We start from the raw sequence: 144,179 nt of genomic DNA, 5'->3' as shown, positions 1-144,179 counted from the left end.
ATCCACTAGGGTACTGTGTTCAAATATGAGAAGAGCCCTCAAAAATCCTTCCACCCTTGGGCTATGTGCTCATAGAAAACAATTCTTAAATATCCCTCCACATTCAGGCACTACTATCCAATCTGAGGAGATAATTCTTAAAGACCCCCTCCGCAATAGGGCACTATGTTGATATGTGAAAATAGTTAAAGATCCCTGCACATTCAGGAACTATTTGCCAGTCTGAGAAGCACATTCTCAAAGATCACTCCACAGTAGGGCACTGTGTTCATATGTGGGAAGAGCTCTTAAATATCCCTCTGCACTTGTCCCCAGTGTACAAATTTGAAAGGACATCCTTCCACACCTAGACTCTGTGTTCATATGTGAGAATTCTTAAATAAACCTCCACATTCAAGCTCTATTTCCCATTTGAGGAAAGAAATCTCAAAAATCCTTTGCAGGAGGGCCCATTGTTCATAAGCGAGAAGAAGTCTTAAAAATCCTTCCACCCTGTTGTTGTGTGTTCATATGTAACAATGTTTAATGATTCCTAAATTTTCAGGCACTACTTTCTTTCTTTTTTTATTGTAGCTTTTTATTTACCAGATATATGCATGGGTAATTTTACAGCATTGACAATTGCCAAACCTTTTGTTCCAACTTTTCCCCCCTTCCCACCACCCCCTCCCCTAGATGGCAGTCAGACCAATACATGCTAAATATGTTAAAGTATATGATACATACAATATATGTATACATATCCATACAATTATTTTGCTGCACAAGAAGAATCAGACTTTGAAATAATGTACACTTAACCTGTGAAGAAAATCAAAAATTCAGGCAGACAAAAATAGAGGGATTGGAGATGCTATGTATGGTCACATTCATTTTCCAGAGTTCTTTCACTGGGTGTAGCCGGTTCTATTCATTATTGAACAAATGAAACTGATTTGGTTCATCACATTGTTGAAGAGAGCCATGTGCAAGTACTATTTTCAAATCTGAGAAAAGAATTTTTAAAATCCCTACTACCTTGGCTTCTGTGTTTATATGTGAGAACCTGTAAAAATCCCTGCACATTCACCAACTATGTCCCAGTCTGAGAAGTAAATTCTCAAAGATCCCTCTGCATTTGGGCACTGTGTTCATATGTGAGAAGAGGTCTTAAAGATCCTTCCACATTTGGTCCGAGTGTTCAAATTTGTGAATAATTTTGACGATCCTTCCACAGTTGGGTTCTGTGTTGATATGTGAGAACTGTTAAATATCCCTCCACATTCAGACACTATTTTCCAATCTGAGAAGAAAATTATCTTTTTTTTTAATTTTATAATTATAAATTCTTTTTGACAGTATAAATGCATGAGTAATTTTTTTTATAACATTATCCCTTGTATTCATTTTTCCAAATTATCCCCCCCCTCCCTCCACTCCCTCCCCTAGATGACAGGCAATCCCGTACATTTTACATGTGTTACAATATAACCTAGATACAACATATGTGTGTAAATCCAATTTTCTTGTTGCATGTTAAGTATTAGATTCCGAAGGTATAAGTAACCTGGGTAGATGGACATTAGTGCTAACAATCTACATTCACTTCCCAGTGTTCCTGAAAAGAAAATTCTCAAAGGTCCCCCTCCACATTAGGACACAGGGTTCAGAAGTGAGACAAGCTCTTAAATTCCCTGCACACAGAGACCCAGTAAACAAATTTGAGAAGACTTTTTAACGATGCTTCTGCAACTGGGTTCTGCATTAATATTTGAGAATTCTTAAATATCCTTCCACATTCATGCACTATTTTCCATCTTAGGTGAGAAATCTCAAAGATCCCTCCCCAGTAGCACACTGTGTTCATATGTGAGAAGAGGTCTTAAAGGTCCTTCCACCATTGGTTTCTGTATTCATATATGAGAATTCCTAATGAATCCTGCCTCTGGGGGACTATTTTTCAATTCAAGGAGAGAATTTTCCAAGATCCTGCCTTACTAGTGCACTCTGTTCATATGTGAGAAGAGGTCTGAAATATCCCTGCACAAGTAGACCAAGTGCATAAAATTGAAAAGACTTTTTAAGAGTCCTTCCGTGACTGGGCTGGTGGTCATATGTAAGAATTGTTAAATATCCTTCCACATTCCTGTACTATTTTCCATTTGAGGAGAAAAATCTGAAAGATTCTTTCACTATAGGGCTCTGTGTTCTTATGTGAGAAGAGGTCTTAAAGATCCTTCTGCACTTGGTGGCAGTATACAAATTTCAGAAGACTTTTTACTGATCCTTCTGCACCTGGGTTCTGTCTTCATATGTGAGAATGTGTGAATATCCCTCAACATTCAGGCACTATTTTCCATCTCTGGTGAGAAATCTCAGTGATCCCTCCCCAGGATGGCATTGTGTAATATGTGAGAAGAGGCACCAGTGGTCCCTGTGATCATATGTGAAAATTCTTAATCGGTCCTGCCTTATTAGGGACTATTTTTCAATCTGAGAAGAGAATGCTCCAAGATCCATCCTCACTAGTGCTTTCTTTTCATATGTGAGAAGAGCTCTTAAATATCCCTGCACATGTAGGCCCAGGGCACAATATTGAAAAGTGTTTTTAAGGTTCTTCCCCAACTGGGCTGGGTGATCATATGTGAGAATTGTTCAATATCTATACACATTCCTTTACTGTTTTCCAACTAAGAAGAGAAATCTCAAAGATCCCTTCACTGTAGGGCTCTGTGTTCTTATGTGAGAAGGTCTTAAAGATCCTTCCACTCTTGACAGCAGTATACAAATTTCAGAAGACTTTTTACTGATCCTTCTGCATCTGGGTTCTGTCTTCATATGCGAGAATTTGTAAATATTCCTCCACATTCAGGCACTATTTTCCAATTTGAAAAGAAAATTCTCACAATCCCTCAGCACTAGGATATTCCCTTCAGAAGTGAGAGAAGCTCTTAAATATTCCTAAAAACTTAGTCCCCATGAACCAATGTGAGAAGAATTTTACTAATCCATTTGCAAAGGGATTCTGTGTTGATATGAGAGAACTGTAACATATCACTCCACATTGAGGCATTATTTTCCATGCGAGAAAAGAAATGACAAAAATCCCTCCTCAGCAGGGCCATGTATTCATAAGCGAGAAAAATTCTTAAAAATCCCTGCACCCTTGGTCTGTGTTCAAATATGAGAAGTCTTAATGAGTCCCGCCTATTTGGGCTATTTTACAATGTGAGGAGAGTATTGTCCGCGATCGCACCTCACTAGGGGCACTCTGTTCATATGTCAGGAGAGCTCTTAAAAATTTCTGTGCACATAGGCCAGGTGAAAAATATTGTAAAGACTTTTAAAGGGTCCTTCCTCAAGTAGACTTGCTGTTAATATGTGAGAATACTTAAATATCCTTCACATTCAGGTACTACTTTCCATCTAAGGTGAGAAATCTCAAAGATCCCTCCCCACTAGTGGACTGTGTTCATATGTGAGAAGTGGTCTTAAAGATCCTTCTGCACTTGGCAGCAGAATACAAATTTCTTTTTTTTTTATTAAAAGTACATATGCATAGGTAATTTTTTACAACATTATTCCATGTACTCCCTTCTGTTCCAAATTTTCCCCTCCTTCCCTCCACCCCCTCCCCTAGATGGCAGACATTCCCATACATATTAAATATGTTATAGTATATCCTAGATACAATATATATGTCCAGAACCGAATTTTTTTGATATATGAATGTTGTTGTTGTTGTTGCACAGGAAGAATTGGATTTAGAAGGTAAAAATATCCTGGGAAGAAAAACAAAAAATGCTCACAGTTTACACTCAATTGTGTAAGAAGGAACACAATCAGTGTTCCTTCTCTGGATGTAGCTGATTCTGTCCATCATTGATCAATTGGAACTGGATTAGCTCTTTTTTATGTTGAAGATTTCCACTTCCATCAGAATACATCCTCATACAGTATTGTTGTTGAAGTGTACAGCGATCTTCTGGTTCTGTTCTTTTCACTCAGCATCAGTTGATGTAAGTCTCTCCAAGCCTCTCTGTATTCCTCCTGTTGGTCATTTCTTACAGAACAATAATATTCCATAACATTCATATATCATAATTTACTCAACCATTCTCCAATTGATGGGCATGCATTCATTTTCCAGTTTCTAGCCAGTATGAAAAGGGCAAAATACAAATTTCAGAGACTTTTTACTGATCCTTCCACACCTGGGTTCTGTCTTCATATGGCAGAATTTGTAAATATCCCTCCACATTAAGGCACTATTTTCCATGGGAGGAGAGATATATCAAATATCCCTCCTCAGCAGGGCCATATGTTCACAAACAAGAAAAATTCTTAAAAATCCCTGAACCCTTGTCTGTGTTCAAATGTGAGAAGTCTTAATGAATCATGCCTTTTTGGCACTATTTTACAATGTGAGGAGAATATTGTCCCCAATCGCACCTCCCTAGGGCACACTGTTCATATGTGAGAAGAGATCTTAAATATCCCTGTGCACATAGGCCAAGTGCACAATATTGTAAAGACTTTTAAAAGGTCCTTCCTCAACTAGTCTTGGTGTAAATATGTGAGAATTCTTAAATATCCTTCCACATTCAGGCACTATTTTCCTTGTAAGGAGAGAAATCTCAAAGATCCCTCCCCACTAGTGCACTATGTTCATATGTGAGAAGAGGTCTTAAAGGTCCTTCCTCACTTAGCTGCAGGATACAAATTTCAGAGACTTTTTACTGATCCTTCTGCACCTGGGTTCTCTCTTCATATGGGAAAATTTGCAAATATCTCTCCACATTAAGGCACTATTTTCCATCTGAGGACAGAAGTATGAAAGATCCCTCCTCAGCAGGGCCATGTGTTCACAAGGGAGAAAAATTCTTAAAAATCTCTCCACCCTTGGTGTGTGTTCAAATGTGAGAAGTCTTAATGAGTCCTGCCTTTTTGGGACTATTTTACATTGTGAGGAGAGTATTGTGAGAAGTCGTAAATATCCCTGCGCACGTAGGCCAAGTGCACAAAATTGAAAAGACTTTTAAGGGGTCCTTCCTCAAGTAGTCTTGGCGTTAATAAATGAGAATTCTTAAATATCCCTCCACATTCAGGCACTATTTTCCATGTAAGGTGAGAAATCTCAAAGATCCCTCCCCACTAGTGCACTGTGTTCATATCTGAGAAGAGGTCTTAATGATCTTTCCTCACTTGGTGGCAGGATATGAATATCTGAATACTTTTTACTGATCCTTCCACACCTGTGTTATGTTTAATATGGAAGAATTTGCAAATATGCCTACACATTAAGGCACTATTTTCCATGAGAGGAGAGAAATATGAAAGATCCCTCCTCAGGAGGGTCCTATGTTCACAAATGAGAAAAATTCTTTAAAATCCTTCCACCTTTGGTGTGTGTTCACATGTGAGAAGTCTTGAGTCCCGCCTATGTGGGACTACTTTACAATGTGAGGAGAGTATTGTCCGCTATTGCACCTCACTAGAGCACACTGTACATATGTGAGAAGAGGTCTTAAAGATCTTTCCTCACTTGGCGGCAGGATATGAATATCTGAAGACTTTTTACTGATCCTTCCGCATCTGGGTTCTGTCTTCATATGGCAAAATTTGTAAATATCCCTCCACATTGAGGTACTATTTTCCATGTGAGGAGAGCAATATCAAAGATCCATCCTCTGCAGGGTCCTGTGTTCACAAGCGAGAAAAATTCTTAAAGATCCCTCTACCCTTGTTCTATGTTCAAATGTAAGAAGTCTTAATGAGTCCTGCCTTTTTGGGTCTATTTTACAATGTTAGGAGAGTATTGTCCGTGATTGCTCCTCACTAGGCACCCAGTTCATATGTGAGAAAAGGTCTTGAATATCCCTGCGCACGTAGGCCAAGTGCAAAAAATTGTAAAGACTTTTAAAAGGTCCTTCCTCAACTAGTTTTCGCTTTAATAGGGGAGATTTCTTAAATATCCTTCCCCATTCAGGCATTGTTTTCCATGTAAAGTGAAAAATCTTAGAGATCCCTCCACACTAGTGCACTGTGTTCATATGTGAGAAGAGGTCTTAATGATCCTTCCTCACTTGGCGGCAGGATATGAATATCTGAAGACTTTTTACTGATCCTTCCGCACCTGGGTTCTGTCTTCATATGGGAGAATTTGTAAATATCCCTCCACATTGAGGTACTATTTTCCATGTGAGAAGAGCAATATTAAAGATCCATCCTCTGCAGGGACATGTGTTCACAAGCGAGAAAAATTCTTAAAAATCCCTCCACCCTTGCTCTATGTTCAAATGTGAGAAGTCTTAGTGAGTCCCGCCTATTTGGAACTATTTTACAATATGAGGAGAGTATTGTTCATGATCGCACCTCACTAGGGCACCCTGTTCATATGTGAGAAGAAGTCTTAAATACCCCTGTGCACACAGGTCAAGTGCACAAAATGGAAAAGACTTTTAAAGGGTCCTTCCTCAACTAGTCTTGGCATTAATATATGAGAATTCTTAAATGTCCTTCCACATTCAGGCACTGTTTTCCATGTAAGAGGAGAAATCTCAAACATCCTTCCCCACTAGTGCCCTGTGTTCATATGTGAAAAGAGGTCTTAAAGATCCTTCCTCACTTGGCGGCAGGACATAAATATCTGAAGACATTTTACTGATCCTTCCACACCCTGGGTTCTGTCTTCATAAGGTAAAATTTTAAATGTCCCTCCACATTCAGGTACTATTTTCTATCTAAGGTGAGAAATCTCAAAGATCCCTCCCCAGTAGTGCACTGTGTTCTTATTTGAGAAGTTCTTAAAGGTCCTTCCTCACTTGGCGGCAGGATACAAATTTCAGAGACTTTTTACTGATCCTTCCGCACCTGGGTTCTGTCTTCATATGGGAGAATTTGCAAATATCCCTCCACATTAAGATACTATTTTCCATCTGAGGACAGAAATATGAAAGATCCTTCCTCAGCAGGGCCATGTGTTCACAAGCGAGAAAATTCTTAAAAATCCCTGTACCCTTGGTCTGTGTTCAAATGTGCGAAGTCTTAATGAGTCCCGCCTATTTGGGCTATTTTACAATGTGAGGAGAGTATTGTCCGCGATCGCACCTCACTAGGGCACACTGTTCATATGTGAGAAAAGGTCTTAAATATCCCTGCGCATATAGGCCAAGTGCACAAAAATTGAAAAGATTTTTAAAGTGTCCTTCCTCAACTAGTCTTGACATTAATATATGAGAATTCTTAAATATCCTTCCATATTCAGGCACTATTTCCCAAGTAAGGTGAGAAATTTTAAAGATTCCTCCCCAGTAGTGCACTGTGTTCTTATTTGAGAAGAGGTCTTAAAGATCCTTCCTCACTTGGCGGCAGGATACAAATTTCAGAGACTTTTTACTGATCCTTCTGCACCTGGGTTCTCTCTTCATAAGGTAAAATTTTTAAATATTCCTCCACATTCAGGCACTATTTTTTAACTAAGGTGAGAAATCTCAAAGATCCCTTCCCAATAGTGCACCCTGTTCACATGTGAGAAGAGGTCTTAAATATCCTTGCGCACATAGCCCAAGTGCACAAAATTGCAAAGACTTTTAAAGGATCCTTCCTCAACTAGTCTTGGTGTTAATATGGGAAAATTATTAAATATCCTTCCATATTCAGGCACTATTTTCTATCTAAGATGAGAAATCTCAAAGATCCCTCCCCAGGAGGGTACTGTGTTCATATGTGAGAAGTGGACTTAAAGATCCTTTCGCCTTTGGTCTCTGTGTTCATATGTGAGAATTCTTAATCAGTCCTGCCTTAATGGGGACTATTTTTCAATCCGAGCAGAGAATTTTTCAAGATCCCTCCTTTCTAGTGTGGTCTGTTCATACGTGAAAAGAGCTCTTAAATATCTCTGCACACATAAGCTAAGTGCTCAATTTCAAAAGGCTTTTTAAGGATCCTTTCACAACTGGGTTTTGCATTAATATTTGAGAATTTATAGATATTCCTGTATTATTTTACATCTCAGGAGAGAAATCCCAAAGAATCTTCCAAAGTAGGGCACTGTGTTCTTGTGTGAGGAGAGGTTTTCAAGATCCTTCTGCACTTGGTGGCAGAATACAAATTTGAGAAGACTTTTTACTGTGTTCATATGTGAGACCTTTTAATGATACCTCCATATTCAGGGACTATTTTCCAATTGGAGAAAAGAATTCTTATAAATCCCTCCATACTAAAGTGCTGTGTTCTTAAGTGGGAAGAGCTGTTAAATAAATATCCCTATGCTTTTTAGGCTTCAATTTACAAGTTTGGGAAAACTTTATAATTATCCTTCCCCATTTGGGCTCTGTGTTCATATGTGAGAACTCTTAAATATCCCTCTACATTCAGGGACTATTTTCTAATCTGAGGGGAGAATTCTCAAAGATTCTGGGCTCTGTGTTCATATGCAAGAAGAGCTCTTAAAGGTCCCTCCAAGCTTGTATAATGTGTTCATATGTGAGAAAAGAGATGTTAAATATCCCTCCGTATCTAGTCCCAGTATCCAAATTTGAGAAAATTTTTAATGATCATTCCACACATGGGCTCTGTTCATATGTGAGAACTCTTAACTATCCCTCCATTCAGGCACTATTTTCCAATATGAGCAAAGAATTCTCAAAGATTCCCTCCACACTAGGGCAGTGTGTTCATATGGAAGAAAAGCTCTAAAAGATCCTTCTGCCCTGTGGCTCTATGCTCACATATCACAACTCTTAAATATTACTCCACTTTCAGGCACTATTTACAATTCTGAAAAAATAACTCTTAAAGATCCTTCCTCCCTTGGGCTCTGTGTTCATATGTGAGAACTCAAAGATCCCTGCTCATTCAGGCACTGTTGTTCCATCTGAGATGAAAATGCTTAAAGATCCTTCCATGCTTGGGCTCCATGTGTGAGAATTCTTAATGAGTTCTGCACATTGGGGACTATTTTCCAATCTGATAAGAGAATTCTTAAAGATTCCTCCACACTAAGTCACTATGTTCATATGCAAGAAGAGCTCTTGGGGCAGTTTGGTGGCACAGTGGATAGAGTACCAGCCCTGAAGTCAGGAGAATCTGAGTTCAAATATGATCTCAAACAATTAACTATCTGTGTGATCCTAGGCAAGTCACTTATCCTCAATTGCCTCAGCAAAAAAAAAAAAAAAAAAGTTCTCACATATGAACATAGTGCCCTAGTATGGAGGGATTTTTGAGAATTTTCTCCTCAAATTGGAAAATAGTACCTGAAAGTGGAGGGATATTTAAGAATTCTCTTAATGAGTCCTGTATATTGGGGACTCTTTTTCAATCTGAGGAGAGAACTGTCAGACTCCTCGGCAGTAGGGCACTGTGTTCATATGTGAGAACAGCTCTTAACGATCCTTCCAGATGAAGGGAATTTTTTTATTTAATTTTTTTCCTTTATTAAATCTTTTTATTTTTCAAAACATACGAGGACAGTTATTCAACATTAGCCCTTGCAAAACCTTGTGTTTCAGTTTTCCCCCCTTCTCCTACTCCCCTCCTCTAGATGGCAGGTAGTTCATCTAATACTTGTTGAACGTGGTAGAAATATATGTTAAATCCAATGTATGCATACATTTTTATACAATTATCTTGCCACACAGGAAAAATCAAATCAAACCAGAAAAAAAGATGAGAAGCAAAATAAAATAGAAGCACACAACAACAAAGAGTGAAAATGCTATGTTGTGATCCACTCTCAGCTCCCACAGTCCTCTCTCTGGATGTGCATGGCTCTCTTCATCACTGAATAATTGGAAGTGGTTTGAATCATTTCGTTGAAGAGAGCCCGGTCCATCAGAATTGATCATGTATAATCTTGTTCTTGCCATGTATAAATGATTTCCTGGTTCTTCTCACTTCACTCAGCATCAGTTCCTGTAAGTCTCTCCAGGCCTTTCTGAAATCCTCCTGCTGGTCATTTCTTACAGAATAATAATATTCCATAACATTCATCAGATGAAGGGAAATTTAAGAGTTGTTACTCTTAAAGGTCTTAAAGATCCCAAGGGTGGAAGGATCATGTTTGAACACAATGCCCTAATGCAGAGTAATCTTTAATCTCTTCTCAGATTGAAAATAGTCCCTCAATGTGAAGGGATCTTTAAAGAGTTGCTATATATAATGCTCTATTGCAGAAGCACCCTTAATACATATTAAATTTGAACATAGTAGGGCAGCTAGGTGGCGCAGTGGATAGAGCATCAGCCCTGAAATCAGGAGGACCCTAGTTCAAAACTGACCTCAGACACTTAACACTTCCTAGTTGTGTGACCCTGGGAGAGTCAACCCCATTTGCCTCAGGGGAAAAAAAAATTGAACATAAGGCCCAAGTGTGGTGGGTTCTTGAAGAGAACTTCTCTTGAAGGAGCTCATATCATCTATGAATACAGTACTCTAGATTGGAAAGATCTTTAAGAATTTACTGCCTGAAACTGAACGGATGCCCATCAATTGGAGAATGGCAGAATAAATTGTGGCATATGAATGTTATGGAATATTATTGTTCTGTAAGAAATGACCAGCAGGAGGATTTCAGAAAGGCCTGGAGAGACTGACAGGAACTGCTTCTGAGTGAAATGAGCAGGACCAGGAGATCATTATCTACTTCAACAACAATAATATATGATGATCAGTTCTGATGGACGTGGCCCTCTTCAACAATGAGATGAACCAAGTCAGTTCCAACAGAGCAGTAATGAACTGAACCAGCTACACGCAGTGAAAGAACTCTGGGAGATGACTATGAACCACTACATAGAATTCCCAATCCCTCTATTTTTGTCCTCCTGCATTTTTTACTTCCTTCACAGGCTAATTGTACACTCTTTCAAAGTCCGATTCTTTTTGTACAGCAAGATAACCGTTTGGACATGTATACATAAATTGTATTTAACTTATACTTTAACTTTTTTAACATGTATTGGTCAACCTGCCATCTGGGGGAGGGGGTGGGAAGAAGGAGGGAAAAATTGGAACAAAAGGTTTTGCAATTATCAATGCTGAAAAATTACCCATGCATATAAATTGCAAATAAAAAGCTATAATAAAAAAATAATTTACTGCCTGAACTGTGAAGGGATCATTAAAAATTCTCACATATAAAGACAAAAAGCCCAAAGCAAAAGGGTATTTACAAAATCTTCTGACATTTAAACACAGGGCCCAAGAGCAGAGGAATCTATTTCTTAGCCAGTACCAAATGGTTTTGATGTCTGTTGCTTTATACTATAGTTTTAGATCTGGCACAGCTAGGCTACCTCACACCTCATCACCTTCATTTGTATGTTTTTCATTAGTTCCCTTGAAATTTTTGACCTTTTGTTCTTCCAGATGAACTTTATTATTTTTTTCTAGCTTGGTAAAATAATTTCTTGGTAGTCTAGATTGGTATGCCACTGAATAAGCAAATTAATTTAGGTAGTATTTTATTATTATTCACTCGGCCTACCCATGAGCACTTGATCTTTTTCCAGCTGTTTAGATCTGACTTTGTGTGGAAAATGTTTTGTGATTTTGTTCATATAATTCCTGACTTTCCCTTAGCAGATAGACTCCCAAATATTTTATATTATGGACAGTTACTTTATTTATTTATTTTTTTTCTCTGAGGCTGGGGTTAAGTGATTTGCTCAGGTCACACAGCTAGGAAGTGTTAAGTGTCTGAGATCAGATTTGAACTCGGGTCTTCCTGAATTCAAGGCTGGTGCTCTATCCACTGTGCCACCTAGCTGCCTCCTGGACGGTTATTTTAAATGAAATTTCTCTTTGTATCTCTTATAGCAATAATTTTAAGGTCCCCGGACCTTAGAGTGTTTGTGTTCTAATAACCTCCTCAATGATTCTAAAGTCTTCTGGCCTCAGAATAGAATATTTCTTCTCTTAGATTTTAGAGAAGATATATTACTGATCCTGAGACACAGCAAGCCTCAATGAGGAGGGATCTTTAAGAGCTCTTCTCACATGTGAATCCAGAGTCTTAGGGTGGAGGGATCTTTAGCAGTCCTCTTCTCAGTGCTCTTAAAGTCCTCAGATGGCTTGTGAAGGCCCAGGCTAGCCTCATATATCTTCAATTTGTATGTGTGGCCCCGGAAAATGTGATGCTTCTCAAGATTCTGTTCCCAAAAAATAATTTTCTAAGCTTGGCCATGGAGGCAGGCATCTGTGTTCTTATAAAAGAACGAGAAGTTAAGGGTCTTGCTCAGGCTCAGTTGGGGAAACAGAAGCTGGGAGAAGCCCAACAATTCTGACCTTGGGCTTGGCCTTCTGAGTGGGAAGACTGGGCGAGGCAGCTGTGAGCTATGAGAGCCAGGAAGCACATCTCTCAAAATCTCTCCCACTAAAGGAAAATTCCACTTCTTAGGCTTTGGGGTTAACACTTGACCTTTGTCATATTCCAGTAGGGAAAGTCTTAAGTGACTTCCCACTGCCTCAAGCATCAGTCTAGCATTGAAAACCCCTCACTGTCTGGTTCTCATATCTTCTCCCTTTCAGGTCCTCTTTCTCTCTAAATGGATTCCCTAATTGATGCCCCAAATCCCTTTTCATATCCAAAAGGAGGAATTGTGCGGGCCACTCCCTTCCCTGAAATCCCTTCTTTCCTGTTTCCCTTCTGGTGTATCCCAGTGTGTCACCTTGGCCTTAGGGGACTGAATTGGCTCTTAATGACATTGACTGCTTTGACTTGCAAATACCACTGGGGAGGGAACCTCCCAATGCTCCACCCTGCCCCCCCAGTTCCACTTATGATTATTTCAATCAGATTGCATTCTTCTAATATGTAGTTGAGGTCAGCCAAAGTAATCATAAATAACCATTCTTTTTATTACTGAAAGGTGACCAAGGTGTAGTAGTAACCAAGGTTTAGACTCAGGGTAGTCCTGCCTCTGACATCTACTAGTGATGTGACTCTGGACAAGTCACTTAACTTCTCAGTGCTCTGGGCAACTCTTAAAGACAGAAAGTTAATATGAGAAAAGGTGTCTGTCAGTATTGAGGCAGTTTCCTCATCTTAGAGTAGATAGCCTACAAAAAAATCACAATTCTGATCACTGTTGGTTTTTCTTCTGCTGCTCCTTTTTCTTTCTCTTCTTTCTCTTCTTCCTCTTTTTCCTCCTCCTCCTCCTCCTTCTCCTTCTTCTCCTCCTCCTCCTCTTTTTCATAAATAGGGCCATTTCTATCTGAACCCTATCCAAAACTATGACAATGAGATGATAATCATAGATCTAGAGCTGGAAAGACATCTAATCCAACTTCCTCATTTTACAGATGAGTAAACTGAGGCCCAGAGTGGCTTGTCTAAGGTCACGCAGATAGTAAACTACAAAGGTGGAATTCAAACTCAGGTCCTATTATTTTAAGATCAATGCTCATTTCACTGTATCATGCCACCAAAAATCACATTTTTACTATTTAAAGATGAGGAAAGGGAGGCCCAGAGAAGTAACATGAATTGTCCACAGCCCCTCAGATAGCCTATGGAAAAGCCCAAATTTGAACACAAGTCTTCTAACTCCAAACCTAGCACATTTCCACCTGGGGAGGGCATTGCAGGTAGGAGGGCGGCATAAACTCATTCCTAGATAGGACTTAAAGCAGATACAGACTCTGGCAACAAGTGTGTGCCATTTTGAGAGAAAGACACAAAGAAAGCCAGAGATGACTCCTTTAGAGTGTCCCCCTGGCTAAAAAAAAGTACAGTGACCATTTCACAGGATGGATTAGATGATCTTTGTGCTTGACCTCTATGGTTTACTAAATGTCATTGAAGTAAAGTCAATCAGCTTATTTCGAGTTGTATCTATTTGTGACTTTTTTGCTGTCCTAAGAAGAAAACGAATTTTACTATCTGTATAGTTGCAGAAAGCCATAGACCCCTAGGATAATCTTTTTGTAACCTTGCCTAGAACAAGTATTACCTTATGGACAGACTTGCCTTGGTCCATAAAAGTATGTGTAGCAAGAGCTTTTCAGTTGGTTCTGCCTTATTTCCAGTGGTGGAATTCAAATTTTCAAATGCTTTTCTAGTTGAGATCTTTGATCATGATTTGGAATGAGTTTTCTTTCCAGATGTTAAGACTAGGAGAGGAAGGAGAGAAGAATGATTATTAGATCTTTTCAAAACTGCTTGGCAGGAGTGATTTTTTAAATGAAGGTTACAGTTATAGTTCCCCCTAGCTACTTCCAAAGTTATAAAGCCTGACTTGGGTTCATTTCACCCAAATGAATGGTCAAAAGTCCACAGATCTCTGAATTTCCTTCTCCAAAGACCAGGCCATGTTATAATCATTGAATGACATGTAGCAGAGACGACTGGCAACGCACTACTGGAAGCATCAATAAAGCCCCAACATAGTGTCATCGGCCATCTATTATATGATACTGTATTGTATTATATGGTATTGTATTATGAAAATATATCCTAGATGGACATATCATCTACCCCAAGAAATCTTCCTTGATCTTCTCTCTTGATTGTCTGTCTGTCTGTCTATCTATCTTTCTATCTTTCTATGACAGATATGATATCTATGATGATAATCTGTCATCTCTCTATCATTGTTCTATCATCTATCATCTGTCATCTATTGATCTTGTAAATTGTGTTGAGTTGGAAGGTCATCTTAGCGGCCCTCTAGTTCAACTCATATCTGAATAAGAATTCCATAGAAATAGCAGGCTATATGCAGGATAAACTGGAAACGATGACCAGAAAGAAGGCACTGGAATTCAGAAGAGTTGAAGAGGGCTTCCGTAGAAGGCAGGACTTTGTGGTTGTTTATTCTCAAAGAAGACCAATAACATTAGGAAGGTGACCTCTTTGACTTGCAGGTGGGTTGTATTTAAGTGAGGCAGGACCTCCCATTTCCTCCAGGGTTATCAAAGTCCAGTGACAAGACAAAAGTCTAGATGACTGGTGCTGGTCCAGGATGCAGTGGGTGACCTTGACCTTTGGGGACTTTAGTTGGGACTTAGAAGAAGTCAAAGAGGTCAGAATTTGGTGCAGACTAGAGACAGCATTCCAGGTGGGAGGGCAGCCAGAGAAAATGGCTGGAGCAGAGATGGGGGCTCTTGTTTGCAGAAGAGTCAGGAGACTAGTTTCACTGGATCAAAGAGCTGAAGGAAGACTGGAAAGGTAGGAGGGGGCAAGCTTATGAAGGGCTTTGAATACCAAACAGGATTTTCTAAGTGATTCCTGGAGGAAAGGAAGTCACTGGAGTTTATTGAATTGGGGGGGGGGGGAGGCAGTGATGTAGTTGGACCTGCCCTTTAGGAAAACCATTTGGGTGGCTCAATGAAGGATGATTTAAGGCTGCAGGTTAATCAGCAAGCTGCTGCAATAATCCAAGTGTGAGGTGATGGGGGCCAGTATTAGAATGGGGGGAGTATACGAGGCAGGAAGGGGATCTATGTAGAAATGTTGCAAAAGTAAAGAGATAGGAATCCAGCATGAGTGACTCCTAGGTTGGGACTGGAGTATGGTATTACCCTCTATAGCAATAAGGAAGGGAGGGCTGGGGGAGAGTTTAGGGGGAAAGACAATGAGGTATGTTTTAGATATATGGAGTTTAATATGTCTACTAGACAGCCAATTTGAGGTGTCTGAAAGGTAGTTTGAAATAGGAGATTGGAGGTCAGCAGAGAAGTTGAGCTTAGCATAGGGAGATTGAGAATCATCAGCCTTGGGGCAGCTAGGGGGCGCAGTGGATAGAGCAGGAGGACCTGAGTTCAAATTTGGCCTCAGACACTTAACACTTCCTGGCTGTGTGACCCTGGGCAAGTCACTTAACCCCAATTGCTTCAGAAAAAGAAAAAAGAGAGAGAGAGAGAGAGAGAGAGAGAGAGAGAGAGAGAGAGAGAGAGAATCATCAGCATTGAGCCGTTAATTGAATCTATGGAAGCTGATGAGATTACCAAGCCAAGTAGTGGAGAAGAAAAGAGGACCTGGGATAAATAGTGAAGGACTCCTACAGTTAGAGACCATTGGATGGCAGTTCCATGCAGATGGAGTGAAAAGGAAGAGGAGCCAGCAAAGGAAAAAGAGAAAGAAGATCAGAGAAGTAGGAGAACTAGGAGAGAGGGATGTCCCAGAAACCTAGAGGGAAATCAGTGTCAAAGAGAAGAGAGTGATCAGCAGTATTAAAGGCTGCAGAGAGGTCAAGGGGAATGAGACTAGAGAAAAGGCCATTGGGTTTGGCAACTAAGGAACATTGATAAGCAGGGTTCAAATCCTACCCCCTTCTAGCTATGTTACATTGGAGTAAGTCACTTAACCACTCTGGGACTCAATTTCTTCCTTTATAAAATAAAGAAGTGGGACTAGATTGAGGTCCCTTTCTATTCTAAATCTATGATCCTGGGCAGAAGAAGAGCTAGGTTGTGTCAGTCAGGCTAAGAGGGGGTTGCCAGGTAAGAAAATGCAGTGACGAGAGGCACCAGAGTTAGATCTGGGTCCTTTTCTGCCAGGGGACTTCTTGGCCGATGGGGGGGGGGGTGAACCAGTGACTCAGTAGGGGTTCTCTCCATAGGAGGTCTGATTTCATAGGCTCAGCATAGGGTTAGGCAGCTGAATGCTTAAAGAGGTGGAGGCCTGGGGCCTAGACAGCTGGGGACCTGATGGTATTTTGGATGGCTCTAGTTGAAAGTGTAGCGCAGAAACCCCAGAGTGCCAGGGATAAGGACATTTTGATTTGTAGCTGAATCTCAGTTACCTTTCCCTCCTCACACCCTATTCCTTAGCTCCCTAATCCCAGCATTTTCACACCATCTCCATGGTTCTGCCATCTAGTCTTTAATGGGTTCTATTTTGCTACTTACTCACCTCCCCATATCTGCTCATAACTTCTTTCCTTCCCTCTTATCCTCTTCGTTTCATGTCTGCCTTTACCTCTCAGATAATCTTATAATTATCAGATAATTAGATAATTCAGTTCACCCACTAGAAAGGGTCTAAATCTTAAGAGGCCGTGGACTGAACCTCACCCTGGTTCCTTGGGATTCTGTTCTCCCATTCACCAACATTTTAGTCTTTCCTCAGATCAGAATTAAAGGGCTGGTATTAGCATCAGTTGAAGAAACTGGGCATGTTTATTTAGCCTGGGGAAGACAAGACTCAAGGGAATTGAGCTCAAGTATTTGAAATGGCATTCTGCACAAGAGAGTAATTAAATGAGTTCTGTTTGGGCTCCACAAGATAGTTAGGGGCAATGGGTGGGAGTCACAAAGCAGCAGATTTAAATTGAATTTAAGGGGAAAGTTCCTAACAGGTAGTGCTTCTAAAAAGTGGAAAGAGAGGCCTTGGGAGGTGACAATATCTTCCTCCGTGCTGGGAACATTTCAGAAGGGATTCTCAGTCAATTCTGGACTAGAGGAAAAGGCCACCAAGGGTCTTTCCCAACTGTGAAATTCTGTATTTTATGATTCTGCAGTTGGATATACCCTGGTGGATTGGAGAGTCATCAAACCATTTTTTTCTAGGCCATTGGTGGGAGGAAGGGCAGGAGCCTGTGACCTCACAGAGCAACTTCTGATGTGAGAGGAGGGAGGCTTTGTGAGGTCATCCTTATTCCAAGTTATCAGAACAGTCAGATGGGACAGATTTCCTTTCTAAGAACAAGGGAAGTAGTGTGAAGTTTAGAGGGAAAGGACTGATCTGGTGGGTGGGAGGCAGTAGGAAAGGGGAGGTTTCCATCCCTCTTCCTCCACGTTAACTTCCCTCCCACTGACAGGGAGGGAAAAGGGCCAAGACTCTAGAGGTCTCCAGGGCCTAGAACAAGAGAGAAGGGAAGAAAAGGACGGAGTTTGAGGGCAGAGACTTGAAAACTGCGGACTGAACAATAATTATTGTTCTCAGGCCGGGGACTAGACTCTTGGACTTACTAGAGATCTCTCTAAGGAGTAAGAGTCACTGAATTACACAGATTTTCCCCAGCCATCCCTTGAGACATCATGATTATGGGCTGCAGGCACTTTGTTTTTCTGGGCCTTCTTTTCGCTGCCATCCTGACTCCGCTGGTAGTTGCCAAGAGCTGCTACTACTGTGATCTGACCAACACTCCAAACTGTATAGGCATCCCAATGTACTGTGGAAAGGAAGAAGACTGCTACCAGGGCCGAGGTGTAGCCAGTGGAATCTCCTACATCATCAACAAAGGCTGTGTGGAGGCGACCAACTGCGGAAAGGAGCAACTTGTTGATTACATGGGAATCACTTATAACTTCATCACGTACTGCTGCAGTGGGGAACTCTGCAATGCTGGTTCACCAGGTCCAAGTCACATTGGACTAGGCCCAAATATTGTGGTAGTAAGCATGGCTTTAGCCTTGCTTTTCTACTGGCTGTTTTAAGCTGCGAAGAAGAGATTCGACTTCTCTTTCTGGTCACCCCCCCCATCCTCCATCCCTAACCCCAACCCAGGATCAACAACTTTCCTCCTTGAATTGGAATAAAGTGATCAGATGCAGAACCCATGTTGGCTTGTGTGATTTATGTGGGGATTCTGGGAGCAAGGGGAGGAGGGAAAAGGGGGAAAGGGGGGAAGACTGGCAGGCCTACTTCGGTGGACCGGTTAAATGCGCCCTTCTCTAATCATCTGCTGTTTCTTCCTTCTACTTTGGAAGCTTTGGCCCCCTGGTGGAATAACAAAACTCTCAGGTTGGGAGGGACTCTAGTCGTTAAGCTTTCCAACCCGTGGCTAGGAAAGAATGCCCATTCCCATGACCTGACAGCCTCTGTCCGAAGGCTTCCGGTGAAAGGAAGCCCATTCCCTTTTGGAGCTGCCCATTACACTTTGGGGCAGCTTGAATTACTAAGAAGCTTTTCCTGATAGCAAACCTAAATCTGCCTCCTTTTAACTTCTACCAGTTGCTCCTGGTTCTTTCCTGTACTCAAACAAAAAGGCAATTGATTCTCTGAGGAAGAGAGTTACCTGGTACCCTGAAATCCTCTCCATCTTCCAGCCCCATTCTTCTGACCCAAGCTCTCCCAGAATCAGGGCCTCTTGGGATCCCGTCCTCCCTGTCATCCTCTCTCCTTCCCAAAGATGCCCCCCAAACACCCACACAATGTAGAGAAGTAGGGGGAGGAGGCGATGCAACCATCCACATATTTTTTTAATGGCAAATTGTCAAAAAGAAACAAGGGAATGACTTTGGAGCAGAAGTTAAAAAACAAATTGTATTTGTTATAAGAGATTATATAGCAGCTAAAGAGGCCAGATTCTCCAGGGAAAGTAAGTCAACTGTATAATAATGGACTGGTACTCCAGAGTTGAAATGTGCATAATCAAAGTCAGTTTTACATAATGGTTTTTTTTTTTGTTGTTGTTGTTGTTGTTTTAAGAGGGGAGGGGTTCATTGCTCCAGGGTGTGTGTGTGTGTGTGTGTGTGTGTGTGTGTGTGTGTGTGTGTGTAGAGGATGTTATGTCCAATACCAAAAAAATGTTGGCATTAGAAGTAACTTTAAACCACATAAGAGTGTGGCCAATTCATTGGTCAGCCAGGGTTAAAGGTTCACGCTCTGCATTTCACAATCATAGATAGGGTTGGTAGTGATCATACGTAGAAGAGGTCTAGTCCAACCCATCTGAAAATCCAGAGTGGAACCAGTGTTACACAAATCATGGGCTAGAATGAAACTAAGGTTTATTTGAATCCTAATTCAGTGTTCTTTCCTTGATACTCATACTGCCACCTCAAAAAATGATCAAAGGATCAGGATTGTACAGGATTGTAAAAGAACTCAGCAACCAGTTAGCCCAGCCTATACTTATCCTAGAATCCCTGCGGGAGGATCCCCCACAAATGGACCCAGCTTCCAGCTAGTGATGTCTAGACTCCCTCTGGTTCATCTCACCAAGGGGGTTCATTTCAGAGGTGCAAGGAGAGAGTGACTCTTCCTCGTGGAAGGGAAAGGTGACTTCCTTTGGGAGAGGCTTCCCGGGATAACTGATATCTTCTCTTTTCTCCTCATCCTCCAGGAATATAATGTCAGTTTCCCTTTGACTTAGCCAATCGGGGAAGGTAGCCATTAGCTTTCATCACCAGGTACTACGCTGCCTTCTGGTAGAGGTGATGCTGATAATGAAGATGAATGTGATAGCCTTGGTAAAAAGCAGGGACAGTCAGGGAAAATGTATGCCCGAGGTGATGGGATTTTACAGAGAGCCTCTAAGTGTGGAATATTAGAAGCCCTGTTTTAGCAAATGGTTCTTCTCTTTGTTATAAGGGGGATGGCTATTTATTTCAAGGGGATATGAGTATATCTGGAAACAACTGATAGAAAAAAACGGAGCACAAATAAAACATTAGAAAAGTCTATGGTTTCTATTTTAAAATATTTAACATGTATTGGACTACCTGCCAGCTAGGTGAGGGGGTAGAAGGAAGGAAGGGAAAATTTGGAAAAGAAAGTTTTGCAAGGGTCAGTGTTGAAAAATTACCCATGCATACGTCTTGTAAATAAAAAGCTTTAAAAAAAGAAAAGAAAAGAAAAAGAAAAGTCTCTGTTTGACTAAAGGCTTTAGTGTTGGGCTGGGCAAGGGGAATGAGGGCACTTTAAAGGAAGTTGGAATATGGAAGAAGCCATGAGCTGGAATGCCTTTTGGAAGTGCTGGATCAGTGGTGATTCTCAGAAATATCGCTAAGTCCCTAAGAGGAAAAGCCTTTCTGTGATAGTCTCAGGGAGTTACCTGAAGCACCGAAAACTCACATAACTCTCCAATGTGTGCCAGAAGGGGGACTTCTTGCTTCCAAGGCCATCTCTCTATCTACCGGGCCAAGTGGCCTCTTGGCAATTTATTATGGACATGCCTGTGGAAGGAAATGTCAATTGGTTAGTCAACAAACATTTATTAAGCACATCTTCTCAAGACAGCTCAAATTTTACCTTTGGCAGGAGAGTTTTTCCATTCTGTCCTGTCTTCCCTTGCTAGTTCCCACCCTCTGAGATTAGCTTCCATCTACGTTGTATGTGTCTTATATGTACATGCTTGCATGTAGTTTCCCCATTACAACATTCATTCCTTGAGGGCAGGAACTATGTTTTTAACTTCTCTTTGTATCCCCAGCACCCAATGCCATGCCTGCACATAGTATGTGCTTAATAAACGCATATTGACTGACTGATGGCTTACACGCAGTGTCAGGCACTGTGTCAAGTGTTGGGGATACAAAGAAAGGTAAATGTGGTAAGAAAATTCTAGAATGTTAGAGGCAGAAGAGACTTTTGAGTATATAAGTCCTCCCCTCCTTTTCACAGAGGTGGAAACTGAGGCCCAGAGGGGGCAGTGGATTGCTTTCAGGTCCCATAATCAAGTGGCAGAAGTAGGACTCAAATCCAAGAGTTCCAGTGGTCTTGAACCTCCTCCTTTGGTAGGGGAAATTGAGGCCTAGATAAGTGAAGCAATTCATTTCAAGATCAAACAGGAAATAAGTAGCAGAGTCAAGATTTGAAACCGAGCCCTCTAAACTTCAGCCCTACCTCTTAGGGCATCCTACTACCTCTTTTGACTCCTGTGAAGTCCTGTGATCTTCCCACGGTCACATTATTTGATTCCTCAGTCCGTTTTCACTTCCCTTATTTTTTCCCCATTGGGAGGGTGGCCACTTGGAGACTTTTTTTCTTTTGGATGTTATCATCTGCTTGGAACTTGACTGCATTCATTTCTTTGCTTGCCACCTCATTCCAGACTGTCAGCTGAATGTGACCCTCAACCCCTGATCTCTCCCTCCCTTTTGCTGCTAAATTCCCTGGTGTGCCTTCTTAAGAACAAGAACAAGAGCAGCTTCAAACATGCACTAACAGCCTGCAGTCAGTCATCACCACTACCTCATTTGTGCTTGCTGTGACCCGACCGGTTCTGCTGATCCACATGTATCCTACTCCCTGCCTTTAACCACAATAGAACATAGACAAATGACATTTGTCAGAGGGACTCATTCTCGGGTACATATTAAGACAGGACAGTCCTGGTGGCATGGGAATTCTGGGAAATTCCGGGGAAAAGTTCAAAACCCACATAGATGGAGGAGCAAGAGGGGACTCCCCAGACTACTGAAAGGCAAAAAGAGTCTTCCAGAGAATTTCCCATGAGTCTGAGGCACAGTACCCGCCATTGAGATCCCTTCCCCCAGCCTGAGAGAGAAGTGGTTAAGGTTAAGGATAGTTCAGTTGTGCTTAGGACTCTTTGTAATTAGCCTTGTTCACCCTGGTGAAAGCAGCTGTGTGGTTAGCTGTTAGCGTGTGGTAGATATGGATTTGTTGGTTCCAAATACCTGTTTATGCTTCTTCTCTACACCAATTCTATGGCCCATAAAACCTTTGAAGAAATCTCATTTTACTGAGTTATCTCCTGATGTTATTTGATAATAATTGACCTCTCTGAACTTCATTTTGCCCAATTGTAAAATAGAGATAATACTATGCTTATGATCCCATAAGCATATTGTGTGGCACAAACATAATAATGAATATAAAGTGCTTTGCAAATTTTAAAATACAATATAAGGACAAGGTATTACCAAAATGAAAAAATTACTAAAGGAAGTGAAAGTCTGAGTGATCGAAAAATCATTGATGGTTTCTATATTGCAGTTATTTCTAAATGGATATAAAAGTCATCAATAAAGCTTCTCTCTTTTTAAAGTGATTGCTTTAAACATTTGCCTCTTAGTGGTACCTGGGTAACAGTTTGCCTCTCCTACTAGGGTCGAAAGTCAACATCTTATCTTATATTTTCCTCAAATAGAAAAACAGACTAGCAAAGGAGTCTAGTTCTTGGAAACTCTGAAGTCTCATGATGTCTGGAATTCATATTCTCAGACACACTAAGCAATAAGGCTCCAGACCAATGTTATTAGAAAGATTCATGTAGCATTAGATGCAAAAACAATTCAAGCCATAACCACATATGAATGTCTGTTGAGCCTGAAAGAACTGGACTTAGGGTTTGGAATGAATCCTCTCTCTGCATTTGATTTCCAATTTTAAAAGGACTGATCCAAGCTATCTGAGGGAGAGGGTGGAAGGAAGCCAGGCCACTCACGTAACCCACAAAAGAGCAAAGCTCAAGAAAAGATAGTTAAAAAAAAAAACTCAGTGCACATTCAAGAAACTGGAAACCCAAAAGCGATGCAGTCCTCTCTCCTCCTCCTCTTCAATCCTAAGCCCAGCTCATCATCTATCTGCAGTGTCTGACCAAGACAGATGTAGATAGACCAACTCTCCAAGTTTCCATCCAACTGCATAGCATAGTCTAGACATTGGGTAAAAATGAGCAAAGCAGAGAGCATTGACACATTTGAAAAATGCTAGAGAGGGAATGGGATCAGTTAAAATACTCGAAGCAGTGGAGAAGGGGGGAAATCCTATGTAGTACAGGGAGGGTGTGGAAAGTAAAGTGAATCAGAAATCCAAACACCTGGATTCCAGTTCTAGTTGTCACCTCTAAGATTTCGGACAAGTCTGGTTTCCTTCCTGGGTCTTAGTTTCTTCCTCTGGAAAATGAGAGTGTTGGGCTAGATCATCTCTAAGGTCCCCTCCACTTATACATCTAAGATTCTCTACTGCCAAGATAATCTCAGCGATATACTCAGATGGATAAATGACAAAAAGAAATCAAACAATAAATGATAATGCTATGGAAATCACATTGCTTGGGGAAAGTACAAAAATTAGGTAAGGAAATTAAGTAGGAATTAAAAGATGAAAAAAGAGAAGAAATAATGAAAAAAATATGAAGAATGCAATAAAAACGCTAAATCTAAATGTACTTGTTAGCTACGAGAAATATTAATTGATTACATAGTATATTTAATTAGTCCTCTTTAGGGTTGGTTATTAATTGCAAGCATTGAGCAATTGCCCACTCTTTTCTCTTGGGAAGAAATGAAAGTGTGATCTAATTTAGATAGCATGCTTCCTTTCCATGGAAAAGCAGATTATACAAACCAAATATTCGTTCTGGTGAGACCCTCAGATAACAGATACAAGTTGGCCAGTGTAACAAAGGCCATCCATAAAGTCACATTACAGTGAATGAAGGGTGTTTTTAAATGGGTCAGATGAGTTGGAAAAATCAGCCTTCTGCATCAGGAAATCTGGACTTTGGTTTTCACTCTTGCTGCTACTTGCCTGTATGACGGGGGCAAATGTGTTTGCTTCTCTGGGATGCTACTTCTGTTAAATGAACGGCCTCAAGCTTTCATTGCATGCTTGCTTTCTGTTTCTATTATACAAAGATCTCTTCATCTATTTACCTACTGCGTTAAAAGATGGAAGGAAGCCAGGTTCCTCACTATTATAAGTACTACCTAGTTATCTCTATCCATTTATCTGTTTATTCATTTAATTATCTATCTATCTATACATCTACCTATATTTCTTTCTATCTATTTATCAGAATGTAAACTCCTTGAGTATCGTCAAAAATGTTTCATTTTTTTTTTTGCCTTAGTATCCCCAGCCTTAACCTAGTGCTTAATACAGAGTGATTAATAAATATTTCTTAATTGCTTGATATCTAGCAATACTCTTATTTTTCTTCATAAAGACATATTTTTTAAAATTATCGCTTTTTATTTACCAGATATATGTTTGGGTAATTTTACAACACTGACATTTGCCAAGCCTTTTGTTCCAATTTTACCCTTCCTTCTTCCCAACCCCCTCCCTCAGATGGCAGGTTGACCAATACAAGTTACATATGTTAAAGTATAAATTAACTCCATATGCTCCATATGTATACATAAAGACTTATTAATCTAATTACACATTAGTCTGAGCAAAGCACAGAAGGCTGGCTACATACCGTAGCTTGGGAGTTGGAAGATGAAAACCCCAAGAGTAGAATTTTAGCTTAGGCTGGCCCCCTGGAAGTCTCCTTCAGAGCTCTGAAGTGTGAGGGGTGCTAACAGCATTTGTATTTTTTTAGCTGATTGCAGCAGTTGTGCTTCACAGCTAATTAGCCCACCCTTTCCCCAAATGAACTTGTCTTTAAAAGTTGATTTGAGGACACCCTGCATTCTATTCATCCTAAGCATCAAATTTGGGCATTACATGTTAGCTATGAAGATCTGAACTAAATGATTGATATAAAGTAACTTAGAGATTATGTAGCTTGATGAGTTAGGCTGAGCTATGATTGTTCCAGTAGCAGTGTATGGCTGTGAGAGTTGAATTGACTAGAGAAATATATTAAAATAATTACTAATAACCATTACCCTTATAAAATCATAATGAACTAAGATTAGAGTATAAGGAGTTTTCAATGAATCATTTCTCTCATATGCAAGACAGTTCCAAAGGACTTATGAAAAGTGCTATTCACGCGCAGAGAAAGAACTGAAGGAGAGTGAATGCAGATTGAAGGGTACTTTCATTTACTTTATTTTTCTTGGTTTGTTTTTTTTTTTTGGTTTATGTTTTCTTTCACAACGCGATAAACATGGACATTTGCTTTGCATATCTGCACATGTATAAACTGTATCAAATTGCTTGCCTTCTCAATGAGGGGAGAAGGGGGGAAGAGAGGGAGATACTATGGAACTCAAAATTGGAGAAAAAAACAAATATTAAGAATTTTTACATGTAATTGGAAAAATTGAATATTCTTTTAAAAATTAAAGTTGTGTTTACATGTAATTGAAAAAAATTAATTCTCCAATTTCCCCACAGGATGGGATTCCTTGGGGTGACATCTGTTCTTGGTTGAAACTCAAACTCTACCCTGCCAATGGATCCCTCGTCCTCCTGTGTTGTGTGAGACCAAAGACAGTACTTTTTCCCTTCTTGGGCAATCAATGAATTAGCTACCAAAGGCTAGCTAACTAAAACCAAGCCTCTATATATGTTGCTTCTGGCTGCTCCATTCAATCTCTCATTCTCTTTGTAGTTGAGGCAACTTTATGAGGAAAAGACTAAAGTAGAGATCAGTTCCTCTTACCTCTTAGCCCGTTGCACAACTCTGTGTGAAACCATGAATCTCTATAACTGTACAAAAACTTGTTCTTTCTTTTAAAGGTAGGTAAGTAAGGTCAACATGATATTTTCAAAGCTGACCTGTTTATCTATGTTTCTTTAGGAACTTTTTCTAGTTTCTTTCTGTGCATTTTTAAAAGGGTTTCAATGATACTTTTTTATTTCCTTCTTTTATTTGGCAGTTCTACCATTAGTTCTGTCCCTTTGCTATTCTTCTCTCCAAAGAAAGAAAAGAACCCAATAACAAATAAGCACAGTTAAGCAAACCCAATCACATATTTGCCAAATCCAAATATGTCTGTCCAATTCTGTCAGGAGGTGGTCTTCTCTGAAATTGTGTATGGTCATTAGTCTTTCTAAGTTGTTAATCTTGACAGTTTTGGTATTATTCTGTCGGTTGTTCTAGTTTTGCTCAATTCGCTCTGTATCAGGTCATACAAGTCTTCTCGGTTTTTTTAGAAACCAAAGAAACTTACTTCTAATGGATTCACAGAAGGGGGTGATAGATACAGAGGAAGTGGAACCTTCAGGAAAGAAGAAGAGAATGATCACTTCATGGATAATTTTTAGATGCCAATTTTAGCAAGAAATGAAATTCAGTCCATATTCTATAAGTCTGTTACTTTTAGATTGACAGGATCATTCCTTCAGCTGCTGACCCCTTCTTTCTATGACCTTTGGAAACTCCAAAGAATATGGCCAGTAAGCCATATTCCCCAGTTAGGGGACAAATGGCACTTGCAGTAAGGCAAATATTGGAAAAGCACAGGAACCCTGAATGGTTCCCCAATTTCTAGGGATCACTAGGAATGAAATAAAAGATTTTGACCACAGCACACTTTAATACCATAAACATATTGAGACTACTGGGAGAGGCTAGTGTAAGGAATATGGAGCATCTCAGGAATAAAAAGTAATGCAAGAGGAGCAAAACAGAGGAAATTTAACTTAGCAGTTGCCATTCTAAAAGCATGGTCAGGTGTAATAAACATTTTTAATACACATATAATTGTATTCTTCCTTGAAATCTTAATCTGGTGGCCCTCAGTGAGGAGGGATTCTGGGTTCGTGGATGCCGGCTTTGCAAAGGCCAGTAAGGCACAAGCTCAGACGGCTTCTGTCCGGCTAGAAACACTTAAAGTTTGTGTCCAGTGCTGGGCTGTGTATGTCACTAGAGGAGCAGCCTAACTCAGCTCGGAGAAGATCATCATTCATCATAGCACAGGGAAGGGAACTTTGTGGCCAGGAAAACTCATCAAGTTGGTCTACTAAAATGTAATTTTCATATTCTAAAATTCTGCACTGGTGAAGGAGTAATATAGCAGAATAAATGCTGGGTTTGGAGAATAAAGATTTAAGTTCAAATTTCAGTTGTGTTCAGATTCTTAGCTGAGCAAGTCTTGAACAAGTCATTATACCTCTCTGGGTCTGTTTCCTCCTCCAAGGAATGAAGTGATTGATTTAGATAACCTTGAAGATCTCGCATCTAAATATGAAATCTTGCCACTTATAGATCCAAAGATTGTGATGTTCTAGTAAATTGATCTCTGGCCAAGGATGGAATGTTCCACTAACTTTTTAAAAGCTAAAACCAAATCATTTTCCTGTTTCTCTACACTCCTCTCCCCCTCCTCTTCTCTCCCCCCTTGCAAAGAACTGAGCAAATATTTTGTTTCTCAATGTCTATTCTTGGAGTATAGTTGTTTATTGCTCACACTTCATTTGTGTTTAGCAATCCAAATAGAATGTCCAAACAGGATTTGATTCTTGGCAACATTCAAATTCCCAGACATAATATACAACTGCAGCAAGCTGTAAAGGGTTAGGACAAAGGGGTAGACTCCAATTCCAAGAAGCCAGAAGCCGAAAGTAGACATTTTCTACAACTAGCGCTGAGTGGTCCTCTGGCTAAGCCCGCTGCATTTTTTGCTTGTCGGTGAATAAACATTTATTAGGCTCCCACTATGTGCCAGGCACTGTGTGAAATGCTAGGGGTACAAAGGAAGGCAAAAGACAGGCCCTGCTCTGAAGGAACTCACAATCTGATGAGGAAGATAACATACCAACAAATAGGGATGAGCAAGATATAGACAGGATCAGTTGGAGATAACCAAGGAAGGAAAAGCACTAGAATTGAGAGATATCAGGAGAGGCTTTTTCTGGCGATTGCAAGAGTCCAGGCATAAAATGATGAAGTCTTCCAGCAGGGTAGTAGCAGGGTCAGAGGAGAGAAGGAAGTGTACATAAGACATGTTTAAAAAAAAAAAAAGGCTGGACTTGGCAACAGATTGACAAACCAAGCATGGGTGACAGGGAAGATGGCTGTGCCCTCAACAGTAAAAGGAAGTTTGTTAGGGGATGGATTTAGGGGAAAAGATAATGAGTTCAGTTTGGGGCATAATGTATTTAAGATGTCTACTGTATATCCAGTTTGAGTTGTGTCAAAGGCAGTTGGAGATGAGAGACTGGAGGTCAGCAGGGAGGCTGAGAGAGCATAGATTTGAAAACCATCAGCATAGACATGATCATTAAAATTATAGGAGCGGATGAACTCACACAGTGAAGTAGTATAAGGGAGAAGAGCAGAAGGCCTAAGATGAGCCCTGTGGGATATTCACGGTGAGTGGGTATGATCTGTACAAAGATCCAACAAAGAAGAATGAGAAGGAGCGGAGAGATGAGTAGGAGAACCTGAATAGAATAGTGCCACAAAACTTAGAGAACAGTAAATATAAAGGAAAATACGGTAATCAAAGGGCATAGAGAGGTAGAAAAAGATGAGGTGAAAAAAAGTCCATTTAAGAGATCCATTTGATAACTTTGGAGAGAGTAGTCTTAGTGAAATGATGAGGTCAAAAGCCAGACTACAGACAATCAAAAAGAGAGTGATAGGAAAGGAAGAGGAGGCACCCATTGTAGATCACCTTCTCAAGGAATTTGACTTCAATAGGGGAAAGAGATATGGGGTGATAGCTAGCAGGGACAGATGGATCAAGTGAGAGATTTTTTTAAGGATGCCTCAGATTCCAAGACTTAGGCTCATCAATCTAGAGCCACAAGGGACCTCAAAAACTGTATAGTTTTCCCTCTCCACTGCACAGAGGAAGCTGGGGTCCAGGAAATTTACGGAACTTGTCCAAGACAAGACTTTGATTTAAGGATGGAGGAGACAAAGACATATTTGTGGGCAGTAACGGAACAGTCAGCAGAGACTGAAGATAAGCGAGAGGGTGAGGGAGATGGAGGGGAAATGGCCGAAGGACAAAGCAAAAATCTCCCCCATTAATCTCATGTCATTGTATGCCATGCCATCTGCCCAAGAGTGTGATTAATCAACAGAGCTTTCCTTTTCTGTGTTCTGATCTGTGGTGCTCAGCTGGGAGCTCCATGAGGACACATACTATATATGGCCTTTTAACTTCCAGCAAAGGGCTTTGAATAGCTCTTAAGTAATGGATTCAGCTTTCTGATGGTCCATTTTCAGTACTAGTCACAGATTATGTCCTATTAGGACCCCAGAAAAGAGTTATGGGTTTTATGGAAAATTTATATGAGAGGGAATATTTCATAATGTTGATCCTTTGATTATGAGATTAACACTCTCCCTTCAGTCCCCAGGTCTCCAAATTCTGCCACTAGTATAGAAGGAGTGATGGCTTGAAGTCAAGACCAAAATCTGGGTAATGTCTCAGCACAGACAGAGTTTGATCAGTCCAGACCCTGGAGTAGACCCAGCCACTGGGATGTCTCATTTCCTGTCTGTATTGTTTCCTTCTCCTCTGAAAGGTTTGGAGAACGTCAAGTTTGTTTCTTCCACCTAAATCTTTTGTGTCAATGTAGCCGATGCTTAGGACTTAGAAGCTACTACATAGCTTCTTAGAAACTGCTACATAAACACACATCTTATACACACACACACACATATCTCAGAATAATAGAAGTTCTAGGAGGATGCTGAAGATCATTGGGGGGGGGGTTCTGCGCTATTTGCTCAAGCCATCATTCCAGTGTGTGTCCTCCAAAATAGGTGATCGGTTAGCACCTCCCTTATATCATTGATATCCTTTAGGAATTAGTGCTCTCATGTCATTTAACCGATTAACATCAATTAGATTTTACAAAGGGATATTTACTGAGAGGATATAGCAAGAACAGAAATTACAAACCTTTCCCTCAATATCCAGAAACACGCTCTCCCCTATCCTACATTGATCCCCGGGAAGAACAGGCTTAGATTTAAAGCATTAGCTACAAAGTATTAGCCATACCAAGTCCACTTCCAAATATGACATACCTGGTGAATGAGTTGCTATCGCTACCTCTTGGTTGCCTTTAAACACCTACTATACTGGGTCACTTATGTCACTTAGGACTTTCTTATTGGTCTTGGTCGTCCACCATATCTCGCAGAGAACCCTCTCTTTCTAGACCTTTTGGGGCTCACTTTCTTGATCTTACAAAGCTCATAAGGTTGTAGCTTGGTCTGATATTCCATCATCTAAGAACAAGAAAGAAGTAAAGAAGAAAAGCATCATGTAATCATGGGTGACACTCTCCCTACTCAGAGGCTTTTGGTATGTCTTTCTTCTTTGAACTAGTAAGGCAAGAAAAAATGTAAACATTCAGTTAGTGCCTTCTATAAGCATTTCAATTTACCAGCCATTTGAAGGATTCCTCTTCTTCACAAGGCAAGCAGAGTGGAAATAATACCTGTGTCTGCTCTATTGGATAGTGAGGAAATTCCCTCTATCCATGTAAATCAACACTTTCTCTGCAACCTATAGTCTTAGAGAACTGACTCGAGCACTGAAAAATTAAGAGATTTGTCCAAGGTCATCTCATCAGTACATGTCAGAGAAGAGACCTGAAGTGTCTGTGACTCTGGAATCATGTCTCTCACCACTACACCATGATATCTCACACTTGGAACATAGTAGACTCTTAAGAAATGTTTGTGGATTGAATGATCCACTCCCCCCAAAGCAAGATTACTTGTTGGACCTAGTTAAATGATAGCATCACTGGATCAGTACCAATCCCCCTCGTCGCCACTATAAAGCTTCGACTCAGAGTGTACATGGCTGTTATAGCTGTTATAGCATAAAGACATTTAGTAAGTGCTTATTGAATGAATGATAATAGGTCAGTAGCCATTAGTCACAATGATGGAAGAAATTGGTAGCAAAGAGAAGAGTTTTGTCTTGCTGTGATGGAAATATTTTGCATGACCACACACGTGCATAACCTATATTGAATTACTTGCATTCTCAATGAGATGGGGAGGGAGGAAGGGAAAGAATCTGGAACTCAAAGGTTTTTTTTTTTTTTTTTAAATTTTAGTTTTAATTTTTTTTATTTTTTTTTAAATAATATTATCCCTTGTATTCATTTTTCCAAATTATCCCCCCCCTCCCTCTACTCCCTCCCCCCATGACAGGCAATCCCATACATTTTACATGTGTTACAATATAACCTAGATACAATACATGTGTGTAAATACCATTTTCTTGTTGCACATTAAGTATTAGCTTCCGAAGGTATAAGTAACCTGGGTAGATAGACAGTAGTGCTAACAATTTACATTCACTTCCCAGTGTTTCTTCTCTGGGTGTAGCTACCTCTGTCCATCATTGAACAACTGGAAGTGAGTTGGATCTTCTTTATGTTGAAGATTTCCACTTCCATCAGAATACATCCTCATACAGTATTGAAGTGTACAGCGATCTTCTGGGAACTCAAAGTTTTAAAAACTTAGGTTAAAATATTTTTTTTTTTGCATGTAACCGGGGAAAAAAGAACATTTTAAATAAATTAAAAATAAAACAAAGTGAAGTGTTGCCTTGGACAAGCTCCTTAAATTTCCCAGGCCCCAGTTTCCTCCTCTGTATAGTGAAGAGGGGTTGAACTACATGGTTTTTGAGGTCCCCTTGTGGCTCTAGGCTGATGATCCTAAGTCTTGGAATCTGAGGCAGAGACAGAAGTCTAGTTCTGAAACAAAAGCCAAAGCAATATCAGGACAGGAAGGATGTGAATTCATTTTAAGTGCTTGCCATGATTGGTTATTCACTGTGAGTATCTGCAGGCCTTTAAGCTGCGGTGCTGCTCCAGGCACAGATATCTCTAAGGAACCACTACTTTGGAAGGTTCTGGTTCACCTCTCCCCCTTCTCCCACTACAGAAGGCAGCCATTGTAAGGCCAGGGCTATACTGTTTAAGTTCAACTTTTTTATGATATCCTAGGAATGCAGAAGTACGTGGATAAATGCCGAGATTGTGATGCTGGGTTATCAGCAACAATGTTTGGAGACCTGGCACTCTTTGTGGGCATATCAGTGAGTGGGCTTATCAGGGGTCCTTGTGTGTTTGAAACTGAAAGGCCTCTCATTTCTACATATTCTCCCAACTATTCATTAAGAACAAAACCACTTCACATTACCATAATAAAACATTCAATGCAGGTTACTTTAAATAACTGAGGAAATCCAGCAATTGTTATGCAACATATTAGACTGAAGATTAGCTAGAAAAATGTTAGAGCTAGAAGTAGCCTTTTAAATTAACATAGACTAATCTTTTTTTTTTTTTTCTTTTTTAGCAGTTGGAGAAACTGAGAGTCTCTTAAGGTCAAACAGATTATAAATAACTGAATATACACTGAAAGCCAAGTGCGTGCTGGTCCTAAAGTCCTGGGAACCTCCTATCTCATAACCTCCCCGGTCTTATCAAACCAGACTCTGAGAGGGAGCAAATTCTTCAGATTCCATTGCCTGGTCATGCAAAATTTGGAATCTATTAAAAGTCAAGCAATGAGTTTCTTCTTTCCCAGTTGAATACAAGTCTTTGCTCAGTAGGTCTCATGATAGTTGAACTGGTTCAGAAGTAATGATCTATTTGAGGGTGGTAAAATCTAATGCTTAACTTAATTATCTTGGGGTTTCACTACTATCCAAAGATGAGACAATGAGTCTTTTTGTGTGCAGCCTCTCCAGTGATGTGCCCAGATAGATGGGTCTATGTAATAATAATTGACATCTATAAAGCACTTAGTTTACAAAGCGTGTCCACACATTTTTTCCATTTTAGCTTCGAGACAGTCGGGTAAGGTGGGTAGTGTATGTCTTATAATTTCTATTTTACAGATAAGAAAACTGAGACTCACTCAAAAAGGTTAACTGAATTCCCCATGATCTCATAGCTCATAAGGATCAGAGATGGCATGTGAACCCCAATTTTCCCAATTCATATGCTCAATTCTCTACCGCTAAGCCAACAACTTAAAACTTAAATCTTTTTTTTTCCATTTTTAAAAATTTTATAATTATACATTTTTTTGACAGTATATGCATAAGTAATTTTTTTATAACATTATCCCTTGTATTCATTTTTCCAAATTATCCCCTCCCTCCCTCTACTCCCTCCCCTTGATGACAGGCAATCTCATACATTTTACATGTGTTACAATATAACCTAGATACAATATATGTGTGTAAATCCAATTTTCTTGTTGCACGTTAAGTATTAGATTCCGAAGGTATAAGTAACCTGGGTAGATAGACAGTAGTGCTAACAATTTACATTCACTTCCCAGTGTTCCTTCTCTGGGTGTAGTTATTTCTGTCCATCATTGATCAACTGGAAGTGAGTTGGATCTTCTTTATGTTGAAGATATCCACTTCCATCAGAATACATCCTCATACAGTATTGAAGTGTATAGTGATCTTCTGGTTCTGTTCATTTCACTCAGCATCAGTTGATGTAAGTCTCTCCAAGCCTCTCTGTATTCGTCCTGCTGGTCATTTCTTACAGAACAATAATATTCCATAACATTCATATACCATAGTTTACCCAACCATTCTCCAATTGATGGACATCCATTCATCTTCCAGTTTCTAGCAACTATGAAAAGGGCTGCCACAAACATTTTGGCACATACATGTCCCTTTCCCTTCTTTAGTAGTTCCTTGGGGTATAAGCCCAGTAGTAGTATGGCTGGGTCAAAGGGTATGCACATTTTGATAACTTTTTGGGCATAATTCCAGATTGCTCTCCAGAATGGTTGGATTCTTTCACAACTCCACCAACAATGCATCAGTGTCCCAGTTTTCCCACATTCCCTCCAACATTCATCATTATTTGTTCCTGTCATCTTAGCCAATCTGACAGGTGTGTAGTGGTATCTCAGAGTTGTCTTAATTTGCATTTCTCTGATCAATAGTGATTTGTAACACTCTTTCATATGAGTGGAAATAGTTTCAATTTCATCATCTGAGAATTGTCTGTTCATATCCTTTGACCATTTATCAATTGGAGAATGGTTTGATTTCTTATAAATTAGGGTCAGTTCTCTATATATTTTGGAAATGAGACCTTTATCAGAACCTTTAGCTGTAAAAATATTTTCCCAATTTGTTACTTCCCTTCTAATCTTGTTTGCATTAGTATTGTTTGTACAGAAACTTTTTAGTTTGATGTAATCAAAATCTTCTATTTTGTGATCAATAATGATCTCTAGTTCTCCTTTGGACACAAATTCCTTCCTCCTCCACAAGTCTGAGAGGTAAACTATCCTATGTTCCTCTAATTTATTTATGATTTAGTTCTTTATGCCTAAATCATGGACCCATTTTGGTCTTATCTTAGTATGTGGTGTTAAATGTGGGCCCATGCCTAGTTTCTGCCATACTAATTTCCAGTTTTCCCAACAGTTTTTTTCAAATAATGAATTTTTATCCCTAATGTTGGTATCTTTGGGTTTGTCAAAGACTAGATTGCTATAGATGTATCCTTTTTTGTCCTTTGTACCTAATCTGTTCCACTGATCGACAGGTCTATTTCTTAGCCAATACCAAATGGTTTTGGTGACTGCTGCTATATAATATAGCTTTAGATCAGGTACACCTAGACCACCTTCATCTCACTTTTTTTTCATTAGTTCCCTTGCAATTCTCGACCTTTTATTCTTCCATATGAATTTTGTTGTTATTTTTTCTAGGTCATTAAAATCGTTTCTTGGGAGTCTGATTGGTATAGCACTAAATAAATAGATTAGTTTGGGGAGTATTGTCATCTTTATTATATTCGCTCGGCCTATCCAAGAGCACTCAATGTCTTTCCAATTATTTAAATTTAAATTTAAAACTTTATTTTTGTGGCAAGTGTTTCGTAATTTTGCTCATATAATTCCTGACTATTCTTTGGTACATGGATTCCCAAATATTTTATACTCTCAACATTTGTTTGGAATGGAATTTCTCTTTGTATCTCTTGCTGTTGAATTTTGTTGGTGATATATAAAAATGCTGAGGATTTATGTGGATTTATTTTGTATCCTGCAACTTTGCTAAAATTCTGAATTATTTCTAATAGCTTTTTAGCAGAGTCTTTGGGGTTCTCTAAGTATACCATCATGTCATCTGCAAAGAGTGATAGTTTGGTTTCCTCATTTCCTACTCTAATTCCTTGAATCTCTTTCTCGGCTCTTATTGCCGAGGCTAGCGTTTCTAGTACTATATTGAATAGTAATGGTGATAGTGGGCAACCTTGTTTCACTCCTGATCTTACTGGGAAAGGTTGCAGTTTATTTCTATTGCATATTATGCTTACTGACAGTCGTAAATATATGCTCCTGATTATTCTAAGGAATAGTCCATTTATTCCTATACTCTCAAGCTTTTTTAGTAGGAATGGATGTTGGATTTTGTCAAATGCTTTTTCTGCATCTATTGAGATGATCATATGGTTTTTACTAATTTGATTATTAATATGGTCAATTATACTAATAGTTTTCCTAATATTAAACCAGCCCTGCATTCCTGGTATAAATCCTACTTGATCATAGTGTATTATCCTGGGGATGATTTTCTGAATTCTTTTTGCTAATATCTTATTTAAAATTTTAGCATCAATATTCATTAAGGAAATTGATCTATAGTTTTCTTTCTCAGTTTTTGATCTACCTGGTTTAGGTATCAGTACCATGTCTGTGTCATAAAAGGAGTTTGGTAGGACTCCTTAAATCCCTATTTTTTCAAATAGTTTATATAGCATTGGGGCTAATTGTTCTTTAAATGTTTGGTAGAATTTGTAAATCCATCTGGTCCTGGGGATTTTTTCCTGGGGAAAACTTACATCTTTAATGTTTAAAAATGAGTTAGATAATAGACCGGTGACCTAAATCTGACTGTTTTCACATACCTTTTTGAATTGTTTAATGTGCTCACTGGGCACATCTTCACAGTCTGAAAGCCCTAATGTGAGTGGGAAATGATGGCTTCTTGGCACTTAGTCTCATCCTCCATTGATGTCTTCTCAAATTTTATCAGAGCCTTTGGTAGCTCCATTCAAAATTCTGATGTAAAAATAAAAGATCTAGTTTGAAAATATTAATAATAATCATAGGATCATAGATTTAGAGGCAGAAGAGATTTTAGATGTCATCTAATCTAATTCACCTCATTTTAACAAGGAGGAAATTGAAATCTAGAGAGATGAAGGGACTTGTACAATCTGAAAGTAAAGTTAGATCCCATAGCACTCCCAAGTGCACCTGAAGCAGATTAAAATGCAATTAATAAATATTTAACAAAATAAATAAAAATACAATAAAATACAGATTAATATTATACTTTGAAGCTAAGCCAATATGAAGCCAGGAAGGATCCTTATGTAGGGGAGTAATTTTTCCCTCTTTCCCTACTCCCTGCCCCCTCTGGTCCCTACCCAGATTCTATTTGCTTTTGACACCAATGATCTAACCCATCCCCTTCATTTATAAAGAAGGAAACTGAGGCCCAGAGAGATAAAGGGATAGACAGATAATCGTTGAGACAGGAGATCTGATGGCAGATCCAATATCCTTTTCTGCCTCATACATTCACTGACTAAAAGTGAAGTAGGATGGGACCTTAGTAATGTTCAAGTTTGTCAGAGCAAAAAATGTACCTTGCATTCACTCTAGCCATTCACCTGTGAAAATCACCATGGGCATTACAGATGTTTCTGAACTCTGAAATCAGATGCCCTTGATTTATATAATTATATTTCTTTTAGGGGAATGATTAAAGTAGAGCTATCTCTATGGTTTGGTGCCATCAAAGAGATTATTTGCTTTATCAATCTAGTCATTTTCCAGTGTAGAAGCAAATTGGGCTTGCGGTAATGGGTCAGATATTGACTTGCCTAATTACTAACTGCCCTCATTCACCTGGTTGGATCTTTGCCGGTGGCTTGGGGTGAGGGGGAGCATTGTTTGATCTAGGACATTTGGGGGACTCTATGAATTTATAGAATTCTTTTTTAAATTTGTTGAATTCTTTAGGAAACAATCAATAGGTATATATATTTTATGTCTCTAGACTCTAGGAAACATAACCCTGTGGTTAATCTTCTCTGGCCCTCCTCCAGGACCACTGATTAAATGGACATAGGTCTCTAGCGGGGCTGGCTAATGATATCCATTGGAAGGAAAGTTTCCAAGTACTGACTAGATGCCTCCAGTCTTTAAAAAAAACTTTTAAAAGTTATGTTTAAAAGTTCTTAATCGTTATTTTAAATGATATTTTTAAATGGAAGGTTGTGAAGATTCTGTGGTTGCTTCATTTTTCTTGGCTGAGATGTTTCCAAAATAGGGTAGGCAGTGATGAACCCTAGAAAGGCATTCGCTCATAGATTCCAGTCCTGTAGAAACAATTGACTCCACTGATGGCTTTACCACTATTGTGGGAGAGTGGGGGGAGGAAAGAATGAGGAGAAAGAAATCCCAAACCAGCCCTACCCTATGAGAAAAGCAAATGTGAAACTTCTTCCGTTAGAGCTTCCAAGCAACCTGTCTGCCAATAGTCCAGGAGGTAATTGGTGTGTTTGTTTGGGGGTGAATGTCTCCATGGAAACAGCTATTTTTCTTTCAAGGTCAGAGAACTCTTGGTTAGTGGGGAACATTCTTTACTTCCCTTAACAATGTCAGAATGTATTGATATTGAAATATTGGGAGGGTTAAGTACAGGGAGGAGCAGGAGCTGAATCCTTCCCTATCCTGCTCTTCCTCCTGATGTAATTATGTCTGTCCTTAGCGGTTTACAAGTTGTATATATCCTGTCCCCCTCAACTATAAGCTTAATGAAGGCAGAGACGGGTTTCTGCTTCTTCAGTGCCTGGCTCATTGCCTTTCCCATAATGGGGACTTGATGGATTGGGTCAGATTGGATGAGTTCCCAAGTATGCATTGGGCACAGAGCTAGCACATGGCCCCTTAGAGGCGGGCACCCTTGCCAACACATCTTTCATAGCTGTGGCCACAGAATGTCCACCAGAGCTAGAATGGACCTCAGAGGTCATAGAGTACAAAGCAGATTTGATTGAGGTCCAGGGTAGGGAAGGCACTTGGCGAAGATGGATTCACAGACAGAATCTAATTGCTTGATTCCATCATTCTCTCTCTCCATTATTTAGCCTTCTTTCCAGATTTGTTAAAGATACGTGACACAGAGCTGCAAATGAATAGTTTTTTTTCATAGAAGCTGACATTTATTAGCTGAAACCCATGGAACACTCAATAAACAACCATTTTTACTGGAAATAGCATTTGCCCTTTGTGTTGAAAAAACAGTTTCTCTCTGGAAAATGAGCCATTTGGCTGTTTAGGTTATATTTGCTTATTTGACACGTCTGCTTTTAAACTGAAGTTTCCAAAGTGAATTTGTTTCAGTGCAAGGGCCAAAGAAATTATTTATCCTGGTGAGCCCTGCTTTAAGAAAACTCAGTTCACTTGAATTTACTCAACATGAATCAAGGACATTCTGTGGAAAAAGTCCTAGATTTGGAATCCAAGGACTTGGGTTTGAATCCCAACTTGGCCTGTCATGTGATCTGGGCAAATTTCTTAACTACTCTGGTCCATGGTCTCTTCATCTATAGAATGACTGTACTAGATAGCTGTTCATGTTCCTTCCAACTCTAAATCTGTGCATTTCTATTAAATGCTTTCTAGGCACCTACAAGGCTGTTGGAATACAAAAAGACAAAACAAAGACAGTTCTGGCCTTTAAGGAGCTTGCTTATAGAAGAACAACAGACACATACAATATTAAGAGTCGGAGGGAACCATGAAAAGCATCTGAACCAATGCTCTCATTTACCGAGGAGGCCCAGTATAGTAAAGTGACTTGTATGAGATCATACAGTTTTTCTGACTCTGACATCAGTGCTATTTTCTTGCTATTCACTTTCAGTTCAGTATCTGGCTCACAGGCTTTTTCTCTATTCCAACTTGTCTTCATATTTAGGGATTTCATGTTGGTTATCTCCTCAGACATCTTGGAATCCCAGATGGATCATTAATAAGCCTGGCCCATACACGCTTACTCTGCATTGGCCCCATACAAGGATGGTTATACCTTAGCTCTTACCTTCACCTACATAACTATTCTGTTTCCGTGATACTGAATACTGAAATTACCCTTTTTGTCAGAACATTCTGTCCTTCCATCTTTCCCATCTAAACTTCTTTGTCCTCACTGTTGTTTCCATTCATTCAATTGAAATTGTGTTTCCCCACACTCTCATCTATAAAATGGGGATAATAAAACCCACCTCACTGGATTCTTGTGAAGACCAATGAGATGATGTATTTAGAGTGCTTTGCAAAATTCTGGTGTGGCTCATCCCTCCACTGGTGCCGATGGACAACTTCTAGTCTTAAAGACTTGCCTGGGCCACTGAAACTGAGACTTATGCGACTTGCTCAGTTTCATATAGTATTTGTCAGAAGCAAGCCTTGAATACCCAATCAGAATCCAGAATCATAACATTTCAGAGGTGGGAAGAGGTCTTGAGAATAAGCTAGAACAACTAATAGTTGAAAAAAAAAAAAAAAACATGACTCTTAAAACATCCTCAATAAGTGGGTCCTCTAGCCTTTCTGGAAGGATAAGCCACAACTTCCTGAAGCAGCCTCTTCCAATCTTGGAAAGTTCTCATTGTTAGGGAAATTTATCATGGAATTGACTTCTTTGCAACTCCCAAGGTGCTCCTAATTCTGCCCTTTGAGACCAAGCTGGGAAGGCTAATCTCTCTCCCAAGGGACAGCCTTTCAAGTTCTTGCTATCCAGTTCTTCCTGACTCTTAAGACTGACCTTCTACTGTGTTATATCAGCTTTTATCACCATCACTATCATCCTCCTCCTCTTCAAAATGGGTGCAATAACACTTCGCATAGAATAATGTGGTTACAAGTCCTGTGGGACTGTAGATCATGGCACGGATGTGGCAAACATTATTATCTGCCTCTGGACTGCATCAGCCCTAGGAAATAAGCAGCTTCCAGACCTCTAGTAGGTTAAATGGTATGTTCCCAAGAGGAGTATTATTGCATAGAGCAAGCCTTATTTCCCTTAGCAACTAAGTTTCCATAACAGTGTATAATGTAGAATTCATGGACTGCTAGTCTATCTTGAAGGCGTGCCCAATGTGCCACGTCTGCACATAACTATAGAGACTTGCAATGTATCAGTCTGGCCACCACTACCTTAGCCCCTCCTAGCCAAAGCTTTGTTTTTTCTTCTCTCCTCTGGATCTCGTCATTATCTGAGAATTTTAGGGGCTCCCCTTCAAGTAGCAAACAACACGTGGAAGCATTTAGAGGAAAACATTCCATCCCTCCGATGCTCTTGACTTTTCTCCAGAATCTCTTTTGGTTGGGAATGGAAGCTTGGACTTTTTATGCTGAATTTTTCAAGAATTCACTTATGTGATTGATTTCAGCTTCTTTCTCCCCTGAGCTGCTGTAAAGATGCCTGGCCGACTGGCTCTCAGAAGCCCCTCCACTAGAGTACCAAGTCCCTTTGCACAGGCAGCTAAGTCCCAGAGCAGACAATTGCTTCCCTCCATTTCCTGAAGACCCCTGAATCATTATCGGTCTCACTTAGATTAGGACTTCTTAAACTTTGTCCACTTGTGATGCCTTCTTGCCCGAGAAATTTTTATGTGATCCCAGCTATATAGGTATATAAAATAGGTATACAAATCAAACATTTACTTTTAATAAATGATAATTTTGCAGCCTCCAAATTCAGTTATATGAACCCATATGGGGTTGTGACCCACACTTTAAGAAGCTAGAGAAACCCCAGGTTCTACTTGATCCAGCTAAGTGTGTTTAACCAAAGGGACCCAAGTCAGTCAATGCTTGAGCCCAAGTTTGGGAGTCCTATGACACCCTGACCTATGAGTATTGCTAATAAACACTGGGATTTTTTTTTTTTTTTTTTTACAAATTGCTCGTTGAGAGTATGTCATTCTTTTCCCCTTACTCTCCCTAGTATCTGAATATAAAGCATAAGCTGCTGCCTACGCCTCTGTAGAGCCTTCTCAGCAGCCTCACCTATTTCCCAGGACTCACCTTAAGGAATATAGACCTCAAGACCCAGAGTGAGAGCATGACACTGATGACCCATCAGCAGAGACCCCAAAGCTGGGACTAAGACCTTTCCTGGAACCATGGGCTTTTCAGGTTTCCCCTTACTGCCTCCCCAGACCCCCATAACCTCATAAAGCAGCAAAGGAAAGGGCATTTAAGAACTGCCAGCCTACTGCTCCTAAATCTGAAGCTGAGAGGAACCCTAGAGGTTGTCTGGTTCAACCCCACTTCCACCCTCACACGTATATCAATTTGCAGAAAAGAAAACTGAAGTTCAGGAGGGCAATTTACCCAAGGTCACAGAGGCAAGAAGTAGCAAAACTGGGGCCAAGGCTTAGGCCCAGTGACCCCAAGTTCAGCACTTTTTCCTTCCCTGGCCCCATGCTGCCTGCCAAAGTAGGTTAGAGCAGATTGTGTTTACCCTGAGTCTCTCTCTCTGAATTTGGAAATCCTAAAGTAAGATTGATTTAATTTTGACAATCAGGATTAAGTGATGTGAAGGTCACACAGATAGTAAGCCTTAAGTATCTGAGGCTGAATTTGAACCCAGGTCCTTCTGGCTTCAGGGTCCTTGCTTCACCCTCTGCTCCATCTAGCTGTCCCAAGATCAATTTTTAAGCTCTAATTTGATCAGTCCCTAGAGAAACAGTTATTTCCTCAATTTCAATTCAATTCACCACACACCTGAATACCGCTAAGGAGGGGAGTGTGTGTGCCCATGTGCACATGTGTGTGTACCCATGTGTGCCCGTGCTTGCCCATGCCTGCATGCTGCAGTGTAAATCAAACCCTTAGTTTTCTCAGGGCACTTCACCCGGCCTTGCCACTTTTGTACTTTTCTGAGGCCTCCTTGTCGTGTAGTTTTCTGTTACTTTAAAGTTGAAGTGACTACACAGAGCTGAAAAATCAATTGGTGGAAAGTAACCAGAGGAGTCTAGATCTAGAGCCTGAAGGGATCTCAGAGGCTGTTTAGTCTATCTCTCTTCCAGGCCCAGGGAGGTTTTAAGCTAGTAAGCAGCTAAGTCAGAATTTGAACCCAGGGCCTCAGCGTTGATTTTTACCACCACATGCTTGGCTCTTGGAGACTTGTATCTCAAGAATAGACATATGCATCCAGTATAAGCATTTATTAAGCACCCAGTATATGCTAAGCAGTCAGGATGAAAGGTGAACGACAGCAGCTGCTTTTTAACCATACTGTCCAACAACTGGGTTACAGATCCAAAAGCACAGCATTACAAAAGGCAGTGGTCCCTTTTGGGGATGCTGGGGCTGAGGATAGAAGGTTATGAGGAAGGAATCATAGAAAAACCAGGGACTTGGCTAGACTTGAGGCTCAGAGGGCAGCAGCTGGACTTTGGGACATGGTTTTCTTTCTCTGAGGTGCTGGACCCTTCCTCTCCTGTTTAAACTTGACTCTGAGTCAGCTCAGTGTTACCAGTCGTTGAATTCAGAGGAACAGGGGAATTTATACTGTTTATTGATGGATGCTTTTGCCAAAATTGAAGTGGAGTTGTGAATTGATCCAACCATTCTGGAGAGCAATTTGGAACTATGCCCAAAGGGCTATGAAACTGTGCATACCCTTTGACTCAGCAAGGTCTCTACTTGGTCTGTATCCCAAAGAGATCTTAAAGGAGGGAAAGGGCTCTGTATGTGCAAAAATGTTTGTGGCAGCCTTTTTTGTAGTGATTAGAAACTGGAAACTGAGTGGCTTCCCATCAGTTGAAGAATGGCTGAATAAATTATGGTATATGAATGGTATGAAATATTATTGTTCTGTAAGAAATGACCAGCAGGAGGAATACAGAGAGGCCTGGAGAGACTTACATCAACTGATGCTGAGTGAAATGAGCAGGACCAGGAGATCATTATACACTTCAACAACAAAATTATACAATGACCAACTCTGATGGACATGGCTCTTTTCAACAATAAGATGATTTAGGCCATTCCAATAGACTTGTGAGGAGAGAGCCATTTGTATCTAGAGAGAGGCCTGTGGGAACTAGTATGAATCGCAACATAGTATTTTATGTTTTATATTGTTGCTTGCTTGTTTTTTTTTCTTATTTCTTCCATTTTTAATCTGATTTTTCTTGTGCAATATGATAATTGCGTAAATATATATACAATTGTACATGTTTAACATATTGGATTATTTGCTGTCTAGGGGAGGGGGCAAAGGAGAAGGGAGGGAGAAAAATCTGGAACACAGGGTTTTGCAAGGATGAATGTTGAAAGCTATCTTTGTGTGTATTTTGAAGAAAGTTATTATTAAATAAATAGTTTATTTTCAGGGCATTTGCTAGGCACTTTCTTTGAAGGGAAGCCATTGGATTCCATATACCCTCCTGCCAGCCAAGCTCAGCTCTATCCCAGAAGCACAGAATTTCAGAGATGGTGCCTTGGTGGGCATCTAGTCCAGCTTGTATACCAGAAAGCATCATATACAAAGTTGATCCTCTGGCCTCTGCTTGAAGGTCTCTAGGGTGAAGACCACTACTTTCCCGGGCTGCCCATTTCCTTTTGGGACAGCTCTAATTATTATTAGGCATCTTTGCCTAACATTGACTAGAGACCTGCCTCTGAAATATCTACCCACTGCAGGGAGGATTCTGGGAAGATGGTAGAGTAGTCAGTTAATTTCAAGGTTTCCAGATTTCCCCCACAACCAGAATAAATTGGTCCTTCTTGGTGACCATAGACTAGAGAAAAATCAAGAAGACTTGGGGCAGAACAGGGGAATTCCTGGTACAATCCAATAGGACCCAAACACCTCCAGGCTAGTTCCCCACAAACACCAAGCCGTGACCCATGGAGCTAGCAGGACTTAGCTGGAACATTCTCAGGAGCCACAGGAACTTTCACTCCTGGACAGCCTGGGAAGTTGTCAGGCCTGGCTGTGATGCTGAGACACTGCCCTGATCAAGAGGGAAGCAGCACACTGGGAGTGCAGAGGGAGTGGGGCAGGGATGCTGCTGGCTGCCAGCACTTGCAGGAGGGTGGAGCTCTTGGTTTGGGGTTCCAGGGCAGAGGGGAGAGCTGAAGTGCAGCTAGAGGCACCCGGCCCACCCCACTCCACAATTAGAGATGCTTCCACTAATTAAAAAGTGAATCAACAAAGAAGGAACCCAACCATAGAAACTTATAGGAACAGAAAACTGGAGTTCATCTTCAGAGGATAGTGAAGTAAAAAAAAAAAACTTCTACCCCAAAGGGAGGAAATGGCTCCCTGCCCAGAGGAATTTATAGTAGAGCTCAAAAAAGAATTAAAAAATAAATGAGAGACATTGAGGAAAAGCTAAAAAAGAAAATCCAAGAAAAACAAGATTATGAAAAAAAATCAACAAGAAAAAGAGTCTTGATGAAAATAACTCTTTGAAAATTAGGTATTGGCAAGGGAAAGGCAGTGAAGCTATAAGAGACCAAGTAATAATAAAACAGAATATAAAGAATGAAAAAATAGAACAGAATATGAAACATCTTATTTAAAAAATAACAGAATTGGAGAAGAAATCAAGAAGAGAAAATATAAGAATAATTGGACTACCTGAAAGCTGTGATCAAAAAATGGACCTCGCCACAATAATGAAAGAAATAATCCAAGAAAATTGTCCTGGAGTGATAGAACATGAGAAGAAAGTAAAAATAGAAAAGATCCACCAATCACCACCTCAGAGAGATCCTTTATGCAAAACACATAGGAATAATATTGCCAAATGTTGAAACCCCAGATCAAAGAGAAAATTTTGCAAGAAACAACAGTAACAACAACAATAAAAACGAATTCAGATATGTTGAAGATATAATCAGAATTGTACAGGACTTAACAGTTTCTGCAATAAAAGATCCCAGGTCCTGGAATCACATATACAGGCAATCAAAAGAATTAGGCCTGTGGCCAAAAATAGCATGTCCAGCAAAATTATCTACAATATTGAATGAAAAAAAAAATGGACATTCAACGAACTCGCAGATCGTAGGACTTTATTTCAACAAAATCTGAATTCAATAGGAAATTTAACATGTAAGAGCCCATATCAAAGATCAAGTTCAAGAAATTTAACATGGACAAATGATTTCTATCTTTTAAATGGAAATATATGTTTAAGATTGATATCAGCAATAGAGTAGCTGAAAAGAAACAGGGGGGCAGAGTTAAAGTAAAAATAGTCATTATGTTGCACAAATGAGGTCCAGAAGAATAGACACAGAGGCATTAGGAGGGAAGGAGGGCTCATAGGTTCTCTGATACTCCCCAGGATCAAGTACAAAATCTTGTGCCTTGCTTTCAGAGAGGTCCCTTCCTACCTTTCTCACCTTTCAGGGCCACACCCTCTCTAGCATCCCCTGCCATCCTGGGCTTCCTGACCCAGGACCCCCCATCTCCAGAGCCTGAGCGTCCTCCCTGGCACATTGCCCATCGCGGGGACTCTCTCCCTCCTGCTGTGCCCCTCTGGCCTACTCCACTTTTGCCTGTGTCCCCCCTTGCACAAGAAACCTGTCCCGGGCCTCCTTTCTTTTTAGGATTTCTTGCTGTGGATGATCCCCCATGCAACTTGTGTACATTTAGCCTGTGTGCTGTTCCCCCCCTCCCCCCTTCTCCACTTATATTGTGAGCGCTGCCAGGGAAGGGACTGGATTTTGCCTTTCTGTGTTAGGTGATGAATAAATGCTTGTCCCCCTGCCGACCCGCACGTTCTTTGGCCTCCTTCCTTCCCTCCCTGCCTCCATCTGCATGTCCCGAAGCCACTTTCAGAGAGGGAGGGGAGAAAGAAATGCTACTGACGTTTCCCTCCCTGCCTTTGCTGGGCTACCCAGGTCTCCATTTCTGCCCTTGCCAGCCCAGCACCATCCTCTCAGCTGTACCTGTAGGGTAGGCTCAGGTGTACCAGGGTACCTGGGGGCAGACTCAGTGTAGGGGCCTCAGTCCCCTAGGAAGTGTATAGACAAGGTCAGAAGCATGTTGCTTCTGAAAACTGAGGTTAAGCAACATTGGCCAAGGTCTCAGTTTCCCCATGCATAAAAGAATTGGGTTAGATTAGAGTGGTAGGGGGTCTTTCTGAAGCTCACTGGGGGTCCTGAAGCTCTCTAGAGGGTCTTGAAGTTCACTGGGGGTCCTGAAGCTCTCTAGGGGGTCTTGAAGCTCACTGGGAGTCCTGAAGCTCTCTAAAGGGTCTTGAAGCTCTCTAGGGGGTCTTGAAGCTTACTGGGGGTCCTGAAGCTCTCTAGGGGGTCTTGAAGCTTACTAGGGGTCCTGAAGCTCTCTAGAGGGTCTTGAAGTTCACTGGGGGTCCTGAAGCTCTCTAGGGGGTCTTGAAGCTCACTGGGGGTCCTGAAGCTCTCTAGGGGGTCTTGAAGCTCACTGGGAGTCCTGAAGCTCTCTAGAGGGTCTTGAAGTTCACTGGGGGGTCTTGAAGTTCACTAGGGGGTCTTGAAGCTCTCTAGGGGGTCTTGAAGCTCACTAGGAGTCCTGAAGCTCTCTAGGGTATCTTGAAGCTTAATGGGGGTCCTGAAGCTCTCTAGGGGGTCTTGAACTCACTGTGGGTCCAGAAGCTCTCTAGGGAGTCTTGAAGCTCAATGGGGGTCCTGAAGCTCTCTGGGAGGTCGTGTAGCTGTCTAGGGTGTCTTGAAGCTCACTGGGGGTCCTGAAGCTCTCTAGGGGTTCTTGAAGCTTACTGGGGGGTCATGAAGCTCTCTAGGGGGTCTTGAAGCTTACTGGGGGGTCATGAAGCTCTCTAGAGGGTCTTGAAGTTCACTGGGGGGTCTTGAAGTTCACTAGGGGGTCTTGAAGCTCTCTAGGGATTTTGAAACTCAATGGGGAGTCCTGAAGCTCTCTAGGGGGTCTTGAACTCACTGGAGGTCCAGAAGCTCTCTGGGAGGTCGTGTAGCTGTCTAGGGTGTCTTGAAGCTCACTGGGGGTCCTGAAGCTCTCTAGGGGGTCTTGAAGCTTACTGGGGGTCATGAAGCTCTCTAGGGGGTCTTGAACTCACTAGGGGTCCAGAAGCTCTCTAGGGAGTCTTGAAGCTCAATGGGGGTCCTGAAGCTCTCTAGGGGGTCTTGAACTCACTGGGGGTCCAGAAGCTCTCTGGGAGGTCGTGTTGCCGTCTAGGGTGTCTTGAAGCTCACTGGGGGTCCTGAAGCTGTCTAGGGGGTCTTGAAGCTTACTGGGGGTCATGAAGCTCTCTAGAGGGTCTTGAAGTTCACTAGGGGGTCTTGAAGCTCTCTAGGGGGTCTTGAAGCTCACTGGGGGTCCTGAAGCTCTCTAGGGGGTCTTGAACTCACTGGGGGTCCAGAAGCTCTCTAGGGAGTCTTGAAGCTCAATGGGGGTCCTGAAGCTCTCTAGGGGGTCTTGAACTCCCTGGGGGTCCAGAAGCTCTCTGGGAGGTCTTGTTGCCCTCTAGGGTATCTTGAAGCTCACTGGGGGTCCAGAAGCTCTGTAGGGGGTCTTGAAGCTGTCTGGGGGTCTTGAAGCTTAGTAGGGGGTCTTAAACCTGTCTAGGGGGTCTTGAAGCTCACAGGGGAGTCTGGAATCTCACTAAGATCCAGCATGGGTAGCATCCGGGAACAAGGCCCAGGGCTTGGCGGAGATACCCCCATCCCATCTCCACCCCACTCCGCCTTGTGATCCAGGTCAGTGGCCTGGGCCAGTGGGCGAGGTGCGTTTACCCTTGTCCGCATGTGCAAATATCGCCCCCTCTCTGTTTAATGGGGTGGTGCCGTACCCTTTATATAGCATGTCCTAGCATTCCCACTGGGCATTTTGACTTGGGAGCTCCGCAGAAGAGGTAGGGAGTGGGTCTCGCTGGTCTTGGGGAAGTAGGCCTGGGCGGGTAGGTTGAGGCTGGGGAAGACCCTCGCTAGGCAGGTGGGGGGAGAGGGAAAGTTTTGGGTGGGAGGTGGTGGGCTTTGAGCGGTGGGCAGGTGGGAAGGCCCCGTTTCCTCAGTGCTTCTTGTGAGGTCTCCTGAGATGTTGGGGGAAGATGAGCGGTAACCCTGGCTGGGCAGGTGGGGAAGGGGGGAGGTCTTGGGTGGGAGGTGAGCTTTGCGGGGTGGACGGGTGGGGAGGCCTGGTTTCCTTAGGCCCCTTCTGAGGTCTCCTGAGCCACCCAGGCCTGACCCCACCACCTGAAGTGAGCCTTCCCTCTAGTCACTGAGGCCACACTCTGCCCCCCTTTCCCTTCCTCTAATCTTACTGGAGCAGTGAGTATGGGGTGACGGGCCAGGAGCTGTGAAGGTTCTAGAAAGCAATGGAAGAAGCTAGAAACCCTGGAAAGGAAAGGAAGGGGCAGAGGAGTGGGGAGACCCCGGGATGGGAGGAGGCCTGGGATGGGAGGAGGCCTGGGATGGGAGGAGGCCTGGGATGGGAGGAGGCCTGGGATGGGAGGAGGCCGGGGGTGGGAGGAGGCCCCGGTGTGGGAGGAGGCCCCGGTGTGGGAAGGGCGGAGCAGGAGGGAGATCACGTGCTTGGGAGCCTAGCGTGCCTGCTGCGCCCGGGGCAGCCTCAGGGGGCGCTCTTCCTTGGCCAGCCCGCCCCGCCCCGCCTTGCTCGGCTCGGGACGCCTCGGGCGCGGCCCCGCCCCGGCCCGGCCCAGTCCGGGCCCGCCCCCTCCATTCCTGGGTTTACCCGTGGACCACACCGATACCCCTCACTCCAGGGGCGCCGGGGTCCGTGCTGTCGTCCGTCGTCCTAGCAGCGGCCGTCCCTGACCTTCCTCCTGCGGGGGTTCTTCCCCACAGCGGCAGCGGCAGCGGCAGCAGCACCCCCGCTCCCAGCCTCGGACCCGCAGTAAGCCCGCTAGACCTCTTTTCTCCAGGGGGAAGGGGAATGTGGGGGTCGGCCTGGGGTGAGGGCCAAAGGGACGGTGAGGAGTTTGGGTGTGTGGCTGCGGGGTTGTGTTTTGGGGAGAGACACCCCGCAACCGGGACGGTCTCTTTGGGCCAGCTCCTTTTCCATTCCCGCTAGAGCCCGGCCCCAGCACCACACGGGTCGGGACTGAGGGGACCGCCTTAGAATCTAGAACCAGTCAGCCCTGGGTTCCAGTCCTGCCTTCCTCCCTCTTCCCGTGGGTCAGTCACCCTGAGACGGTCACTCACTTCCCAGGGTCCCAGAGAATGAATGCCCGGCCAGGAATGGACCCCAAGTGGCTGCTTAGAGATAGGCCGGGCTGTTCCCACTTATTATACCGAGTATGGCCCAGGGAGCCCCAAGTCATTTGCCCGAATCCCTACTAAGTAACAGGTGTGACCAGTGCTCGTTCTTCCTTTTTTCCTCCTCTCCTTTTCTTGAGTAGCAACCTCCTCTGAGCTTCCCGAACTTTCTGGTTGAATTCATTTATGTATTGAGTGGGGGGGAGGGAGAGAGACGGCGTCTGGCCCACTTTCCTGAGGAGGAAAAGAAAGGTACCACAGGAGTGGGGTTCAGGATCCAGAAACGCTTACTTTTCTCTTCCATCCCCATATATAGAGCAGAGCAGGTGAGCCCAGCAGAGAAAGAAGCCTCTTTGGCTCCAGACTATGCATTTTGTGGGGTTTAGGGTTGAAAAGCCAAGGTTTTCAAAGCGCTATAAGACGGTCTCTCCTCTGAAAGCCTCCAAGGAAGTTGGCCTGCCCTAGGTTTTTTAGAGGACACTCAAATTGGTGAAGTTTTAAAAATAATAGCAATAACTCACATCTCTAGAGTACTTTTCTCACAACAGCCAGTCAGGTACCCTGGATAGGCTCCTTTCCTTTCTACTTATCTCATTTATCTGAGCGGGGATTTGGCAATCCTAACTTAAAGGGAGGGGGAATGAGTGACGGGGTTCAGCGGTGTGTTTTGTGGGGTGTGCTTTGCCTTTTAAATCCAGTAAAAACTTGTTTATCATAGCCCCTTATCATTTGAATTTCAGAGTGTTTCCATTTTTCCCAATTGGAGCTATCATTATCTAGGGTAAGAAAAAGTTGTGAGTTAATAAGCCTGATGAAGTTATTCCTCTGTCTTGCTTTTAGATGGAAAACTTTCCTTAAAAGGTTAACATTTGTTCAGTGACTCAAGTTTGGATTCTAAGGGAAGGTCTTTAGAAATGGGAAGTCTTTTCCCCCAATTCTTTACACCCCTTGCACTGTAGAAGCCTAATTTTGCTCTTGTGAACTTATTTGCTTAAGAATAGATTTTAAATAATCCCTTTTAATGGTGCAGAGTATATGTATACAAACTTATATGCATGTGCATTTACATATATATGCATATAAATACTGTACTTATACATTCTTATGCTATATACAAATTTACCATTTTGTATTTCTTCTTTAGTATGATTTCAGTCTTCATTTTATCTTGAAATTTTCCTTGGGCTTGTGAGGATGGTTTTCCAGGAGATGCCCTAGCTGGTATGTGTCACATGTGATCTTAAAAGAGGTCTTTTATAAACTTCAGGACTTGATCTCTGCTGCTCTAGGTGCAGCTGGCCTGTATTGGTGCTTTTTTCCTTAATTGGGAAATCCTGAGTTCATTCCCTGTTGCCCTAAGGTACAGGTCCATACCTGAGCTCCTACAGGTGCATAACCTGAAGTCTGAATATAAAAACATTTTGTAACTAGTTGAATTTCAAAGTAATTGGTTTCCTTTGTAATCCTGTGTATTTTAGAAATTTAAAAGCCACATTCTGAGAGGGGCTTCCATAGGTTTCACCAGGTTGCCAAAAGGTCCAAGATCTCCAAAAGGATAAGAATTTTCTGCCCTGTGATTTATGCTAGAGGTCAGGTTGAATTTTACACAATTGCCTTCATGATTAATATATGTGATCTAAAATGACAATATTGATTTTGTAATTTGGGGGTAGCAGGCCATCTAGACCTGTTTGATTTCAGCAGTTTGGAAAAGTGCATTATGGAAATTTCCTTTAGCTATGCTCATTGTTCAGAGAAGGGAGAGGGAGTAAACATTTAGTCATTGCTTACCATGTGCCTGACCTGGTGCCAAGAGCTGGTACAAAAATTATCTCCCTTGGTATTCTCAATAACCTTCTGAGGTAGGTGCCATTGTTATTCCCATTTCCAAGTTGAGGAAACTGAGGCAGCTGGCCTCTGACTGGATGATTTGCTCTTGGTCACAGCAAGTATGTGTGTGAGGCACCTGATGACACTGCTGACCCTTTGCTAGTCCAAGTTACTTTTGATATTTAAAGCTTAGTGTTTTCAAATTTCATTTTAGGGGAAAAGTAGTGCCTCTAATTTTATTTTTTTTAACAGTATTTTTCCAAATACATGTAAACATGAAACTTTCTCCCTCCTTCCCTTCTCTCCCCCTTCCTCAAGATAGTCAATAATCTGATTGAGGTTAAATATGTGCAGTCCTTTTAAACATATTTCCATATTTGTCTTGTGCAAAAAAAAAATTCAGACCAAAAGGGGAAAAAAAAGAGGAAGAAAAAAATGTGTGAAAACACTATGTTTTGATTCACATTCAGTCTCCGTAGTTCTCTCTTTGAATGTGAGTTGGCTTTCTCTTTTTTTAAAAAATGAAGTCTATATTTCTGAAGAAGACTTGGTTTCTTTTAATTAAGACTGTAACCCTGAAACTGGCTGCAATAGATGTGTCAGTCAAAAGAGATTTTGGGTGAGGTGGAGGAAAGTCACAGAGAATTTTCAGGATTTTTTTCCACCAAAGTCCCTCTAACAAACAATCAACCCCCTAGGAAAAGATTCTGGCCTCAGGAATAAAACTTTGGCCCATAAAACAGCAGTTTATGTGATAGAAACAGATTTTTTTCTTTATTAAAGCTTTTTATTTGCAAAACATATTCATGGGTAATTTTTCAACATTGACCCTTGCAAAACACGCTGTTGCAAATTTTCCCCTTTCCCCCCACCCCCTCCCCTAGCTGGTAGGTAGTTCAATTCATGTTAAGATATGTTAAGATATATGTTATATCCAATATATGTATACGTATTTATAGATATTTTGTTACACAAGAAAAATTGGAACAAGAAGGGGAAAAAAAAAACCTGAGACCAAACAAAATGCAAGCAAACAAGAACATAAAGAGTGAGAATGCTATGTTGTGATCCCCACTCAGTTCCCACAGGCCTCTCTGGGTATAGATGGCTCTCTCCATTACTGAACAACTGCAACTGGTTTGAATCCTTTCATTGTTGAAGAGAGTCATGTCCATCAGAACTGATCATATAGTCTTAGCAACAGATTTTTTGAGTACTCTTCCTTCTCTTGTTTCCTTTTGCCATCTTTGTCTTAGGGGGTTGACACTTGCTTAACGTGTAACATTTTTGCAATGTAAAGTATACATTTTTTTATTCATTGCCAGTAACCTCTTGTGATCCTTATGATCATGTGGAACTTGAACTATACATTTGTATCTAGACCTCCCTTAGAGTTTGTGTAGTAGTTAGGCAGCTGCTTTTTTCCAACCACTTTCACCTGTGTCCTCTCTAATTCTCTCTAATAAGGTAAACAGACAATTTCTAGTCTAATCTCACAAGGCATTTTTTTTTTCAGCAATTTTCTTTGAGAAAGTTCCTCTTTTCTTCTTTAAAAAAAATTAAAAATATTTTTATTTTTCAGTTATATATAAAACAATATTTTACATTTGTTTTTAAAATTATAAATTCCGGATTTTCTCCCTTCCTCCCCATCCCCACACCCTTTAAGGAGGCACATCACTAGGCAATTCTAAAGTAGGGCCTGGGTGTAAATGATTTTACAAGTCTGGGGTGAGTCACCCAGCATTGTTTGAAGCCTTCGATGTGCCAGGCATTGGGCCCAGTGCTGGAGAGTCAAAGGAAGGTCAAAGGGTGCCCATTCTCTAGGAGTTCCTCCTCTAATGGGAGAGGCTTCAAGTCAACAACTATGTACATACAAGATATACACAGGGCTATCTACACCGGATAGAAGCATTTATGCACAAACGCTGGGTAAGTTGGAGATATCTCCCGTTCACCAGTTTTACCTGAACAAAACCTGACACCCCCGAAGGAATTTAGATTCTCTCATACATTTATATAGGTAAAAGTGGTTAGCTGGTGGGGAGGGGGAAGCTGTCAATACTTGACCCCAGGGCTTTTGAACTCTTGGGAGCTGGCTAATTGGTGGTTCTCTTATTTGTGTTTGTTATTCTTTATGGTAATTTCTGTAGCCTTGGGCTGGTGACCTCTCCTACTTCCCTAGCTGGGGTTTCCTTTTCTTTAGATGGATGTTTCAGGTTCCTCTAGGCTTCCCAAGCTCTGAAATGACCTGTGTCCTGAGTTCTTTTAAAGTACCACAGTCTTTTTCCTTATTTCCTGTGCTCTTTGGGTGTTTGCCAGGGGGTGGGGAGCGAAGGAGATTTCCCATTTAGTGCAGTTATAGTGACATAGTTATATAAAATCAATTTGAGCCGGGTCTAAGGAAAAGCTTCCCATTATTAAGAGGTTCAGAAGTGGAGTGATCTTGGAGGAAATAGACACAACACTGTAGGGTTTCTAGGAGAGGTTTAACCCACTTGTTGAAAATGTTCTATAAGTGATTATATATCTGATAGATCTTATACTCTAGAAAGATTATTCTTCCTCCTCCCCTCTATTCTGTATACCTCAAGTAATATAGGGCCTTGCCTACCTCTGCTCTGAAAATTTAAATGAGGGCGGGTTTTTTTGTTTTGTTTTTTACATTTTTGAGAGCCATACGACTGGCAAAGCCCATGGATGGAACCCTTTCTTTGCAGAATCATGGGTTGTAAATGTATAAAATAAAATCCAGTGAATCAAACCAATAATATTGAAATAGTGATTGAAATATTTTTTTTGAAAAAGACTTCATGGACCCCAAGTAAAGAACTCCTGATTTAATCCTTTGAACCTAGAGCATTACAGTTACTTCCCAAGTCTGACCCACCTATATTTTATCCAGGGAATATGTTAAATAGCTGAGGAGACAATCTCTTGTAACAATTGAAAAGCAAGCAGCATTATTAACTAGAGATAACAGATTTTGGATCAGCAAGAATTGACCTTTAACTGGTTGTTTTTAACATTTATTTTCGAAGTTAAATCTCAAAAAAGAAACAATTTAAAAATACTATGATTTTAAGATTGAATACCCACACAACTAATTAACTTTCCTTTGTCAAGTCATTTTAATGTGGAAGGAGATCATAATATTTGAGTCATCTTTCCCCATTCGTTCCCATTCACTTTTCTCCCCATTCATTCTCATTTACTTTTCACCCTTTGGTGGTAGTGAATACTCTTGTTTCCTTGGTTCTTTTTTATATGATATTAAGCTCAGTCCAGTTTTTAAAAATTTTATTTATTGTTTGTTGTTTATCAGTCTCAGTTTCATTTTGTGAATGTGTCCAAATGGATTGAACTCTTCTGTTGTTGGATATTTAGATTACTTGCCCGTTTTTGGTAAATATAAGTAATGCTGCCATGGAAAGTTCCAAATTGGTTTTTCGAAGGAGTGGTGTGAGTGAGAAGGTATGATTGAAATATTTTCAGAATATATTTTTAGCAGTGGGATTATTGGCTAATAAGTTCTCTTGCAGGGACTAAAAAGGCTTTGCAGAAAAATTTGACTAATACTGAGTTTGATGCATTTAGTGGGAGGATCCCAATAGAAATACCCAAGGGAATAGGAGGCAAGGCTAATAAGAGAAAGGTACAGGAGTAGTCCTTTAAGCTTCTCCCATTGGGGCCAAGAGTAACATCTTCAAGCTAACCCAGCAGCATCTTCATTTTGGAGCACAGGCGAGCATCCTCAGAGTAGGACTGGGAAAGGGGTAAGGACAGAATACAACCAGGGCTGTCAGCAGAAAGTCTGGGTCATGATAGGCTTGAGGCTACAGCAGGAAGAGAGATTATTTGAAATGAAAGATTGACGTGAATGAAATCAATACAGTTAGAATCAGAAGAGAGAGTGGGGAAAAATCCTTTGCATCAAATGTGTCCCTGATATGTGTGATGTCCAAGATAAGTGGGGAATTACCCCAAATCTGTAAAGCTGAGAACCATTGATAAATGGGAATGAGATATGAGTAGCTTTCAGAAGAAGAAATGCAAACCTGTGAGTGATCATAAGGATGATGGCTCCAACTCACTATTAAGAGAAATATAAATTAAAACCAAAGAAAACGTGGTTTTCTGGAAAAGTTCTGCCAAATTAGGTAGCTTAAAGTTAGGTAATCCTCAAAGGGTACCAGATAGGAAACCAATGGTGTTGTGTGTAAGATGGGATGGAGCCATGTAATGCAATGCAAAGAGTGCAAGTTTGGGGTCAGAAAGTCCGAATTTGAATCTTAGGTTCTTGTCTATAAATGAGTTCGATGAGGAGTGACCTTTAAAGGTCACCTGGAGACTTTGGTCTCAGAGATGACGGCACTCTACCAGTGGGAGAATTGTAGCCCATTCACACCTCTTCATCCTGTGTGACTCAGGTCCAGGTTCTGTACTTGTTCCAAGGCACTGGGAAGTTGCCCCTAGATCAGCTGGCAACGTGTGAATGCCCGAGGGCCCCATGAGTGACGTTTGTCACCTTCCCTACCAGTATCTCTGGTGCTTCTTATATGCCTTCCTGACCCCATATGTTTCTCAGTTTTCATACCCCTTCTACCTCATTCAGTTTTAGTAATGTGTTGTAGCATATGCACGACTCGCCATTCCCTTTTGGACCACAGGTAGCCAATTCTTTTGTGTCATACTCTATGACTTTTAGTTATGATTGCCTATTCCTTTTCTCCTGGGGGAATGAATACAGGGATTGATTGAAGTAAATAGAAAACAATTTCAAGTAGGGTAAGCACAGAGAGAGAGAGAGAGAGTGAGTGTGAGAGTGTGTGTGTGTGTGTGTGTGTGTGTGTGTGTGTGTGTGTAGAAGGGTACCCAAGATAAGCCTTGAAGGAAGCTGAGGATTCAGACAGGTAGAAAGGGGGAGCATCCTGGCTGGACAGAATGGGAGAGCTCTGGACTCAATCCAGATTTGGGTTCCCTTACCAGCTCTGTCATTTAATTGGCTCTGAACGAGGGTAGATTATCTTGTACCTGAGGCCCTCAGTTTCTTTAGTTGTGAAGTAGGGGGCCGTGCTAAAACATACGCATGTGTGCTTCCGACTGGTCTCTGCCTTAGCTTTTTGGCTTTCTTCAGAATGCCAAGGTTACCGGTGGCTAGACACCAAAGGTTTTCCCATCAGTGGTTTTTGGCCAGGATGATACAGAGAGCGTGTCCTTCCCTCTGAGTTAGTGCATTGGGCTGTTTGTGGCACTGGAATTTGGATTCATGGAAGGTAGTGACTGGGAGACATCTCAGAGACTGTTGGCTCTCTCCCCCTCCCTCTCTCCCCTTCTGTGATGGTGGACTTGGGGTCCCAAGGGACCACTTGGACTCTTGGTGAAGTAAGCATTTGGTAGGGCTTTATCTGCCTCTCTTCTTGTGTTCAGACTCCTGAACCTGGAGAGAGAATGAGTGCCTCCATGCAAAAATCAACTTTGTTGATCTTTAGAAGGACGTGTTGAGATTTTGGAAATCATGTCCAAGTACCAAAAAGGGCAGGGTCCTTGGGATAGATAGAGTGATGTTTGAGGTCCCACATCTGTGAAATGATGGAGAGTAAAACAAATAAGGCTAGAAGAATGAGACACATAAGTTGCTTTTGCTTGACCCAGGGAGAGAAAGAAAGAGTGGCTATTGGGTCAGCCTTCCTTCCAAGCCTTTCCTTGGGCACGCCCTCAAGCCACTTAAGAGTAGGGATGATTTTGTTCATGTTTTTGGGGTCTCCTCCTCTATTCCCACCCCCCACAATCTAGTGCATTGCTGGCACATAGTAGGCATTTAACAGATGCTTGTTGCTAGTTCTGCAACCCTGGGAAAATAAGTTCACCTTGGAGAGAGCCCCAGAACTCTCTCCAAGACTCCTAAGGTACAGAGGAGAGTTGTCCGGGCCTCTGTGAGGAAATTAGGAGTCTGGGTCGTCCAAACTTGAGGTCCCCAAAAAAGGAAAGGTAAAAACCAAAAAACACTAAGAAATTGTTGCTAAATAGAATAGGTAACGGCACAATCATGCCAACTAATGCACATGATCCTGTTTTAAACCCAGTTAACTGATAGGAGGGGGGCACATGCATAATTGCTGGCAATTTTCTGCCAGCAATTTCTTTGCTTTCGGGGTCTTATTTATTTGCAGGATTTGGGGTGTCTTTTTTTTGAGACATTTTAAAACAAACTAAAATTAGGCTTCCCTGCAAACAGAAAACGTAATGTTTTTTTTTGTTTTTTTTTTGTTTTTTGTTTTTTTTTTCCAATTTAGCAATCATTGTGAAGTACCTGCTATAGGCTAAGTACTAGAGATGCAGACTTGCATCTTCCTGCCCTTGAGGAGCTTATGTTCTGCTAGTGGTAATATGATGCACACACAATAACTAGTATTTGAGTACCGGAGAGTTTGCAATGTAAAGTGTTTTATCACCAATTTTTTTTTTTAATTTTAAAAATTTGTTTTTCTTTACTGATATTTGATTTTCCCACTTACATGTAAAGATAGTTTTCAGCATTAATTTCTGTAAGATTTTTTTTTTATAAAATTTTTTTGACAGTACATATGCATGAGTAATTTTTTTATACCATTATCCCTTGTAATCATTTTTCCAAATTATCCCCTCTCTCCCTCTACTCCCTCCCCTAGATGACAGCAATCCCATACATTTTACATGTGTTTTCTGTAAGATTTTGAATTCCAAGTTTTTTTCTCCCATTCCTCCTCTCTCCCCAAGACAGCAAGCAATCTCAAATAGGTTACCCATGCACAGTTATTTGCAACATTTCTGTATTAGACTATATTATCTATTACTAAGATTTAAAGTTGTTTTTCTTGATGTCGTTTGTTGTACTATAATCTACATTTTCCAGTGTCTCCCCTCAGTCCTGCCTTCCCAGAGAGCCATCTTTTATTTAAAAAAAAGAAAAAAAAAAGAGAGAGAGAGATCAGAAGAGAGGAATTCCACAAAAGTAATGAGCACATCAAGCACGTTAGGCAGTATTGCACAGCCGTTTCCTCCCACCTTTGCTTTGCTTTCAGTGTTTCCTGTGGAAAAGTCTCTGTGTCCAAGCAGGGGCCGAGATCCCCTTCGTTCTATTTCATTCCTTGTCTTCGTTCCCCCTACTCTTGGGACTTTTCTCTTGCTCTTTTTTTTTTTTAATTTATGCACCAAAAGAAGCATCTCTATAATGTGGTACAATACAATAGAAATTGTAGACTGAACTGCTCATCTGTGATGCACAACTTGCTACTCCTTTCCAATATACCGCAAAATTGTCACGTAAATTTCTCTTTTTTTTCCACTTCTTTCCCCCATTTTATCAGTTAATAAAAACACATGGGTCTAAGTACTCCCAATAGCATTCTACCCTCCTTCTTACATTATAATCTTTCATTTAAAAGTCCAGACAGCTTGATATAAGGTACCAGGTGCTGATCCTTGTTCAATACCTCCCACCAGACATCTTCACCTTTGGTCCCTGTGATATTCCTGCATTCTCTGCTCACCTAGGCTTGCTCCAAGTGTTGAAGGCTTGCTGCGACACGTGGATTCCTAAGAAGGCAGGAATTGGGAGCAAAGCATTGAAATAGAGAATCATGTTTTTCCTCTTACTCACCTGGGTTTTACAAAATGCTCCCTGTCTTTCCCTCCCTTTTATTTCTTTGAGGGACCAGTGGATCTTGGTGGGAAGAGGTTAAGAAAAATAGGACCTGAGATGTAGGTCAGATGGTTTTTGAAAAGAATCCCCTAAATGGTTTTCAAGGGGTTCAGAAGTTCAAGGTTTTTTTGGGATTAACTGAAGTTGGGGAGGGTATTTTCTGAAATAGTGTGAGAGAGGTTTTGGACAGAAACGTTGCTCTTTGTAAGGCACAGAAAAGTTCCAAGTTGGATTAAATGCCCGTGGAATCTTAGGCCGACTAGCGTTTGCCATTTAGCAAAACATTACCTGGCCCCCGTTGGTAAAGACCATTCTGGAGAGGACTGGAAAGGTCTTCAGGATGCCAATGAACAACTGACTGAAAAGCAGAAAGGGACTTTATAACCCTAAGTTGGGCCCGGACTTGGGATGGAGACATTGTCCTTGGCCTGGGTCGTTCAGGGACAGATCCATAAAGCTCCCCGGCCCTGGTGGCCACTGGTCTGTGCCCTGAGAGAGATTGGCTCAGGATTCTCCCCTGGAGCGAAGCCCCATGGAGCTCGGGGTGGGGAGGGGGCTTCAGAGGATTTCTTCTGGGTGGGAAGTCTTGGTCTGGACGGGCCTTGGCTGCGTTTGGGTTCAGGGAGACCAATGGTAGAGCCCCTCCTCCCCTGGGAGTCACCTCGGCTCCGGTGTCCGGCCGAGGCCTGGAAACTGGTAGCAGAGAGAAACTCTTTGCCCTCCTTCATACCCAGCAGAGCCGTGCCTAAGAACCGCGTGGTATCAGTGAAGCACCGAGCCCGGCAAAGATTGTAAGCCCTTCGAGACCAGTGAGGAGCAAACAGCTGGAGCAGTTCACAGACATCAGCAAACACTGACAATCTTGGGGGTGTGAGGTATCCATTGCATTTCCACCTGTGTATTCTGGCTACGGGTACCATTAGCCCATGCCCTTCCAGATGTCTTCTGTACGTGTGCGCCCATCAAATTCTGTCCCTTTGGTGCCAATCCATGTGGGTCCCCTGACCCCTCTGCTGCCTGTGTGGGTGCCACCCACTGTACACTGTGTGACCACCTTTCCTCCACCCCATTTGCTCCTGCCTGAGGGTTCTCAGGTACCTGTCTCCTGGCGTAGAGTTGATTCATGTGTGTGCTCTTCTCCACGTGCTGCCTGGCAATGTCCACCCTGCTCCACCAATGTTTCTGCTTGGGAGATCCCTGTTCCTGTGATTCCTGGCCAGTTGGGTGCTCCTTCACGACGCAGGGGCTCTGCTTCTGCTGCCCGACTCCATAGGCCTTCTACGATTGCTTCCACACAGGAGTCACGTCCTATGTGCCACAGGCAAACATGTGTGTTTCACCAACAATGCCTCAATGTGGGAGTCCAGCCACGTGTGCTACCTGCTCACCTGTGTGCTCCTTTGCATGTCTTATGTGGCCAGCTGTGTGCTCCTCCTTGTGTGCTGCTTGCCCAGGCAGTCCCACCTTCACGCTTGCTGCCTGCCTCTGTGGGTGCTTCCACATGCGTGCTGCCTGGCCGTGTGAGAGCATCCCCACGTGTGCTTTCCCAAGGGAGCAGCCCCCCACGTGTTGCCACGATTACTCCTGTAGAGGAATCTCAGCCACGCCAGGCTGTGGGCTCCTCTTTGTATGTTGCCAAGCCAGGCGGGCTTTCATCCTAGTGCCCTTTCATAAATGATGTTGCTCAGGCCTTCTGCTCTGTATCCTGCTTGCCATGAGTGATGCCCACTCAGAAGTGTATGCTGCATTCCCACAGGGGACATTCCAGTGTTACTATTGCATGAAATAAAATTAATGAACTAATTTTGTCTTTTGTCTCACTAAAAAAATGATGAAAATACTAGTGGAGGCTTGATAGGTATAATGGTTGAATGGCTCTCATCTCACAGAATATCTTGAACCCATGGGAGCTTCTTTTGGAGGGGAGAGACTTGAATGGAAGCTAGAGCACCCCCAGATGCTCTGCTAAGAGTTTTTGTCCAGTTTTCTCATTTGAAATGGCCTTGATATTTTTAAAGCTATCTTTGGACTGTATGATGTCTTGACATTTTTTAAATATGCAAGGCCACTTGCTTCCATCATAGTTAGGATATGATGGCATGTTTAAGTATGGCTGTCCATTGTATCCCTGTATGCTTACAAATAAAAGCCAAAAGAAACAGGGTGTGTGGTAATATATCTTGAATTATGTGGAGAGCTTATAGTTCTGAGTGCACTTACAATTTATGATCTAGGAGTTGAGCTCATTAAATAAATATGCCTGAATGGAAAGGCATTTATCAAGTACCTACTGCATGCCAGACCCTTCACAGGAGATAAAAAAAAATCAAAAGTGGAGACCTTCCCTCTGCCCTCAAGAATGGGGATAACACAGAAGTCAATAAAAATAGATTTAAATACATACAAAGTTGCTGGAAATAAAATTATAATATAGTCCCTGCCCTCAAGGAATGTATAGTCTAATGAAAGAAGATAACATACTGAAGGAAGCTGGAAAGGAGGAGGGATAGATTGGAGTTACCTGGTGGGGACATGATAGCAAAGTCCAGAGGAGTGTAACTTGATGGGAAAGGAATAAATGTCTGGCTTGGACATTCTCCTCAAATGGAAGTTTTGGGAGATTTCTTCCGTGTCCCCCTCTCTTAATTAGGGGCCCCAGGGACAGAGCTGATCTGATCTTGCAGAAGGAAGAAGTTCCCCAGGAATGACATGGGGAAGTCTAGGGCAGAGCCACCAGCTGGGGAAAAAACCAGTGGCTGGGCAAGGGAGTGTTCAGGTTTACCTGTGCTGGTGAGGTGAATAGCATCAAGGTCCGGTCAACTGTCATTGACTTTTAAAATTTAAATCCTGCTCTTTAAATACAAGAACTCTCTACACACACAGCAAAATACAAAAATCTCCTTTTCCATGGAGCTTGGTTTTTTTTTAAGTATGCAATTCTATCCATGACTTCAAAAACTATTGCTTTTTTGTACTTTGTATGCTAAAACATATTACACTGATGTGCTCTCTCTCTCTTCCCCTGTCTTTTCCTTTTTCTCATTCTCCATTTTTCGTTTTGATTCTTTTTCTGTCTTCCCTTCTCTGCTCTGTTTCTTGGCTTTGCTGTGGCTGCCTCCCTGCTCTTTGTCAGGAACAACAAAGGAGAAAAATCCTAATAATTAAACATAGCTAGGCAAAACAAATTCATACAGTGATTGTGTGTGGAAATGCATGCCTCCTTCTCCTTGTGTCTTCCACTTCTTGATCCTAAGATAGATACCTTACTTCCTCACAAATCCTGGAGGTGGGGGCCTGGCCGCCTGGCCATTACATTTTTCTCATTCTCTTTGATAATGAAAAGTAGCAAATTCTACCACCTCCTTTCTTTCTATACTAGTGTTTCTTTCCTGTCTACCTACTCATTTTCTTCAAACCTTTGGAAAAGAACCAGTTCAATCCTATCCTGTTTATATTAAATACTGTCTTAAATACCTCTTCTATTTTTTTTCCCTGAGGCAAATGGGGTTAAATGACTTACCCAGGGTCACACATCTAGGAGGTGTTAAGTGTCTGAGACCAACTTGGGTCCTCTTGATTTCAGGGCTGGATCTCTATCCACTGGGCCACTTAGCTGCCCCAAATTCCTCTTCTATTAAAGATCCATCTCCTTTTCCCCTAAGAGAATACTTGGTGTTGCAGGACAAGTTATTCTTTTTTTTTTTTTTTTTTTTTTTTTTTTTTTTGGTCAGGCAAGATATTCTTGATTTTGAGCCTCTCTCTTTTATATTAGAATATTGTATTTCAAGACTTCCTCTGGTGTTTTGTTCAAGATGCTAGGTTTTATGTGATGCTGTAAATTCTTGGTGTTTGAACTGCCTTCCTCACAATGCTTATGATATTTTTTCTTTGTTCCGGAGCTTTCCATTTTGACTGCTAATTTTCTGGAACTTTTCCTATTGGGGTTCTTTTCAGGAAGTGATCAATGGATTCTTTAGGTTACTTTATTCTCTAGTTCTGATCAATCTGGGCAGTTTTCATTGATTACATCTTGAAACATGCTTTCTAATCTTTATTTTTTTTTAAAGTTGGTTTTCAAGGAATTCCAAGGTTCTTAAATTAACTGTCCTTGACCTATTTTTCCAGGTCAATTTTTTTTTTTTTGTATATCAGATGTCTTACAGTTTCTTTTGCTTTTTAAAATCTTTTGATTTTGTTCTAATATTTCTTAATGTTTCGTGAAGTCGTTGAATTCTTGTCAATTTTGTTTTTCAGGGATTCCATTTCTTGGGCAAGGTTTGCTACTTATTCTACCAGTTCTTCAAAACCTTTGTTTCAAGTTTTACCTTTTGCATCATTTTTCTAGGTATTCCTGTAGTCTTTGTGAACTACCCCCCCCCCCTTTTTTTTTTTCTTTGAGTCTCTGCTTACGGTTGTCACGGAGTTAGACTTGTTCCTCTCCAGCTTTAGGTAAGATTCCGAGGGTGGATGGCTGGATGAGTGAGGAAGCATGCCCGGGGCCTGCTGGATTAGGGATGGTGGGTTAGGTTACATTTGTACTCAATGTTCATGACAGCGCAGCCTCTGGACAGACTTCCAAAGCTGAGTAGATGAACTCTCTTTGGGGCTGAGAGTGGGGTGAGGATTTATGGTCATTAGAGATCTAGCCCTGGAGGGTCTAGTGGGGAGAGGGGAGGGAATCTGAGGCCAGATGGCAAGAGTCTGGGGATAGATGGTTGAATGAGAAGTGAAGTACAGTCTGGAAACAATTTGGTACTTTTCATAGTATTGTATTTTGTTGTCAGGAAAGTTAGATGTGATGACTTTGAACACAAGTCAGTAGAGATGGTAACAAATCTCTGAGAAGTGTTTTATGCATGATGTGTTCAAAGCATGATGCTACCAACTTGTACCATATGTTGGAGGGTACAAGTACTAGAAAGCTGTTTAAGTTTGTGTGTATGGCCATTTTATGATGAACTAGGATAAATAGAAGCAATAGCCTGTTAACAATGGATTATTTTACCCAGGATGCATAGCTATAGTCATGCTGAAAACAGAAAGCTTCTATAGTGACTTAGGTGTTGTGGGCCAAGTATTTTTATATATATATATAATAAAATATAATAAATATAATAATATAAGTAAGCCATTTAAGGATGTATGAGTGCTGGCAAGATCTCCTTGAGGAGGCTGGACCCAAGGGTTGAAGTTCAAGTGAACCTTCCTGATCATGCTGGAGAGCCTCAGGTCTGAGCAGAAGGGTTACTTTTGTCATTGTGGCTTTTCTAGGATAATGCCACGTTTACTACTTAATGTGTGTGTGTCTGAGTTTGTGTAGACATATACATACAGGGTATCTCTTAGTTGAGGAATGAGCCAAAAGTCTTGTGCTTAGCTCTGGCCTCAACTTAGGACATCTCTGATCTAGGTCAGGAACAACATGAGGGCTGAGATTTAGCTCTTGATTGTTATATGGGGAAGATACCAGATAGGAAGTAGATGAAATGCCATTCCATAGCAATTGAAAGCTTAGACACCCTGGCAGTTTAGAAAGTGACTGCAGGAAATGGTTGGGATTCTACAAAGAACTCTTGTAGAGTGGGGGTTACTGACCAACTGCCAGTAATAGGTTTCTGTGTCCAGGAGCCCTGGGAGCAGTAACAATGCCCAGATCACCATTCTTACTTCTAACTCAGCCTTCACAGCCATCACCCTGGAAAGCAATTCTTATGGAGAAAGGGGCCAGTCATCCCCACTCACTACCAACCAACTGCCCAGCATAGCATCATGAAGGAGAGACAGGAGGCAATATGTACCAGGCAGGTCAAACCTCCACTTTGACATCTTCCCTAAAGTCATTGATGGAGACAGCCAAAGACCTTGAAGTCAATTGGGTTTGGAATAGTGAGATTTCTGGCCTGGTAACCTCAGCTATCAATCTGGGAAGCAAATCCAAGGGGATATCAGTCTGATTATTGCTTTTGTAGGGCCTGTGTACAGCTATAGCTACTGAAGACCCAGAAAAGAAATGTCTTACCATCACAGACCTTGAGCCTGTCAAATGGTTCAATTACAGAAACTGATAGAATTTTATTGGTATAAATGATGTTAAAGAGGCCTTATTGTCTGCTTTGTTACTGAACCCCTAAGGATCATGAGATTTTTCCATCTAACTTGTAGCAGAAACTTTCCCTGTGTGTTGTCTCTCCCATTAGAGTGTAACCTCTGTGAGGGCACGGGCTGTGACCCTGTTCTTTTTGTCCCCAGCACTTAGCACAGTGTTTTGTGCCAAGAAAGTGCCTAATAAATACTTTATTTGTTCATGTATTAAGTATTGTCTTTGTCTTATGCTTATATGATTGCTATTGTGTTTTCCTTCATTTAAACACACACACAAAACACACACGATACAAGTATAATATTTTTGAGGGACCAGTGCCAAGCCTTCTTTTACATGTGCTATTCTTGTATTTGTCTTTAATTGTAGATGTCTACTTGCCATATTTAGTCATGTGCCTGCTCATTGCTTTGGCTAATCCTACTTACACTTATTAATCAGGATTCTTAGGGCCTAAATAGTATACATCAACAAAACAAGTTTGTAATATAAATTATTTTTGTTGAGGGATATATATGAGTTTATACAAAATGGACAAATGGAATGAACAAAAATGGAATATTTTAGCAATTTCTTAACCATGGCCCTATAAATAACTGTAATTCGAATTATTTCAGAAAATGATATATTTTATTGACATTCCTCAGCCCTGCCTTGTCTTTCAAGGACATCTGTTACCCCGTAAGACTGAACTTAAACAAAATCAGAGAAATTGTATCCCCATATGTTACCATGACCTTGACATTTAGCACCAGCCCTCTTTCTGGACCTTAATTTCTTCATTTGTAAAATGAACGGGTTAGACTCAATCAGGAGGTCTTAACATGGAGTCCACGACCTTGTGTTTAAAAATATTTTGGTAACTATATTTAATATAATTGATTTCCTTCCTAATACTATGTGTTTTGTGTTTTGTACTTAAAAACGTGATTCTAAGATGTGTATCCAAAATCTTCACAGATTGCAACAAGGGTCTATGAAGCAAAAAGGTTAAGAATTCTTGGGCTTGATGGTCTCCTTTAAAGTTCTAAGGAGTGTGAATGCCTTTGAAGGCAGCTCTTTTTCTGAGCCTTTTTTTGGCACCTTGAACCATTTGGCAAAGTCAGTGCAGTGACTCCATCTTTTAATTTAAGGAATAAACCTCATATAACTACATCCACTTGACAAAGCAGATGAAGGATGGGGAGAGTATTTTATTCACAACATTAGATGCCCATTTAAAATCCACTTTTCAACTTAGCCTTAATTTATTAAATTCCTCCTTTTTTTTTTGTACAAAGTCCAGACTGATAGCCTAGATACAATTTCCTCCTGTATTTTTAAAGATAAAATAATATTGTAAGAAAACTTTTGGGAACTGTGTTGAATTCACAGGACCATTTCCTGTTTGCCTGGAGATGAATACTTGAGAATTTTGCCTTCAGATAAACTTTATTGTGAGCTCACTAAAAGCCTCACAGAATTGTTCTGTAGAAAGGAAATTACACTTGGGTGAAAAAAATCTACTTTTGTTTAAGCTGGAATGGGGCTATATGTTCTTCTGAAGCATTTCGTACAAAACCACCTAGGTCCAGGAAGTGAGAGATCTTTAATTTTGCTTCTATACTGAATGGCCCACTTGTTTTTATTTCCTTACTCATAAAGTACATTTGTAAGAAATGAAAAAGAAGGGTCATTCTTTATCTGTGGACAACTCTAGTTGGTGTTGCTATCCAGGCCCAGGGTTACATATGGTAATGAGGCTTCAATATAAGCTCACTGTTGGATTAAAAATGAAATCATATCTATAAAAGTGCTTGGCACATAGTAAGTGTTTAATAAATATGCTTGTTCCTTGCCCCTTCTCCTCTTAGTCCTTTTGCAAGGCCTAAAGCAGGTATCAAAGAGAGTTTGTGTATTTGAACTAAAGCTCCACATGGGTGTCAATTCTATGGATTTCCACATTTTCTCAAGAATTAAAATTGAGGTTCACCAAAAGGATGATGGAGAGGAGCATGGTAGGTGGGAGTAGGTTGTAGCTCCTTACAAACAAGGAACTGGAATGGAAAAAATGGCATAAAGAATATCATTAGACAAATATGTGACTAAAAAAAGGCAGAGAGCATCATCCTACTTAGAACAAAGATGACCAGTGAGTATACTCCATTGCTATTTTCCTACTATCAAGAGATTTCAAGGAAAGCCCCTGGTCCATTGGATGGAGGCTTCTGTGGAGGAGGTCTTCAAGGATTATATGAATAAGTATTCACTTCAGTGGATATGCATTTAAGGAAAAAGGGAAACTTCTCACAGTGTTGTCATTCAAATCCAATGTTTAGGAATCTTGTGAGGAGAGGGAGCCAGCCTCAGACATGCACTAATCATGTGATCATAGGCTCAATTTCTGAGTGCTTATTGATGGAGTGATTTGACATACTAATCACAGTCCTGGAAAAAAATATGGAGATATTGATTATTTAAGCTTTATTGGTTATTTTTTTTTAAGTATTTAAAGTGATGGTGATGGCATCTTCAAAAGAAATAGGGAAGTCATATGGGAACTGATGGTAAATGAAGTGAGTAGAACCAAGAGAACATTGTACATAGCAACAACAAGATAATATGATGATCAACTGTGATGGACGTGGCTCTTTTCAACAATGAGATGATTCAAGCCAGTCCCAGTGGTCTTGTGATGCAGAAAGCCATCTGCACCCATCTTTCTAGCTGCTAACTTAAGTCAGGTTGACTTAAAATCAAGTGTAATGTGTAAGTACTTATTCTAAGACATGAAATTGAATGTCTGGATTTATGAAAGCTAAGATCTAACTTCACGTCTTCAGTGCCTATCTAGTTGTTACCTTACTAAACTGATAGCTTTGTACTTAAATCCAGATTTCATTGGAACTATTTTAAAAAGGCAATTTTCATCTAAACTCTTCTATGTAATAATTATTTTAAACAAAGGAAGGTTTTTTTTTTCCAACAAAGGGATGTTAAATGATGGCCAAGTCATTAGATTTCTGATACTGCCACTTATGCTCTTTTCTAATGCTTCCATGGCATGGAGGTGATCCTGGGTTTTTGAGGGATGTGCTTGCAAATATCCCAAATTCTGTCAGAGCCTACCAAAATGGGAAAGCTTCTTGTATGTTCCCAGAAATGGATTACATTCCTGACTTTCTGGAGACCAAAGTTCAGTTGGTTAAGTTAACCAGAATTCAGTTAAGCTGTAAGCTAGGCTCTTAATAAAATCATAGCCCCTGGATGATGGAGCCTTGAGCCTCAGAAACTTGTGAAGATCCATCCTCTAAAAGCTGCAATCTGCAGCAGTTCTGAGAGTATCTGTCCCGGTAGGATCATGAGATTTTTTAAGAAATAATTTGTTTCAGATAGTATCTGAAAAGCTTTTTATTGCTTAATCTAAGTCGGTGTTTCTGGTTACCATGCTAGATTGACCATTCAAATAAGAAAAATATATGACTAAATTCAGAGTATAGTTTGTGAAAGGTGATTGTTCCTCCACCACAGCCTTGCCTCTAGCCACGTTATAGAATGTTGGGCTTCTCAAATTTCCCTTATGGTTTCTGGCGGGATGGGATGACTTGAAGATGCTTTCGTTTAAAGCATTCCTGTTCCCTCAGTGTTTAGGCTCTGTATTTGATTGCTTTTCTGTCATTGCAACTTAGTTGGTATACTTCTGGTTTGAATTCCATTGTCATTTTTTGACTTGTATGGTATTGTTTGTGTTGTGTCTGGTAAAAAACTAGAGTAATACCCTGAAAATAAGTGCACACAAGGTTGACAAGGGAGTGTTAGAGTGGGTAATTCAGGTGTCTTATCAGGAAAGTGAATTACAAGTATTTGAACAGGAGACTTACTGGGATTTTATGTGACAGCCTTAGTTTACAGGGTGGTTTCTTGAAAGTGAATTTATTAATGGGATTTTAAAAGAATGATTTTGCATGTATTGGAACAGCATGGTACTGAGGAAAGAAAGAGTGGAGTTGGAGTCAGTAGATTCATTCCTATTCTAGCTGGGTGACTTTGGGCAATTCACTTAATCTTGTGGGGCCTTTGTTTCCTTATCTGTAAGATGAAGGTGTTGGACTAGGTGACCTTCTAAGGTCATTTCTAGCATCTTAGAGCACTAGCATTCTGTGATCCATATATTCTCCATTCCTACCTGGTACCAGAACAGGCTAGACTAGGGAGCCCCAGACCTGCTGATATAGAGCAGATGATCTAGGGAAACTCCCAGTAGTATTCGCTTTGGTTAAATCTGGACAGGTGGATATGGGGTAGCAGAGTAGGTGGATGTATCTTTCCTTTTGTGTCCATTTCCTTCCTCGCAGCTTCCCTTCCCACTTGTATCCCCTAACTGGCAGATGGGAGTGGAGGAGGGAGTAAAATGTCCAGGACTGGGGCCATGAGAGGTAAACTATTCTAATTCTTTTCCCCTCCATCTGGAGCCCTTCTATTGATTACATCCTTTCCCAGAAAAATTCAATTTCAAAAAGGTCAGTCTTAATTAAAAAGCTTTAAGGAGTGATTCAGGTCTTATGGTTGGTTGAGTTTGAATCAGTAGTATTTTTAAGTAGTTGCCAAGGCTTATTTAGAACATATGCAATGCTTCCTTGAATCTACCTACCTGCTTGCGGTATCAATGACAGTATTATTATCATCATCAGGATCGTATGAAATTCGTATGCAATGGTAAAGGTCAAAAACTGATGTGAAAGCAAATACATCCAACAAATATTAAGTGTTTTCTATATGCAAGGCATTATTATTGGCACTGGGAGAAAAATGATCCAGTCCCTGTCCCAGTTATTTTGAGTGATTGACCATCTTTGTTCAAGTTTTCCTTCATTGCCTCATAGTGGTATTGCGGCGACTAGGTTGACAGAGTTCAAGCTCTGTCAGGTGCTAGCATTCTAGAAAAGCTTCAAGTGCAGAGATTGAGAATGGATGAGGTGTCTGCCATTGAAGCACCAGCCTCTGGGAGTCTATAAAGAGATTTGGCCACCAGTGACAGTTTTAAAATTTCTTATAGTAATAATGAAAAGTAGTAATGCCGTGTTAAAGCATGGAGGGGCTGTGATCTATTTCAGTGGAGGAAGGACTCATCCCAATGAAGTATCCTTGAAGTATTATTGGCCAGCCATTTTGCTGAGTTCAGTTAGGGAGACAAGAAAAGTATGGGTGGATTTCCTTGGGGAAGTTACAGTGAACTTGTTGGGGTGACTAAGCTTAGATACGGGTGTATATGTCATTCAACTATATTGCAAAGCAGTTTCTTATCAAATGGGCCAATTATTTCTCCATATTTGGAAATGCCCAAGTGTCTACATTGGACTTGTAAAAAGATGGATGGAAGAAAGTATTAATGAATACTTGATTACAGTTTCTTACAGCCTTACCACAGATGTTGCCAACTTTAGGGCTTGGTCCAATTTTTCCTGCCATTCCCAAAGTCTTTCAACTTTAAGCAACACTTTGTTGTGATATGTGATGGGTAAGCTTTCCTCCTCCAGTCCTGCTACTTTGAAGTTATGTTATTTATTCAATCAAAATAATAGAAGCAGCTGTTTTAGTTGCTTTCTTAATGGGATCTACTATGTTCAGAAGGAGGATGGTGCTCTTGGTTGGTGCCCAGCCAGAAGATGATTGATCTGGCTTGGTATAAAATCATCATCTTCATGAGGAGGCTAGGTAGTGCCAGGAGTCAGGAAGACATCTTTCTGAATTCAAATTGGTCCCAGACACTTACCAGCTATGTGACCATGGGCAAGCCACTTTACCCCGTTTGCCTCAGTTCCTCACCGGTAAAATGAGCCAATGAAGGAAATGACTCTAGTATCTGCCAAAACAACCCCAAGTGGGGTCATGAAGAGTTGGATATAACTGATATGACTGAGGAACACCACCACCATCCTCATCTGGAAAAGGAAACCATTATGCCTTTGACCCATTTTGGAGTAGATGGAGAAATGCATTTCCTATGAGGTTTGAGGTTTCCTGCTCTGGGTTAGAAAAGTGTGTGCCCATTCCCTTTTCCCTTAACCCTAACTTAAGCTTTTTGTTTTCAGGTTTAACAAATTTTTGTTTACTCCCTGCTGCGTGCAATCCTACTAAGTACAATCCAGTTCAGTTTTGAATTCTCTTCATCTCCCTCCCCTCTCCATTGAAAAGGCAAGAAAACCAAAACCCATTGCAACTATAACATAGACTTTTTCAAGCATGCAAGGTAGTGCTTGGAGGGTTGATAAGGAATGCATGGGAATTGTCACAACGTTTTTGTGGCCTAGTGTATGTGAATCAGTGGAGGGAAAAACACAGACAGCACCTGCTTCCTAGTGCCTCTGAGCCATGAATTCCATAATACCATGTCTTCCCACCAGTCTGCATTCCCAATCCTCTTGTTAGAGACTGGAGATGACTTAGATATTCACATGTTACCTCATCACCGTAGCAACACTTCCAAATATTACGCTTATGTATTCATGTTAGGCTGGATCGCTACTCTCCTGTGGCAAAATATTCCAGAGATGTTAAAAAAGTAGGAAGGAAAAAAAGGACACAACTAATAAATCTATTCTAAATGACTGAATCATTTGTTTTGATTACCAGGGTGACTGCCAAATGTTAATTTAAAACTGAAATAGGCCATGAGCTCATTCCCCTAACAATGCTGAGCGCTTGAGCTGATATCGCTTGAGAATTGGCGAGCCGTCTCTACTGCCAGTGGTAGTTATATGATAAACAGACGGGTGGAAAAATATATAAAACATCTTGGTCATTTTCTTGCTATGTTAGGGGCGGTTGTGTTTGCCATGAGCCGTTTCAAAGGAAGGCCTGATTTTATTGATAACATCTCAGAGTTTTCTTCTGGAAAGGATAAGTTGGTCCCTCGGCTCTCGTTCCGAGGGTGAGACCCACTTGGGGAGCTCCCAGGTCTGTTCCAGGGGCCCATAGCCAGTCCTTCCAGTATGCTGCAGCCTTCAGAATAAGTTGTTTCAGTAGAATAATAGGTGTCCTTTGTAATCCTCTATATTGTATACATCTACTCTAAACTCCAGGGGCTTCCTCTGGGATCAAAAATAAAATGTGGTTTTTAAAGCCCTGTGTAGCTTAGTTTCTTCCTATGTTTCCAAGCTTCTTAGACCTTATCCTTTCCCTCAGCCCCCACATACTCTGGGCAGTGACCTCAGCCTCCTCAGTTCCTTGCACACAACACTCTGGAATGTTTTATCTCATCATCTCCACCTCCTGGATTTTCTTGTTGCCTTTGAATCCCAGTCAAAATCCTACCTTTTACATGAAGCCTTTCCCAATCCACCATAAAGATAGGGTCTTCCCTGTGTTAATTATCTCCAGTTTATCATGTCTTTCAGCTTGTTTGTACATTGCTCTTTGCATGTTGTCCCCGCCTTTAGCTTCTGAGCTCCTTGGGTGGGGACAAGGTTTTTGCTTATTCTTAGTGCTTAGGACAGTTCCTGATGCATAGTAGGTACTTGTTGAATGCTAGGTGAGAAGGGTTCCATAGGCTTCACCAGACCGGCAGCGGATCCATGACATAACAGAAGTTGAGTTCCTCCTAGATTCGATTAAAAGCAATTCAAGCCTTGTTGTGTTCTTGGCATTTAGCCACTGCAAAACCCAGTGGGGAAGTTGCCCCTTCATTTTCTCTTTGGGAGAGGAGAAATCCCCTTCAGGGGAAGTTAAGAGAAAGTACTGCATGGCACCATATTCTTAAATCTTGGGGAAGAGTGAATTGAGGGACGTTATATCTGCCATTTCTGCCAAAGTCTTCTTGTAGTGCCCCATCCTGGTGAGGAGGCAATCCTGGGACCTTGAAGATGATACAAATAGAGATAAGGATTAGCAGAGCTACCAAACTGGAAGGACATTAAGTACAGGCCTGGGGAGAGATTGGGTAGAAGACTAGACAAGACTAGAATCATCTCATCAGTGGATTGGTCCAAAGCTAATGGCTCTTTATAGCACACAATCTGTTAAGTAATTAATAAAGGACTTGGGCGCTCTTGTATTGGATACCCACGATGATAACATCATAGACCTTTGAATCACTGCAGTACCTTCTTAGAAGTAGTTTCTAGTTTTCCTGTACTACTCTCCATTTTATGAGAAAGGAATCCAATGTTTGCCATTGCTTTATAGTCTTTGGTACTTTTCTTTCAATTGGAGTATACTGCCACCAGGTGGTGATAGGTTCCTTGGTCATATTCGTGGACAGTCAAAAAGCACATACTTTTTAACACAGCTCAGGCTGCATTTTCTGTTGCTCTAAAAAGGTATTAAAAATCTAGTAAAATGGCTAATCATAGCAAGCCTTAAAGCAGTAAATTATAAAATTCTTAGCAAAATTCTTAACTTGAAGTCCATGAATTTAAAAAATTTATGTTTTGATTACCATAATTTGGTGTAGTTGGTTTCCTTTGTAATCCTTTGTATTTTATTTTGTACATCTAAAAATATAATTCTGAGAAGGAATCTGGGTTTCACCAAACTGTGAAAGAAATACATAACACAAAAAAGTTAAAAACTGATGTTATAGGGTTATGTTTCTGGGGGAAAAAACCAACATGATTGCAATTTAGTTCTTTCTAAGTTAATCCTTAATTGATTGACTAGCACAGTTTATACACAGATTTTGATTAGAATGACAGACTAAGCACAGTTTATATGCAGATTTTGATTAGAAGGATCTTTTTCTACTTTACCCTGAATTCTATTTAGTCTTGCCCTGCCAGGTATGTCAGCTCTGGGCTTCAAGCTACATTCTCATCAAAAGCTCTATGGTCTTGCTTAGTTTCTAGCCATGATCACTACATGAGTAATTAATTTTTTTTTGTTTTTCCTCTTTTATAACACATTGCTGAAATAATTCCCGAGTTGTTAGTTCCTTTTTCTTTCAAAGTTCTTTGAAATTCTCTCTCCTTCTTACAACTGAAGCAAAAAGAAGGAAAATTATTGGGTAGAACATTTCTGCACCCAGAAGGTAAGCTGCCCCCTTCTTCACAGAACTAAATTCTGCTCAATCAGGGGAGGTATATGGAAAAGAGAAACATAGTCCCTTATTAGCTGTCTAACGGGAAGCTACTTGGCAGTGTCATGCAAAATTATTTAGAATGATTTCACCCTAGCATTTTTTTTTTTTTAGAATTTTAGAAACTTCGGCAAGAGTTCATTAGATATATTTACAGAATCTGTATTCCTTATAAGAAGAAAATTTGAACAAGGTTCTCTCGAGCACAGATTTAATCTTATTTCAACACCAATGAATATCACAGACTTGTAAATCAACAAGGTTGTAGTGTCATTGAATTTATTTTTACAGTAAATTGTTTCTCAGGTTGGATAATTGAGGAGATTCTGCTGAATTACATATCAGTGAATGTGTATATGAGAAACAGATGGACAGTCTAAGAAAGCAATGCAAAATTGCCCAAAAGCCCTGATGATGATGTATTTGTGATTTTTCTATTTTGATTTGGTTAAAAAACTTGCTAAATACAGAACTGAGCTCCTCTAATTTGTCCCTTTTTTACAGCTGTAAAAACTCTGTGAGTTTATTCCAGTTTGTCACTGAATAGCCCATGGCCATTGAGTGAGCCATCACGAAGCTGCCAGGAGACAGCTCTCAGCTCCCCCTGGAACTGGGATATTTGGCCCAGGGAGTTGCCCCACCTCCACAAGAGCATGTGCAAACAATAAAGCAAGAGGCTCATTGCCAGGGGCCGCAGCTGGGCAAAGGACCCCTGAATACCTCAACTGAAAGCAAATGTCAACTTGATAATTCACACACCATTTATTAAAAGTTGGTTTGTTTGTGTTCATTGAACAGTTCAGGCAATCACACCCTGGGCTCTCATGTAAGGCTGTTTGTTTTTCCACACAAATACATAGCTCCATACTTTTCTTTTTGAGGTATCATACAAAATTGATCATAGATAAAACGTCTAATGAAAGGCTCTTGGAAAATTTTCCATTTGGCACCTTTTTCATCACAGAATCATTTGGAACATGTAGTTAAATGCAATGCAATTATAATACAAACGTGACTTTGTCCAAATGTGGATTCCTTGACATATTGCCACTCATTTAAAACAATATTGATAATCACATTGGAAATATTTGTAATAGCCATTTTCATTATTGATTTTAGAGGATTTTTTTCCCCTTTGCTCTGGATTTATGATTTTATCAGTGTGGAAAGTTCAAACCCTATCTTCTACAAGAGTTCTTTCCTGGTCCCCTCCATTGCTATTGTCTTCTCTCTGACATGTACATATCTTGCATGTACATAGTTGTTTGCATGTTGTCTTATTAATGTGCAAACTATTTGAGGGCTGGGCCCATATATTTGCATTTCTTTGTATCCTCAGCATATGATACAAAGCTAGGCAAATAGTTACTGCTTAATAAATGCGTATTGACCAACTGGAAACTCTCACTCTCCTTATACTTTAGCAAGTCATCCATAACATTGACTCAGAGAATCAGATGGAAGTGACTTATCCAAGAACACTCCACTAGCTGGTACCAGAGGCACGTCTTGAATCCAGGTTTTTCTGACCTTCCAATCAACTGTTACCATTCATCTGGGTAAGTTTTTGTTTGTTGGCAAAAAAATATTTATCTCTTCTAGACTTGTGATCATTTGAACTTTTTTATTACTACAAGGATTAAATAAGTAATTTTTAGGATTATGAATACTTTTTTCTCAGTTTTTTAAATTGACAAGTATTTTTTCTCTTCTTTTCACTTCTCCTCTATCTTCCTCCTCCCACTGAAGAAAAAGGAAACCTGTCACAAAGATGTATAGTCTGACAAAGCCAGTTCTCACTTGGGCATATCTAAAAATTATCCCTTATTCTGCATCTTGAGGCTATCACTTCTCTGTCAGGAGATGGGTGGTATCCTTCATCTTCAGCCTTCTGGAATCATGGTTGGTTACCATATTTTATCAGATTTCTCAAGTCTTTCAAAGCCATTTTTTCCTTATGCTGATATTACTGTATTGATAGTTTTCCTGGTTCATCAGTTCATACAAATCTAACCAAGATTCTCTGAAATGCTCCCTTTCATCATTTCTTATGGCACAATGCTATTCTGTTCTATCTCTAGACCAGATCAGTACCTCCTTTAGCTTCCAATTCTTTTGCTACTACAGAATGATCTTTGATAACTGTTTTTGTGTATGTGGACCCTTTCCTCTTTCTTTGATCTTTTGGAGTGTTCTAGCAGTAACATATTTAAGTCAAAGGATATCACATTTGACTCATAGTTCCAAGTTGCCTTCCAGACTTGCTGGACCAATTCACAGTTTATCCTATAATATGACAATATGCCTGTTTTTTCCACAGCCCTTCCAGAAGTTATACTTTTCCTTTTTTATCCTGTTTACAGCCTGATGGGTATGATCTGTTTTATTTGCATTTCTTACCTTTTAGATATGGATGGGGGAACAATTCATAGCCAAACGAGATACAGAAGATCATAGAAGAAAACATGGATAATTTTCAATTCATAAAATTAAAAACATATTTTGCAGAAAGAATATCAGTGCTGCCAGATTAGAAGGAGGGGGCTACTTACATCAAGTTTGTCTGATAAAAGATTTTTTTCCAAGATCTATAAATAACTGGATCAAATTTGTAAGAATTAGAGCCATTCCCCAGTTGATAAATGCTCAAAAGATTTTCAAAAGAGAACATTCAGGATATCATTAGCTATATGAAAAATGCTCCAAATCATTTGTAATCAGGGAAATGATTAGCAATTGGTAGGGCAGTTTTGAGGTTCTACCTCGTACCCATCAGATGGGCAAAGTTGACAAAAAAGGAAAATAACAAATGTTGAAGAGGCTGTGCACATTAATGCATTGTTGATTGAGCCATTCTGGAAAGCAGTTTAAAACCATGTCTCCAGAGTCACTAAATTGTACATATTCTTTGACTTAGAAATATTGCCAGTGGGCTTATACCTGAAAGAGATCAAAAAAGAGGAAAAATTCATAGATGTACAAAAAATATTCATAGTAACTCTTTCATGATTACAAAGAACTGGACACTAAAGGGCATTCCATCTGTTGGGGAATGGCTAAACAAATTCTATAACAATACTATCGTACTGTAAGAAATGGTTAAAGGATCAGTTTCAAAGAAACTTGGAGATATATATGAATTGATGCAGAAAGTGAACAGAACCAAGTGAACAATTTTTACAATTAAAACTCTGTAAAGATGTGGCCATTTTGAAAGACTTAAGCATTCTGATCAGTATAATGATCAATCTTGATTCCAGAGATTGATGTTCCTCATCATCTGAAAGAGAGAATCTGAAAGAGGTAATGGACTCAGTGCACAGTGAGACATGTTTTTTGGATGTGGCCAATGAAGGAATTTGTTTTACTTGACTGTGCATATTCATTATGAGAATTGTTTTTGGTTTTTTTTTTTCCCCCCAGTGGAGGGAGATTATGGGGAGAGGAAATATATTTTTAATTGAGAAAAATTAAATTTAAAAAATCAATGCTAAAAGATTTGAATTTCTTTAATTATTGATGATTTTGACCTTTTTTCCTATGGTTTGTTGATAGCTTAAATGTCTTCATTTGAAAACTGTTTATCTCCTTTGACCATTTAATGTCTAATAGCTAGCATTCATACAACACTTTTAAGTTTGCAAAGGTTTACTTAAAATATGTTATCTCATTTGATCCATGTATCTATTAGGAAATGGCTCTTAGTTAAATAAATACATTTAAATACATCCCTTATATATATTGGGAATGAAACTTTTACCATGGAAAATTTCTCCACAGATTTCCCTTGCTCCCCCATTTACTTGTTTCCCTTATGATTTTAACCACATTAGTTTTGTTTATGAAGAAAACAAAGCTCTTAAACTTTATATATTCAAAATTGACTATTTTAATCTTCTGTGGTCCTCTCTACTGTTTGTTTAATCATGAAATGTTACCCTGTCTATAGATCTGAAAAGTAATTTCCAGAGAAGCATGATTAAAAGTTTTCTAATTGATATTTTTAATTTTTATATCACTTAAATTTTTTTCCAGTATTCTTCTCCCTATCTCTTCCAAAAAGCCATTCTATAACAACGAATATTTTTAAAGAAAAAAAAGGAAGAAAAAAGAGAAAGGGAAAAAATGCTCAAAACCAATCAATATAGCAAAAAAGTTAGAAAATAAATGCAGTGTTCCATAATTGTGGACCTTTCACTTCTCCAGACAAATAGGGAGAGATGTCTTGTCATATCTTGTCATAGCCAAGCCTTTTCTTTGAGATTTTGCAACATTCACTTTCAATTATTTTATGGTGATTATTTCCATTTACATCTCTGTAATCATTAAGTCTGTTTTCTTGTTAGTATTTACTTCATTCTGCATCAGCTCATGGAACTCTTTCCATACTTAGAAGCATGATTTTGTTAGCTTTCATGGGGGTAAAATGAGCAAGACTACTTTGATACAGTGATATGAGGGAATACTAGTGAAGGCATAGGGATTTCACTAAACTCCTGGTTTAGGGTATGTTGTAAAAAACAGTCCATGATACTGTAAATAATTTAAATATGTTTTATTTATTTACAAAAAATTAAAGATTAAAATTCCTTTTTGTTGTTAAAACAAATACCACTAGTTTTAATTTATTCTACATTAGACTCCAGCAATGGTATTATAAAATAGAGATTATAAGTTGTAAATATATAGTACTGGAAAATATACTTAAAGAGCTAATTTCAAAATAGCACAAAAAACACAACAGGATTTTATAAAGGATATACTTGAATATAAGGAAACCTAGATGCCCCATGAACACCTTAGTGGGACTTAGAAATGTACTGATTTAAAAAGAAATTTGAAGAATCACCTCTTCTACTCAGCCTAGGGACTCATGGAATCCTGACTGTGAAATAGATAAGCTGAGGAAAATGGAAAACAGAGACCAAGGTAGCCACAGCAAGCTCTGAAGGTGGGGCAGGATAGAAAAAGGGTCTAGGCAAAAGCCAGCCTGGAGAATTTCTTAAGCCCATGACTGGAAATCTATTATGACTCTATACCCAGCATCTACACAATCTGCATACTGACACAGTCTCTGGGAAAAAGTTTCAGTGCCACTCAGTTGCTAAACATGTTCCAGTAAACATCCTCAACCTAGATACTGAAGTTGATGGGATGAACAAATAAAGAAAATTGGGAAAACCAGGAGGAAAAAATATGGTTTGAGAGACTTCCAAAGAGTAAACTCCAAAGAGGAGAGCAACCCCATAAGGTCAAGTAAAACCCCAGATTAAAAAGTGTCTCAGGTGACAAAGTTTACAAGAGTACTTGAAAGGAATTAAGCAAGATACAAAATGGAACAGCCATGGAAGAAAGAATGGTAAGGAGAATTTTGATATCTTAGAACAGGTGGTGGAAAAAGTTACCCCAGAATGAAATGTCCTAAAAATTAGAAAGGGCCACACACAAAAAATGGTGATTTGAGAATAATAAATATTAAAACAAAATCAAGAGATTGAAAAAAAGAAGAAATAGTAAGAAACATGATATTAAAAAAACTGTCATGGAAAATAGGTCAGGGAAAGATAATATAATTGTAAATCATGACCAAAAAAAGTCTTGATACTATACTTTCAAGAAATTAAAATTAAAATTGCTTAGAATTCTTACCATCAGAAAGCAATGCAAAAATATAAAGAAAGCCTATTACTCCTTGAAAGAAACCTCAATGAAAATTTCCAAGAACATGGTAGCCAAAATCCAGAGTTTCCAGGTACAAGAAAAAAATTCCAAGTACCAAGAAACCACAGTAAGGTTCACATAAGACTTGGTAGCTGTTAGTACAAAGGAGAGGACAGCTTGGAATGTGATATTCCAAAAAAACAAAAGATAAAGATTTACAACTCAAGATTATCTGTCTGGCAAAACTAAGTATGATCCTATTTGGGGGGGGGGCGGGAAATGAATTTATAATGGAAACATGGAAAAAAAGACTTCTAAGCATCTCAGTGAAAAAGCCAGAACTGAATACATATTTTTAAATAGAAATGTAAGAGCCAAGAGGAACATAGAAAGGTGCCCATTTGTTTAATTGAAAAATACTATGTGGAAATAAAGTGATTACCTGTTATTAAGAGAATATCTCCTTAGAATCTTAATATCTTTAAAGATTATAGAGAAAGGATCAAATGACAGAAGAACTGTATATGTGTTTTTGTGTGTTTGTTTTTTTTTGATGTTTTAATGGTTTTAAGAGAAGATGAAATATCAGAATCAGGATTATATTTGGAAGGAAAGGAGGAAGAAGGGGGGGAAAGTCACTATTGCATAAAAGAGGTACATAATATAAAGAGCATCTAGTCATGGAGGGAGCAAGGACAGCCCATGAACCTCATTTTCATCAGAATTGGTTAAAAGAAAAATGAACACACACACACACATTTTGGCATAGAAATAAAAGGGAAAGAAGAGGGAACAGAGATAAGTAAAGGGTAGAGGAGGTATAAAAAGAAAGGCAGAAAAGTAATAGAATGTTTGTAAACAGAACAAGCTCAGATATTGGAGAGAGAAGAATGTGAAGGGTGAGCAAAAAGAAAGTAAGAAAGAGTAAAATGGGTGGGGCAAAGGGAAGAGAAAAGCTACAACAGAAAGACAACAGACTTTCATTTGTAGATCATAGGTGTCAGGTAAACTCTTTTACCATTTTACTTATTTGCATTCTATGGGGGAGGGATAGGAGAAAAGGATAAGAGAACAAGTTGTAGAGAAATATACATTTAACAGTTGTGATCCTGAACATGAACTTGCCCAATAAAAATGAGGAAAATAGAAGAATAGATTAGAAAACAGAATGTGACAATATTGTTTATAAGACATATTGTTGAAATACAAAGATGCACATTAAGTTAAAATGAGTGGCTAAAGCAAAATCTATTATGTTTCAGCTGAACTTAGAAAAGCCAAGATAGCAATAATGATTTCGGATAAACTTATGGAATGAAGTTAAAGCAGTTCTTATAGGAAAATTTTCTATCTTAAGAAACTTTCATCAATAAAAGAAAAAATAAATCAATGAATTGGTCACACACCTAAAAATTTGGTCAGTAGTAGTAAATCAGAAATCCCCAATAGAGTAACAATAAAAAATTACTAAATTAAAGAGATGAATAAAATAGAAAGCAAAAAAACATTGAATTGATAAAACTAGGAGCTATTTTCTATGAAATAACGAATAAGATTTAAAAATTAAAAAAATTCGTATCAGAAATGGAAAAAAAGGAGAATTTTTTGACAATTGAAGAAATAAAGTGTCAGACTCTTTTGCCTAATTATGTGTTAATAAATCTGATAACTTGGAGGAAATTGGTAAATACTTAAAAATTTTTAAATACTCAGGTTAACAAAAGATAAAAAATAGATAAGTCGGTATCAAAAAAAAAAAAAAAAAAGAAATTAGGCAACAACCTTCAAGGCCTGATGTGTTTATAATTGGATTCTCTCAGCCATTCAAAGAAAATTAATTTAAATATATAAATTGCAGTAAAGGAAATACTCTTCAAATCTCTCTCTAGTATACAAATATGGTCTTGCTACCTAAAGCAGGGAGAAGAAAGAAAGTATCCAAAACCCCCAATATCTCTAGTAAATATTGACATAAACATTTTAAAAGCAAGTAGCTTATGGCAACATTTTAGAAAGATTATATACTGTGATTAAGTTGGGTTTGTGTGATACATTCAGGATTGTTTCAATATAAGGAAGAATATAAACATGATACATCGTTAATATAATACTTTTGATTATATCAGTTTATGCTTTTGACAAAATTCAGTACCTGTTTCTATTAAAAACTTTTGGAATCATAAGAATAAATGGATATTTCCTTAAAGTTTTTATTTATCTCACTCTAAGAGCAAACATTATATGTAATAGAAAAAAGCTAGAGACAATTCCAGTCAAATCATAGATATCATTGTCATTACTTCTAGCTAGAACAATAACACAAGAAAGAGAAGTAGAGGGAATAAACTAGAGAAAGAAAAAAGCAAAATTGTTGCTTTTTACTTAGAAAAGTGTCAACTAAAAATTAATTGAAGCAGTTAATAAATTCAACAAATTTGCAAATTCATTCACATAAGCCATCAGAATTCCTGTATATTGTCAAGAAAATTCAGTAGGAGGAGCTAGAAAGAAGTTCTGTTCAGAATTGTAGCATGTATCTACCAAGATGTGCTCAGAAACTCTAAGTCCAATTATAAAACACTAGAGAAATAAAGACAGACCTAAATAATTGGAGAAACATTAATTGCTTATGGGTAATTTGAGCCAATGTAATACAAATGTTATTACTATCCAAATTAATTTATTTCTTTGGTGCTATACCAATCATTACCAAAGGAGTATTTTATATAGTTAGGAAATATAATAACATTTATATGGAGGAACAAAAGATTCTCTGGAGTAATAATGGAAAAAAAAAGTGGGAAAGAAGTGGGGGAGGTCTATTGGTACCAGATCTCAGGATGTACAACTTGAAAAGCAGTTTGAAAAAATCTGATACTGGTTAACAAATAGGGAGGTCAGTAAATGGAACAGCTTTGATTAAAAAAAAACATACAGAAGCAAACACAACAATCTAGTATTTGATAAATCCAAAGATCTATTAATGTGGAAAAGACTCACTATTTCACAAAAACTACTGGGAAAAGTGGGAAATAATCTGGTACAAATTAGGTTTAGGTCAATACCTCACATGATATATTCCAAATAAATATGTGACTTAGACATAACAGATCACATCGATAAATTAGAGGAGCAAATAAATTATCTTTTGGATCTATGGATGAGAGGCGTTCATGACTAAATAAATGATAAAGAACACACTAAAATATGGATAATTTAAATTAGTAAAATTTAAACTATTTTTGCACAAAAATCTAATGTAATTAAAATCAGAAGGGAAACATGTTAATGGGAAAGTTTGTTTTTTTTTACAACAGTTTTCTCTGTTACAGGTCTCATATTTAAGATCCATAAGAAATTGATGGAAATTTATCATTAGCTCTGTTCCCCAAAAGGTAAACAGTCTGGAACTGTGCCCCCAAATTTAAAAACTGTATACCATTTGAACCAGCTGTTCCACTAGTAAGCATATATACTAAAAAGAAGAAAGGAAAATTACTTATGTACCAAAAAAATGTTTATAGAAGCTCTTTTTTTTTTTTTTTTCTGAGACTATTGGTGTTAAGTGACTTGCCCAGAATCACAGCCAGGAAGTTTTAAGTGTCTAAGGCCAAATTTGAACTCAAGTCCTCCTAACTTTAGAGCTGGTACTATATCCACTACACCAACTAGCTACCCCCAGAAACTCTTTTTTTAATTGCCAAAAATCAGAGATTAAAAGGGTGATATATTGAGGAACAATTGGCTAAACAAATTATGATATATGAATGTAATAGAATACTGTGTTGTAAGAAATTATGAAATGCAGTTTCAGAGCAAACAGAAGATAAACCTGAACTGATGCCAAACAAATTACGTAGAACCGGGAGATCAATTTATTTAAACATGTTATAGAAAAAAATAACTTTAAAAGACTTAAGAATTCAGTGCAGTGAGAAAACATGAGTCCTCAGGAGTGAAGGTGAAACACTCATTTACTTTATGCCAGAGGGGTAAGGAATTTGAAATGTAGAGAGAAACACCATATTAGGGGAATTTGTTTTATTGAACTATTTGTTTGTGATAGCAATTTTTGGGGGCGAGAGGGGTTTTTCTTGTGTAATTGAAGGAGGCAGTGAGAGAGACATTTTAAATGTATATAGACGGAAAAGGATATCTACATCCAAAGAAAGAACTATAGAGTGTGAATGCAGACATAAACCTACAATTTACCTTTTTTTTTCTTTTTTGTGGTAGTTCCTTTTCTGATTCTTCTTTCACAATATGAATAATATGGAAATATGCTTAATATGGTTGTACATGTCTAACCTATATTGGATTGCTTGCTATCTGGGGGAGGGGAAGGAGGGAAAAAAAATTGGAACTCAAAATCTTATAAAAATGAATGTTGAAAACTATCTTTACATGTATTTGGAAAAATATTGTTAAGTAGGAAAAAATTACATAATGTTTATGTTTAAATAAAATGTTTAAAATAATGTTTATTTTTATGTTTAAAATAAAAAAATTGGGAAAGAGGTCAGTAGGAAATGAGAGAGAAGTGAAATAAAGTATATTTGAAAGATTTGTTTGGAGGATTTGAGTGATATGAGAATCAGAGGGAGAATATAGAGGTAAGGAAGACTAACTGTAATCATTTAAGAAAAAATCAAGACAAGAATGGACTTTGTAATCCTTTGTTCTTCAGCAGCTTCTCTGTGACCACAGGGTAAGCCTCAGAAATGGATAACTCTTTTTATACCTAGAGTTGTGAAAATACCGAGTAGGATTTTGAATCTTCATATTCAGTATCCCGAGAAGCCACAAGATGGTGATGTTACTTTATGAAAGTCTGTCTGTCTGTCTGTCTCTCTCAGGGCTGTGTATGTTGTTCTCTCTCTCATTTTTTGGTCTGTATTTCTATGTATATGTCTCCCTGTTTCCATAGTGTCAGTGCGTCTGCCATTTTTTAAAATTCTATTTTCCCTCTTCTTTCTCTCCTCAATCTATGTTCTCAACAGTAATGTTTCATTAAAGTATAGATTTCTGATCATCGTGTTACTTATTAGATAGAATTAAGTTTTTTTTATTATATATTTTTTTATAATATTATCCCTTGTATTCATTTTTCCAAATTATCCTCTACTCCCTCCCCCCCCGATGACAGGCAATCCCATACATTTTACATGTGTTACAATATAACCTAGATACAATACATGTGTGTAAATACCATTTTCTTGTTGCACAATAAGCATTAGATTCCAAAGGTACATGTAATCTGGGCAGACAGGTATTAGTGCTAACAATTTACATTCACTTCCCAGTGTTCCTTCTCTGGGTGTAGCTACTTCTGTCCATCATTGATCAACTGGAAGTGAGTTGGATCTTCTTTATGTTGAAGATTTCCACTTCCATCAGAATATATCCTCATACAGTATTGTTGTTGAAGTGTATAGTGATCTTCTGGTTCTGCTCATTTCACTCAGCATCAGTTGATGTAAGTCTCTCCAAGCCTCTCTATTCCTCCTGCTGGTCATTTCTTACAGAGCAATAATATTCCATAACCTTCATATACCATAATTTACCCAACCATTCTCCAACTGATGGACATCCATTCATCTTCCAGTTTCTAGCCACTACGAAAAGAGCTGCCACAAACATTTTGGCACATACAGGTCTCTTTCCGCTCTTTAGTATTTCTTTGGGATATAAGCCTAGTAGTAGCACTGCTGGGTCAAAGGGTATGCACAGTTTGATAACTTTTTGGGCATAGTTCCAAATTGCTCTCCAGAATGGCTGGATTCTTTCACAACTCCACCAGCAATGTATTAGTGTCCCAGTTTTCCCACATCCCCTCCAACATTCATCATTATTTGTTCCTGTCATCTTAGCCAGTCTGACAGGTGTGTAGTGGTATCTCAGAGTTGTCTTAATTTGCATTTCTCTGATCAGTAGTGTTTTGGAACACTCTTTCATATGAGTGGATATTGTTTCAATTTCATCATCTGAGAATTGTCTGTTCATATCCTTTGACCATTTATCAATTGGAGAATGGTTCGGTTTCTTATAAATCAGGGTCAGTTCTCTATATATTTTGGAAATGAGACCTTTGTCAGAACCTTTAACTGTAAAAATATTTTCCCAATTTGTTACTTCCCTTCTAATCTTGTTTGCATTAGTATTGTTTGTACAGAAACTTTTTAGTTTGATGTAATCAAAATCTTCTATTTTGTGATCAATAATGATCTCTAGTTCTCCTCTGGTCATAAATTCCTTCCTCCTCCACAGGTCTGAGAGGTAGACTATCCTCTGTTCCTCTAATCTATTTATGATCTCATTCTTTATGCCTAAATCATGGACCCATTTTGATCTTATCTTGGTATATGGTGTTAAGTGTGGATCCATATCTAATTTCTGCCATACTAATTTCCAGTTTTCCCAACAGTTTTTTCCGAATAATGAATTTTTATCCCTAATGTTGGTATCTTTGGGTTTGTCAAAGATTAGATTGTTATAGATGTATCCTTTTTTGTCCTTTGTATCTAATCTGTTCCACTGATCTACCGGTCTATTTCGTAGCCAATACCAAATGGTTTTGGTGACTGCTGCTATATAATACAGCTTTAGATCAGGTACACTTAGACCACCTTCCTCTGAGTTTTTTTTCATTAGTTCCCTTGCAATTCTCGATCTTTTATTCTTCCATATGAATTTAGTTGTTATTTTTTCTAGGTCATTGAAATAGTTTCTTGGGAGTCTGAATGGTATAGCACTAAATAAATAGATTAGTTTGGGGATTATTGTCATCTTTATTATATTCGCTCGGCCTATCCAAGAGCACTGAATGTCTTTCCAATTATTTAAATCTGACTTTATTTTTGTGGCAAGTGTTTTGTAATTTTTCTCATATAATTCCTGACTTTTCTTTGGTAGATGGATTCCCAAATACTTTATACTCTCAACATTTGTTTGGAATGGAATTTCTCTTTGTATCTCTTGCTGTTGCATTTTATTGGTGATATATAAAAATGCTGAGGATTTATGTGGATTTATTTTATATCCTACCACTTTGCTAAAATTTTGAATTATTTCTAATAGAATTTAAGTTTTAACAGTTCCACGGGTTCGGATACCCTTGAAAAGTGAAGGCAATAGGAAGGCAAAGAAAATGCCATTGGTTGCGGTGTGCAAGAATTTTAACCAAGAAGTGACTGATGTTAAAAGGAGTTGGTAAAGAAAAAGAGGCAATGGGTATGAGTCACATTGACCATGAGAGAAAAGAAGAGAACTGAGGGTATTAGCTGAAAGCCAGATGAGAGTCAAGTGAGAATTTCTTTTGACAGGGGGAAACTTGGATATTTGAAAAGGCAGTGTGTTGTTTTTTTGCCCTTTGTTTTTTAAGAGGTTGTCATTGGTGATATTTTCACTTGTATGTGAATTGGATTTAAGAGATTAAGTGAGACTCTCTTCCTGGGTCATCCAAGTCCGGTGGTGGGATAGAAGTCAAGATGATTGGGGGTGGCCTGGGATGCAGTGGATGACTATGGAACCTTCAGTATTTGCCTGAGGTCTAAGCACTCCATAATACCTGTTTCAGCTCACCTTATGGCCTTGGAATAAATTGTTCCTTCTACCCTTTCAACAGGCAGAAGTCTTCACATGCTTCGTCCAACTCACCTTATCCTGACTTAACCCATCAGACAATTTGACCAGAGTGTGGCTACTGCACGTGTCACAGGTGAGAGTTGGACAAAGGCAGACATCAGAGGTGGGTGAGCAGTCTTCAAAAGCGTTCGGTAAGCTTTGACACTAAAGGTACTGGTTTTTCCTGAACATTGCATATACCCAAATGTCATACTATTATGTGGACATGAGCCTCCACATTATGAAGGATATTTCAGATTGTCCTAAAGACAAGACTATCTTTTCCCAAGGTCTTTTTTTTTTTTTTTTGAGGCATTTGGAGTTAAGTGACTTGCCCAGGGTCACACAGCTAGGAAGTGTTATAAATGTCTGAGGGCCTCCTGATGTCAGGGTTGGTGCTGTGTGCCATCCAGTTACCCTTCCCCAAGTCTTACACCAAGTATATGCACAATAAATGTTGATGATGATTTCTCAGACCACTTTGAGCTCTGCTATGTGATATTCTCCTTTCCTTTTTTCTCTCTGGCTTGTTGGAAGTGGAGTATCTCATAATCCAATATGAAGAGACCTCATCTTGTTGAAAACTCGTTTATTAATATTCACCAGTGCCAGCAACTGCAGGGCATTATCTTGTGCATGCTAAGTAGCATCTGAATGGCCTTTTAATAATGGTTTCAAGGTAATGTTCTGAGTACTTTGGCAGTTTGGAAAAGGAACATATTTAACTTAAATTCAGTTTTGAGTGCCCACTTACTGATTTTTTTTTTCTTCTTTAGCGTCATTCCCAGTTTAATCTTTTATAATATGTTTGTTCTTTGCTATAAAAGTATACTTTTCTCTTTTTAATTAGATCAGTTCCTTCTTGTCCGTTTTTATTTTTTATTTTTTTTTTTTTTCTTTTTGATTTGATTTCTTCTGGCTTTAACACTATGTTCCCCTCTGTATGTTTTTGTCTGTGTAGCAGCATTCTGTAGCCATTTTTTAAAGGGAGCAGGAAACTCATTAGGGAGGGTGTTTCTAGAATGTTTTGTCTTCTGTTTGCATGGGGGAGTAGGGTGTTTTTCTCTTTGGATTCCTTATCTTTCTAATCAGTAATATTTGTGTCAATGTTGAATAAACGTTGAAGTAAGAATATAATGAGTAAATGAGGGTAATGGTCCCAAACATTTGCTAAGTTTATCACCTCTGTTTCACCTTAATATGATTTTTGATCACTTAATTTTGACCTTATATCAGTTCCCCCCCCCCACTCTCCTCTGTGAGAGAAATTCCATTTAACTTTTGTGTAGAATGCCACATTGAGAGGAAGGATCTTTGTCAGCTCTTTAGAAAGCTGAATTCCTGGTTTATGGACGATAGAATGAATCTGGTGTTTGTAATCCTTAGGCAGTCTCCCATGGGACATATGTAGGAAGCAGGTGATATATAACAAACCAGCCAGGAAGTAAGTGCTGAATGATTGATCTTTGAACATCCTGTTCTGTTTTTGCAACTAACAAGCCTGTTCTTTTAACTGAGAATCACAAACCTTGGTCTCTCCCAAATTGTATTTATAACTTATTGCTAATTGGCTATACCTGAGCAAATGATAAAGCTAACAAAAGATGGTGAGCTGAAAAAGAACTAAATGACCAGGCTTGGCAGCTCACTGTCCATCAGGATTAATAAATCAGCAGCTGGTGGGAATAATCTTCAGGGAAAAGTAGTTCCACTGGAGAATCCTAATCCAGTTTCACTGATCTTAGTAGTTTTTGCTATAATGAATAATAGTAATAATCTTCCCTTCCTCATCTCACACAATTCAGTTGCTTCTCTCACTTTTCCCATCCCTGTCTGAAATGAAGAAGTGATTCTTTTCTTTGCTAAAACTAACCCCTCTGCATTCAGTTGGGGAGTCAATAAGTATTTATTATGTTCCCATAAACATTATTATGCTCCAGGTACCATGTTAAGAAATACAGACACAAAAAGAGGCCAAGGACAGTCTGCCCTCAAGTTGCTCACAATCTAATCTAGTGTTCATGTCTTCTCTACCAGGTTGCCCCCTCTATCATTCCCACTGTCTCACTAATCTTAAATCTCCCCTTGTCTACTGGCTGCTTTCCTACCCTTCCCAAACATACCCATATCTCCTTTATCCTCAAAACCCCTTCCTTCATCTGTCCATCCCTGCTAGCTAGCAATTGTCCTATATCTCTGTTCCTTTTTGTAGCTAAACTTCTTGAGAAGGCTATTTACAGTCATTGCCTCAAGTCATCTTTGCTGATTCTTTCATCCAGGTTACACTTATGAAGTGTAGTTTGTCCCCCGAGCTTAGCCTGAACCCTTTTCTTTTTTCTCATTTGGCTTCTTCAATGCTAATGATTCTCAGGTCCCATTATTCAGTCCTAACCTCTCTTCCAATCTCCAGCCTTGCACCTTCACCTGGTTATGCCACAGACACCTCAATATTGTTTAAAACTGAACTTTCCCTTATCTTTCTCTTTGATCTCTCCTTTCTTCCTAACTTTGCTGTTACTTTTAAGGGCACCACCATCTTCCCAGTCACTCAGGCTTACAAATCTGGTGTTATTCAATTCCTTCCTCCTCATCAAATCAGCTTGCCAAATCCTGTTTGATTCCACCTTCATAATCTCTCTTTTAAAAAAATTAATTGTTTTATTTTTTTCGAGTTATACATGTATATTAACTTTTTAAAATACACGTTTTTTCATGAATCATGTTGGGAGAGAAAAATCAGAACAAAAGGGAAAAACCATGGGAGAGAGAAAAACAGTAAAAAGAAATGAACACAGCATGTGTTGATTTACATTTAATCTCCATAGTTCTCTTTCTGGGGACAGATGCAATTTTCCATCCAAAGTTTATTGGGATCATCTTGGATCACTGAACTACTGAGAAGAAGCAAGTCTTTTCATAATTGATCATCACAATTCTTGTGCTGTTATTGTGCACAACGTATTCCTGATTCCGCTTGTTTCGCTCAGCATCAGGTTGTGTAAATCTTTTCAGGCCTTTCTAAAATTAGCTTGTTCATCATTGTTATAACGAACAATTATGTTCCATACCATTCATTTACCATAATTTATTCAGCCATTCCCCAACTGATGGGCAGCTACTCAGTTTCTAGTTCCTTGCCATTACAAAAGGAGCTGCTGCAAACATTTTTGCACATGTGGATTCTTTTCCCTCTTTTATGATTTCTTTGGGATACAGATGCAATTGTGTCATTGCTAAGTCAAAGGGTATGCACAGTTTCATAGCCCTTTTGGGCATAATGATATCTCTTATATACTCCCTCTTCTGTGGCATTTGGGGGTTCAGAGATAGAGCACTGGGCTTGAAGTCATGAAGACATGAATTCAATTCCAACCTTAGACACATACTAGCTTTGTGACCCTAGGCAAGACACTTAACTTGAAAGAATTGTCCATGAGAATATCTGGATCTGTTGTTTTTTTGAATTGAATATGAGTTTTTTTAGTTTAACAAAAGATTCTTTATTACCTTTCACAAAACTTCATTTCTAAGCACATGAATTCATAGATCTATATTTTAGAGTGTAAATATGGCTTAAACTGGTGCATTGAACAGCATAGAATAAGGCTGTCTAGCTTTCTCATGGGGGATGGCCAGTACAAAAGTATGGAGACCTGAGATGAAGTGTCATGGATGGGGAAGAAAGAGAAGGCCAGTTTGGCTGGATCCCAGAGTGTAAATCAATAAATAGTTTTTTATACATTTATATGTATTCCCAGAACTTGATACACAGTAGGTGCTTAACACAAGATGATTAACTCCATTGCAGAGCTTAGAAAGGCCTGTCCAGTGAGGCTAGGTAGATAGGTCTGGGTCAGGTTGTGTAGGCAGAGATTATGTGGGCATATGGGAAACTACTGGAGTTGACTGAGTAGGAGAGTGACATGGTCAAATTTCTGCTCAAGGATCATTCCTTTCTTAGCTGTGTGAGGGATGGACTGCAGTAGGGAGAGACTTGGGGCAGAGACAGCAATCAAGAGTGTGTTGCAATAGAAATGGAGCCCCTAATGTGTACGTGAGGATCCCTGTGGCTAAATGTGGACAGTCTTAAAATATCATGTTCTCTGTTTCTTATTGTATTTGTGTTTATTTTGTTGGAAGTGTCCCAGTGGCATTTGAATCTGTTGGCCCTTCAGGCCCTCTGTGAGTGTTGATACCTCTGTTCTAGGAGGCAGGTGAAAGGGCCTAAAGTAAATTGGAAGCTGTGGAAGTGGAGAGATGGAGTTACATGGAAGAGCTGTCTGTTGGGAAGGAAGAAATGGTAACGTTTAACAACTAATTGCATATGTGGAATTATAGAGCGGGAAACTTGTAAGAGGGGAATGGTTAGGGGGAAGATAATGAGTTGTGTTTTGAATTGAATGAGTTTGAGGTGTCTCCTAGACAGTCGGTTGAAAATGTCCAATAGTCAGTTGATGACATTGGATTGTCTCCAGAAAGAAACTATAGCTAGAGATATGGTTCTATAGTCATCTGCACAGAGATGATAGTGAATGAGGTTACTAAGAGAGAAAATATAGATGGAGAGGAGAAAAGGACCTGAGACCCAACTTTGGGGGGCTTAAAGAGTCAGACAGTATGATATATGGGATGAGCAGCCAGATAGGTAGAAGGTGAACTAGGAGAGAGTAGTGTCATGAAAATTTCTCTGGGGGAGAGTGATCACCGATGCCCAATGCAGCAGAGGTGGGCAGTAAAAAGGGTATCCTTGGAAAGTATCTAAGGCAGTTGGGTAAAGGAGTGAATAGTGTTGAGCATGGAGTCAGGAAGACCTTGGTTCAATTTAGTAGCTGTATGACCCTGGCAAGTTACATAACCCCTGTTTACCTTAGTTCCCTCATCTACAAAATGGGTCTAATAATAACATCTACTTCCCAGGGTTGTTGCAGAATTTAATGAGATTGTAATTGTAAAACACTTAACACAGTACTTGGCATATAGTAGGTGTTATATAAACATTACAACAATGAGAGAATATGTCAAAATTTGGGGGACGCAGCCAAATTAATACTTTGAAGAAAAATTATATCTTTAAACATTTTCATCACTAAAAGAGAGAAGGAACACACTAACCATTTAGCTTGCAATAAAAAAAAAAAAACAAAAACAAGAAACCTGACAAATTAAAAACTACTAATTAAACACCAAAAAGAAGTCCTGAAAATCAAAAAAGAAATTAACATAATTGAAAGCACAGAAACCCATTGAATGAAGGAATAAAACTAGGGCTGATTTTATTTTTAGGCCTGATTCTTTGAAAAACAAAAAAGCTCCAACAATAAGATAAACCGTTCGTTAACTTGATAAAAAAAAGAAAGAAGAAAATGAAATGAAAATGAAAAATGAATCCCTAACCAATAAAGAAATAAAAGAAATTATTAGGAGCAATCCCATTCTACCTAATCGTACGTCATTTATATATCAATTATATTTCTCTTCTGTTTAGCCTTTAAAGGTCTTCACAATCTGGGTCTAGTCTGCCATTCTGGGCCTGTTTCACATACTTTCCCTTGCCTTCTATTTGCTGCTTCCCCATATACGTTACTCCATTTCTAGTGTCTTGTTATACTCTTTCCTCTCCTCTGTACCTTGGATCACTACTTGACTTCAAAGTTACATGCATATGTGGCTTCCTACATGAGGCCTTTCTGGATCCCCCTCCTTTCCAAATTACTCTGGCTTTACTTTGTATAGACTTCATCGTGTGTGTGTGTGTGTGTGTGTGTGTGTGTGTGTGTGTGTGTGTATACACATTGTTTATTTCTTCAGCACCTCACAGTGTGTGACATTCAGTAGGCACTTAATAAATGCTTGTTGATTTTGATTTTTGATTTCTCTTTCACTGGAACTTAAGGAAAAACTGTGAGTACACAGATATGTTATAGTAGGTATTATTTTTCAAGTATGTGTTGGCCTAAGTGGCTGCCATCACTGAACCACTTCCACCTGGAAAATTCTGTAATTCTCTGAAAGTCTTGAACCTAGTGTCCCTTTGAATTGATTTTTCAAGCTGCTTCTGTTCTTTCTCGTGCCTGTCATGCACTAACTAGAATCTCAATTTAGTAGATTGAGAAACTTCCTAAGCTAGGTACTTTTCCATTTGTTGACTTTGTTTAAGACTAGTAGGTTGTGTTCATTTATTCATGGTCATTTATCTACTTGCAAATTCTTTTATCTTCTACAGGAACAAGCTCCCATGTGAATTTTATTCGAAATTGAAACAAAAGAGCTAGTAAATGATTAATAAAGGATTGTGCAGGAGCTTAGGCAAGAGACCTTGCCTACCCTCCATCATCCCCTTCTCTCCTCAATGTAAAATGTTATCCTTTAAGCCCTCAATCCTTAGTGCAGTTTAAGTCCAATGTGGAACTTTTTTTTAAATCAGAAATGTTTTTCCAACATCATAAAACCTTTATGGGAACAGAAATTTGTTTGGCTCCATTGTCAACTCTCCTATTCAAAGCACAAAGCCTTGAGAAGCCAATAGCAGATGCTCAGCTGTAAAAGGGAACCATGCCTGAGTGCTCATTAATTTCTAGGTTAGAAACCTTGGCTCATACAATAATGAACTTGGATAATTTATTAGATTAAAGCCAGAGCCAGTAAACATTGCTAGAGTTAAGATTTTTACAGCAATCAAAAAGTTAAAGCTTTAAACACAACAAATAATTGAGGAAGCTTATTCTGTATCTGACAGTATCACACTCACAGCAGTTATTTATTCTCTGTTCCTTTGGTTTTTGTATCTCAAAAGTCATAAGATCATAGCTTCAGAGCTGAATGGGATCTTAGAGGTTAACTGGTCTATCTCGCTTTTTTCACTGATATAGTGAGTTCCCAAAAAATATGTAATTTGTCCAAGATCAAATCCAACCCTTGACCACAAATCAGGTGCTCTTGCCACTAAACCATGATCTGTCATTGCTTCTCATCTGTGCAGACTAGATTCTGGGCTCACATTTCCATCTTGGTTGAAATGGTCTCACCACTGATTCGTTCCCAAGCTTTTAGCATCTTGAGTGGTTAAGCTGTCTGTGGTCCTGAGGGTCCAGTTTGTGATTCCTTTGGTCTATCTATCCTTGCTTTATGACCATCTTTACACACTGTCTCTTGGGCTTGCTTTGAAGGGGAAGAGTGCTATAAAGGTGAGAAGGGTGAAGAATAACCCCACATTTGTAGAGTTTTTGAAGAGTGCCTTTTGGCTTAGAGGAACTGTGCCATAATTACAAGTCATGCAATTATGTCATGGCAACAGAAGATTGAAATCCATATCTCCACTCTATTCACTTAGTAGCTGTGTGATTGTGGACAAATTACTTACTTCTTTGAAGCTCCTCTATAAATTGGAGATGGTACTTGTACTACCTGCCTACCTCCTGGTGCCATAGTGAGGAAAGTGCTATGTAAACAAAGGGAAACCATAAATGTGAACTGCTAAATTGCTATGGAAATTTGTAGATTTTTCTAAAAAGGGAACTCTTTCCCTCTCCCCCTGCAAAACACACAAACTGAGTTGAAACAAAATAGCTTTGAAGCATTAGCCTCATACTAGCAACCTGTTGCTTTCTCAGCTTCACCTTTTGTATACTGTTTTTCAGGGGAAGGGCTCAGAGTACAGTACAACCATGTTGACTAATGCTTCAAGTTTCTATATAGCCCACTCTTTTCTTTTTTGCTGAGGCAATTAGGGTTAAGTGAGTTGCCCAGAGTCACACAGCCAGGTACTATTAAGTGTCTGAAGCTGAGACTAGATTTGAACTCAGGGAGTCCTGACTTCAGGGCCAGTGCTCTATGCATGGTACCACCTATCTGCCCCAGTACTCTTTTCTATAACTTGTGAGGAAAGGTTTTATTTGGGGTTGCAATAGATCACATGGAGTTTGTTACCATCTATATTTTGCAAATGAGGAAAAGGGCCTAGAGAAATCATTTGCCCTGAGGTTGAACAAACCCATGGCTGAAGCCTTTTGCTCTTAGAGCCCCTGGTTTCCAGAGCAGTCTTAGAGTGATGCTGAGATCCCCAAGGCCTGAGATGAGAGGGATTGGGAATGCTAGTGGTTGGTTCTGTCTGGCACTGAGTGCTGTCCCCATTCCCAGAACTGGGCTAGTGCTCTGTGTTTCTCTTATATATACATTAAATTTAAATCCTGGATTGATTGTTTTTACTTCCTGTGTTTGTCAGTGGGGGTCTTGAAGTCTAAAAGAGATTGCATGACAGGTCAGTGGTCAATGGGGATTTCAGTTTAAACCTCCTTTTTAATTTTCAGGCATCGTGTTCCCAAATTGAATTGCTTGTTGAGCTATTTGGGAGCACCTTAATTTTATACTCTTACTCAATGTTTGCCCAGTGTGATGATAGACTTCTTGTAGGTAGGGTCCTGCTCTGTTTTGCTGGTATCTTCCCCAAGACCTAGGCACACTGCTAGCATATTATAGGTACAACATGGATACCAATTGAATTGACTAGATCACTATCTGCTGTCTAGATTCAGTATGAGTTTTTACATGGGCTTGGCTTTTTTCAACTCTTCACTTCTTCAGCATTTGTGTTGATGCCATTGGAAGAAAGCATTGGTCTACTCTTGGCCCTGGAAAGATTAGACCAATAGCCAAAAGGAACAAAGATAGATAGGTACAGTGTAGAATTATATATTAAATTGGATTATTTGTTGTCTGAGGGTGGGGGTAAGAGGAAGGGAGGGAGAAAACATTTGGAACATAAAGTTTTGCGAGAGTGAATGTTGAAAACTATGCATATGTTTTGGAAATAAAAAGCTTAAAAAGAAGAAAACTAAGGAAAATGCAAAAAAATTTAAAAAGGAAATATACATTAAAAGACTGTACTTATGTGAGGAAATGCAGGCACCAGAGCAGGGGAAACAGTGGAGTGCATTTGGATCAAGGTCAATGGAGGCAGAAATGGAACTTATATTTTCATTGGAGCTTGCAAACTAGGGGTTGGTGAGCTTGATTTAGATTCCTGGTGAAATTCCAAAACATATTCCTAAAAGAATGCTTAGTGAACGTCCAGAAAAGGAAGCAGGAGTCACCACGAACCAGTATGGCCTCTTCCAGAAATAGGTCATGTGGGTCTATCTTTATTTCTTTTTTTTTTGGACAAGGTGACTCATAGTATTAGGTTGGGACTATGCTATGGGTCTAGTTCACCTCTCTTTTAGCAAAGCATTTAAAAAGATCTCTCTCTTCTTATGAAGGAGATGTAGGAAAAATATAATCTATAATACAGTACAATGAGGTTGATTCAGAATTGGTTGATTGGTCAAACCTGAAAAGTAATCAGTAGTGGTTCAGTGTCATCATGGAGAGATGTTGTAATATTGGACCCTAGTGTTTGGCCTAAAACTGTTAAATATTTATGTCAGTAACCTGGTTACCCAGCCTAGATGACATGATCTTAAAATTTGAGAATGATACAAAGGTGGACCATAGGATTCAGAAATTTTTTTTTCTTTTTCTGAGGCTGGGGTTAAGTGACTTGCCCAGGGTCACACAGCTAGGAAGCAGAAGTATTTTAATAAGCAAGAGCATTGAGCGAAAATCTAATAAGATGAAATTGAATAGAGAGATATAAATGTGATGTCTGATTTGAAAATTGTTTTCCCAAGAACACAAGGGGAGAGGTTATCTGAAAAAGAGTGGAAGTTTTAAGTGGTCTGCTGGCTTAATATGAATTGATAGCATACTATGAAGGCCAAAGAAAGCCCTTGTAATTAGGCTGCAGTTAAGAAGGGCTGATGGGACTGAAGAATATGAAGACAGGGTTCTGATGTGCTCTGTCCTAATTAAGTGGCGTCTAGAATGGTTATCTCAGTTCTGGGTACTACACTTTAGGAATGAGATTTATAATCCTAGTGCCCAAAGCGGGGCAAATAGGCTGGTGAAGACCCTTATATTTATACCATATGAAAATTGATTGAAGAGACTAAGGACAGTTATCCTGGAAAAGAAAGGAATTTTAGAGGAATCTGCTATAAAAGCACATTTGAAAATTTGACAGTGGATAAAAGTTGCTGAGGCAAATTTTGGCTTGGGTTCAAGAAAAAACTTTGTAATCTAGCTCTTCAAAAGTAGAATGGACTGCTTTGGGACTTAGTGGGCTCCCTTTCATTGGATACCTTCAAGCAAAGGCCGGATGACCAATTGTCAATTGTGTAGTTGGCTGTTTCCAACTCTGAAATTCTCTTGATTCTGTAATCCAGATGGAACAATGCCTCCCACCTTATTGCATTGTGGTTTAATATTTTATTGACATTCAACTGCTACACCACCAGAAGGCCTGAAACTTTTACATTTTTTATGATAGTAGCCAGGAAGTAATAGTGACATTATTGTGAAATTTTTCTTATTCTCAGACTCAAAAGAGGCCCCCATTGGTTTCTTTCAGTCTTATTGAGCCATAGTCACACCTGCTAACCCAGCATGCTTTTGTGTGTGTGTGTGTGTGTGTGTGTGTGTGTGTGTGTGTGTGTGTGTGTAGAACTCTTGAAGCTCCTTCTGCCAGTATTGATCAACTATTCTGTAACTTATATTCTTTGAGAATTTCCGGGAACTGAGAAATTAAATGATTTGCCTGGTATGTGTCAGAAATGGGACCCTAACCCTGGTTTTCCTGACTCTGAGCTCTCTATCTTTATCCACTGTGCCTTATTGTCTCTCAGCATGTATGTATATGTGGAGAGAGAAGCAAACAGACACAGAGGATGAGACCCTCCCCCATCAGCTCCACATGGGCAGAGTCATGAGCCTTTTAATAAAGAGTTTAATAAAGGAAAAGATCCAAAGGGAGTAAAGGTTGGAAGTCATCTAGGGCATGTCTAATGCTCAAACTCGGGAAAGGAAGAATTCAAAGATGAGAAGAGAGAATACCAGATAAGGGAGAGGTTTTATTTCTTTGCTTGAGCTTGTTCTCAATTCTACTAACAATTAATAAGTAGCATAGTAGCTAGGGTCAAAATGGAGTTGGATGGCAGGTTTGGGAATTCTAGTCAGCAATAAAGTAGTGAGTAGGAAAAAGAGACAATAAAAGGAATCCATGTCTCTGGTCCCAAGTTGCCCCTACTAACTAGACAGATATTTGCCCTTTAAGAGGCCAAGAGTAGAACTATATCAGGGATGGTTTCTTACTGCCAATGGGAGTGGCTCGTAGGGAACTGAATCCACACCAGCTAAATTGTGTCCAGGGACTATGGGTTTGGAGCATGCCTTTGGACTGGGTAAAGGTTGTCTAGGTCTGCAGTAGGCCATGGGTGTGTCCCCTGCACGGTAGTCATTTTAATAGTTCATCTTACTCTTTTAACTTGTATGATCCACCATTTTGTGATTGTATGGAAATGTATTATGAAGAGAAAAGGACAGAGTTTTCCTAGTGAATAAGGATTGAAGTGAGAGATTGAATAAATTCCTACAGTACACTGTTAGACCTACCATGGGAGCACTGACACCCACAAAAGTGGAGACAGGGAGCCCATTCTCTGAAAACCATAGAAAATGTTTCATTTCCTTATTATTGCTCTCCTCCTTTAGGAAAAGTACATAGCCACTGGGGTGAGCGTGGTTTTGCCAGTGCCAGTTCCTTTTTGTTGGACAGGAAGAATCAGGCAAGTGGCCAGTGATGGCACCTGGTGATTAAATTTGTATTTTTAATTTTTTTCTTCAGGATAAATGTCTAACTCTTAGATTGTTGACTTTTTCATCAATATAAGATAAGTTCTGTTATATAAGAATGTGGTCACTCGTGTTAGAAAATGTAGACTTTCTTGGAAAGAGAGATCAGAGCCATCATTTGCCAAAATGAAACAAAAGCATTCTGATGTGATTTGGAAGAGGACAAAGACGGGTGCATTTGGAGCCAGGGGATGTTGATTTGAATTGCATTTCTGTGCCTATCACTTTGACCCATCTGGGATAAAATTTTTCATGTATTTAGCTCTAGATGTCCCATCTGTAAAACATTGGGGGAGAGGGAGCACATGACCTCCAAGGTTCCTTCCATCTTGAAATCTGTTCTCTACTGTGGAATTCTTAAGCTTTTTCCACTTGGGATACCTTTTAGCCTGTGAAATTTTTGCATGATCCCAGCTATGTAGGTATATAAAAAGGTATACAAATAATTTACTGATAATCATAATTTTGTGACCCCCACGTTAGTTACAAGACCCCATATGGGGTCACAGACCACAGTTTAAAAATCTGGACTCTATTAAATGATAAGGGTTTTTAAAAATTCAAAATGGAAAAAATAAAAAAGCTAGCTGTGTGATCCTGGGCAAGTCACTTAATCCCAATTGCCTCAAGGGGAAAAAAAAGTTTTTTATTTTTCAGAATACATGCAAAGACAATTTTCGTCATTCACTCTTGCTAAGCCTTGCATTCCAAATTTTTCTTTCTCCCTTCTTCTCTCCTCCCTCCTCTAGATACCAAGCAATCCAATGTAGGTTAAATATGTGAAGTTTCCTCTAACCATTTTTCCAATTTGTCATGTTTCAGGAGAAAAATCAGATCAAAAGGAAAAAAAAACAAGGATACAACAACATCAAAAAGGTACAAATTCTATGCTTTTATCCATATTCAACCTCCATAGTTCTCTCTCTAGATAACGATGGCTCTTTCACTCCCAAGTCTATTGGAATTGTTTTGGATCACTGTATTGCTGAGAAGAGCTAAGTCTGTCATAGTTCTCCTGGTTCTTCTCACTTCACTCAGCATCAGTTCATATAAATCTTTCCAGGTTTTTCTGAGATCATCCTACTCATTATTTTTTATAGAACAATAATATTCCATTACCTTCATATATCATAACTTATTAGTTTCCCTTACTATATAGCTTTTGGATTTACAAAATATAATCATTTTCATACAACAATCCTGTGAAATATTTCCCCCCTCCATGACGAAATTGAGGCTCTGTTGATTGCTAATAGTTGCATAGCTAATAAGTGTTGGAGACAGGATTTGACCGTGGGTCTTCTGACTACCCCACTCGTGTTCTTGCCGTCGTTCCATAGCTGAAATACTGGACTTAGAAAAAAAAATCAAGATATAGATGTAGCTCTCCCCTGCCTAGACTTAGGGACAAGTCAACTGACCATGCTGAGCCTCAGATTACCCCCCCCCCTAGAAAATGAGAGCCTTGGGCTTCATAGTATGCACTCAGTGAATATCTGTTGAATGACTAATCAAGCCCTCTCTAAGGAATCTTTTCAGCTCTTAAGATTCTGTGACTTTTCCTCTAGGAGCAAATAGGATAGAACCAATTTCCTCTGCTCTGTTCTTTCTCTCTAAACCTGGGAAATGCCCCTGTTAAAGGAAGAAAGCCTCAGGATCTGCCATGATAGTGTAGTATTGAAGCAGTAGGTGTTAAGCCGTTCAGCTGTGAAGGGTGGGGTGGCATTTGGGTTTCCAGTTTCCATGTGCATTTACCCGTCTGTTATATTTAGAATTTTTTCCTAGTACCTTTTGGCATCTAGAAAGCCGATGAGCATGAACTGTAAACATGAAACAGCCATAAAAGGGGAGAAGTAGTTAAGAGGCTGGGCCCTGGCACCAGTAGTAAGGCGGCTGCCCAGTCATTAGTAAGAAGAGTGTGTCTGGCTGGATTAGGAGACCTTTGGAAAAATCTCTTCCTGGCTGAACGCCCACTTTGCTCAGCCCAGGTCTCTCAGAATATGTGTATAATTTCTTGGCTCTTGGGACGACTCCCTGACAATAGGGCCCTCAGCATTCTAGTCTCTGGAGATGATCACCACTTCTGGTCCTTCCATCCAGTTTTCCAACAGTATGAAATTCTGGCAAAAAGGAGATAGTTGGGAGTCAGAAGACGACTCCATTCACATCCTACTTCTACCACTTGGTCTACTTATTTGATTTAGACATGGCAATGATAATAATGGTGATGATCTTGAACACTTACGTTGCACTTTTTATACAGCAGGCACTGTGTGCTCTAAGTACTTTCACAAGTATTATTTCACTACCACCTTGGGACATAGGTGCTGTTATTATGACAGAAGTTCAGTGACTTTCCCAGAGTCAAACTGGGGCTGGTAAGTGTCAGAGCTTGGATTTAAACCTAGGTCTTCTAGGACCAGTTCTACCCACTGTACCATGATACCTAGTTGCTTAACTTTCTAGGTAGGGTCTGTTTCTTCATCTGAAAAGTGAACCAAAGGGAATATGAGATGACCTTGAAAGTCCCTTTCAATTCTAAATTCCTCAAGGATCCTGGGACTTCCCTTGCTAGTGATTTTTTGGAAGTGACACACTTTTATGTAAGTTTTCTTCTACTGTTGTAAAATAAAATGGAAATATATTCTTTTGGATTTACTTGAAGCTTCAACAAAAAGTGGAACAAATGTTGACTTTTTAAAAGTCTGATCTTGTTACTGAATCAAATCATTCCACTTTGTATTTTTTTTTTTTTTACTCTTCTAAAAAAATTTTTTTTTCAGCTTTGAAAAAAAGAAGAGCAAAAAGAAATACAAAACAAAACAGAACATTGCCAGGTGTTCAGCAGAGAACATCAGGGAGGATTTTAAAAATATCATAAATTACCAGGATATGTAATAGTAGAAGAAATTATATTCATGAGTGTCCATCTTTTCTTTGCTTCCTTGTAGGGTGTTCTTTTGTTCTCTGCTGCGCACATGTTTTTACTTTATTCCATTTTCCCCCTTTCATTTTCCTACCTCCCCCAAACAAGCTATAGTTAGGTAAGGATATATTTATGTACATATCCATATAGATATATACATACACACACAAACACACATATATCTACCCCCCCCCCACAAAAACCTTTTCCTATCCCTGCTAACTCTTTGCTTTAATTCTGCTTCCTAACTTGCCTTGTTATTACTCAACCTCCCCCCATCCATAGATCCCTCCCTTGTCTTCTTCCCTCATCCTTTGCTTTCCCCTCTGTCCATCCCACCCCCCTTATTTCTTTATAGATTTTGGATGATGCTATACCCTTCACGGTATATATGTAGTGTTGCCTTTTTAACACATTTTCAATGGAGTAGGTTTTCAGACTGTCCTCCCCTTTATATGTTAACTGAGGGTTGGAAGTTAGAGGTCATTTAATCTGTTTTTGTCCTGGTTTTGCCAAGAGGGGAGCTGGTGACTTGCTCAAGGCCCTCCTGGCAGTGGCCCCCATCCTCTGACTCCAAGGCTCTTTCCACACTGTCCCACTAGGGCTTCTCATAAAGCACTTATTCTCTTTAAATTAGGAAGAATTCTTTAAATACCTCCCTTTATATCTGGAAGGGTAGGATAGTTCATAAGTATTAAGAATTTCACATTTTAATCCCACCAGTGAAATGTATTTTGGCAGCTAGGTGGCTTAGTGAAGCAAGCACCAGGCCTGGAGTCTTCCTGAGTTCATATCCGGCCCGACATGTACTAGCTGTATGACCCTGGGCAAGTCACTTCACCATTTGCTTGTTTCCTTCTCTGTAAAATGAGCTGGAGAAGGAAATGACATACAACTCCAGTGTATGTGCCAAAAAACCCCCAGATGGAGCCACAAAGAGTAGGACATTATTGGAAATGACTAAATGACAAGAACAAAAGCATTTTGGAAGGCGGAGGGGCACATACAAGCCTGAGTGCTACCCTCTGCTGCTTTCTGTATCAGACGCCAAACCTCACTCTGTGGCAGTTGCTCCAGTGATTGCTGAAATAGTGAGATGCAGGTGAAGATGCAAGACTTTCCGACATTCCTTTTGCCTCTATTCATGTGACAGATTCTCTTGGTCCTGATAAGCTGCGTTTATTATGCCCTTTCCTCTCATGCAGCCTCTATCTTGGCCCAGGGCTAGCTGGGCATATTTCTTTTTGGAAGTCTTCATTAGCACTCTGGGGCTTGTTAGTAGGGGCTAATCTTGGGGCTTCCACTGTAATTACCAGCTGTCTGCTGGCTGAATGGGCATAGATATTGTGTATATTCTCTAGTTCACAATTGAGATGGTTCTAGATGGCTGAGATGTGATTTAAGTTGTAGAGGAAGAAGCTATCATGTGAAAACTCTGGGTAGAGGAATTTGTTGGGTTTCTCGGTAGTACCGTAATGTATAGGAGTAATTAAATTATTGTTTGGTTGTTTCGGTCATGTCCGATTCTTCAAGATGCCATTTGGAGTCTGAGGAAGATACTGGAGTGGTGTACCATTGCCTTCTCTAACTCATTTTACAAATGTGGAAACTGAGGCAAACAGGGATTAAATGACTTGCCCAGGGTCACATAGCTGGTATTGGAGATTGGATTTGAACTCGGGTCCTCCTGACTCCAAGGCAGATACTCTATCCACTACAGAATCATTTCCTGAAAAATTACATAGGAAGTACTATAAGAAATTCACCCTTCTAGAGGCTACCACCTTCTCTACTCCTTCCAAATAGCAAAGCCTTATCAAGTTCAGGGTGTAATGAGTGTGCTACTTGTGGAAGATTGGATGAGGTGGTAAAATCCAGCTTTTCTCTGTCAGTGGCTTCTTTTGTGATCCAAGAAATTGACTTGCTTGCTCTTTGCAAGATAATTTGTTTTCTAGTCAGATTTGCATTATCACATAGTATGATGAGGATGTTTTGTTGAGTTGTTTTTTAAATACACACAGTACAATACAAGTTTGGGAGAATTATTTTGCATCTAATGATGAGTTGTAAACCATGACAGCTAATCCCAGCTTTAGGTGATGAATATTTTTTGGATGTCTTGGACACTTTTTGTCTTGGTCTGGAGCCATCATTTCATTGTCATATATGTATGGAAATTAGTAACTCATCTCTCATTTACAAATCTTCAAGTTACCTGGTTCACTGAGGGGCCAAGTGATTTTGTCATGAGACATAACTAGTATTTGTTAGAAGTAGGACTTGAATTCATTTCTTCCTGACTCCCAGGTCCATTCTATATAGCCTTCATGCCTGTGTGATCTCTTTATATTCAGACTAGAGTAGACATAATGAATGTTTGTTGTTGATCACTGTCAGAATTCACATGGATGGCTAGGTGGCGTCACAGTGCACAGAGTGCTGGACTCCTCTTCCTGAGTTCCAGTGTGGCTTCAGACACTTCCTAGCTGTGAGACTCTGGGCAAGCCACTTAAGCCTCTTTGCCTCAATTTTCTCCTCTGAAATGAGCTGGAAAAGAAAATGGCAAACCACTCCAGTGTCTCTGCCAAGAAAACCCCAAATAGGCTCACAAAGAGTCAGATTTGACTGAAAAAACCACTAAACAATATTTGTATGAACTCATTCTCAAGTTTTCAATTCATAGCCATACCTGGCTATATTAATTGCAGTTCAGGATATATAAGGGATTTTCCTCCCCAAATTGTGGTAAGGTAGGTTGTATGAATATTATTATTATCATTATTTTTACAGCTTAGGAGGTTGAGGCTCAGAGAGTAACAGGACTCACTGAGGGTAACTCAGCTAGGAAGTGTCTCAGACAGAGTTCTAGCTCAGGTGTCCTGTGTTTGCATTCACTACTTTCTTCCTTTTCCATTTCTTTATTCTGCTTCTAGCTATCCAATAGTTAGTCCATAAATTACCACATTAAGTACCAATATGTGGATTTATGTGCACACGTACACATACGTACAAAGTATGTGTCTGACTGCAAATACCATATCATTCTTTTTTGGCTGTCAGATAGTCTTTTAAAAAGCCCCAATTACTTTCACACAACAGTTTATAAATTGAATTTCATTACTAAAGAGTTAATATAATATGTATTGAAATTGGTTGATAGTAGACACTCTTGTAAGTGGGAAGATGGAAAATTTTGTGGATTTATGATTACAACAGTTGACAGAATAAGTTTTGGAGGTCCTGTTCTTAGTTCTGTCACCTCTCACAGACAAGACACTTAATCTTTTTGAATGACTCAGTTTACCTATTGACACCTGGGCCCTTTTTCCTGAAAGTGGTGCATTGAGGGTTGATTTATATTTGTAAAGTATGTGAGTCCTTCATATAAAAGGTGGGTGTGGAGGTGCAAATGATTGTGTAAAAATTATGTGTGTGTCAAACAATAATCTTGATGAATTACCAATCACTGCATTTAGAAGGTTACAACTCCAAAGGGAATTGCTATTTGATCTTGTTGTTTTATGTGTTCTAAGTTACCATCATAACAGCATGAAAATAGACCCTGCCCTGGCTAGCTTGCAAAAGGATTAACTCTCTTCTTCAAGTTGTTACTCAGCCATCTCGTGCCAAGTCCACTGCAGAAAAATCACCAATGTTCATAGTTTTGTTTGGGTGTATGTGTATGTGTGTTTGCCCTGTAGCATGAAACAAAGGTATCAATAGAAAAGAATCTTCTGATTAACCCTAATTTAATTTACTTCATTCAATTGTACAAGGTCTTTCAAACTTTTCTTTGTAAAGAGTGAAGGACAAAATCCGTAAACTTCCAGCAGCTAAAAATACCCTCTGCAAATATCCTTTTGATTCTTAGATCAAAGCAAGATATCAAGAGTATATGCAGCTTTGCTCCTTATTGTATAATTTTGTCCTAATCATAGCACATGCTAATACTTTCAGGACCTTAGAAAGAATTAAAATGAAAGATATTAATTGTTCTTAAAGGCACCTGAAATACCCATGATTGTTTTTTAAATGCTGTAGCCTAGGAATAGATGGGAGTTGACTAGATGATTTACATGGAGGGAGGCCACAATCTTTTTGGAGATGTAATACTCTGTCACTGTTTGGAAAAAATGTTTTTCATAACAGACATGCTTATATCTATTTATATTAAGATAGATGTAGGCATATAGATGTGCTTTGTGCTCAGAGAGGACCAAGATGATATGATTATGTTGGGGTCAAGGTACAGTATGGCCAGCTATGGCTGATCCGACTAATATAAGCTTGGAAGGTTCTGCCACAGGTTGAGTACAAATAATCCATATGAACATTGGGATTAGAGATGTCTCCAAATTGGCTTATCTCATATTTCTTTTGAGCTACTGCATAGTTCACACAAGCAACTACTGTAGAGAGAGAGACAGAGAGATATAACTATAGATCCATGTAGGGATTGCATATTTACTATAAATTCTGGAAGAAGAAAAAGGCTTCTTCTAGTCACTAGAAATTTACCTTTAAATCATACAATTATAGGGTCCCAGCTCTAGAACTGGAAGGGACCTCAGAGACCATCTAGTCCAAGCTCCCCTCCCCTAATTTTACACAGTGAGAAAAAAGAATCAGGTAAGGTAAGTGAGCTTTCCAGGATCATACGAGTAGCATATAAACCTCAGAAGTGGGATTTGAACCCAGGTCCTAGGACTCTGGAGTGCTTTCATATTCTTGCTGTTCAGCACTGCATTTGCTTATTTGGCCAAAACACCTGTAAGCATCAGGATTGGTTTGATTCAAATCATGGGGAAACTCAGAAGCTGCTAAATGAGAAATGAGAACTCCACAAGTTTATCAGCCAGGCCCTCTACTAGCTGGTGAGAATACAAAGACAGTGAAAATCAGTCCCTGCACTTACATTTTTCTAGAGGCTATGTAATTTTTTTAAAAATTCAGTGCATAATACATACAAAGTAGTTTCAGAAGGGGAACACACTAGCAACTACAGGAATCTGAAGGATTTTAGGTGGTAAAAAGTGTTTGAGCTGAGCTGTGAAAGAAGCCAAAGCTTCTAAGAGATGGAGATGAAGGACATCATTCTAGGCATCAGGGGCAACCTTTGTATAGAAGGGAGTTGGAATATTTTGTATGAGTGAGCATTAAGTAGAGTAGGATGGCTGGAGTATAAAGTGTGTGAATGGAAGTAATATTAAATTCACATGGAAAGAAGTGGAAGCCAGATTGTGAAGGGCAAAGAAATTTGGTAATAGAGAGTCAGAAAAGCTTCTTAAGTAGGAGAAGTGATATGTTCTCAGTCTTTGGTACTTTAGGAATATCAGTTTGGCATGTGTATGGAGGATTTATTGGAAAAGGAAGAAGGTAGATGGAAAGAAACTAATTAGGAGATTAATGCTATAGTACAGATTAGAGTTTATAAAAGCTTTTACCACTAGAGTGGTTAATGTATGAGTAGCAAAAGTGGATATAAGATATAGAAATACAGTTTATAAGACATGGCAACTGAGAAGCTGTTTGGGAGTGAAGGAGAGGGAAGAGTGGAAGATGACTTTGAGATTATGATGATGATTGAATGAAACCATGATAGAGTCCTCAGTAGTCATGGAGACTTACTAAGGAAAGTAGATTTGGAGCATGTTCAGTAAGATGCCTGCAAGACATCGAAGTGGAGTCATATAATAACCAGTTAGTGATATGGGATTGGACCTCAGGAGAGAAACTTAGGGGTGGCTGGATATATACAGATCTGAGAATACTCTGCATAGAAATAATGATGGGGGGCAGCTAGGTGGCGCAGTGGATAGAGGACCAGCCTTGAATTCAGGAGGACCCGAGTTCAAATCTGGTCTCAGACACTTAACACTTCCTAGCTGTGTGACCCTGGGCAAGTCACTTAACCCCAGCCTCCAAAAAAAAAAAAAAAAAGAAATAATGATTGAACCCTTGAGTTTGTCAAGAGAGAATATAGGGAGAGAAGAGGAAAAGATCTAAGACAAAGCCTTGGGAAACATCCACTGTATGGGCAGGATATGGATGCTGATTGCCTCAAAGGAGAGTGAGAAGAAATGATCATCTAAGTTAGGTAGCAGAAGTAGGAGTTATCAGTATTAAGAAAGCTGAGGGAAGAGGTTATCTAATGGGGAGGGATCAACAGTACCAAATGTTACAAGGATTCAAGGAAAATGAGGATTGAAAATAGGCATCAGATTTGACATCTGCTATCTTTAACAAATGCAGTTTCAGTTAAGTGGGGGAAGTTGAAATTCAGTATATATAAGGGGTCGTGAAGTGAGTACACAAAGAGTAAGTAGCTGTAGCAATGTAGATGGCTTTTCCTAGAAGCTTGATTGTGAAATGGAGGAGAGATATAAGATGGAAGATTGAGAGGATAGTAGTATCAAATAGAGGAAGGTATTTTCTTTTTAAAAAAAAAAAAAGGAGATCAGTCAAGAGAGCTGATGACTGAAGGGACAAGATGTAATCAAATCAGCATGCCTGCCAATTTAGCAAACAAGAATCATTTGAATGCAAGGAAAGATAAAAAGATTCTTTTTTTAAAAATTAATTTTACAATTATAATTTTTTTGACAGTACATATGCATGGGTAAATTTTTTTTTACAACATTATCCCTTGTACTCACTTCTTTTCCTAATTTTCTCCTCTCTCCCTCTACTCCCTCCCCTAGATGATAGGCAATCCCATACATGTTAAATGTGTTACAGTATATCCTAGATACAATATATCTATGTAAAGCCAAATTTCTTGTTGCACAATAAGAATTGGATTCCAAAGGTAAAAGTAACCTGGGTAGAAAGACAATAGTGCAAACAGTTTACACTCAATTCCCCGTGTTCCTTCTCTGGGTGTAGCTGTTTCTGCCCATCATTGATCAACTGGAACTGAATTAGATCTTATTTATGGTGAAGATCAGAATATATCTTCATACAATATTGTTGTTGAAGTGTATAATGATCTCCTGGTTCTGCTCATTTCACTCAGCATCAGTTGATGTAAGTCTCTCCAAGCCTCTCTGTATTCCTCCTGCTGGTCATTTCTTACAGAACAATAATCTTCCATAACATTCATATACCATAATTTACCCAACCATTCTCCAATTGATGGACATCCGTTCATTTTCCAGTTTCTAATCACTACAGAAAGGGTTGGCACACACAGGTCCCTTTCCCTTCTTTAGTATCTCCTTGGGATATAAGCCCAGTAGTAGTACTGCTGGGTCAAAGGGTATGCACAGTTTGATAACTTTTTGGGTATAGTTCCAAATTGCTCTCCAGAATGGTTGGATTCTTTCACAACTCCACCAACAATGTATCAGTGCCCCAGTTTTCCTGCACCCCCTCCAACATTCATCATTATTTTTTCCTGTCATCTTAGCCAATCTGACAGGTGTGTAGTGGAAGATAAAAAGATTCTAACCCAGTTTTTGTTGAGTTTTTTTTTTTCAAATGGCAAAACACAACTTTTCCACCGAAATTTATCCAAATTAACCAAATAAATTTATTTAATTTGGTTTTATTTGTTTCTGAAACTATTGTTAATTAGACAAAGAATTTTTGCAAAATTAACTCAGTTGATCTTGATCTCACTGTTTTTTGACTCAAAAGTCTTCCTTCTCTTTTAATTTTGTTGTTTCTCATCTTCTAAGATGAGAATTGTGAGATTACACAAAGTAGAGGAGAAATCTTGATCCTCATATTCTGGATCAAGATTTCTCCTCTACTTTGTGTAATCTCATCTGCCAATTTGCATGAATCTTAATGTTTTTAAAATGAAAGTCAATCATGTTTAATATATAAAGAATTATTTGCCATCTAGAGGATGAAGTAGGGGGAAGGGAGGGAAAAATTTGGAAGGTTTTACAAGAATCAATGTTGAAAAATTATCCATGCATATGTTTTGAAATAAAAAACAGTAATAAAAAATAAAGAAAAATAGAACAAAAAGAAAGTTAGACTTCTCTAAAATCTGCCCCATTCTTTTTGGGGCTGTCACATTGGTTATAGAGCATAAGCTCCTTGAGGGAAGGAACTCTCTTTTTGTTGTCTTTCTGTCCTTGGCAACTAGCTCAGTGACTGCCATAGCATTTATTAAGACTTGTTGGATGGATTGATTGACAAAAAGCAGGCTGGAGAGACCTTGTTCCAACATTTAATGAAGAATAGATGTGATCCTGAAGCATCTTTGTTCACAGGATTGTAATGATTTATGGTCTCCAAGCCCTTACCCTCAACCCCCACCTCCCCAAATGAATTCTGAAAATGTTTGCTATGAGATAAATTACTTTTTCCTTTCTCATTTCCTAGATATGGAAACTGAGACATAGCAAATGACAGGTACTGTCTAGCCGAGCATGTCAGTGACAACCGGAATTAGGCAAGGACACCAATTTCCCAACTTTAATAAACCATATTGACTTTTAATTGTCTTTAAAAAAAAAAGAGTTACCAACAGGCAAGAAAAGACATTTTTTTGGGAACATAGATGTTTGTCTCTTCTGCTTTGAAACATTGGGGAGTGGGAGAAAGGTCAGAGGATGACTTTAATATTCTAATATTGATATAGGAGCAGCGTCTGCCAGAATGATATGAACTAAGAATATGGTGTTTTTCCAGCTTGTCGTTTTAAGGTCAGACCTCTGACTCAGAGCTGTGTGCTCAAATAGCAGCATGCATAGGTGATGTGCTGCCAGGAGAAGGACCTGGACTGGCTGGGCCTGTTCTTGTTGGTCCATTAAAATCCCCAGGTGAGGAGACACCAATTTCAGTAGTTTGAGAAGATAACATAGATCTAACCTGAAAATGAAATCCTATATTGTTATAGCTTCAACTTGGTCAGCCAAGGGCCCTTTTGCAAGGTGAGGGACTGATATTGGGCTGCTTTGGTTTGGTGGGTGTGGTTGAAGGGACATCTCACCTAAGCAGACAGATGTGTGACGCTCCTCTTAGGAATCAGTGATTTGGGGATTTCTACAGAACATCTTGTTTCAGCAGCACTCCTCTTCCTGTTTTCTCTTGACTTACAAGGCCTCTGCTTCAAGTTAAGCCTTCATTGCCTCTCCCTGAGGCAGTCTCCTGGGTCTCCTGACTTATCTCTTGCTGATCCATCAATCATATTGATGCCTCTATGAACAAGTATGATCGTGTCACTAGCATCCTTTGTAAGATGTGGCCTCACGTAGTCCCAGCTGAAGCAGGTTGCCACTGTCCCACTTCCTTCTTTTTGTGGTGGGTGGGGCCAGTCCCCGAGGTGCCTCCTCATAGATGAAGAAGGGAGGAAGAAAAAGGGAGCATTTCAAAGGTGGAGCATATTTCATGGCAAAGTTTGATCTCCAGACTCCAGAGTAAACTTGGAACAGAAATGGGTTTTCCCACCAGGCAAGATAATTGGTATCCCCCTCTATTTTACCTTCCAACCTCTGCCCAGATTTTTTAGAATAGGGCTATAAAACCATGTCAGCCACTTAATTGACTAGGACTTATCAAGCACCTACTATGTGCCAGGTACTTTGGGAAGTTCTGACAATACAAAGAAAGGGGAAAAATCCAGTCTCGGCACTCAGGGATCTCAGGCTAATAGGGGAGATAAGATGCAAATTCCTATGTAGAAACAAACTATAGGCTAAATTGGGGGTAGTTTCGGAGGGAAAGCACTGAGATTAAGGAGGCCTGAGGATGGCTTCTTGGAGGACCTGGGATTTTAGCTAGGGCTTGAAGGAAGCTCTGTGTCCTTCACTCTCAATTTTTATTTTTATGTGGGTAAAAGACATATGTAGACAATAACCCAATGGCCTTTTCTCCACTGATTTCAGACCCACCCCAGTTACAAGAAGGGTCGGTACATCTGTTGTTGGTGTCAAGTCTCCAAATTTTAGGCATAACTTCAATGAACTAAGCAACCCTGTTTGCCTGGACTTCTAAGGAAACAATAAGGAGCTCCCCTACAACTATTTTGGGCACACGGCAGGGAGGAAGATGGCAGTCAGTGGGGCCCAGTAGCATGTGCAGTGACAGGCAGCTGAGCTTCCTTGTTTCTTCCCACTCTGTGGACAGCTGGTCTCTTAATGGGCTGCCCCCTTGGCCTGCAGCTTTGTGTCGGCCCCGACCAAGAAGCCTTTATTCTTTTCTTGCTCCTTTAATCAGCTGAAAAGCTGTCTAATGAGCCAAAACCTGGGTGAATTGGATAATTATTGGGGACATTTTCAGTTGCTTCTGAAGGCTAGATCTCTGGTACTTCAGATATCCAACTGGCTATCTCAAAGCTATTTGACAAAATGGCAAAGGTTCCTTTGGGGAAGGACGTCCTGACCAAGTCCAGAGATCTTAGGTTGCTTCTTGAACAGAGGATTACCTCTTGATTCTTTACAAGAGTAGGGGCAGGGATGACTTCTTCCCTTCTTCCCTGTTGACATTTTGTTTCAAGCCTCAGCTCTAAACTGAGTGGCTCGGGGTCCCACTGAGGAAGCCCTGGTGTGTGCGATCTGGGGCACAGGGCAGTCAGCACATTGCCACTTGAGGACAATACCATCCGGAACTTCTGTCCGTCTCCTACGCCCAAGTTAGAGCCAGTAATTCGGGGTCATTGTGGTGAGACTACTTTGTCTTCAGTGAAAAACCTTGTTAATTTCTCCTTTAAATGTTCTGACGAACTTGATTTTGTAACTGAGTCTTTCTGAAAGGAGCATGTATAAGAGAGGGTTGCTAGGGGGCTCCTTAATGTAAATTAGGAATAATGGGCTTTAAGCTTCAGAAGAGAGAGAACTGAGATTGAGGGAGAAAGGAATGACTGTTGGAAAGAAAAAGCTAATCATATGTTTTGGGGGTAGGAAAGGTGAAGCATGGTGTGTCTCTGTAATCTCTCCTCTGTCCACTGCCAGGCCAGGGAGAAGAAAAAAGCAGATTTGATAAAAAGAAGCTAAAACTTATAGAATCTTAAAGCTGGAAGTTGATCTCAGAGACCAATTTTAAATCCTTTCCCCTGGTTTTATAGGTGAGGAAACCGAGGTACTCAGAAGTGAGGTATTTGGCCCGAGTTGGCAGCAGAGCCAATGTTAGAACCCAGGTATGCTAAATCTTAGGCTCCCGTTTTTTCCCACCGTGCTGTATGCTGTTGCTAATTACTTCATCAATGGTTTCTAGGAGAGGCCAGCCACAAGGCTTCTTTCTTTCTGAGGCTAGCGTACCTGTGGTTGCAGCTGCAATGGGGGGGGGGGCTCTCCCTGCTTTTTTTGGATGAGAAATTGGCCAAACTAAGGTCTGGAGCTGTGAGTGTGTGTTCCTCCAAGGGATTAAGGCCATTGGAAAGCTTGTTTCTATGAACAAAGCCACATTAAGGAGCCATTCAGAATTGCCCCAAGAAAGAAAAGGAGGTTTGTGGGCTCTGTCACTTCCACGCTGTCAATTTTCTCATGATTCAGAGTCTGAATCAAAGGGGTCATTATTAAAGCTGAGAGAAGGGGCACCTAACTGAAGGCAGGTGCTTTAGAAACACTTGTTAGATTAGTGGAGCTGAAAATGGAGCAGCTGGAGATTGGAGGGGAGGGAGAGAGACAGAGAGGAAGGGAGAAGAGAGACAGAAAAGGAAAGGAGAGGGGGAAAGGAAGGGAAGAGGGGCAGAAAAGTGGAGAGCAGAGGAGAGACAGGGAGGAAGGAGAAAGAAGGGGAAGGAGAGGGGGGAGAGACAGGGAGGAAAGAGAGACAGAGGGGGAGGGGAGAGAGACAGGAGAGACAAGGGGGAGAGAGGAAGGAGAGAGATAGGGGGAGAGAGGAAGGAGAGAGAGATAGGGGGAGAGAAAGAAAGAGAGGGAGGGAGGCAAAAAGAAGGAAAGAGAGACAGAGAGAGACAGACCTCCTGGGGGCTACTGGGAGAGCAGGCTGCCCCTAGGACAGCTGAAATTCAAGGAGGGCAGACTTGATTGCCAACTTGAAGTCCAGTGATGTGAGCCCCAAGCCAAGTATCGGGGACATGAAACAGAGCAACTGGAACATGAAGTCCAGCATGGAGAACATGAGAAGGGGATTTTGCAGCCGTAGGAACAGAAGCCAGCCCAGGGCACCTTAAAAGACTTGACCAGATTCTTCCCAGGAGATGAGCCCCAACTCTTCCTCTCCCTGTTTGAGCAAGTAATCTTTGTGGAGTTGGGAAGCTGGGTGTGGGCTGCTGGGTAATCATATGAATTCAGTACCCAGATAAACTGAGGCTGAAGCTGCCAAAGTATATACACTTAATCCAAATAAGGCCAGTGTTTCTTATGATATCTTTAATGACACAGGGTTCAAAAGATTAAGTAGAACATTTGTCATTTTGAAAACAAAATTCAAACCTTATAACCCAACCTGACGAATCCATGGCAAAATTTAGAGCAAGGTTAAGACATTGGAATTTTAAATCTGTGGGTAAGCTAAGAGCTAGCAAGTTGGATTGCTTTTAAAAACATTTTACTAATACCCTTATGTTCATTAGGGTTATTACAATCATATTGCTATTAATTTTTCCTTTCTCTACTCCTGAATTCTCCCTGGTAACAACTGAAAATGATCTTTTCAACCTTTCCCCAATTGGTGGTCACCTCTTTTCTTTCTGTCCCTGACTTGCTTATGCAATGGTGATTGAAAGGCTATAAACATTGAGTAGACTATATTAAATGGTTCCAAATTATTTTCTTTATCCCTTTTAGAATCATAAAATTTGCTGAGAAAATCATAGACTTTTTTGTTGGGGGGGGGGGAGGCTCAGAGAGCATCTATTCTATTCTCTTTTAGTATAAGGGAACAGACCCAGAGAGAAGCAATAATTTGTATCAAGTTAGCCTCAGAAGTGTAGTCAATAGCCAGGCAGGTACTGGAAGGCTGCTGACTGGCTGGAGCAGAGTGGAACTTACTTGGTGATCTCTTGCATGTGGCTGTAAAGTTCCCAACTCCCTAGAGGTTAAGAAAGGAAGGGAGACGAATCCAGAAGAAAGAAAGAGAAAGGCAGGGACTGTGATCAGAAGAGAGAAGAGGAGACCCAAGATAAGGAGCTCAGCCTTGGTTAGGAAGACCCAGTTTCCTCCCAAAGCGATGGCTTTCCAAGTGTGCTCCACAATGCCAGGAAGTGGGTAGTGTGGATTTGTGATTAGTAAGAGCCTGGCTGACTGACTTTTGACCTTGAGTAGGAGAAACTTGTGTGCATGATCATGGTAGCTCATGTTTGTGTCTTGCTCACCTCTCAAACTTGAGAATAGAAGTGTGGTACCGTGGAAGGAATGCTGCATTTGGAGTGAAAGGATCTGAATTTGAATTGTGGCTCTGGGTAACTGGCTATGTCGCCATTCCCCTCAGCCTCAGTTTCCTCATGTAAAATAAAGGGGTTGGATGTGATGATTTGGGAGGTCCCTTCCGACTCTTTACCTAGGGTCCTATGATTTTTAATGTCTTCTAGTTTGAAAGCTGGGATCTTATGGTCCTGCGTGGAGGCAGGTATTCTTCCAGTTTTACAGGGAATTCTTTCTCTTAGATTGAGGAAGGGGAAGTGTTTTTTGGCCTGTGGATTACGGGGCTGGCTTGTGGTGATTGACCCCATTTAGGGTTGTCTTTGCAAAGATGCTGGAATGGTTTGCCATTTCCTTTTCCAGCTCATTTTACAGATGGGGAAACCGTTATATTGGATTAAATGATCTGCCCGGGGACACACAGCTAGTTGGCGTCTTGAGGCCAAATTTGAACTTGGGTCTTTCTGACTTCAGGGTCAGTCTCACTGTGGACCTCCCACTCAGATAGTTCTCATTATCCAGTTGAGCACTCTCACTGTTCTCTGCACCACATTGTTCCTGAGGGAAAGTGAGTATGGAGCAGTGACTCAGGAATATGTTTCATGAAGAGTAGTCCTGCAAAGGGGAGGACACTTTGGTGTTCATCCTGTTCTCAAACCAGATGGGACAGTGAAAGTCTGTGTGAAATAGAGATGATTGAACATTAAAATTCCAGAACCCAACTTGATATATATCCTGTGGCTAGAATCAAAGCTCTATTAAAAGAATTTATTGGCACCTGCTTCAAATAATAGCAGCTCTTGCTTGATGGAAAGGTTTTTTGGCAAGTTGCCTTGGATGAAGAGTCAGAGCCAAAAAGGGTATTTGTGACACCAGGTGGGATGTACAAGTTTAGTGTCTTACCCTTTAGACAGAGGAATTCATGTTCCTTTTTCGAGAGACTGCTTAATAGCTTAGGAAATGGACAAGGGACATCTGCCACAGCCTGTATGGATGACCTGGGTATTTTTAGCTAGGGTGTAGTCGACCCTTCTAGAACATTTCAGGCTGATGTTAATATTAAGTATACACTGAAAAGATGGTTTTCTAAATGACCCTTGGTGTTATCGATGTGAACCTTCAGTAGCCAGAAATTAGGGACACAAAGGAGAAAGTGAGGAGAACTGTGTATATTTTCATGTTGCTTTACAATTTATAAAATACTTTGTTTACAACACTCCTGTGAGTTGGATAGTGCAGTCTTTCCTCAGGAAATCAGAGGTCTAAAGATGTGAGATGATTTGCCCATTGCCACGGAGGGGGGGGGAAGGTGAGCGGCACCCACAGTGGTAGCAGAGTATCGTGGTAAGAGAACTTGATTTGGAGACAAAGGGCCTGGATTCAAATTACTTGCCTGTGTTGTTACTGTTAGTTCCCTATGTGTCTCAGACAAGCAACCCTCTTTATTTCTGTGGGCCTTAGTTTCCTCCTTCTCCTAATAATGATGAGATGAGTTAGACTCGATAGCATCTGAGGTCCCTTTCCATTCTAAACTGGGGACTCCCATAAGCAGAATATCATGTATAGCTCCGGCACATTGTGGCTTTACCTTCAACCCGTTAGACATGTATGGGCAATTTTTTTTAAGGAATTGTAAACCATTTTTTGGGACCAGAACCTGTTTGTAAGTAGGGAACTAACTGCCTCTGGGAACTTGTGGGTCTTTTAGTTGTCACTCAGTCAACAACATCTTTTGAGTAATTGAGTCCAACTGCAAAATTAAGGGATGGAGTCATGTACTATGATATGGTGTGATTCAGCCTTGTGTTTTCCAGAGTATTTTTCTCACCCCTAAGTGTTCCCTACCAAAAAAGGTCTACATAGCTTTCACCCTCTCCTATTTCTGTCAATGTGTAGGTCAGGAAGGGGCCCTTCTTTTCCATCAGTCAGGATTTGCTTGTACACTGACTGTACAGGACACATACAGAACAGCAGTCAGTAATGGACCCTGGGTGAAAGACGATGAGGGCAAAGGGGGATTTTAGAAAACTTCATTTAAATGTTCAGCATACTTAGTACCCCTCCATTTCTGATAGGTAATGCCGATGACTAGGAACAGATTTGAATGGCCTCATTCCTCCAAGCTGGTTGTTCTTTCCCCACATTGAAGACTAGAGTTGTTCCAAGGTAGAAGAAATAGCCCAGCGGAGACCTCGAAATATTCTGCTAGAGGCAGCTAACTAGAAAGCAGCATTGTTTGCATCACGGATCAGATCCTTTCAAAATTGCAAACTTGAGAAAAAACAGAATATAAGGACAGAAGTTGAAGGGAAAAAAGTACAGAGACAAAAAAGAGATGTAAAAGGAAAAATAAAATATAAATATAGACTCCAAGGCAAAGGAAAATGAAGACCTGATGAAATTGAGAAGAGGGGAAGTATAAATCTTTGTCATATTTTAAGTGTTAAAATTCTATTCATCTGTTCCTCCCATCTAGTGGTGATATTTCTGGTTTGCTTCTATGTTACCCTGTGTATGATTCTAAACCCCCTTTGAATCTTGGTGGCTCCTGGCATTCACTGGGTCCACCTGTTGTGGATATTTCAGACCTCTGATTGATGTTTGAAGGCTGAAGGTTCTAATACCCTCTTTTATAGTTTGTATACATTTCCACCAAAGATCAGCAACTGGCTACTGTCCTTTAGAGAAAAGAATATTTAATAAAAGATTTAGTAGTGGTTTTTCTCTATCCATGTTTTTGTTTTGAAGGTGAATTATTTTAGGGAGACTATTTCAACTAGGAGTGTTACCCACTATCAAAGTATTTGATGGCCTGGCTTCTTGATGGGATTTGTGAATTACACAATTTAGATTTATTCAAGACACATCATCAAGACAGCTCTGTAGTTGGTGCACAGAAGTATGCAAAGCCAAAACAAGTTGTTCTGGAGTTAAGGTAAAAAGAGTTGTCTCTGCTGAGAGTAGAATGTTTCTTAGCTTTTATCAAGGTGTTTTCCAATGTCATGAAAGATATTTAAATGTAGCTACTGTAAGAAAGGATGTGTTTTAATTCATCTTAACTTATCTCCCATATTATTGACAGACAGAAGGGAGAGGGGTTTCTATATAGAGTCTAGAAAGGGGATCCAATAATCCAGGACAATCCAGCGTTGTCCAAGGCAGGGCTTCTTAAACTTTTTCCACCTGTGACCCCTTTTTTCCCTGAGAAATTTTTACACAAGTCCAGGTAAATATATATATATATATATATATATATATATATATATATATATATATATATATATATATATATACAGATCAAACATTTACCGATAATCATAATTTTGCCACCCTCAAACACATATGGGTGGCAAACCACGGTTTAAGAAGCCGGGGTCCGAGGGAAAGAAAGAAGACTGTACGTGGTAGATAAAATACTCCTATCACCAAGAAAAGTTTTTTCCATTGCGAACAATAGGAAATTGGAGGGTCCTTTCTCCCTTCTTCACCTGATTCTCCTTTTTCACATACATCCTGTTACCTCTACTAGGAGATGGGGTCTTTGCGTTCCCCGGGAGATTGAAATCAGATTCATCGGTTCAGAAGAAAAGTATATCCCAGTGATCTTGAACATGTCATCATGGGAGGGAAGGTGAGGTTGCAGATTTTGAGATTAAAGAGGAGGGAACTGGGAGTGAAGCTATAGGTCAGAGTGTCAACAGCCCTGGGGGAGACCAGTGATTGAGGAGCAGCACATATGAGCTGGAAATGGAGTTTTCACCCTTCCATCTTCCTTCATGTATTTGGTCTTGTTTGTTTTGTTTTTACTTTGAAGGAAATCAAGCTTGAATGAGATGAATTGGTCCTAATGAGAATGACCAATTCCAAGTATGTAGAGAGGGAAGAAGAAGGGAAATCGAACTGAACCAGCAGGAAGGAAGCACTAAACTGCTCTTCTGGGATGACCATTAGTAAATAAGGAGGTTTTTCTCAGGAGGAGAAAAAAGAGCAAATGAATTAACAGGCATGAGGCCAAGTACTAGACAGAGAGAAAGATAAAGGTGAAAGAAAAATCCCCAAAGACATTGTATTGTTCACCTTTTGTTCAGGGCCACTGGGAATGTCCAAAAAGTATCTAAGCATTTTTTCAACCCTTGGATCTTGTGTTGCTAACGTAGAAGGGGAACCAGAAGCTGGGATGTCAACTGGGAACTCTGGAGATGCGGGCCAAGTGGGCCACTGAATTCACTGTGTTTGACTCTTAGGCCTGCATAGTCCTGGATGTTTGGAGTTTGATCCTCCCAGTGGTGCTTGTGAGGTCACAGACTTTGGAAAGATTCCCCATAGCAGAACTGTAATGTGACCTCACTATACGACACTATCTGTCAGAGAGAAGTCAGAGCTGCATCTTGGATTGTTCCTCCTCACCCTGGATGAGGAAGGGCATTGTTTTCTGAGGCTCCAGACAACCCTCTTTATAATCTAGTGGTCAATGTAGTGAAATGGTAGGATGTTGACAGTGAGCTAATGTTGCTTCCAGGCAAGTTGACACAAGAGCAAACGAAGGGTTTTTTTCTATCTAGGATTAATATCTATGAAGCATTATGAATCGAGGGGGGCAGATTATTCTGAAGGACATCAGGGCTGAAAAACTGGAGAGATTCCTGGAGTGCTTCCACAAAACACCAAGGAAGTAGCTTTGCCATTGAAATCAGTGGCTGGTTCTTTGTTATGGAGTTGACTTGGAGTCTGAATGCAAGAGGTGATGCTTCAGATTCTGTGTCTCAGTGAAAAGTGCACAAAGATGTGGACAAACCCACTATATCAAGGAGAGAAATGTGACTTTACCTCTCTTCCTGAGAGTTCACGTCTGAAAATGCAAAGGCCCTGCCTTTCTTATCTTGGGAAAAGAAGAGTTTGATAATTGTGGCAATTGGCAGCAATTGGGGTAGGTCAGTTGTTAACTTCAAGCAGAGGCCATGAATCATGTCTTTTTCAAAGAGCCATAGTTATCTAATAGGTGTGACTTGTAAGACCAAGCAAATTCATTTACTCTGAGGGCGGGCTCACTTTGGATATGATCAACTCCCTTGTGGTTGGAGAGTATCAGGCTATCAGGAATACTTGTGGTTTATGGAACAACACAGCTATACTCTTAGTGGATGTTGGATGGAGAGGAAAAGAGCCTTGAAGTGGCAGTGAGAAGACCTGTGTTCTATTTCTGTCTCTGCCAAGGGTTTCCCAGCTGTAACCTTGGGAAAGTGTAGACTCGCCAACTATTCAAGGACTGGGGTGATTCTGTAGTCCTACTGTACACAAAGAAGGCTCTTTCTGCTGTATCCTTAACTCTTAGTTATTTAGCCTCAAGATAACATGCCTTATAAGGAGGCAGCCCATTTCACATGGGGTTGTTCTTGTTGTCAGGAACTTTTTCTTTGTTTTCGCTCTACTTCCATTCAGCCTTCTTCCTCGATATTCTGAGATCAAATGAGTCACCACTCCTTCTGGGCCTTGGATCCTCCCTCTGTAAAATGAAAGGGTTGGATTAGATGCCATCTCTGGGCTCTTCTGACTCTGATCTTCCATGATATATGAGCTTCATGCAGGTGAGAAGCCTAATTTTCCTCCATTTTGTCCTTCTTTCATCTACCTTATCTGTTTGGGGTACTTTTAAAGACAAAGCATGCTGTACTTAAAGAAGGTACTTTACTGACTTGCAGCTTAAAATGGAAAATTGGCTCCTACGTGAAAACAGTTTTGGCATCTTAAAGTTTAGAACATCAGAGGGGCGTCTTGAAAGCTGTTGGTTACATGTAAAGACGTATATCTTGCTGAGAGCTAAAATGAAGCACTTGAGAGGCTAATTTTCCAATTTATAGAAGACTCAGAGCACAGAAGCAGATAACTCTCATACCAGATGAAAGAACTAGGCTTCCAAAGGATCTCAATGGTCTGGCTGAATCAAATGAGATGCAGTTCAAGAGGGGTCTATCTATATAAAGTTCTACCACGTAGAACTTTCTAAGTGTAAGATGTGGAAAAAGAAAGATACAACAGTTTGTATGCAAAAGTCAGTTCCAGACAAGGGGCTCCCTAGAAGACTGATGCAAATTGAGACTGCTGTAAGAGATTGCAATATCCGTGCTGAGAAAGGGCCTCTTCTACTGTCTTGGTCCAACCATTTTTGGAATGGCTTGGTCAGTTTTGGATGCTCTAACTTAAGAAGGCTGTCAGTGAGCCACAGCATATTCAGAATGGCAGCTAGTTAAGGTCTCGGGTCCACATCATAGGAGAAATGATTGAAGAAACAAGGGGTTTAGCACAGACAGAAAAGACTTCAGGTACTTGAAAAGCTATTGTCATGGAGAAGAGGGGTGATTTTGTTCAGTTTGGCCTCGGTGACTATGGTAGATATTGCAAGGAGGCATATTTAGGCTTTCTTCCAATTAGAGCTGTCCCAAAGTGAAGTGGGCTGCCTTGGGAGGCGGGGTCATTCCCCTGCCCCCCATCAGTGGTTTCTAAGTAGAGACTGAAAGATCAGTGGGAATGCTGATTATTTTTTCAGATATGGGTTAGATCAGATGAACTCTGAGGGCCTTTCTGATTGGGAAATGACAGGATTTTATGTGGAGGATGGATTAGAGAATCTGGACACAAGGGGACTAATCTGGAAACCTAGGTAGGAGGCTAGTTAGTAGCTCAATTGAGAGGCAAGGAGGACCTGAACTAGAGTAGTAACCATGGAACTAGAGAGGGAGGACAGTCATGAGAGATGTAGACAAGACTTGACAACTGGTTAGGTATGGGGGGGGGGGGCTTCCATACTTTGGACTCTCTATACTCTGATAAAGTCCCTATTGTTATTCTAAATTTAGCTTTCAAGTTTCCAAGAATTCATTCATTCATTTGGGTAACATTTGTTAAGCAACTGCTCCGTACAGTTGTGACCAAACTCGGCACTGAGAAGAGATGAGCAAATGAACCTCTCTCTCTTTCGAGGAGGTGGGGTCTTATGGGTGTCATACAATGGATGTTCTCTTCGACTGTTGATAGCTTTGTTTTACTAAACCAATTTTTCCCACTTTCTTTTTGATGCTTTGTTAGAAAGTTCTCTGACTCGGAAAGGGGAAGAGGAGATATTCAGAAATAAAGGCGTCGCAAAGACAAAAGAAATCCATTTTTAAAACTGCTGTATGAGATATACTTAGGGGATATAGAAAAATAAAATGACCTCAATTTGCTGACAATCTAATAGATAGTTCCCCATTCTGGTATTCCAGGATTTGGTGAGCAAGGTCCTCATACCTATTGTATGACTTGATTTTTGTAGCATTTGGTCAGCTTGCTTTTCCCAATTCCCATTTTTAATCTGCTCTTGGCCTCTTGATCACTGTATTGTCTGCCTTCTAGACTTTCTGGATCTGACCACAATTGCACACAGCCTTCCATGTATATACCCTGGTGTTGTTAATATGCGGGGAGAAGAAGGCTTTTTGCTTTAGTTCTAAGCTATGGCCTGAAAAACTCAATTTTGAGGTGGCTTAAAAAAAATCCCACTCCACGCCGCTGAAATCTTCACCAGAAGAGCTTCATTTTGTTTGTTTGAGACCCTGTGTTATACCTACAGCACATTCCCCCTTTGATGATCTGCTTTAAGGGATACTTCAGGACTTGGGCTTTTTCTGTGGATGGAGCTTTTCCCATATTGGGCTTTTCTTTCCATGCTCTGATATCTATAGTAGGCAGGCTATAAGTTTCAGCATCTATAATCTCAATAGTTCTATTGTCTAAAACTTAAGCAATGTATTTTACTAGCTAGAATTGAATTTATATACTAGAATCATTTTGAACAAAAATAGTATTATTTCTGTGGAGTAGAGAGAGCTGAATACTTTGGATCTATAAAGCAAATGAATAAGGCTGGCTTAGCAATGAACTATGCCCAGGCCAAGGCCAGATGTCCCTCCAGGAGAGGGATGGCTTTCTCTGTAGCCACTCCCGGCTTTGGAGCTAATTTGGATGCTGAGTAGTTCTCCAGGTATTTATATGTAGTGTTTGGTATTTTTACTGGATCCTATTCTTCTCCCTGGGATCACCTAAAATGGTAAGAATTTTCTAGTGGGATTAAGGTTGTGATCTCTTGGGAGGGGTGGGGACATCTGCTGTTAGTTATTTTTGTATTAATAGCCTCCCCTTAAATGTATGTTATCAAATGAGCCATATTCTTATCAGCTGAGATAGTGGCCACAGTGACCTGGGCACTGCCGGGGAAGTTGCTCTCCAAGGCATGGCTTCCCAGAAACACTCGGGTAAGGAAAGCCTGTGGTATTCTTTTATATGCTTTTTCTGATAATGATGATTTACAATGGAAAATGGACTTGACCGGCAAAAATTGGGGGATTGAACGATTGTAAGTTGATAGATCTTGTTACTGCCTGAGAGTTAGTAGCAATTAGGGAATTGTTATCAAACTAGCTAAGGTGGTAGGCTGTGTTGATAGAGATAGATGAGAGATTTCATTTCATCTTTCTCTCCCCAGGATTCAAAAATATTTGTTGAATCTATGAATTTCCAACATGCCATTGTGATAACAGATTTTTGCATTCATTCTAATCAAAAGATGTAGATGTCTCATAAAGCCAAGGGTATGGGTTCTTGCTGGTTTGTTTTTTTTTTTTTTGGGGGGGGTGACTTTCCAGTCTAGTTCTGTGTCTATTTTGACTTTTAAAACTTACTTTTCATGTTGAAGTTGATTGTAAACTTTCTAGAAAGGGGCTGGATTACGGAGGGGGACTCCCATCACAGGAATGGATGTTAGTGCCCTTATCCAGCAGAGACAGAGTTTCCACGGGACGATTAAGGGTCCATCCCGGTTTGTTGGATCTTTGGGTTTTTCCCCCTTAAGTCAGCCTGCTGTTTCTCCCCTTCCAGGATCAGCCTTTTGGGAGGATGCAGCTCTTCTGTGCCAATTTTTTTTTTTTTTTAAACTGAAAAAGCAACTTTCTGAGAACTAGAAGTCTAAGGGAGACAGTTGGATGACAAGGATTAAAGGAAAAGCGAGGAAATCTGCGCCATTTTCATAGTGTCACTTCTTTGTAATGTTTTAAGTTGCTATTCAATAACTCTTTAGGATAACTAGTTAAGATAGGATGCTTCTGAAAATTCTTTTGCTGCTGTTGTATAACCATCCTTCTTAGGCATTAAGAGTTAAGGCTTCCCTTATTCCTAGGTGCATAAAAGCAACGCTTTTTCTTACAAAGGAGCCACTCTTCAGACCCCAGGACCACATCCTTGAGATTGTGTTAATCAGCTAATATACACAGTCTTTGGGTGTGGAGAAATTACTCAGCTCTGACTTGCCCCTGGTACGCCTTGGGTGTTTGGTAATTGGTAGAGGAACATTTGATTTCACTTATTAATTAAATAGCTGAGTTATTAAATGCCAAAGTTGATTTAAAAGGTGACACATTTACAGCACGCCTTCATTTTGGGTTATAAATTATACTGGGTCCCCAAGTGTGACTGTGGCCTCTATAAATCCAGAAGGGCTAAGTACAGCTTGAAAGGGCTATTCATTCTTGGAGTAAATTGGATCAACTTGTATTCAACTCTCCTGTGAAATTGGGGGCGTGGGGGGAGAACTTATTTTAGGAAATAGAATTCCAGCTTTGTACTGAGAATATAAATTCAGAAACTGGATAGACTGGTGGGGAGGGGGGGGAGAGGATGCGGTGTGACCCTAAAGTAGGTGTGGTCTCCATGGGACAACTGTCTAACTTTTGTTAGTGGCTTCTTGTGAGTCTGTGCTTAAAATAGACCCTTGAGGATAAGAACAAGGGATTTGGGGGTAGTTGGACCCCATCCTCCACTTTGAGCTCTGACAGGCGAGTCATGAGGGCAAAGAAAGCAACCTCCCTAGCGGCCGGCCCACCCACCTCCCCACCCATTGGTATACAGTACAGCCATCAAATCCCTTTCAAAAGAGCTGTCCAGGGCTGACACACATGGTGGAGTTAATGGATTTGATAAAGGCAAAAGCAAAATGTTTCAGGCCTCTGGCTCCCCACTAAGTTTCTGCCCGTCATTACTGTCCCTTATGAATAATTTGGGGCAGTTATCTAGCCAGAGCACTGTGGTTGTCTGAATGGTTTTTGTTTTCTCTGACAGGTCCAGCTCTTCTTTCTCCTGAAATCCACCAACCCTTCCTCCCAAATAACCACAACCTCAGTGCATTTGGTGGGAGGGATTTCTTCAATGCTTTGTTTGAGAAGCAGTTGACCTTGGATTTAGAAAAGGACCCGTGGACCTGATTTTTTTATATGGGTTTATTAAGTCTCATCTAGTCTGATCCCTGAGCTAACAGGTGAGGAAACTGAGGCACAAGGGAGGAAGTGAGTTGGTTCAGCAGGGCTTGACCACCATTGACTAACAAAGGCAGATGGATATCTTTTGGGCTCAGCGCAGTGGGCTTGCTAGGTGTTAGGGGGGAAAGTTGAGGTTAGACACAGGCCTCGGAATTGTAAACACAAAAAGAACTTGGTAAAATTGAGAAGTGAACTTAGTCTATTTTCCTTTGTCCTCGCTTGTTCAGCAAACACCACACATTTATCAAGTTGCTAAAAACCCCCAACGGGGACCTGCAGAGGTGGATGTGACTGAACCACAACAACAACTGTGCATGTCTTGCTGGGTAGGTACTGGGGAGATGCCAGTGGCTTATGAGTTGGTGGAGGTGATTGGACATGTTCCCTGAGAAAATTAATCCCCTGCCAGTTCCTTTACTGTCTTCGTGAGCTTCCATTCTGGCTTCAGCTACTTTAGTATCTTTTTAAAATGCCGAAACAATTCAAAGGCATCAGTGATTAATGAAAGCTGAGGATGTGCCCCGTTCCCAGGGTATTTGTATCTTAAAAGGGGATTCTTTTAACATGGAAGCCAGAGTGTCACAGATATCTTAGAAGCCAGCTTAAGCAGAATCTTTGCCATTTAAAAATGCCCTTTTATGCTCTCCACAGCCAGAGAAAGAACTGTGGATGTGCATGCAAGGAGAAGCACACTATTTCCCTTTATTTATTTATTTATTTTTGGGTGGTTTTTCCCTTTTGTTCTGATTCTTCTCTTACAACATGAGTAACTTAAATATAAGTTTAACACGATTGCAAGTGGATAACCTCTATTGGATTGCTTGCCATCTTGGGGGGGGGCAAGCTAGAAAGAAGGGAGAGAAATTGTAAACACAAAATCTTATAAAATGAATATTGAAAACTATCTTTACATATAATTAGGAAAAATAAAATACTGTTTGCTAAATATGCATACACATATACACAGGAAAAATATCTCATTTTTAGTTTGGTACAGTGGAAATCTAGTTTGAGAACCTGAGGCTATATTGCAGTATATAACCCCTCTGGATCATAGTTTGCTCTTCTATAAAATGGTGGAGTTAGGCAGACTGATCTCTAAAGATGATACCTACCTTCAGCTCCCACTCACTCTAGCATCCAAAGCTGGGTGCTCCAGCATGCTCTATTGACTATGTTACCCCCCCACTGTGACCAAGTTGACTTTTCTTTTGTTCAGTTCACTCGAGAACTTATTTCTCTGTTGTATTAATGAATGCTAATGTATGATACTCTTATATCAAAACTTTTTTAAACTGTGGGTCATAACCCTATGTGGGGTCATGTAGTTGAATGTGGCGGTTGTGAAATTATGACTTACTATCAATTAATGTTTAATTAATTGATTAATTTAATTAATTTAATACCTATTTTATATACCTGTATGTCTGGGGTCGCATAACAACTTCTTGGGTTGTAAGTGGGAAAAAGTTTAAAAAGCCCTCTTTTAGATAACAAACCTATATTTAATAGGGATCTTCAGCGTTTTTAAATCACAGAATTTGAAAGCAGCCAAAGGAATAACTAGTAATATGAATGGTGGCAAGATCGTAGGGGAAATATTTATGAGGGAAGCAAAGAGGAAGAAGAGGTGTCAAAGCCCAGTGTATCTTAGTATCCCGATTAGTAAGAGCAGCTTTCGCTAAAAGGGAAGAAACTGGGAGCATGAGTCTTTGTGTTAGTGGGGCCCCACTGGTACCTTCCCATTTATGAGTCTGGTAGAATTAGTCTTGTGTATGATCACACCTAATCATAGGCAAAGAGCTATTCCATTTTTATTAAGTCTCCAGATACATTACTACTACTACTGCACAACTGCCCTTTTTATCGCCAGAAGTTTTAATATAATTGGTTGCCTATTTTCAGTAAATCAATGTAAATGCGCTTTCATTAGAGACCTATATTAGTTTTGGGTGTGAGTGGCACACTGATGTGGGCTATGGCAATTAGCAGACCAAAAATAACCTTCAGAAAATGATTTTTCCATTTCTATTCCCACTCGTTGGGCTCCTTGGAAGAAAGCGCATCATTAGAAAAACTGTAAACAGATTGATTATAAGAATTACATTTACATATTCATATTTGGGGTCACTTGAAATGGTATATGAGAAGATAAGCATGTGTGTGTGTGTGTGTGTGTGTGTGTGTGTGTGTGTGTGTGTGTGTGTGTTTTGGGGAAGTATTATATATCCATTTTCTAATCACAAGTCTAGTCTCCCAAAAGGAAGGATTTACCTGAAAAGTTATCTATTGTAATATGATTTGCATGCACACAATTCATTTGGAAGCTCCAACTTGTTTTAATTACAACATGTTGGATGTATTTCAGGAATTTGCTGAAAGAGGAAACTTTGTAGTTAAGTGAGGAATGTTATCTGTATAGCAGGAGGCGTTGAAAGAAATGCAGGCTGCCCTTCTGGAATAAGGGCCTGAGCAACTGGAGAGAAAAGTCAGTTCTAGCTCCAGCTGAATTCTAGTTTCCCAAACCCTGGAGATGGCTGTAGGAAATGATTCCAACAACTAAATTCGAAAGCCTTGCCATTGGGTCAGTTGGCTTTTTGAAGAACAGAGCCTTCGGGGGGAGTATTGATTCCCTAATAAAAGGCATCCCTAATCACTGGTAACATTTATGTAGCACTTTGCATACGTGAGACCCCTGGAGCCTTACAACCCTGCAAGGGAAATGCTCCAGCTATTATTAGCCCATCGAACAGATGAGGCCAAGGGAGGCTTAGCGGCTTGTCAGTGATGACCTGGCTAGTAAAAGTCAGAGAGAATTTGAACCCATGATCAAGTAAATTCTATCACTAAGCTCTGCTTCCTCCAAACAGGTAATGGGGGGGGGGGGGTTTGTGTGCAAATGTATACATGTGTGAGTGCTTTCACTGTATAGTAACTTTTTTGTAACGTAGAATTGCTAGAGCATTGAGGAGAAATCCTAGGGCTAGGAAGTGGCAGAGGCTGGAATCTGTATCTTCTTGTCTCAAAGGCTGGCCTTGTAGATTCACTATTCCAACCCTCAGGAACACAAGTGTGTGTGTTTTCCCCTTCCAAGGCTGGGCTCCTTGTCCAGGGACTTAAGTACTGGGCTTTAAGTTTACTGTAACAACACAGCGCCTCCATTTGTTTATTTAGTAAGCATTTGTCAAGTGGCTATTATTTTGTGCCAGGCTTTGAACTCTTGTTTCATGTCAATTTGGTAGAGTTTACACATCCCTGGCTTTAGCTCCTGCTTTTAGCCATTTTGATTCTGGTAATTTCTGTCAAGTTTCACAGTAAACACTCAGACTTTTCAGTTTTCCAGAATTTCATGTAGTGCTCTACTTTTAGGAGAAAGAAACTGAAGAAAAGGAGCTCATAGAATCACAGGCTTAGAATTGGAATAGATCTTAGAATGTATTTAAATCGCCCCTTTCCTTTTAGGAGAGACCAAGGCTTGGATAGGTCAAGTGACTAGACCGTTCTCTCCAGGTCGGTGACATAGGGAGCATTTAAACCCAGGTTCTGTGATTCTGAATGAAGTGTCTCTGTGTTGTCCAGATTAAGCATCATCTCTTCCACCTCCATGTTCACACGGGGCCCTCCACAGTGAGAAGTAGGTGGAAGTAACGAAAGCCCTGGGTCTTTTGTTTGGCAGAGAAAGTCAGTCATTGTTCAGAAGGCTCTATGTGTTTGGGCAGGAAATGAGATTCAGACATCAAAGATAAATTAAGACCAAAAAGAGCATCTGGTTAACCATCAGCCAAATAACTGAATCGGAGTGGTGCCATTTTCCTAGGTGTCCCTCGTCTTGGGAGTTGGGCGGTCAGTCGATTCTTAAGCACTGAGCTTTTCCCCTAACCCACTTCTCTCCTATGATAAAGATGAAGAAAGGAAATAGAGACTTATCAAAGGGAAACTTGGGCACTGTCGTCTCCCTCCCATTATGTTCATGTCGACTTTCTAGCGCGTCGTCCGTACAATTACTGAAGTTTGTGCACCGGGGGGAGGTTTTGTGTGATCACCTATGCCGCTGGTACTACTGCTAATGGATGTCTCGCAATGATCATCTCTCCCTTTGTAAAGATGGTCTGGAACAACTCTGGGTAGCGGCTGGACTTGGAAGTCAGTAAGAACCTGGGTTCAGGTCCTGCCTCTGACATTGACCATATGACTCTGAGCAAGTTTGTTTCCTCATCTAGAAGCCATCCAATTAAGCTCTTCCATTTTTACAGCTGAGGAAACTGAGGCACAGAATGATGAAATCATTTGCACAAGATCACCTGGGTAAGAACTGACAAGATCCGAATGAGGATTTTTTTTTTTTTTGGTTAAGCTCAAATAAGATACAGTGTAGAGTGTTTTGCAAATCTTAAAACATTCTATCAGTATCAGCTGTTATTAGCAATAACGATTAATCATCCTACTCATTGACTGGATGGAAACAGGGCAGAGGCATCTAATCTAACCTACGCCTGACCAAGAAGCCACCTCCGCTATCCCTAGGGAAGGGGAAGCCCGTGGCCTCTACAGGCAGCTAGTCCATTTTGAGGCAGCTTCGCCTCACGTCTCTTTAGTGCTTATGAACTCATGCATGCTTGACATGAGGCAGTTGGCTTTTGTGGTTACTTTGACTTAGTAATCGATAACATTTCTTTCTCCAGAGTTAATATATCTGAAAGTTTGGGCAAGGGGAGAGCTTCCCATTTCAGTTCGTATCATTACAGATTCTTTGGGGGATGCCTTTTCTCTACAGATTAAGCACTAGGGGACAAGAAAAGTGAGCTACAGAGAAGAGGGAAAATCAAGTCTTTCCCTTCTCCATTCTTTTACTTTTCTGGTGAAAGAAAAAGGCACTGCCTGAAGTTTCTGTGCTCAAATAACTCAACTTTGTCTGTCCCTTCTTTTCTCTGTCAAATGGTTTGTCCTAAGAGTATCGGAGTGACAGACTTTGGAGCGCTGCCTGTCATGGTGATTTCCTTTCTTCTTGAAACTCCTTAATCTCTGCCTGTCTTGGCTTATGATCATAGTTCATAAGATCCTAGAGCTTGAGCCAAAAGGGCCCTCTAGGGCCCTCTAGGCCGGTCCCTTCATTTTCCAGAGTTCTTCCCGTAAGGCCCAAAGAGATGAAATAGCTTGTCTAGGATAGCACAGGGAGGAAACAGCTGAGCCAGTGTTTCACATTAGGATCTCTGATGCCAAGGTCACTATTCTTTCACCTGCAACACGATGCTTCTCCACCGTGTTATTGCCCAGTTATGGTTGCCCAAGGCTTCTGGCTTAGTTGCTATGTGACTCTGAGCCTCAGTTTCCCTCCCCTGTTAAATGGCAGAATTGGACTACTTGAATACTTTGATGCCTCTGAGGTTTTATTGGCTCAGCCTCCCTCAGATCAAAAAGGGCTGAAAAGGAATTTCCAAAGTCGCCATTTCTAACCAGCTTGTTTCACAGATGAAGACGATGCAAGTAGGTGAAATAACTTGCCAGGGGACAGAATGACTTTTTATTGGAGCCAAGCGATGCAGTGAATAGATCACCGATCCTAATGTGTGGCAGACAGAGATTAGCTGTGTAACTCTGGGCAAGTCATTTGACCCGATGGCCTCCTCCCACAGAAACACAGGATCTAGTGCTTCTTTTTAATATCAGTTTGGTTTCCAAATATTTCCCTCTCCCTTCCAGACAGCCATCCCTTGTAAATGGCAAAAGTAGCAAATCCACTTGGCTCGCCCCCACCTCTGCTGTTTCCTCTTCTGGGGCATCATGAGAATGTCATGGTTTAGTTTGGTGGCTTGTTGCCGTTCTTTTCATTTTCAATCTCTCTCTCTCTCTCTCTCTCTCTCTCTCTCTCTCTCTCTCCCTCTCCCTCTCCCTCTCCCTCTCCCTCTCCCTCTCCCTCCCTCTCCCTCCCTCTCCCTCTCCCTCCCTCTCCCTCTCCCTCTCCCTCTCCCTCTCCCTCTCCCTCTCCCTCTCCCTCTCCCTCTCCCTCTCCCTCTCCCTCTCCCTCTCCCTCTCCCTCTCCCTCTCCCTCACACACACACACACACGGTGTATGTGGGACCTTTCTGTTTTTCAACCTCCTTGGGATCTATGTTTGCCAGGGAGAGTCTCCAGGTCAGAGGACATGTACATTGTAGTCACTTTTGGAACAATTACGCAAATTATTTCTTGGCAGAGTGATTGGATAAGTATGTGTGCAGCTGAGGTGAAATGGTGGAGGTCACGAATTGAGACAGTTCGGGAACAGGGAGGTCATCAGCGTGCCTAGAGTACATCGGCCATATACTGAAATTTCCACATGGTGAGGGCAGAAATGGAGACAAATTGGGAGGCAGATATTAAAGTTCTTGAGGATAAACAAACTGGAAGGCAGGATGGCTGCTCCAAGGGTTTGGATGGAGGGAGAGAACTTCAGAGGAGGGTCTAGAACACGCTCGTTCTCTCTCCTGGCCCGCTGGGCTAGGGGGGGCTGGGCGCACCCAGCCCTAGGTTGGGTGTCTTTAGACTTAAGTCAGTTTTTCATGAGTGCAAGATAGAACGAGAGAAGTTGGGGGGGGGAATAGGTCTTGGTTGCTGAAGAGGGACTGGCTGATTCAGTGGAGTTAGGGGGAGTAGAAAATGCAGACCAGGTAGTCTAAGGCAGAGCTGTAGGAAACAAGAGGCTGAGAAATAGCAGAACACTTGCAACCAGAGGTATGATGGGAGGGGGAGAAGGGAGAAGTCACTAGCTACTGGAATGAGCTAGTCCCACTTTACTAGGGCTTCTCCTCTTGAGGGTGATGTGGGGCCATTTTCTCTTCAAATGATGGGAAGCAGTGGACGGAGGCAGCAGGGAGAGCAGTTCCTAAATGTCCAGGCTGGCTCCTGGCCGTCGATTGCTTAGCTTCACATCCGGTGTCTTTTTTCTAACATTGCTTTCTTTTGTAATGGACACTTGTGTGCCCAAGTCAACTCCGTGAGAATTTACTAAAAGCAAAGGGTCCCTGTTGGGAAGCATGCCGTTCTGCTGGCGGGGAAACGTGTAGACGGCTCAGTTGTTACCCCAATATATGCAGAGTATACACTAACTTATTTAGAGCTTCAACAAAGTGGGAACATCGGGAATTGTCACCAGATCTCGGCCTTAAAAGGTAGGGGGAATCCCAAGAAACAAAGGTGGGCAGGGAAAGCATTTCACAAAATGGGGGACAGTTTCGGCAAAAAGGTGTATATAGAAAGGTGAAAAGTTGGGAGCCAGAGGCCAAAGGGGGTCAGTGGGAAGCCACCAGAATGTGTTAAGCAAGGGAGTGCCACAGTCATCATTATTATCTAACGACTATTCTTTCTAAAGACAACCAAAGAGAGAGAAATTAAAACGAGTCTCCTGCACTTCTTATTAATGGCTTAAAAAGGAAGACTAAGGGATTTTCCATTGTGAGCCAAGATGACGTGCGACAGGCTGTGGTTACTGACACTCACCTGACAAATTCACTTTTCCTGCCAAATGGTAGTTTAGAAATATTAATAATGTCTTCGATATTTGTTTTTCCCCACAGATTTGAATAAGGAACTCAGTGGCCGCAGTCTCGGTCTGTGGGACTTCATCCCACAAATGAATTTTTAAAAGTTTTCCCCTTTTTTCCCCACATGTGAAGATCCCTGGATATCAGCCCATGAATTTGGATCTTAATGTTGATTCTAGCACTTGCTAGCTTGAGGAGTTTTGGGCAAAGTCAGAATTTCTCTCAACAGGCAAGTGAAGGGGACTGGCCTCGATGACCCCAGAATTGGAGAGCTTATCTTTTTTTCCCCCTTCACACACAGCGTTAATGGAAAACTTCACACTATCATATCTTCAGAGTACATAGGCACTTAAGTCATTATGTCATTGTGTTTTCCCAAGAAACCTCATCAAAGAACCTCCCGGAATGGTCCAGGGTCCTCCCCCCCCCAAAAAAAAATCAAAAACCTTCACACTTAACACTCTCGAGGCCATTCTGAGGATTTGGCTCAATCCAAGATGCATAAAGGGCAATATTTTTATTCTCTTTGTAGGGAAAAGCTAAAATTGTAGCAATCTTCAAGAGTGTTATCAAAACTACTTGTACTTCTCCAAGAGAAATACTGAGAGCGGGCATTGGGTTGACTGTAGACGAGTGTCCTCGGCTACTTGCTTCATTTTGAAATTGTCTAGAACTGGGGGAACTCCTTTCACCATCGTGAAACAAATCATTAAACAAGGCTAGCATTTCCTTCCCCTTTGCCCCCATATAGAACCATGAAATGTGAAAAGCTACACCTCCATGTGGCCTGGCAGCTTTTCAAGGATTGCCATATATGGGAGGGAGTTTGGGCTTGTTCTGCTTATTTCCACAGGTAGAACTGGGAGCAAGGGGAAAAGATACAGGGAGGTGTGGTGTCTAAGAGTGGAACGGGGATCATTTTGTAGCGCAGAGCCCATGCGCAAACGGGTCCTTTCAACTCATATTCTGAGATTCAGGCAATCAACAAGTGAGACTTCGAAGAAGCGCCCACCGTCTACCTGTCAGCACACATCTCAGAATTGCTCAAGGATTTTCTTAGGCTCTGGGGTGAAAATTCTTTGGAGACATGAGTCAGCGCTAGATCTGAGGATTTTCCCTTGTGAACTCCAAACCAAGTGTTCTCCCCACTAAATTCATTTAGACAGTCCCCAACCACCCAATGATTGATTTGCCCAGCCTCCCAGAGCCAATATTGGTCAGAGGTGGAACTGAAAGTCACATCTGCCTCCCTATCTGGTGTATATCCCACTTGTTTCATTTTATAAGCAGGGAAAGGGCTTGTCAGAAAGCAAAAGTAGGTCTAGAATCCCAGGCTCCTCCTGTGTTCTTAGTGGAGTTTCATAGAGGGATTTTATTTGTTCATTCTATTGAGCACTGACACACTCCCCATCCCTTCTCGTTGCTCTTTGTATTGTGTTGTCAGCAGTACGATGCTGGCAGAGGCCCTCGTGGTTAGAATCCAACTGCACAGCACACCTTGGATATCTAGCCTCAATGGAGAAGGTGAGAAGCATCCAGATGGCCTCTCCTATGGGCCAGACTGAGCTCATGGAATCCTGTTTCTCCCTTGGTTGCCCTTCAGATACTTAACGTCCTTAGCGCCCTAGGTTAGGTCTCCTCATCTTAAACCTTTCCCAAAGAGAGCCAAGTCCCAGGCCACTGGATGTTCTGGATCAAAAGTGGTTTTTAGTTGTAAGACTTCCCTCCCCTGAGCCTTAATTTCCTCATCTGTAAAAAGACTAGGTAACCTTCCCAATTTTAAATCTGTGGCTCTTAAACTGTCTAAGGATACCCATGTGTGCACAACACCCAACTGACCTTAAGTGTTTTAATATTTACTGTCCCTACCAAGCTCTCTATTGATCAGAAACACGGGCAGTGGTTTCTGGCCTTGGTTCGGGGGAGGATTCACATAGATTTTGCTAAGTTAGGGTCCCTCTGTGCAGTTCAGGTGTCAACATCCCCAAACACCTTCAGCATAGGGTTTATAGAAAAACCCCACAGGGCATGGGGGAGTTGGGAAATAGTGGAGGGGAGGCATATATCAATGGGATGAAAAATTAAGACTCCACACAAGGCAGGGAAGTCGCCGCTTCAGAGACAAAGAAACCACCAAGGCTAGGAACACACTTTTAGAAGTTTATTGGTGGGGGGGGGGGGGTTATGTTAAATGGAAGATACTACTGATGTAGTGCTCCAGCTTTGTCTACATCACCACCTAGGAGAAGACACTTGAAGATTAAGGTAAGAAAGAACAATTTAGGGGAGGCCAGGGAAGGACTCTGTCCTTCCCTCCTGCTGCAGGGGAGGCCAGGGAAGGACTCTGTCCTTCCCTCCTGCTGCAGGGGAGGCCAGGGAAGGACTCTGTCCTTCCCTCCTGCTGCAGGGGAGGCCAGGGAAGGACTCTGTCCTTCCCTCCTGCTGCAGGGGAGGCCAGGGAAGGACTCTGTCCTTCCCTCCTGCTGCAGGGGAGGCCAGGGAAGGACTCTGTCCTTCCCTCCTGCTGCAGGGGAGGCCAGGGAAGGACTCTGTCCTTCCCTCCTGCTGCAGGGGAGGCCAGGGAAGGACTCTGTCCTTCCCTCCTGCTGCAGGGGAGGCCAGGGAAGGACTCTGTCCTTCCCTCCTGCTGCAGGGGAGGCCAGGGAAGGACTCTGTCCTTCCCTCCTGCTGCAGGGGAGGCCAGGGAAGGACTCTGTCCTTCCCTCCTGCTGCAGGGGAGGCCAGGGAAGGACTCTGTCCTTCCCTCCTGCTGCAGGGGAGGCCAGGGAAGGACTCTGTCCTTCCCTCCTGCTGCAGGGGAGGCCAGGGAAGGACTCTGTCCTTCCCTCCTGCTGCAGGGGAGGCCAGGGAAGGACTCTGTCCTTCCCTCCTGCTGCAGGGGAGGCCAGGGAAGGACTCTGTCCTTCCCTCCTGCTGCAGGGGAGGCCAGGGAAGGACTCTGTCCTTCCCTCCTGCTGCAGGGGAGGCCAGGGAAGGACTCTGTCCTTCCCTCCTGCTGCAGGGGAGGCCAGGGAAGGACTCTGTCCTTCCCTCCTCCTGCAGGAGGGGGAGTAGACTTGTGTCCTACCCTCCTGCAGGAGGGGGAGTAGACTTGTGTCCTACCCTCCTGCAGGAGGGGGAGTAGACTTGTGTCCTACCCTCCTGCAGGAGGGGGAGTAGACTTGTGTCCTACCCTCCTGCAGGAGGGGGAGTAGACTTGTGTCCTTCCCTCCTGCAGGAGGGGGAGTAGACTTGTGTCCTTCCCTCCTGCAGGAGGGGGAGTAGACTTGTGTCCTTCCCTCCTGCAGGAGGGGGAGTAGACTTGTGTCCTTCCCTCCTGCAGGAGGGGGAGTAGACTTGTGTCCTTCCCTCCTGCAGGAGGGGGAGTAGACTTGTGTCCTTCCCTCCTGCAGGAGGGGGAGTAGACTTGTGTCCTTCCCTCCTGCAGGAGGGGGAGTAGACTTGTGTCCTTCCCTCCTGCAGGAGGGGGAGTAGACTTGTGTCCTACCCTCCTGCAGGAGGGGGAGTAGACTTGTGTCCTACCCTCCTGCAGGAGGGGGAGTAGACTTGTGTCCTACCCTCCTGCAGGAGGGGGAGTAGACTTGTGTCCTACCCTCCTGCAGGAGGGGGAGTAGACTTGTGTCCTTCCCTCCTGCAGGAGGGGGAGTAGACTTGTGTCCTACCCTCCTGCAGAGATCTTCACTGGAGTCCTTCTGGCCTTCAGCTCTTGCCTCTTCCTGACATCTTGGTTTGGGTGTGTAGCTCTTCTTCTACTTTCTCCTGCAAGACGAAACGCCCCCCTCTCCTTCCCCTCTTGAGTTGTGTCTTAAACCTGCCTCTTTGCGGGACCCTGATTAACCCAGCCCCTCCTTAAACCTTGAAGGATGAGAAACAACTTCTAGACCTATTACTTGATTTGTTAGAAGAAGCCTAGACGCTGGCCTCTAACACCATACTTTCCCACACCACTTCCCTGCCCTACCTTCAAGGGGGTAACTCGGCTTCCTTGTCTCCCTCTCCCTCAGGTCCCGGAGGCTACACGGTGGGCACCATGTCGGAGAAGTTTGACTGCCACTACTGCAGGGACCCCTTGCAAGGGAAGAAGTATGTGCAGAAGGAGGGCCGGCACTGCTGTGTGAAGTGCTTTGACAAGTTCTGTGCCAACACTTGCGTGGAGTGTCGGAAACCCATTGGGGCCGACTCCAAGGTAACTGATGGTCTCCCCGTCGTTGGCCACAAGCCCTTCTAAGTAGGACTGAAACCTGTCTCCCTGGCTGTGCCTATCTGGTCACAGGGGCGTACCAATGCTCCTTTCTCCTTTGTGGGGTACAGTAGCTGGGCTAATCTTCACTAGGCTGCATTCCCACATCTTGTTACTTATTACTCTGCTTGCCTAAAGGGTGGATTTGGGGGTCCCACTCCTACCATCTGGAGGACCTCACATTATCTCATTCTGAAGAATAGAAACCGAGGCCTAGTGGACATCAATTATTTGCCCAAGTGGCAGAACTTGGATTCAAAGCCTCAATCCCCTGATGTCCAACTGAAGCCATTTTCCGCCCCAGCCTGGGGAGGGAGCTGTTCTCTCCCTCTAGCTTCTAGGCCCAGCCCCACCCATGTCTTATTTGTGTTTTCTTTGTTCTATATGAGCCAATATACAAAAAAAGCTAGACTGAGGGGCTGCTAGTGATTAAGAGGTGGCTTTTGACTGCAAGGGGTGAATGACATGCACCAGTGGAAACTTTGACTTGGTCTCTCGCAGGACATCATTATTTCCTATCTTTAAAAACCTAGGGGATTCAAGTCCTTTCTAAGGGCTCCTTCTTTGGGGTGGGGGGTTTCTTAAGTCAGATATAATATGTGAGGGGTTTTTCCCCACAGAATGCAGGAAATCTTTTGGGGCTAAGTGGAAAAGGCCCTTTGCTTTGAATAATCCCCACTTTGACTATTTTACCGACTTTCTCTCCCTTCTTCCTTTGTGGCCAACTCAGGGGAGAATGGGGGAAAAACCAACACCTTGAAGGGTCGGGGTGTGAGAGAGTCACAGATTGGGAATGGAGAGGGGTCCTGAAAAAATCACACCGCTTCTGGGTTTCCTGTGCTTTTAGGAGCTGCATTACAAGAACCGCTACTGGCACGACTCCTGCTTCCGCTGTGCCAAGTGCTACCATCCTCTGGCCAATGAGACCTTTGTGTCCAAAGACAATAAGATCCTGTGTAATAAGTGCACCACGAGGGAGGATTCCCCCCGATGCAAAGGATGCTTCAAGCAAATTGTTGCAGGTACCTACTTTCCCTGAATGAAAGATGACGTCCCAAACTTGGGGGGGGGCAGGAGACACATTCAGCAGTACCCTTTGAATGACATACCCAATATGCAACATCACCCTCCTGCCAGTGGCAGTTCTACCCCAAAGAAAACACTCCTTCCTGGCACTTTATTGAATTCTAGTCCCCGCGACGCTGCAGCGCAAATGAATTTGGAGTCAGGAAAAGGAGTGAAACTTTGTCCTCTGCCCCATGCAAGGCCAGAGAAGCGTTTGGGGAGGGGGATCAGGTACCCTGTTTTACTGGATGACCCCATGGCAATTCAACTGCTTCCTCCCTTAGGAGACCAAAACGTGGAATACAAGAAGAACGTCTGGCATAAGGATTGTTTCACTTGCAGTAACTGCAAACAGGTCATTGGAACCGGCAGCTTCTTCCCCAAGGGTGAAGACTTCTACTGCGTTACCTGTCATGAGACCAAGTTTGCCAAGCACTGTGTAAAGTGCAACAAGGTGTGCCTTACTGCAGTTATGGGGGCGTAAGGTTCCCTTTTCGGCAAGGGGCAGCGCACAGAACACCGCCAGTCTGGAGAATCCACATTTGACCCAGCCCCATTTAACAATCCCCCCCACATGGGCATTTTTCTAGGCCCATATCCCATTCTTCCCACCCAGAATGTCTCGTCTTCCCCCATCCTGTGCTGGAGTGGGGGGGGAGATGTATTGGTGTTACGGCGCAGTCTCTGACCCTTCCCTCCCTGTCTAGGCCATCACTTCTGGAGGAATCACTTATCAGGATCAGCCCTGGCACGGCGAGTGCTTCGTGTGTGCCACCTGCAGCAAGAAGCTGGCTGGACAGCGCTTCACTGCGGTGGAGGATCAATATTACTGCGTGGACTGCTACAAGTCCTTTGTTGCCAAGAAATGTGCTGGATGTAAGAACCCCATCACAGGTAGGTGGGTTCTAGGGGCCAGTGCTAGCATGGGGGAGAGGGAAATGCTCTGCCACTCCTTTCTAGGCCTTAAACCTGTGTCCCGCCCCCGCCCTCCCCATGAGTTAGGTTACATGTGAACCTCTCCCGCTACAGCAGAGCAGGGGTCTCTGCATGATAGCACCCTGCTGAGGACTCAGAACCGCCTAGACTTGGAGCTGGGACTGACCTATCCCTGGGTTAGCCACACCATCTTCCTCCCCCCCCCCCCCCACTGGGATTTTCTCGGCAGAGATAGTGGTTTGCCATCTCCTTGTCTAGGAGACCGAGGCAAATGGGGGGAGGACTGTTCCAGAGCCCCACAGCTAGCTAAAGTTGCCTGAGGCCACACTGGCTATACTAGCAGCTATAGTACAATACTGGGTATTGAGCTAACAAGAGAAATGTTTGCTAGATCAGAGGAGAGGTGTCAGGCCAGACTTTGTCCCCCCCACCTCCCCACCCCCCATCGCTCCTTAGCTGGTAGGAGATGAGAAAAAGCAGGCTGAGTACTCAGCATGGGCCTTCCCCCCTCCTCACAGCTCACTTCCCTGCCAGAGCCCTTTGAGTGCCCATTTTGTATTCACTGAAGGCTAGAAGGAAAATTACCTTAAGAGTGACTCTGAATGAAGTGCTTCCCCTGGACTGGGCCCTTACCTAGAACCTGCTGCTTCAAGGAGTCTTAGAAATCTTTAGGGAAAAAGGATGGAAAACCCTGGGGGTTGGGGCAGGGGCAGGGGCGGGGGCGCAGTGTATATTCTACCTGCACCTTGGAAAAGTGGCTTTGTCCCTGCCAGAGCTCTGAACAGTGAAGACAAAGAGCCAGAGCTGTGCTTTTGGGGTGGTGCCTTTTCTCCCGATAATGGAACAGTCTAAGTTTGCCTCCTGGTGGCCAGTTTGATAAAGCAGGGTGGTGGCCACAATGGAGACTGCACAAAGGAAGGAAAGTAGCTGGAGGGGGCTTCCCGCAGCCAAGGTGCTAGCCCTCAGGAGGAATCTCCCCCCCACCCCACCCCCACCCCCAGATCTGCTGATCTTACCCGGGGCCTACTGTCTAATCTTTTAAATCCTACCTGGGTTATTTAAAACAACTGCAATGATTTTCTAGTGGCTCATAAATGACTGCTCTAGTTTTTTTTTTTTTTTCTTCCCCCTGAAGCAGTTAGCCTGAAAGCTTAGAGAAAAAGGTATGAGTAAGAAGGTGTCCTGATTTGCTTCAGAAAGAAAAGCTTTTAGCCTGATTGCTGCAAAATAACCCTTAAAACTCTAATTGTTGCCATGGTTGGGGAAAATGGGAAAAGAAAAGTACCAGCCACAACTCCAGCTCCCTCTCAGCCTGTCCAGCGTCCCTTTAGAAAAACTTGCTTTTCTGATGTAAAAGCTGATGTGGTGCTGTGGGACAAGTCACTTCTCCCTGAACTTCCGTTTTCTCACCTGTCAAATGAAGGGGGGGAAAGGGTGACAGACAGGTCTGGAAACTCTGGGAATTGAATCCAGCAGCTCCAATTTTGAGGAGCTGAAGTTTCTGGTGACTGTAATTCACACCTTTCTTGGTCGTTTTTTCTTTTTCCCTGCAGGATTTGGGAAAGGCTCCAGTGTGGTCTCCTACGAGGGGCAATCCTGGCACGACTACTGCTTCCACTGTAAAAAGTGTTCCGTGAATCTGGCTAACAAGCGCTTTGTCTGCCACAGCGAGCAGATCTATTGCCCCGACTGTGCCAAAAAGCTGTAAGGGGATGGGGTCACCTGTCCTGGAGCATGGAGTTTTGAATCCTGCCCTCTTTATCTCTCCCTGGAGCAGGAGCAAGACTTCAAAAAAGAAATTAGAGCTTGCTCTCTCACTTTACAGCATGGCTCATAAAAAGGTGCACAGTGATTGCCTTTGCTCTTAGAAATTAAAACTCTGCAGCAATCCCATTTAAACTTTGCTCCTATTCATTAAGTCTGCAGCCTATTATTATAGTAGATTTTCAGTTAACCTTAGTAGAGAGATGCTTATGCATGCTGCTATAAAATAACTAACCCTTAAAAAATTGTAGTTTGCCACACACGGCTAATGCTGTGAACAAAGAACATACCTCCTGAGCCCATTGCTGAGATTCTCGGGAAGGACAAGTTAGATTTTTATCATCATATATACCTTGAGAGAACTATATCCACAAATAGAGCTGTATTCCCAAACATAGTAGTAGCTGCCTTTACCATAATGACTAACGGGAGCTTTTGCTTTGTGCAGAGTATAATCTTCTTTTTCTCTCTTTTTTGGCCTTTGTGTTTTAAAAGCAACTAATGCAGCATTTTACAGAAAAGCTTGTGTTTGAAGTGAATTCTGATTTGAAGTAAGCTCTCCGTTGTGGCTAATGGCTTCTGGCTTTTGTGTGTAGCATGTGCTCCTGCGCTCTCTTCTGAAGCCTGCATGACATTTGGAAAATGTACGCTCAAAGTAGTTTAGGTTATTTCTGATTAATTACAGCATGGCAAATAGCATTGAAAGCTTAGCTATTAAAATTGCGCTTTTTTGAGCTGCTCTTATTTACCAGATTTTGCTTTGAAGTGTTATCAGTAGAGTTAGTCAAGTTAATGAAACCTGCATGAAAGAATTTTAACCTCTCAGAGTGTGTATGCAATTTAGAAACGTAGCCCAGAGAACTAGTATGAAAAGCACTAGCTAACACTGCCGTCGGATTTTTACATGCATTTCTGCTCCTCTGTCTACAGAGGAGGAGAAACGGACAGGTGACTCTGTAATGTGTAGTAGAACGTCTGAAATACAGATGAACGGGGGAAAGCCGCTTTTGTCTCGAGTGGAACACCATTGCTTTGTTGGGTACTAAAACTTTGGAAATACCCAAACCATCCCCCTTCTTATTCCAACAATTATATAGTTTTAACGAGGCAATAAAATAGAACCGTTTTGTCAATGTGACAGGTAAAAATAAAAGAGGTAGATCCATCCTAGCCCTACGATTGTACTGCAATTGTCATCAATGTCTAACATTTACTTTCCCTAATATCATCTGGAAAATAAAGCAAAGTAGAAATAACTTGCCTATCGCTTTTTTTGTGTGTTTAAAAAAACCACTAAGACCCAGCTAATGTCAACCTTGTTCAGAAGCCTGTGGCTTGGTGTGCTTTTTTTTTGTTTGTTTTTTTCTTTCACACCAGCTGGTACTTTACTCCATTCTTGTCCTCAAAAATCTTTCAGTACTTCTCTAGGACAAAACCCCTTGAAAACTGACTGCACAGAGAGTTTACTAAGGTTCATGGGTCTCCTAGGGAAAAAGGAATTAAAAACCTTGACTATCAAAGTGACACAAAAAATACACCAAAATTTCTCATCCGTTTTGAAATTGGATGGCAAATTACTGACTGGTTATGGGTCAGAAACAGAATGAAACCACCTATGAGAAAAATCCTTTTGCAATGAAGGACAAAAAGGTCATTTCAGTAGTAGAGGGGGACTGTGCCTCATCTCTAAGAAATTGATTTAGATTCACTAAAAGTTTACTGCGCACCCACAGTATGGCAGTGTAGTAGTGAGGAGAACAGGCCCTAAGCCCAAGCAGTTCTTGAAGACACTTAACTTGACTAACAGTTGCCTGGCTTCACTATACAACAAAATCAAATACAAAATACTACAAGGTATCATGTGAAGACAAAGATGAAATAAGCTCTGCTCTAAAGGAGCTGAGCCTTGAGTGGCCCAGGGATTCCAAATCAGAAAGAAATGAGGACAAAGCACACTCCATGCCCAAGGTATACGGCCTGGGTGAGAGCAGAGACATGGGAGACAGCCTGTCACATCTGTTGAATTGTTAACCAATTGGCAATGCAGAGAAGGTTGGGGTGGGGGGGGGGAGAATGGGAAATCAGTCTGGAAAGCCAGAGCAGATTCAAGTTGTAAAGGGTTTGAAATGATGATGACGACCCTCGAGGCAACAGTGAGCCCGTGACTTGTTGAACAAGGCAGAGGTGGGTGCTACAAACCTAGAAATCCAGATGTGAAATAATAGCTCGGCAGCTATTTGAAGGAGGGGTAGGAGATGAAGGTAGGCTGGATTAAGAGCAATGACCTAGACAAGAGGCAAGGAGGAATCCCTAAATGGAAAGAATTAGAGGGAAAAAAACTGATGAGAGAAGGGAGATTCAAGGACAATGGAAGAATGACAGTATTCACGACAAAGTGACAAGTAAAGAAATGTTTCCAGCCCCTAGTACACATTTAGTCGGCTAGTCAGGAGGGAATGTCTGCATAGAGATAAGTGAATCTCTGGGAACTCATGAGGTCACCAAAGAAGAGACAGAGACAGAGATGGGGGGCAAGGTCATGATGCTGACCAGACCTGGAGGAAGGAGTGCTCAACAATGTCCAAAACTCTAAGGAGAAAAAGAAGCAGGAGAAGGAGAAAAGACCACTTAAGCTGGCAAAGTAGATCACTGGTAACATTGAGAACAGTTTCATTCAAAATCAAAGAAGAGTATGGACTATACTCCACAAGTAAAGGTGATTTAGCCTGCACCTCTACATCCTGCAAAGCCCAGCCTAATCACTGATGAAAAAAGTGGATCTTCAACAACCACAAAAACTTGACTAATTGCCCCAAAAGATAAACACAAGAAAAGTAAATGAGTGTTA

At 40.8% G+C, this 144,179-nt stretch overlaps 2 protein-coding genes across 19 annotated transcripts; both read left to right on the top strand.

The window, feature by feature from the left end:
• The first annotated feature begins 17,967 nt into the window (after positions 1-17,967).
• On the top strand, positions 17,968-18,366 carry LOC141549014 (sperm acrosome membrane-associated protein 4-like). The gene has a single exon (XM_074278374.1). It carries the CDS (start codon positions 17,968-17,970, stop codon positions 18,364-18,366), a length of 399 nt encoding a protein of 132 aa, XP_074134475.1.
• A 30,582-nt stretch (positions 18,367-48,948) lies between these two features.
• On the top strand, positions 48,949-142,587 carry FHL1 (four and a half LIM domains 1). Of its 18 annotated transcripts, XM_074277878.1 has the most exons (11): positions 48,949-49,200; positions 59,811-59,951; positions 75,653-75,787; positions 87,514-87,664; positions 100,059-100,112; positions 133,339-133,534; positions 137,331-137,512; positions 138,414-138,588; positions 138,916-139,085; positions 139,339-139,525; positions 141,121-142,587. In XM_074277878.1, exons 7-11 carry the CDS (start codon positions 137,357-137,359, stop codon positions 141,273-141,275), a joined length of 843 nt encoding a protein of 280 aa, XP_074133979.1. In that variant the 5' UTR covers positions 48,949-49,200; positions 59,811-59,951; positions 75,653-75,787; positions 87,514-87,664; positions 100,059-100,112; positions 133,339-133,534; positions 137,331-137,356; the 3' UTR covers positions 141,276-142,587. The 18 variants fall into 18 exon arrangements, with proteins under 18 accessions (XP_074133979.1, XP_074133982.1, XP_074133972.1 ...); XM_074277881.1 differs by lacking the exon at positions 133,339-133,534 and having other exon boundaries at positions 87,514-87,606; XM_074277871.1 differs by lacking the exon at positions 133,339-133,534.
• Positions 142,588-144,179: the final 1,592 nt, after the last annotated feature.

This window comes from Sminthopsis crassicaudata, chromosome X (assembly GCF_048593235.1).
Source record: "Sminthopsis crassicaudata isolate SCR6 chromosome X, ASM4859323v1, whole genome shotgun sequence".
NCBI lineage: Eukaryota > Metazoa > Chordata > Mammalia > Dasyuromorphia > Dasyuridae > Sminthopsis > Sminthopsis crassicaudata.
The sequence above is the reverse complement of the archived record's forward strand: the minus strand, read 5'-3'. Positions and strand labels throughout refer to the sequence as shown.

What these genes read in the sequence shown, in the direction of transcription:
- LOC141549014 (XM_074278374.1), top strand. Translation starts at nt 17,968, where the DNA reads ATGATTATGGGCTGCAGGCACTTTGTTTTTCTGGGCCTTCTTTTCGCT.
- FHL1 (XM_074277868.1), top strand. Translation starts at nt 123,709, where the DNA reads ATGGCTTCCCAGAAACACTCGG. An exon ending in CCATTGGGGCCGACTCCAAG is followed by an intron (nt 137,513 to 138,413) that starts GTAACTGATGGT and finishes CTGTGCTTTTAG; the next exon opens with GAGCTGCATTACAAGAACCG. An exon ending in CTTCAAGCAAATTGTTGCAG is followed by an intron (nt 138,589 to 138,915) that starts GTACCTACTTTC and finishes TTCCTCCCTTAG; the next exon opens with GAGACCAAAACGTGGAATAC.